Raw genomic sequence first — 144,179 nt, 5'->3', positions numbered from 1 at the left:
TGCTATTGCAATTGACCTTGATATGCCACAATTTAACTTTTTTACAAAACATCCATCCATGAATTATAAATTTGAATATAAATGCCTTTACATGCAAAATGTCATTAATGCAAAGTTAATAATAAATGAAATAATTTAATAAATAATAATAATCTCAATGGATTTAAAATAATGTTGGTATCACCACCTTGAAAATGCTAATTTTTCATCCACTTGCTCCTTACCATTTGTGCCTCTTCTGTTTGTGTTGCGTGTGACTACTGCCGAATGTACACATGTAAAAACATTGGCTTTGATTGGCTACCATAACGCTGCCTAGGCCAATCGTTAGTTAAGTCCTCGCTCCCTCAGGCTAATCTGCCCCACCTGCAGCTGAAGGGGATGCTAAATTGCCAATTCCCCACACAGTGATATGACAAATGATAGAAAACAATTTTGTAGTTAATTTTTTTGTTTTTGTTTTGAGCATGTGACAAAAAAAACGGCAGTTGAATTCTAATAGGGCTGCTGTTAGAATTAGTGTCCCCCTTGTAAGTTTGCTTGGGGAGGGGGGAACCTGTTCAAATTTGCTACACTTGGCGAAAACACCCCAAGACGATACAGAAAAAGTAAACAGCCTGGTTGAAAACCCTGACCTCATTTTGAAAGCCTACTTGGAAACCGTAACCCTGGCCCCAGTTTGAAAGCCAAGTTGGAAACCCTTGCTTCAGTTTGAAAGCCACGTTGGAAACCCTAACCCTAACCTTGGCCCCAGTTTGAAAGCCAGGTTGGAAACCCGTTTCCTTCTAAGGCTAGGATTTGCAACTAGGGCTAGGGTTTCCAACTAGAAAAATACAGAAAAAGTAAACTGATGCTGCCGAGAGAAAAATAAACCTCAGTGTCTTGCCAAGGACGCTTGGACATGATCACCAGGCTTGATGTTTGAACCCACCACCTTCAAAGTTGAAAGCTTTAGCTCTACAAGTGAGCCACACTGTGAAAGAATATTTGGTTGGCTAGGAATCACCGTTGATGGCTAAGAATCTGATTAAACCCACGTATTTTTGTGGCCCTCCACACATGACATAAATAAAATGTCACCCGTGTCAAAAACCGCTACTGTGTGCAGGTGTACCTGAAATGTCCGTCCTTCAATAGATCCTGAGGCTCATTTGGGTGTGAACTATCATTTCTTTTGCAAAATAATAGAGGCACTAATCCCACTTCCGGAAACTGTCCGGCATTATTGAACAAAAGCCCTATCTAATGGTGGGGGGTGGGGATTAGCAGGCGAGGAGTTAAAAAAAAGCCCCCCCCCCTCCATTCCCTCCCTCCAACCTCACCCCCACCATCACCACCAAGGCTCCTCCATCAGCACCTCAAGCAGGTCAGTAATTATCAGGATGAAGAGAAGAAAGGAGAAGACAGGTGCAATGCAAGGAAAGGAAAGGAAAAGCATGCACCAAAGTGCTTGTGCTGCAGCACTAAAGCGTTAAAACATATATAATTTGCATTTATTTATTTAGTAAAAATAAAATATAATATAAATATACAATAAAGGCACGTGTGCTGGTATATTTCCAAAGGGCTTGGGAAGATGGCATGCTAGCTATGATATCGGTAAGCAGCAGCCTTGGCCATAAAGATTTATAGGAGCCTTTTATAGCAAGATTAACTGGACTTCATGCACGTAGAAAGGGGGAAGCGGCTATCCAATCAGTGGACTGCTTGTGTGCAACACGACACCACACCAAAGTGGAGAAGTAGGGCTTGAGGATTCCCATGCATGCTGCCAAGCGAGAAAGACTGTAAGACTGTAAGTTGGAACAGCACATGCAGCTCGCAGTGACATTATTGATTGCATTCACTTAGCACCCCCCCAAAAAAATAACTAATTAGACTGAGAATAAGTGAGAGAATTACATTGGTTTAGAAAGGCTTTCCAATTATACTTACTATAGCCTATTGATTTGATTATTTTTGTTTTAATTTACTTGTAGCCCAAGCAGAATTTGATGTTTTGTTGTAACTTGTGCAGTTTGAAGAATAGATATGAATTCCCGTATTTTTCAGACTAAAAGTCGCTCCGGAATATAGGTCGCATTAGCCATAAAACGCACAATAACGTGAAAAAAAAACATATATAAGTCGCTCCGGAGTATAAGTCGCATTTTGGGGGAAATGTATTCGACAAAATCCAACACCAATAACAGACATGAACGAGCAACAACAGGCTAAACGATAGGTATGCTAACGTGACATAAACACAAACGAAGAGCTGAGAAACAGGCCTGACGTAACATTCAGAGTTATTCAAATAACTATTACATACATAACACGTTTATAAAACCATCTGTGTCACTCCAATTCATTAAATCCATCGATCGTCCTTTATGTCAACAATGCCGGCCAGGTGCGCGCCGCTGACGGCGGTTGCACTTCAAAATATTCCACAGGCCCATATAACGATATATAAATTATATATCAAATAACTATTATATAAGGCGGCTCGGTGGCGCACTGGGTAGCACGGCCGCCTCACAGTTAGGAGGGTGCGGGTTCGATTCCACCCCTGGCCCTCCCTGTGTGGAGTTTGCATGTTCTCCCCGGGCCCGCGTGGGTTTTTTCCGAGCACTCCGGTTTCCTCCCACATCCCAAAGACATGCTTGGTAGGCCGATTGCAGACTCCAAATTGTCCCTAGGTGTGAGTGCGAGTGCGAATGGTTGTTTGTCTCTGTGTGCCCTGCGATTGGCTGGCAACCGGTTCAGGGTGTCCCCCGCCTACTGCCCGATGACGGCTGGGATAGGCTCCAGCACACCTGTGACCCCCGTGGGGACTGAGCGGTTCAGAAAATGGATGGATGGATAACTTTTATATATGCAATAATATTATCAAACCATCTGTGTCACTCCAAATCATTAAATCCATCGATCGTCCTTTATGTCAACAACGGGTGCGCGCAGTTGACGGCGCTTGCACTTCAAAATATTGCACAGGCCCATATAATGATATATAAATTATATATTAAATAACTATTATATAAGCAATAATATTATCAAACCATCTGTGTCACTCCAAATCATTAAATCCATCGATCAAATTCCTCGTCCTTTGTCAACAACGCCGCGCATGCGCCCTGACGTCAGCCTTGCCGTTATTCCACAGATCTAGTATATAACTATATTGTAGCGTTAACAAAGTATAAGGAAAGACGTGGGTTTGGTAAACGGCTCTTTATTTAACAAAACAAGAGTTCAACGAGCCAACAACTACTGAACTGTTACGATAAAAACATATACAAGTTGCTACACGAAATGAAATATATCAAATAACTATAACATAAATAGTTCACCGCCACACGGCCCCAAGCACCGGCGTCGACTTCCAGGCGTGTGGCGGCGTGGACTTCCATCCCCGGAGGTGGCACTTCCAGCCATGGTGGTGGAAAAGAGCTCCATAGAATAGGACCGGGCGTGCGTAAAAGCCATGTCCGAGCCCCATCCACCGTCCGCGGACAGCCACCCGGCCGAGCGCCGGCCCCCGACTTCCATCCACGGAGGTGAAAGCGAGCTCCGTATAGTAGGACCGGGCGTGTGTAAATGCCATGTCCGAGCCCCATCCACCGTCCCCGGACAGCCACCCGGCCAAGCGCCATCCCCCGACTTCCATCCATGGAGGTGAAAGAGAGCTCCGTAGAGTAGGACCGGGCGTGCATAAAAGCTATAATAGTTTTTCAAACCTTCTGTATCACTCCAAATCATTAAATCCTTCAAACTCTTCGTCCTCCATGTCACTTACAAACAAAGCTGCTAAATGATGCGGTACGGTACGGTAGATACGGTAGAAATTTGTTTTTATTAAAAAAAAAAACTGATGCATGCTCCACGAAATTAAACTTTTGAAATCTTACATTCCTTCACCTATAAACTATTTGGCCCGAGTATGCTGCACACTTGATTCTTTGAAATTGAATTTCGTAACTTTTTAAAACATGCAAAACTTGACTTTTTAAAACATGAATTACTACTGTCTCCTGAAGGCACTTAACAGAATCAGTGCTTAATCCTCCCCACCCCCTGTTTATAGCATAGCACTTTAAGTGGAAATGAGAAGGGGAAAAAAAAAAATGTCTTGACACCAACTTTTGACGGAGGCTCCTCTCTGGCCACAGTTGGAATCTTTCTGTCCACATTGAGTGACCTGCAAGTGGTTGACGTGCAAGCTAATGAAGCGTCCTACAGAGAAGAAAGAAAAGAAAAAAAAGAAAGACGAAAAAGATTGTCAAGAGGAGGAGAAGAAGAGTCCGAGGGATGAAGCCAAAGCCATAAAGGCATAAGTGCACTCGATAAAAAGAGACAGCGTATCACCATATATCAACATAAGCCCTGAGCATTATGGGATATGAATCACTGCTTTATGTGCACTATTTCACACGTCACATTGGAAGACCAAGAAAAACACTTTACATGTATGCATCGACTTTCGGGGTCATTTCGTTACCTCCCGCAGGAAAAAAACATTACACACAATGAACATGCGCTTTTTTCCCCCCTCAATATTGGCCATAAATTGGCACGCAAATGAAATGGAAGGCCGTGGCGGCCTAATGAAGACGCGCGTGACGGCTTCTTTTAATACGCTCTATTAACTATTATTATAGTGGTGTCAGGACACCGCTGGCTGCCCGTTACCACACGCCGATCACCTGCTCCGAGGTGGGCCGGCCGTGGATTGCAAATGGGGGCCATCCATAATTTCGCACGAATGCATGCATGCAATTTTTTTTTTATTAAGTCTCTTATGCCAGAGGAAACCCAATGGAGCTGGGCTATTATATATATATATATATATATATATATATATATATATATATATATATATATACACTACGTATATATGTGTGTGTGTGTGTGTGTGTGTGTGTGTGTGTGTGTGTGTGTGTGTGTGTGTGTGTGTGTGTGTGCGTGTGTGTGCGCGTGTGTGAGTGTGTGTATTTATAGTTAAAGTAGTTTAACCCTAACCCCAAAAACAAAAATTGGGTTCGGGTTAGTTTAGGTTTGTGTGTGTTTATCTGACGAAGCGTGTCAAGGTTGTCATCTTCATATTTCCTATTCACGTTCCTGCCTGCAGTCCGATGTAAATGGCGCAGCATAATCAGCAGCGGGGCGCTGAGCTTCACGGCATGTCTATCACGTTGAAACAAAAGCTGGCTAATAGAAGGAAGGCGATGTGAAAGGGGAGTAGGGGGGAGCATTTGAGCAGACAGCAAGTGTCACTTTGACGGCCAAAGCATATGGACGTCCCCCGGTGGAAGGGTCACTGCATCTTAATCATGCACCCTGCAACACACGCATAATCACAAACATGATCAGAATCATGTCAAACACCCAAGGGTCTACTTTTGACGGTGGAGGAAACGCACTGAAAAAAATTGTCTCATATTAAAAAAAATATATATGTATTAAATATAAATACTTGAGAGATTTTACACACAAACCTGCAGAGGACTGAGGTGTGTGCGTGCCCAGGGGGAAAAAAAAAAAAACCTCTGGTCCAGGTCTTGTCTAATTCCTGGCCCGCGTCATTAAGTTGATGCCCCAAATCAATTGTTTCCTGCACACAGCCAGAGTCGGCGGCTGCAAGCGGCGAGAGGCCCATTTGAGTGTGCCGGCGAGCAGGAAGCAGCGCCTACCTGCCACTCATTAAAGCTGCCAGGAGTCAATAGCGAGCGGGGGGTGGGGGGCTGGGGGGATCAGACCCCCTCGTTATACCTGCCGCGCAATTAACACAACTTATTCTCCGTAACAAATAATCAACCGACTGCGCTAATCATACAAATGCTTTACTTTCTTTGTCGTTATTGTGGAGGTTTGTCTGGGCAGGAAGGAGTAAGGACTGAGTGTGGGGGAGATGGGGGGGGGGGCACTTTCAGGGTTCAAAGGCTGGGGGGGGCACATTCAGGGTTTAAGCCCCCCCCCCAAGAACAAGGAGCTGCAGCAAGTTGTCACGTGGAGGTGAATAGAAAAGCAGCACACTTGAAGCGAAAGGGGACTTGACCTTTGCCTTTCTGTCCCCACCCCATAGAAGACAATCTTTTTTTTGTCCGCCAGTGACAACTGTGTCTTTTGTGAGGGGACGCGCGTCGCCGTCACGCGTCCTTTTGAGTCTCTAGGATTTGTGCAAGTAAACTTTTTCTCATGTAAATCTGATTAAAGGTGCTGGTGAACAAAAAAGCTTGAATGAACATTTTTGGGGTTGTCTGGATTCTAATTGGTCTAGCAAACGCAGACATTACTTATTTTTTTGTAGCTGTGTTTCAAGCTGCTCATGACACTGGCTTGTCTGAGAACATCCTGTCTGAAGCCTGGCAAAGGCGAGAGGGACGTGTGATTTTTTTTCTGGCGTGTTGAGACTCCTTCCAAAAGGTGACTAAGAACAATGATGAACAAAGCCCAGCATTTCATTCTTAGATGTTTTTTTTTTTTTTTTTTGGTAGTTCTACATTTTTTTTTTTTGCATATGTAAACCTCCAGCTGATGCAGCTGGTCCAAAAGCTTCAGTTTTGCCTCATCTATCCCAAAAATATTTTGCTTGGCATGCTTGTCAGTGCGCATTTGAAAATTTGGCTCATATCAGTTTCAAGCTATTTCAGTGACCATTGAGGCTTTTTTGCGCGGCTCCGTCAGACAAGTCATGACGCGAAAAGGCTGAGAAAAGGCCAATAGGTGTCGTTTTAATACCGTGCCGGGCTCCCGTGGCTCGGGTACGAGGGACAAGAGGTCAAAGTGATGCAGGATGACAAGACGAAGGATTGAAATAAGAAAATAAATTCATTGAATAACAGAACAAAAATAAACAACAAAACAAAAACTTATTACATAAGCAAAATATAAATAAAAAATATTAATCAAATTAATTGATAACAGAAATAAAACAAACAATAATACAAACAAAACAAGAATCAATTCACCAGAGTTGAATATATAAATAACAACACATACAAACAATAAAAAAAAACAGACAATCGTGAAAAAACCCCACTCCCAAGCTGATTTTAAATACATCACATCAGCTTTTGAGATATTATAATTATTTCAAGCATAAATCAAAATTGGGGGAAAACAAAATGGATGACAAACAATAATCATAACAAAAACCATACAATTAAATAATAAAACATGAAAGAAAAGAATGGACTGTTGTTGCTCCAACAAAATCTTCAGAGGTCTGGAACGCCTGGATAAATATTTGTATTCATCGGAGAAATGAGGATATGAACATTACGCCCCCCCCCCCCCCCCCCCCCAACTCTAACCCCACAAACGCATGAATGCCAGCATTGTCTTGGGCTTTCTGATTGTGATCCGCCATATCATAAAAAAAAACGAGGCAAAAAACATCAATATTCCCGTGGAAAAGACACGTTTCTATGGACAAACTCAAGAATTCTCCAGCATGGCGGGGAGAAAGAAAAGTGGGGGCAAGTGAAAGGGATCAAAGAGAGTCTACTCGAGGAAGGGGGGCAAAAGATAGACGACTGCCCCCCCTTAAAAAAAAAAAAAAAAAAAAAAAAGAACACTTTCCCAATAGGGCCACCGTGACACTCCGATTCCAGCAGCTACAAATTTATGTCTGGGCTATTCAACAGTGCTCTGCAAATTTTTGAAAAAGTTTTTTTGCCCACCAAGCACGAGAATAACGATCATTAAAATAAAGCAGCTACCAACAATTATTTTGTTTTGTGTTGCCACTGGAACATTAACATTTAAATGGAGGGTTTTTAAGAAATTAAAAACATATTTCACTTAAAAAGAAAACACAACAAAAGCAACACTAATAAATGCAAATGTGATGTCGTTAAAACGTTAAATACAACTGAACTGTTCATAAATAATTGTATTCTACATGAATGTATCGAAATGTGATGCACCATTAAAGTGGAAATAACAACAGTTGCTGGAACGCATTCACTAAAATCACTAAACATTTATGGTGGTTTGCGAGAAAATCAGGCTTGTAAATCAAGTCGTCGTGATGTGACGTCTCAATCGCGAGCCCCTCCCCTCACATCAACGCATCCGTCCAGGTAGCGCGTCTGCACGGAAACAAGGCCAAAATAAAGCAGGCCTAACAGGAGACTGGTCCCTTTGTTGCCACTCAGACAGCTGGCCGGCCCTCTATTATTCACCAGGCAGACTGACCGCATCCGTCCTTAAGACCCCTGCCGCCTCCCCTTGCACAAAAAAAGAGGAGAGGGCTGTTGTGCTCGCTTGGACCCGGCGCGGGCCTCTCCGGGCATTCCTGCCGCTTCCTGGCTGAAAGGAGTAGGAGTTGCAGTGGATGCAGCCCGAGCGGCGGGAGCACAAAAGCCTCTCGGCATGCCGACTCCTGGCAGGGTGAAAGACATGAAGGGGCTGCCGGGCATCTAGGGGGGGCGGGTAGCGGAAGTAGTGTTGTGCTTGATTTGTCCCCCTAACTAGCTGTGGAGTGCATTCTCTTCGTCAAAATTCACGGAAACACCAACCGCTGACGCCTTGTGCTTGGACTCCACTGAGAACACCACCTGTAAAGTTCAGGCAATTTGGAGTTCAATTCCGCGGCGCTGCAATCACTAATATAGTTAAGCGAATACCTCGGCGCATCGCTGGATTGACCGACAGCGAGAGAATGAAACGAATTCAGTGTATAAAACGCAGGTGGGGTATGACAAAGATGGCGGGGGGGGGCATGAGATGTGCGGACACGCAGACCGCAACGCTGTTTCAAAATTCTGTGATTTACGCCCATCACACTTGTAAAGGCCCGGGCGGTGTTGACAGCTCCATTTGACGGCTTCCCGTTCGCACTGATCTTAATGGCGGCGTGCGCGGCGCGCAGGGCCGCCATCTCGCCGAGGAGCTTATGTGCCGCCCCCGCCGCGCTGGCTCGGATGCCATGCGTGAAGCCCCCCATGCTTTTATTTTATTCTTTTTAACAACCCGGATGCTACTTTCCAGCCCTTTTACACCGATAGCGTGACGTTTCACTTCATGCAAAGTAGAAGGTGGTGGAGGTGGTGGTGGTGGTGGTGGTGGTGGAGACACCAACCCGGGAGTCCTCTTTTGAAGGCACATTCCGCAGGTCACAGTGCAGACACCACGCGGTTGCCATGTTTCATCTCATCAACATTTGTGTAGGCAGCCCGGACGCCCCTCGGGCCAAAAAGAGTCCTGCCGCAAGAGATGATTGTGTCAATACTTAGCCAAGGCCTGCATATTGAGTTTCGCAATAAAATATTCACTATGGTTATCATTTCCTATGTGCCAGTATATGAAAAAGCGAAGCGTGGAGAGTCTCTGGGTGCAGTCGCTTAATTATTAATTAATTAATTATCAATTGGGCCGTGTTTTTGACTCAATAAAAGTAGTACATGTAGCGCCTCTAAACCTAGTTAAAGACAAAGCAGCTTTTTTGTTGCAGCAACTCTTATGTATCGGGATAGCTTTGTACTATGACTAAGACTATGAGCATGCAAGGCTATGGGTGGCTGTAGATTAGTCTCTCCTTTGTTTGACATTTACACAGTGCCCCCGGATTTGTGTCATTATCGGCCTACTATACTGGTACATATTTAATGCCCTGTAAAACAGCCGGAGCCTATGACATAGTGCCCTTTTACTGTAATGTAGTGAAGTGAAAGGAATATAATACATAAGTGTTGACACGATATGAGCAGTGACACATTTGAGAAGCCATTATAATTCTTGGAGAAGTGCAAAACAGCTGATCATTTGATGGAAATGAAGAGGAACCAGAATTAACTTGTTTTTCAAAATCCGACAATGTGGACGCAAAGTGATTATGCTAATGTTGAAAGCGGTCTCGGTGGACGTGAGAAACACATGTCCGCCGCTGCGTGGGAACAACGGGGCTCCACGCATGGCCGCCGCGCGCTGGCCCTTACGCTTCGCACATGTAGGTAAACACTTCCGCCTTGTCTGCGGCCGGGGCTCCGGCCTTTCTTCATGGCTGCAGAACATGTGTTGCGGCCAGAGTGGCAGCAAAGGTCGGGGCAGGCGAGCCGCGCTTTGAACACTTCAAAGCTGCGGGATGGGACTAGCTTTTAAGTTTTATGGCAGGTGTAAGCAGGGGTTGCTGACCAGCCCAGGGTGGTCTGCTCCCTGGTTAGCGCGCCAGAACCAAGTCCCTGCCGTCGGGGGCAGGGGGAGGGACTCTCCGGCAAAAAACTGGGGCTGACCATAAGGCCTCCCTCCCTCCTGTGCAGCAGGGGCCACATTTGGAGGCTCGCATATGAGTGGCAGCTGACCGGACACTTCAAGGGTCTCTGGTTTCAGAGGACCCCAGCGGGGAACGTCTGTGGCCTGCGTCAGGCCCATTTGGAAACAAATACATCGGCCAAGAGGACGGACGGGAACACGAACGTCCGCAGCACAGAGTGACCAGGACGTCGCACTCCCAATGCCCCCAACAAGCAGACCTTATAGCAAGTTCAAAGGGTTTGCTGCTCTCATTTGCAGCATTTCATTTGTCTCTTCACTGAAGACACTTCAAAAGTGTCTCAATGTGCTTTACCCCGCCCAATCACCTTCTACTACTTGACTCAATCACTTTCCACAACAATGGCCAAACAGGACATACAAGACAACAATGAGCTGGCAAAACTTTCACCTGCTTCTGATCAGAGTGAGCAAAGACCTGATTATGCGATGTCTGAAAGCTTATCCTGAGCGATGATCTTGTGGTGTGGAGTGTTAAAACGATTTTCACCCCCCCCCCCCCCCCCCCCCGATTCGAAATACCCACCATCGGTTGCAATTCAAGTGCATCACGGCGTGAACATTCAAAATCGAAAAAAAGGTGGCATAATAGCTCCTCTGGCGACGCAATCATTTGAATGGATCATTTCCAAAGTCTGGCAATATCCATAATTATGCGTGTCACGTACTCGGAAGACTCGGCGGTGCCTTCCGCTTGATGATCTCCCGAATGACAGCTCCCTGTGTCAGGCTGCTGCGCAAAGAAGGGAATCCATTACAAGCATCGGACCAAGCAGGTGTCTACTTCCCAGACGGTTGGTGGAGAAGCTCGGTGGTGGTGGAGTGTCATAAGTGTAATGACATAAGAGCAGAAATAAAGTCAGATCATTCCTGCCAAGGATTCAAGATTCAGATCTGCCGGGATCCAACAGAAATTGGATGCATGGGTTCCGATCATTACAACCGACCGGAGAGACGACTCTAAGGTCCACGGATGACCCTACTAATAAGCTCCCGGCCAGCCGTGTCCGCTGATAAACAGTCAGCAGACGGTATTTACAGTCGCCGCCACTCCATTCATTGAGTCTTGTTTCAAATTTGAGCCCCAAAAGCATCCCCGCAGAATGTTTAACTTCTCTCCGTGTTACTGTTAGACCGAGCTCCCGGCGGGACAAGATTAAAAGTGCATTACCTGAGCCGGGTGATTCCCTGAAGGAGTGATGCTAAATCACTCCATTTCTCCACTCGCTGATTAATTGAACTTGCCGGGCTACATTTCAGCGTGCTTTGTTTTCCCGTCCGCGCTCATCCACCGTTTATTCCAGACACGTTTCTACCGTCTCTCCGGGAGTCCAATTAAGGATTTACATTGTGACAGAATTTTTCACTTTAATTACCATACGTTGAGCGCGCCTTTGACGAATTCCCTTATTTACCAAACAACGCAGAAGAACGGAATTCATCAAGCTAATGTAATTGCGTCGGCTTTTGTCTCTGGAAAACGTTCAGATGATGATAAAGAGCTGAGAGTTGTCTTGGCCGCTAAAACTGACTGATGTTTGTTGCTTGCCGGTGAAACGTTTCAGCGTGATGTCATCAAGACACAAATTGGAACCAACAAGTGACGTGGAAAATTCATTCCTACTGACTTTTCTTGCGTGATTTTTACCTTGTCTGCACGTTAAAGCCGATTAAAGGCCCTGAATACATTTTTCACACATATTGTGGCTGTGCGGGCTGACGGCAAGATCACGACCCATGCAGATACAAAATGAATAATCATCTCATTTCGAGAAAGGAGTTGAATAAATAAGAGCGGCACTCTGCCTGCTAGTGACGCCGGCGCTAGTTTCAAGTTAGCTGGGGCATTCCAGCTTAATGTCCAATTTTCTTGCGCTACATCCTTGCCGTGACCCTGCAAATATCCTCTGGGCCTCTTCATTAGTCTGGCAGGCTTGCGTGCTAAGGCTCCCCACTCAATTTGGCTCGGCAGGACTTGCCCCCCCCCCCAGTGGGAATCACATGGGCCAAACCAGCTGATGCGTTTATGTTGTGAGCGAATGTAACACAAATCTTTCCAGCTTGTTTCATGACATGGATCTCGTCATCTTTTTTTTTTTTACCACTTGCTGCTCCAATTGACCTCCAACCGGGTTTGATGAGAGACCCCCAGAGGAGATGGCATCATGCGAGGAAAGGCTAAGTTTTTCATCTTATGACTTTTGGTGGCTGTGTGATTCTCCCAAACTTACAAATTCCCATTAGTCAGCCATTTTTGGGCCTTGATTACATTTAAAGGTACAAAGAATACGCGCTGAAAACATCAATAGTCCTTGACAACGTTCACCGAGAAGCACCCTGTCTTAAAAGCAGGACACTCTCCTGCAAGTGGATGTCAAGTCCCCCCCTCTCACTTTCACAGCATCCCACCTTGCAGGTTGCCGTCTGCTCTGTAATTAGCACAGTTTCCACGACGACCGGGACAGGGTAATGTAGCGATAATGAGGGAATATACAAACTAGGTGGAGTATGTGGACGGAGCTGTAAAAAAAAAAAAAAAAACCTCATGAGGAGTTTGCGCTTGACCTTAGGACTGTCTCAGGACAGGCAGTGATAGAGATAGAGATAGAGATAGAGATAGAGATAGAGAGACAGAGAGAGAAAGAGAGAGGAAGAGAGAGTGAGAGAGAGAGAGAGAGGTAGGTAGGTAGGTAGGTAGGTAGGTAGGTAGGTAGGTAGGTAGGTAGGTAGGTAGGTAGGTAGGTAGGTAGGTAGATAGATAGATAGATAGATAGATAGATAGATAGATAGATAGATAGATAGATAGATAGATAGATAGATAGATAGATAGATAGATAGATAGATAGATAGATAGATAGATAGATAGATAGATAGATAGATAGATAGATAGATAGATAGATAGATAGATAGATAGATAGATAGATAGATAGATAGATAGATAGATAGATAGATAGATAGATAGATAGAACTTTATTTATCCCACAGTGGGGAAATTTTCTTGTCACAGCAGCGTACAAGAGTGCAAGAATACAAGAAACAAGTGCCAAATGTAAAAATGTATAAATTACAGACAAACAAGGACAAAGACAAGTGCCACTAGTAGTGGTAGAGACGACACGGAAGGAAACCAACACATGATCAGGTGCCGCACGTGTTGTAGAGTCTGACAGCAGTGGGAATGAAAGACCTGCGGAACCTCTCCTTCCTACACCGTGGGGGTTATAGTCTGCTGCTGAAGGAGCTGCTTAGGGACCGCACAATGTCATGGATGTAGAGGAAAATACAATTTGAATTTTGGTTGGGCTGACTTGTGTGATGATGCTAATTTCATTTGTTTTTTTTGGAGGGTCCAATATTAAAGTTGATTCCAATTGTTGGCTTACTCTTTGATGAAAGAAAGGTTGGTGACGGCTAGCTAGCTAGCTTAAAAAGTCTTCTGATGAGCTGTGGAGACAGCAGTGGTACTAAAGATGCCCAGCAAGGGTCGACGCCATATTGAAGGGCTCTCACTTTGATTCTGGATGTTTTTTAGAGTTGTTGTCAGGTCTGTGCGCGCCAACATCATTTTTGTTTTCAACAACAACTTGCGTCCCCCTTGGTTCTCAAGCGTTTGATCTTTGTTGACTTCTGACATTTACGACATTTAGGTTTCGGATTGAAGTCGCCCTGATTTAGTCGAGCGGATGTTCAAACACTGAGCGGACGATTCAGTTGTGTTGATCAAGCGGACGTATTTTGTGCGTGCGTTCATCCCGGAGAGACCCCTGCAGATTTTACGGGGGTCTCCGACGTAGAAGGTCTACAGATGTTTGCAAGATGTTTTTTTTTTTTTAATTCACCCCCCCACCCACTCTTAGATTATCCCCTGTAGCAAAATCTCATTAAAGCGCAATTTACAGAGCCGCACTGATGTTGCCATCAAGCAAAATTAAAGGCATTAATTTTTCACACACACACACACACACACACACACATACACACACACGCACGTACACACACACACACACACGCACATACACACACACACACACACACACACGCAATAAATTATGAAGGACGTTGTGGGGGGAAAAGTATTATCTTGAAATGAAGTCGCATTAAAATAAAATAAAAAAATGAGGACGACGGAGCAACGGGATTGTACGTGAGGGAAGATGTGCAAATGTGGCCCATTTAGTGGAAGCGTGGCCGTGCGGAGACATGCACATTACAGGGCCTCCATGCTGGGCTGGCAAGAGGGACGGGGGAAATATGAAAGCCCTCGTGGAGGCTAAAGGAGGCTGAAGCTGATGTGCATGCATGGACACTCACAACTATACTTCTCGCCAAAGCACAAGTGGCAGATTTTCTCCAAAATGACAAATATAGAAACATTGGAAATAATGTAATGCTAATAATCATGAAAATACTAATAATATTTTTCATATTTTTCTATTCATTATCAAAAATGAAATTGTAGCCCTAATAGGGAAAAGGGTGCCCACAATTGAAATGGGGCATATTAAAATAAAATAAATATAATTATTTTACCGCAATGGTGTAGAGGTATTTTTTTTATTTGCATTTATTAAATAAAAGTATTTTAAAAAGCACTTTTGTTTGCAAATGTTATCAGTTCAGGCAAAACATGCAATAGTTTTCTTTATTAAAACAATTTATAAGGGAAATGATCCCCCAATTGGGAAAAAAATGTCTATATTACAGAGGTCTGACTTTAACATTCAGACCATTTAATAATTCATTTTTAAATATTACATTAATGTATTACTCGTATGGGAAAATGATTGCCCACCTTTGAAACAGTGTGTATTACATGGTACAATAGAGTACATCAAGTTAGTCTATATTAAAGACAATCAGTGATGTCAAAACGTTTAATAATTTATTTGTATTATTCAGATAATTTATTAATACTTTCATTTGATTTGATAAAACAAATCTTATTGTTTATATTATAACAACTAAATAATCAAGTATACGTTTTCATGCAACTAATAGAACCTCAAACGGAAAATTTGATTTTGATTCAATACATTCACAGTGTTTAATGTTTAAGTGGAAATACCACCACCATCACACAAACACACAACGGTTTACAACAATTATTTATTATTGCTTGTCATTTTAAAAATTTAACGCGTGGGAACGTTAGCATATTTTTTTAATAACCACGATCATCTTTTCCATTTGATGACACTTCTAACGAAGCTCCGCGTGCCATCGTTGACGGATGAAACGGAGTACATTTGAATAATAACAACAATTAAAATAAAAGAAGAGCGGGGGGGGGGGGGGGTCAATGGAATGTCCATTGATGACTAAATGAGGCCTTCATCTTTCACGCACAGAAAAGTTGTGTGTGTGTGTGGGGGGGGGGGAGGGGGGGGGGGGGGGTTGGGGGTGCAAATTGCAGGCTGAAGCTTACGAGCGTGAACACGCAGCGCGCACGCAGGGCGGCGAAGGTGATTTATTCCGCAGCTCCTGCGCACCACGTAGGGGGACATTAGAAGAGTGTAGCGCAATATTGTACGCCGTTGATTTATGTTAGCGTTTATGATACGGAAACGCTGCGATTAACATTCAGGAGGAGGAGGAGGAAGAGGAGGAGGAGGAGGAGGAGGAGGAGGAGGAGGAAGACGACGAAGAACTCCAGAGGCCCGCGAGGGTTCGGGTGGTGCTGCATGGGACTACTTTCCATCGAACATTATTAATGATAATAATAAATAACGTTCTGTTTGATGGAAAGTATTATTATTAGTATTAGTATTATTATTGATACTCAATAAAAATATACAAAGCAAAACGTTTTGCGCAAGTTGTGTATTGCGCACTCCGCAAAACGGACAATACACAACTGATGACGTGTTTATAATTCAGCTTCGTGTTTGTTTTTGAATCGTGAATTTAATCATGAATTTGTAAAAATAAAGTCAAAATAATCTGATGCAATTTAAATGAAAGATTTTATTGTAATTTTATTTTTCAATTCCGTACTTAAATGTTTTTAGATTTAATGTAAATTGTTCCAATATTTTTCATCCAAACTTAAACAACAAAATCTAATAAAACTTGATCATGTTTGTATATTTTTATTCCGCCCTTTTAGTCCCTTTTAGTCTAAATAATCTTAGCAATATAATTATTTGAATGAGTCTTATAAAGAACCAATACATTACTTTACAGCTAGTAATTCTAACAATATATTGAATGATCACTATTTGAGGGATCCTTGTGCAAAGTAACGCAGGCGCATATATGCTTAATTTGGTTTTAGTGGAGAAAAGGTTGTCTCAGTATGCTGCACATTCATAATGCTGTTGTGTGTGCGCGCGTGTGCTCGTGTGAGACAGAGACAGAGGAGCACTTGTTTTTGCCCTCCGCTGCTCCACGGAATCACCTAAATATTAAAGATGTTTCCACGAGTGGTGCATTTTCTCCCTTCTCGCATCCCATCCCACCTGCTGTCGCGAGTTAAGTTGTTTTCAATGCAGCTTCCATTGGGAGGCTGCACACGTCTGCACGCTCCAAATTCCATTGTCATCTTTATTTCTTCCTTCCCGTTTCCTACACCCCCCCCCCCCCCCAATTCATCCTCAGATATCATGATAGGCCATCTCTTTTGCATACTAATTTTGTTAGACTTGCCTCCTGCGGTCAGTGCGGCCATTAGTGAGAGCACTATGGAATTTATTTGGATTCAATTTGAGGAGGCGTACATAGAGTTTAGAGTCATGTACCTTCTGGCAATTTTTTTTTTTTTTAAGATGAACGTGAGTGCGCAATTAAACCCCCCTCCCTCCCTCATATCGAGATAACTCCGATTTAAAAAAAAAGGTTTTTAAAGGTGAAAGGAAATATTTTAATATTTAGCAGTGGGATTTGTCAAAGAAATAAATAATAAATAAATAAATAAATGGTGAAAGATTTTTACTGTTGGGGATTGGATGGGAGGGAAGCTGGGGGGTGTTTGAATGGCAGGGCAGGGCACGGGAGGAGGGAAGGCTTCAAAAGCTGCTTACCAGCAGGGGGCGGCAGCATTGCATTGGAGAGCCGCCCCCCCCCCCCCCTAACCCACCCCACCCCACCCCCTTCCCCTCTTTCCTCCTGCCTGTGGACTTTCCAGGCGTTATTGGCAGGTGTTTCATGGCGGAGGACTTACGGCTGTCAACATGTCAGCCGGCGGCCTACTTGAAGTTGCTTCTTATTCAGCTTATCTTTCAAATGTTGCACTTCAAGATCAGAGATGAGGAGGAGAGTGGGACTTAAAAAGTGGGCATCCATAATTGTTCTGTTTTTTTTCAATTTCAGGGTAAAGGTGCTCGGCTGCCAAGTGGAGTTACTAGATTTTGATTATTGGATGATACTGAGTCTGATCTGACACCTTGGGAATGTCTGAAGAAGAAGAATAAATGGGAGTTGGCTGGAGTCAGTCAAATGTACACGAACAATATTTGTTCAAATTGTGGACAATTTTCCTTTGGCAGCAAGGTGCTCAGCTGCCCAACAAAATGTCAACATCAGCCAATCGTTTGTTATTGATAATAAAATCTTCAACTGTGTGCCAATATGAGCAGCTCATTACAAATGTGAGGGGGAGGGGCCAGGTGGTCATTTAGAAGATGAATCACACGATCCAATTTTTAATTTCCACGCGGTGGCCTCGCTCCAGAAGCCGGTACGGGTCGCCTTGGAATTGGACGGCGGACAGGCCGGGAGTCCGTGGTGGTCACTTAAAGATGTGATTTACGAGGGTCATTAGGAGAGGGAGGGGGAGGGAGCGGCCGGTACAGGTGGGGCATCTTGGGCACCCTCTGCCGCCAAAAGTCTGCTTCGGAAAACACCACATGGGGCAGCGTGCCGTGGAGTGAGCCTGTTTACCTTACACTTTGTTCAGAATGTACTTAGAACGTGCTCACTTGCCACGGCGGGCAATCACCCTCTTTCTGTCAGCTCGTGTCGCACGATAATTGCTTCGCACACGGCGGGCCGCATGTCAGCACGTTTACAGGCGCGTCAGGAATTGCCATGTTTATGTTAGGCGGCGGAGGCCTGATTGGCGCCCTCGCCAAGGTGTCGCACAGTCGAGGGCTTCCGGGTCAACTTCGGGGTGCGACGACACCAAAGTGCCTTTTTGGCGATGTGCGCTGTCACAATATTTAAGGCAGATATGAGGTGTTAATGTCAATCTCTATTACCGCGGCACTTCCCTCAGGAACTAGCAAAGCAGACACACCAAGGAGCTAGGAAAAAATTATTAAAAACGAAAAAAAAACCTACGCCCCAAAAAAAGAAAGTGACGGGACCACCTCCGGAGTGCCTACAAGCCCGCATCTGTGTCAGATGTTGTTAATTAACGTCAGTATGTTCCTGCCTGCCACTTGGCTTCCTGTCCTTCGCACAGGATAGATTCCCGGTGAGGAGGTGGTCAGGATGAGGGCTGCATCCTCCCGACAGGGGGCCTTAATCCAACTCATTACAATTCCAGTTTTGCCAAAGGGGGACCACGACCCCACAGCATCAACCGGAATCTGTATGTAAACCAGAACGCTCGGGATGTGTGAATAAAATCTCTTCCAGTACTAAAAACTGGAAAAAAAAAATTCTGCTTTGGGAAAAGTGGCTAAGATGACATTAGCGACGATGCCATTATAAACTAGTATGCATGTGATGTTTTGATAAGATGCTAAAAAAATTAATTCCAACAAAGCAGGACAATAATTGCCAAAAACCGTATTTTTTGTGTTTTCAGGCTGTATTGTTCAGCCCTTGGTAATCCATCCAACCATTCATTTTCTGTACCGCTTTGTCCCCACGGAGGTCGCGGGGTGCTGGAGCCTATCCCAGCGGTCATCCAGCAATAGGTGGGAGACACCCTGAACCGGTTGCCAGCCAATCGCAGGGCACACAGAGACGAACAGCCATCCGCACTCACACTCACACCTAGCGGCAATTTAGAGTGCTCAATCGGTGTATCAAGCATGTTTTTGGGATGTGGGAGGAAACCGGTGTGCCCGGAGGAAACCCACGCGGGCTCGGCGAGAACATGCAAACTCCACACAGGGAGGGTCAGAGGTGGAATTGATCCAGCACCCTCCTATCTGTGAGGCGGACGTGCTAACCAATGCGCCACCGAACCGCCCTGCCCTTGGTAATATTATATATAATTAATTATTTGGCTCCATGGGTGGTTGCGCTCATTTGGAAAGCCCATAACAAGTACAGTTCAACGTCTTTGTTTTGAAAAGAAAAGAAAAAAAAAGACACACAAAACACACACTTCCGTGCTTTGTCGTGTCTTTAGGGGATTTTGAATTTAAAGACAGTAAATTATTTTTAATGCCCACACAAAAATAATAGGCTATTTTCCAAACGATGTGCCATGCTGGCGCCCGGCGTCATCAGGACGCCATTTTCGCCTCCCTGTTGATCTGCTAATTTGCAAGCAAGTGCACCTGGTGCGTGATACGGTGTGCGCGGGTGCTTGGAAAATGGCTCAATTCTCAGCCGGCTTTGCTTATTTCCGCGCGTGGCGTCATTGCCGACAATGTTAGCATTAACAGGGCTATTAAAACTGAGATGGATGAAGTTTGGTTGCTGGGTAAAAGAGGGTGAGCGCCAATTTTTTTTGTGTGCTAAGCTTCTGGTTTGGAATAGTGACTGCCATCAATCGCTTATCTTTCTAACCGTGTTTTTTTTTTCTTTCTTTTTTAGGTGGGGGTTGCTGTGGACATCCAATTGCGTGAGCAGAGTGGGAGCAAGCACAGTTTGGGGTGGCGCCGCACCTTGGTGTTAATTTCAGGGTTAGCAGGAAAATGCCCGACAGGAGGAGAGCATTGCCATGGCAACCAGCTAAAAAAGCACTGTCCGCAATCTTGATAGGGGCCCTCGAATAATAAGTGGTCCTGTGGCACATGCCGCTTCTGCAACCAGTACGGAACAAACATGTACCATTGCACTCGATATGCTTTTTTTCAAAATACATGTTTTTAGGGGGGGGCATAAAGTCTCATTGGTGAGGCGACGGCGTTTTGTAGGATATATATTTGAGATAAGACGGCAGTCCGTCAGGGGAGATTGACCGCCTACTTTCTGAGATGATACGAGCGTTCAGGTATTCCTCCCGCCCTCTCGCGCCCTCTCATCTGTCTCCTTTTATATTTTTAGATGTGAGCACAATGGTGTCCATATCAAACATTTTAAATGATGCTTGAAATACCACTCGCTTGACTTTGATGTCACAGGCAATTAAATCCAACCTTACTCCCTTTTTTCACCGTTAATAACAGCAATCTCGCCAGGTCCCGCTGCCTAATTAATATGTGCTATTTGTCACTTTGCCTTGACACATGTATTTCAAAGTGTGTGTGTGTGTGTGTGTGTGGGGGGGGGGGGGGGGCACGGGTGGGGGAGGCAGTGGTTGGGGTAAAAGGGGAGGGGGAAGGATGGCAGAAGAGGTAAAACGGGCTGCTCGCTGCTTAGCGACTGTGCAGGTGTGGCACTTTTTCTAAAGCTTCTCGTGCAGTTTTTTATCACGTCTGCATTTATTTCAATTCAGTGAATACTGATGCTCTCAGATGGGGGCAAAAAAAGGAACGTGGACAACAATACTAGATTCCACCGGAAATGCGATGGGAATTCAGACTTTCTTCATTGTCTAGCTTAAAATACACTAGCAAGATCCCAACAGGATGTCTGAAGCAAGCTAGCGTAGGAGGTTCCTGAATTTAATAACAAAATCTTCTTTGATGCAACCAAAGATGAGAATTCCCCAAAAATGCAGCGAGGTCAGATGACAAACAGCAATCATTCATGCAATCACGCCCAATGTAACACTCGCGGCCGAGTGGCGGCCGAAAGCTTTTGGCAGCCTCGCACATCTGCGCCCAGCCCAGAGCCAATTGCATCCCCGAGCTCTCGTCTTCGGGATCGGTGCGTGTACAAAGCAGTTTTATTGGATGAACAGACTAATGTAGCATGCAGTGTAGCATTTTATGCCACATTGACGGAGTCAATTAATTTGCATAATTCCAAGCGAGCGTGCATTGGGAAGAAACGGAGAGGCGTCCTGTCCTCCTCGCTAAATTCATCATTTTGCCACACAATTAATTACACTTATGGCAATTTTAAAACGCCGTATCCCCGCGACCGACGCGGCTCTTTTATTCGCCGCAGCCGCACTCCGGAGTGCGGGAGCATCGTAATTGAGAGAACACCTAAACAGAGAGACGGCACGGCACGCCTCGGGCGGAATAAAATTAATATTTTGTTTCCCATCTGGTGGAATCAGCAAAATTAATGAGGGAAAGAGGCCCGTAGCGACACATGAGCCGGGCTTCAATCTGCCTTTCTCTCGACTGCCTGCTGCAGGAAGTGGGCCCGGTTTGGGGAGAGAGGGCGAGCGGGATGGGTGGGAAGGAGGCGGCTCATGGTGGGCTGCACCGCCGTCTGTCAAGCACAATGCGCCACATGCTGATCGTCTCTGTCAATAAATAATGGAATTGTAGAGCCTTGCTGATTCATTTTTTTTGTATTGTTGAAATTTTTTAAAAATGCTCACATTTCATTCATTTGGGGTGTCAATTTGCTTTTGATGGGGATGAGGGGGGGCAATTGTATACCATGATGGGCACTCTAACGGTGTCATCCAATCTGGGCACTCCATTACCTCCATCATCTTTTTTTTTTTTTTTTGCATGTGAGTGGGAAATTGGGAAGAGGTGGGTATCATGATTGGGTATAAAAAGAGCCTCCCCAAACATGCTCAGTCATTCACAAGTAAGGATGGGGCGAGGTTCACCACTTTGTCCACAACTGCGTGAGAAAATAGTTGAACAGTTTAAGAACAACATTTCTCAAAGCAAAATTGCAAGGACTTTAGGGATTTCAACATCTAAGGTCCATAATATCATCAAAAGATTCTGAGAATCTGGTGAAATCACTGCACGTAAGCGCCACGGCCAGAAACCAAGACTGAATGACCGTGACCTTCGATCCCTCAGAGTGTGTAAAGGATATCACCAAATGGGCTCAGGAAAACTTCAGAAAACGACTGTCAGTAAATACGGTTCGTCACTACATCAGTAAGTGCGGGTTAAATCTACCATGCAAAGCAAAAGCCGTTTATGAACAACATCCAGAAATGCCGCCGGGTTCTCTGGGCCCGAGCTCATGTAAAATGGACTGATCCACAATGGAAAAGTGTTTTGTGGTCTGATGAGTCCACTTTTCAAATTGTTTTTGGATGGATGTTGTGTCCTCCGGATCAAAGCGGAAGCGGACCATCTGGACTGTTATCAATGTAAAGTTCAAAAGCATCTGTGATGGTATGGGGGTGCATTAGTTCCCATGGCATGGGTGACTTACATTTCTGTGAAGGCAACATAAATGCTGAAAAGTACATACAGATTTTGGAGCAACATATGCTGCCATCCAAGCGACGTCTTTTGCATGGACGCCGTTGCTTATTTCAGCAAGATAATGCCAAGCCACATTCTGCACATGTGACAACAGCGTGGCTTCGAAGTAAAAGAGTCCAGGTTCTCCCCTGGCCCGCTTGCAGTTCAGACCTGTCTCCCGTTTAAAATGTGTGGCGCATTATGAAGCGTAAAATACGGCAGGGAAGACCCCGGACTGTTGAACAACTGAAGCGGTTCATCAAGCAAGAATGGGAAAGAATTCCTCATGAGAAGCTAAGAGAATTAGTCTCTTCTCTTCCAAAACGTTTATTGAGTGTTATTAAAAGGAAAGGTGATGTAACAGAGTGGTAAACATGCCCTTTCCCAACTTCTACTGCATGTGTTGCAGCCATGAAATTCTAAGTTAATTATTATTTGAGAAATAAATTAATTTTATGAGTTTAAGCATTAATATGTTGTCTTTGTAGTGTATTTAGTTGAATATAGGTTGAAAAGGATATTCAAATCATTGTATTTTGTTTTTATTTACATTTTACACCATTTCCCAACTTCAACCGAATCCGGTTTGTAGATTTAGACAAGATTGTGACTAAGACCCAGGCAAGATCAACATTAAATCAGGAATAAGATCTTTAAACTCGTCGAGACCGAGTCAAATACAGACCAAATCAACAATATTGAGACAATCGGAGCAGATCGAGACCAATCAAGTCTAAATCAGATCAAGACCAAGGCGACAGAGACCAAGAGCAAGGTGATGTACGAGTCAAGACCAAGACCAAGCTAGATCAAGAGCACCTAAGGTGACACAATTACCCATGTCTTCTATCTCCTGATAGATTATGACCATGTAAAATTCGATCACACCAAAAATGTCTTTAAATAATAGATTGTTTTGCTTATCCTTGGTTGATTACGTCCCCTTTTGGATCCCACCCTGTTCCGGTTGCACACAGCTGGAAGCGTTCTATTGACTTGTTCTTTTTTCATGAGGGGAAAATGAGGCTGCTATCACTCCTTAAATAATACAAACATCAACAACCCAAAAATGGAACGTGTCTTCCATTTGAGCCTTGGGTGGCCGTCGTGCGCTGGAGCATGATGCGTGCTTCCAAAACTACCGGGGCCCCGGTGCCTCTCTGCACCGATCCCCATAAAAGTTGCAGCTGCCAGCTCAGGTGGAAAAATGTAGCTGAGTAAAAGATGTATTCAATAAATAGCAGGGGCCAGCATGGGGCCTGGGGAAAGTGTACATGAGACGGAGGTCTGGAGAGAGGAATATAATGGAGGACAAGGTAGATGAGGCATGAGTGTACATTAAACAGCAGCGTTTGATGCCTGGGAGAGCAAGCGTAGCGCTGGGAATACAACTCTTAACTAGCATTGTTTGCTTTCAATTTTAAAGGGGAAGTTGCATGGGTGTGTTATTTTCTGCTTCTCTGATGGATCGGCTTAGAAAAATGGCTCCAAAATTAACCAGGGATGGGCATGAGACGAATTTCCCTTGATCAGAAATAGGGAATCAATTGCAAGTTAGGGGTCTGTCCCACTTCCTGTTTTGTCAAGTAATGGTGTCAGTATCAGGTAGTACATTCAGCAGCCTCACAAAGTTAGGATGATGATGATGCAAGGTCCAGACTGAGACAATATGAGCAAGGTCAAGGCAGATTTAGACTCAATGAGCATGGGAAAGATGGATCACTTATGGTTTCTGTTAGCTAGCGTAGAACTTTATTTTTAGCTTGTTAGCGCAGAGTGATTTAGCTGAGCTCTCTGTGCCACCTTGCTCAGAATTGAGTGATTATGGGCGACGCGACATCAAAGAAAGGCAACTCAACTACACATTATACTTTTTGTCTTTAAAGCCCGCAGACAAAAGCCTAATCAGAAACGAAGCAACCATGCAGCTCCATTTTATTAGCATCCCTTTATCTCTGATATCATCAGCGGCCGATCATCAACTAAAAGTTAACAGCACAAAGCCTAAGCTCCTCGATCTCCCTAACACAACGCACCGCCATCATTTGTGGTGTTGTCCCCCCTTTCCCTTCTTTTTTTTCCCATCTTGCCCCCGTGATGAATTATCATTACCTTTTCTTGCAAATACCACGCTCATTACGTTAGCGTACAGCCTAAACATTAGCAGAGCGAGCCTATCTCTCTCCTGTGAAGAGAGGAGAAGAGCAATGGAGGCAGATTTTATTTTTTTTTCTCCAGTCTCAGCTTTCCAGCCCTGGCGCGCTCGGCTATTAACCACAATGAACGCGGGCTTTCTTATTAACATCTGTTCATCAGGGATCAGGCTCAGGCCTAATCACCCCTCACACCTTCTGTTTCTGCACAAGAAGAGAGGCAATCAAGGGCATCATTTGGCAGCTGGCAGGAACTACTAATGCTTTTCTCCTGCTCTACCCCCCCCCCCCCCCCCCCCCGTCACTCCACCACTTCCTCCTGCTCTTCCTTCACTCCTCATTCTAAAAAAAAATGTCTCTCCCATCCGCTTATGGGATTCTTTTTTTTTTTTTTTAAAAGGAAACCAGTCACAGAGAAACAAGCACGAAGCTTTGCAACGGTCCAAGTGGTCCAGCCCCCGACCCGCGGTAGCTCATCTCGATCTCTAATGTCCGTCCATCCCGGGCAGATGTTCACAGGTTCATATTGGCGACCCCCCGCTCCCTCACTTCCCATTCCATTCCCCTAAACAACATTCAGACTCCGTGCCAGGGGGAGGGTGGAGAAAAGGGGGGAAAAAAACGGGCACAGGAAGAGGTCCAGGGGAAAAAAAGATGACAGAGTCCATTAACGGACACTGAGCTGGGGATGATAACGAGATTGTTAGATTAGCAGTGGGAGATGGTGTGTCAAAAAAAAAAAAAAAATCACAGTTTGGGATCCGCTGTGGGAGCAGAGGGAAAGTCTCTCTGAAGGTAATATGGCCGCTCAAGTATGTGACACACACACATCCCGAAAAACCCCATTTTGGCTTTCTCCTCTGCCGCAGTGACTTCATTCTTTTGGCATTCGGCACATGTTTATGTGTGTGTTTTTTTTCCCCCTACCGTGACGACATGTCAGACATGAAATTGTTCACTCCGCTACAGCACATTGTGTCTCCTTCTGTTAGCCCAAAAAGATGAAGATGCCCAATGAGAGGAGGGAAGGGGGCATCTGTGTTTGGCATGTCTGAATTAGCATTAGCGTTGACCGAGGACAACATGTTCTCAGAGATCACAAAGCACTCTCTGATGCTTAGCCCATTCTGGCTAAGTCACTTTGCATGTTAGACATCTTTAGAAGACAACGTTTGCCAGGAGTCGGCTGCCAATTAGAGAAACCGCCGTGACTGATCTGGACAATCCTGCGACGAGAAGCGAGTAGTCCTCTCAATTTTTTGTTTAAAGATGATGTCTCACTGAGCGGCCAATGTTTGCGAACTCAGCGAGTTTGGGCTTTTTGTCTGAGTTGGTAAAAGGCCGCCAAAATGGCAGACACTTTTTACAGTTGCATATCCTTGTCGTCAGTGTTGCTTCTCACATCATTCGGGGGTCATAATTGCTATCATTTGAATGGACTTAAGTCACCATCCATCCGTAGCCAAGACAAATAACTGCAATATGCTTTAACACACGTGTTTGCACTGGATGCGTTTGCCCGCCTGTTAGAGCGAGCTAATTGACTCGGGTTAAAAACAAGCTTTCGTACAACACTTAACCCACACACAAACACGGCCCCCCACCTCGTGCACTACTGTTAAGTGTGAGCAGGAGCTCTCTCTAATTAACCTGTTCGCAGCCTTCCAGCATCACTTTTAATGAGCTATCCGCTCCTCAAGGTCATTTTCATTTCTCCGGCTTGTGTTTATGTGTTTGTGTGCATTTTTATTTGCTCCAGCCCTCCGTTTGTTTGTGCTTTTTTTCTGCCCAATTGAAATATGTCGACTCAGGCCGCGTCCATCTGTTAAGTCAAGTCATTAAAAGAAGCTAGGCTAACCATTAGCCTACATGGTAAATATTGTGGTTGCAAAAAGCCTTTTTTTCCATTTTGCCACTCAGCTCAACTCGGTGTTGACCACATGTAAGGATTTACGATGGTAAATATTGCAAAGGTTTAAAGTGCCGGTATGTTTGTACCTTAATTGAAGCTACATTTGTAGCCGTGGTTATCTGTCTTCTCCAGAAAAGTCATTTGCCGGTATTGGTGAAAAAAGCAGCCACAAAGGAAAAGTAAGCAACATCTCACTTTGAATCCAAATACATTAGCAGATGCTATTTGCGTGTCATTTTGAGACTTATTTGGAAAAAGGTCCCGCATGTCGTCTCACCACTGTAATTCATATTCTCAAATGTTTCCTCCATTTACTCCGCTTTTCCATTCCCAGCCGCGGGGGTCAAAGACGAAGCGCTCGCTTGACATTAGTCACCAATAGCTTTTTGGTCATGGCTCACGACGTCCACGCTTTACCCCAAACAGACAAGGGTCGTCAGTTTGATTGTTTAAAAGTCATCGCACCCGCGCTGCGATTGACTCTTTTTTCGTTCATTTCTTGACCCAACTACCCATTCAGCTTTCATATGTATTCAAGACCGCTCATTTCCCCGTCGCCTGTTCTTTTCTCTGTAATGGTGTATGGTCAACCATTACCTCCTTGATGGATCCTTTCACCTTGGCGTCACCTGGACTGAACCTAGACCGAGAATTCCAATCCTCAGAACTGTTGCTAACGCAAAACCCCTGCGTAAATATTCTACATGCTGGCCGAAGTTTATACAGGTGGCATGAGTTCTGGCATCCCTCAGAGGTGGCGCAAGTTGTCACACTCTGTATTTGAGAATAAGTATAGATACTTGCATATAAAAAACTGCAGACTCGGAAAGGTACTTGAATACAAAAGTAAAACATGAATTTCTAATAACAGCCATTTTGCTAAAAACGGCTTTGCAAATTTTTTTGCTTGCTGCTTTCTGGCTTTTATGCTATCAAAACATGTTCCCGTAGACTTCCAACATTGGGAAGTTACTAAAAAAAATATATAAATTAGCCAATGATAACTGAACAAATTCTCATTAGCTCTAATTGTTTTTTTTAGATTAGACACATTTTTTTAACACCAGATGCTGCTAGTTTTTAGGCTGGCACAACATAATGCAAAGAATCGTTCCAAAAACATCAAACAAATTAATTAAGGCTATGGATTTGGATCATCATGTTTCTCCGAAATGCTTGCGTAATCGTCATGAATGCTCCCTGGCTCATGTTCCTCCATGTCGCTGCTTGTCCTTTTAAGTCCCCAAGATTTCATTCAATCATTCAAGATGGAGACTATTTTAAGTTGAAGTAGAAATCCAATCTTGAAAATGTACTTATTTGTTCTCCCCATCACTGACCTCTCTCCACTGTCGACACAAGTAGGCGGCGTGTCAATTCCTACACGCCATCGACACCAGAGGAGTGGATGCTCTTGGAACAAACTAATGGGGGGGGGGGGGGGGCAGAAAGAAAGTGACGGATATATCTACGGAAAGTCACGCTAATGATTGAATACACGCAGATGTGCAGATAATGACAGAAGCATACGACTGACACACAAAGAGCACCACGATTGCGTGAGCTCGCAAAGAAAAGTAGGCTGGGCCTGGATGGGTTAAATGGCTACGAATCCCCCCCCCCCCCCCCCCCCCGGTGCTCCTGTGCTGTGAGCGATCGCTTCCGCTCTCCGGGGCTCCAGTGCGGGGCCCGGACTGGTGGCTGTTAGCTGGAGATGGATGAGCAATCATCCCGCTCTGAGCCAACATGTCTTCCACAGGCACAAACAACACAGAAAACCACAACATGGAACCAGGAGGGAAGGGAAGGGAACACGCCGGGCCAGACGGAACAATGACGTCAAATCCCACCAAAAAACAAAATAAAATAAAAAGTATGATCGGAATCTCGGCTGAACTGGCATGTTGGTTAATGGACGGCGCCACACAACAGCTGCTTGGACTCACGAACAAAAGAAATTGCTTCCATGAAAGTTTGCATGTCCAGCAGAGGTTGGTGGGAAAAAACAGTCATCGACATGATTTCTGCCGTGGGACAAATGCTCAAACACGGAAATAAAAAATTCCAACAAAAATAAAAACTACAGTGCTATCTGTTGACATTTTCAGCACGCATTTTTGAGGCGGGGCATTTTTAAATATTGGTATTTGAATTGATGAAAAACCAAAACATTGGGAAACACTGTTGGTCTGTGCTCCAACAAAGTCATTTCAAAAATGTTTTGAGCCTATTCGAGGCACAATTACCAAACCTTAAAAGCAGTTAGTACTCAATAAAAAAAATCCCTGTCAGTGTTCACTCTTTGTTGGGTAGACAACATCAAAGTTGTTGGTTTCTTAAGAAGTCGACTATTTTCAACAAGTGACTCAATGCGCAACATTAAATTTGTAGTCGTGATTCACAGCTGCTAAAGAAGGAAGCTAGGATGAATCGAGTCTTCCTCGATTTGTATTAAAATGATATTATAGACATATATGGAACGTATCTTTGTGACCGTACAGTAACCGTTGCTAGATATGCCTCGCCCCCTGTTCACTTGAGCATCCTGTCCCGCCTTCCCCTTTTGCAGTGTCCAGAACAATGTAGCCAAGGTGAAGCTCTCCCAGCAGGTGGAGGTTCAAACAGGTTCCAGACCAAAGGCACCTCGGGAGGCACCTCGGGAGGCACCTCGGGAGGCACCTCGGGAGGCCCCTCGGGAGGCACCTCGGGAGGCACCTCGGGAGGCACTACGAGAACAAACGGATGACTGCTGCCAACAGGCCTGACCAAAGTTTGACCCGCACTTAAAAACAGGCCTGTTCCACACTGTTGCTGCTCTCCCTGGGCTAAAACAACACCAAGCCAAAGTGTGCGCCACGTTTCCAAGTCGAGGTGTCGGATGCACCTGATGACACTGACCCCGAGTTGAGTAAACACACAAATTAGCGCCTGGTTGCTTTTTTGGCTCTTTGAAATCATGCCGCTCGCTCTCAGATGATCTTCGTGTGAGGCCAAAATGTCTTGAAACCGAGTGTATTGTTTTCCCAACCATTTATAGTTTTATCCTTTTTGGAAATTTTAAAGACTAGTTCAAAGGAGAGTGGAGTCGCTGAACATCATAACAGCCATTGCTGGTCTCCAGCTGTTAAGCCGGACCCTCTGGCCCAGTGACTGATGATCCAAACTTGACCCTTTCTCTCGGCTAAAGGGAGCTACGTGGAAAACATGGTCTCAGAGTGACGGCAGTTTCACAGCCCAGGAAAACCATCCGCAGCCACGCTGAGCCGGCAGGCTGACGAATAAGAACCAACATGCTTTTTTTGCAGTCTGAGGTACTCTAAGTGTACTGTGTAAGTGTACGGTTTATGTCGGACACACAATATATGTCGTGAATGTCGTGTGGAGGCATGCACAACCTGGTGGGGGGGTATGTGAGGAACCGTAAACACCCACCAGGACTTCTGCTTCAAAGTGGTGAACGGCAAAAAGAAAAGCAGCAAAAAGTCTGCTGCTAGATGACAACGGCAACCAGAAAAAGAACATTTGACCACCTGCTTGTACATCATTTTCTTATTGCGCCACTCAAGCGCGACCATCGTTACCCCCACCCCCCCCCCCCACACCCACCCCCCCACCCCATGGACCCCATCCCCGTGTCACACTGAGCTTTGTGAGCCTCCTCCTTTTGTGGCTACCGGGTCAAGACCGCCGTTTGATACCACCATGGCCTCCAGACTCATGGAGGAGGAAAATGAAGCATGCTGGACTGAGATCAGACCGCATACTGCATCCCCGTAATCAGTTCAGTGATATGGATGGACAGGAAAAAAAAAAATGACTTGGTTGGAATTTACCTCCAGATGCTATTTAGAGTTGATTTAGATTGGAGGATATTGAAAATCAAATATCTACCCCCCTCTCATGCACAAAATGGCCTCTTTTTGCTCCATTACAATCAAAGTTGCCCAGTTGCCTTCTTTTGCTGTAATTTCAACCAAGTTTTTTTTTTAATCACAATCTTTCCCTTTTATTTTGGGATGGATTTTTTTAACATGCGGAAAGTTAAATACTGTTGTTGTTAGATGTGCACTTAATGAAGTGTCCAGTGAGTGTCTCTCTGTGGAGGCTCCATATGGTAAACGCCCAATTTATTTGATGCCATATGATATGTATACAGTAATCCTGTTGAACTCGGCAGGCTGTTGTCGCCGGTCGTTAGCCACCGATTTATCCTTATATACATGGGAGCCCTGCAAAAAGAAGAACAAAAATAAACGCCAGAGTGCCACACCTCTTGAGCCGGCGTCCGTAAATTGCGGAGACGTAGTGTCGCCAGATATGGCCGTGCTAGGACACGGCGCCTTGTAATGCTTGCCGTAAAGATGCCAAGACACGCTTAAATATTTATGTAGACGAATGGACTCATAAATAAATGGTTAAATGAATGATGGCCCCGGTCGACTCGACGGCAATAGATACGTCATGTTTTATTCAGGGGCCCCCTCGACCGCAAAGAAAGCGTGCTTATTTCCCCAGAAATCTTTTAATACGCCGGCTATCTTTATATTCGGTGTTAGTATATTAGTGCTCCTCTATCTAACAAAGCCATTTCCTTCCTTCAAAGACACATGAAAGTGGCCCTGTGTGCGTCCCCCGTGGGGCTATTGTGTGTCTGTGGGATCTCCTGCTGGGCGAGAGCATATTGCTGCTTTGGCACACCCTCTGCAGGCCAACACTGGAAGTGACAGTTGGGACAGGGGGGGCGAAAAGTACCGTTTGAGAGCTTTTTAGAAAAGCAGGCTGGTTGCACTAGTGCAGCAAATGGATAAAAATGATGTCTGCCATTATCCATCAAGCTCATGAGACTTTCCTTCTAGGACCACTTCACAGTCCCCCGCAAAAAATAAAATAGTCCGTCATTTATTGCCATTTGATTTCTGCCAGCTAGTCATGATACAATTATGAAAAGGCTAACAGCAATGACACATTTTAAAAACATGTGACCTATTATGAGTGAGAAAATTATAAAAAAAAATTCTCCCTCAGCATTTTTTTCCTCAAAGCCACTTGGTTTTTCAGCTGGCTAAAACGACAAGAACAATTTTTGCCAAACTGTTCTGGAAACATTTTTATGATTACCACATTGAAAAATGTGTGGGTTTTAGTGAAAAAATGAACATGGATCTAATAATTAATTAAAAGATAACCTTGACAATAAAAACTTTGAATAGTTTTAAAGTTCTTGATAATAATAATAATGATAATATAATAATAATAATAATAACTGCTTCAAATAGGCAATCTCAATAGCAAAAAAAGTAAACTATTTTTTTGCCCACTAAATTATTCAATTCCTGAATAATTCATGGTTCTTAATGACAAAATTAATTTATCATCTCTCTATGAATTTGGTGCGCATCCAAATTAGGGTTGCTCAGCCTTAGAGCAGGTCTGCTCTCTCGTTAGATTATTTACAATTATTCTTGACCTCAAATGAGCAATAAAAATCAATTTATTCCCAAATTCAGTGCAGAAATGTCACAGTCAATTGATAAAACATAGTCCCCCCTTATGTCCTCTTTGACCTGATGTGAACTTTAGCTTTCATCACACTAGCAGTTAGCAGCTGCCTCTTAATTGTTCAGTATTTCAACTTCTATTTGTGCTCTCTGTCTCAGTGTGCAAATTCAACTTAATGTGCATTTTGGTGTTTGCAAATGACTCCCCGAGGGAGCTAAGCTAGCTTTTTTATTGAGCGGAATTAAATAAATGCAAAGAGGCAGTCTCGCCATCAGAGCAAATACATTATATTTTAAGGGGGGGAGGGATAAGACTAAAAAGTAACCAGCAGTAGTTTGGTGCACAACAAAAAAACGGCAAAAAACAAAGTGATGGGGTTTTTTTGGGGTTGGGGAAGCTCATTTTGGGGAGGGGGTGGGTGTTTGTATTTGCGGGTGTGCGGGTGGAGGCTTTGAAGCCGGTGCCTTGCCCCGTGTGTCTTCATAGAGGAGCAGCTGAGGCCCTGGACTGCAACTCGCCCCAGTGCCGAAGCTCAGACACCAGCTGCATTCATCGTCACAGACCTCTAGCGGGCCTTTTGAAGTCCGGCCCACCCCCCCGGCCACCTCCGCACTGCACATCCGCAGACTATCTTCAGTTAAATTTGCAAAAAAAAGTCACTCCTATTTATTTACATGTATTTTCTTTTCTGAAAGAAAAGGGAAAAAGTTGTTTGATATCCGTCGACAAGAAAAACAACAAGCTGCTCTGCTTCGGGCACTCTGGGGTGTCTGACTGATTGACTGCATGGGCAAAGTTCCCAGGGTCCGTCTTTGTGTCCGACTGCTTTTCAAACAGCCCCAGGCTTGAGAGAGTTTTGCCTCGGGGTGAAAAATGATAAATTAGAATTACATTTTCCCAAATCAGTGTGTCTCAAATAAAGTGAGCGAAATAAGAGGAGGCTGTTCTTTACATCACGCGGGAATTAAATCAAATCAAAGCATTTGTTCTTTATGGGTGGAATCCGGGATGATATTAATAGGCAAAGTTAAAAAATACAAATAAAAAAAAGGGCCTGCCGTTGCTGCGCCTTGGCAACTGACAGTAGACTTTTTGAATTTGATTTGCTCGCCCGTTGACATATTTACGTATTAGCAACAAGAAGCTGCAACACAAGTGAGCAGATTTGTCATTGTTATCTGAGAATTAATCATACGCTTGAATTCTATGGAAATCCGTTCACTTACGTACTAAATGTCAAGCAGGTACACTCACTGGCTAAACTCCATCCATCCATTCATCCATCCATGTTCTATTCTGATACTTATCCTGCTTCTCCATACATGTCTCAAGACAATGTCATGAATATCTACGCTGTAGACCAGGGGTCACCAACCTTTCTTAAACTGAGCGCTACTTCCTGGGTACTGATTAAGGCAAAGGGCTACCAGTTGGACACACACTTCTGAAATAGCCAATTTGCTCAATTTGGCTTTCACTATGTGTTATTATTGTCATTTCCACTTCACATGTAAGTGTGATTTTAACAAGAATAGCAAAAATACAGTCAAACCTTGTTTTTTTACCACAATCCGTTCCAGGAGGCGGTTCGAGAAGCGAATCGGTTGAATTCCGATTTTTTTTTCCCATTACAAATAATGGAAATGTTTTTAATCCGTTTCAAAACAAAAAAAAAGCAAAAAAACCCGCATTTTTTAAGCATTTTTTTCATTTGCGCATATACGTCTGATCGCGCAACTGAAGCGCACCGCCGAACACGCAACCGTAGCGCGTCGCCCAGCGCGCAACTGCATCACGCAACTGCACCGCGCTGGTCGCATTATTGTGACAGAGCTGTCGCTGAAATTTAGAATATATTTTTAAAGTCCTGATGTACTTTCCAAAATTTTAATGGACCTAAGTGCGCAGGGAGCTTACTTTTGTCCGATCGCGCAACTGCAGCGCACCGCCGACCGCGCAACAGTAGCGCGTCGCCGACAGCGCAACTGCACTGCGCTGGTCGCATTATTGGGACAGAGCCGTCGCTAAAATTTAGAAAATATTTTTAAAGTCCTGATGTACTTTCCAAAGTGTAAGTGGACCTCAGTTCGCAGGGAGTTTAATTTAGTGCGATCGCGCAGCCGCAGAGCGCCGGCCGGGCGTTCACTGTCGCATTGCTTTGAGAGCGTCTTTGTGTTTTAGGTTGGCTTTACTGCTCCCACTTGCTTTCTTTGGAGGCATGATTAGAATTTAATACAACCCTCAAAGTAACGAAAATACAATAACAATGGAGTCAGTCGGCATCCGGGCCGCGTGGTCGGGTTTTCTCGGGTCCTTTCGGCTCATCTCGCGAGGTTCGACCTTCGAATTTTGTTCGACAACCGAAGCAAAAAAATCTCGAATTTTTTGTTCGAATTCCGATTTGTTCGAGAACCAGGATGTTCGAAATCCGAGGTTTGACTGTAAAATAAATAGATGCACCTCACTGAGAAGTGCCGCTATTTGAGCTAATTTTAGAACAGTCCTGCGGGCGACTCATGCGGCCCTCACGGGCGACCTGGTGCCCGCAGGCACCGTGTTGGTCACTGCTGCTGTAGACGGATGACACCGGCATCGGCGTTGCGGCTCGCTTCACGAGCATTGTTAGCCTTAAAGCCCTTGCGCAAGCAAGCCGATGCATGCTTAATGGTGTTGTGATGGCAAATGCGAGTGCGGCAAAGGTTACGTGTTTGACGGATACCCATGCCGCCGCGACCCGATTGGTCGCGGGGCAACACTGCTGACTGATGCGGCTCTCCACCGTCGCGCGGGCGCCTTGATGGACGAGGCTTAGCGCCAAATAACAAGTCGGCTAAGCAGGTGAAATATCTGCTGTTGCGTAAAGGTTATCGCAATATAACTTGCGCGCCCTTTTAAGACGTAAAAAACGGGCAGCTGTAAGGGAAGGTGAATCAGAGTCATAGTTATTACTAAGCTCGAGCCGTTAGCTTGTGAGCTAGCTGATGCTAGCGCCTCTCGTCACAACTTGGAAGCCTCATTTGATATACTTAGTGATTTATTTTTTTTCAGTCGTAAAAATATGACTAAGTAGAGTGTGAACTGTTTTGCTCTGTAAAACAATGAAACCTTTGACTAACGGCTTCAGTGACTGACTTATAATCACATGATAATATCTATTGACCGCCATGGATTTGCTATTAGAGGACTAGTTTAACCCAGATTGATAGCGGCGGATCTGTCAAGTCCAAGGCCATACAGAGATCATTGACAAGCGCCAATGACCCGTCTTAACGTGCCCCCGAGGTACCCTTCAAAGACGGATCAATATGTGACCTCCACCGCTATTATTTTGCGGCAATAGCATTGAAATGCCCATTTGGAACATTGATGTACAGTATCTGTCTGGCAGTCAAAGGGCTATTTTGTCCTTAACCTTGAACTGATGGCCTTTACGCACTTGAATTATGGTAGGCAAGATGATTACAGTGTCTTGGCCAAAGCATTTGGAACACAAACTACAATCCAATACAAAAGCTGTAATGGAAATTCTGGAGTGCAGAAAGATAACATTGCCAATGTCCCAAAATAACATTTAACATTATTATCCGTGATTTTTTAAATTCACTATTTTAGTCCGTCACTGCATGTTTGTTTTTCTTAGTCTTTTGGTAAATAATTGAGTTCAACTGTATTGTTGGATCTCATTAGATCGTGCAGGTGTGTTGGTTGCAATCCATGCTCAAACAACCAGATTTGTGTGTGTGGGTGCACCGGAGGTACAGCCGAGTGGGGGTGGGGTTACCCCATTACAGAGGAACTGGAGGGACAGAGTATCCCTCAATGAGTGACCTTTATTACGAGGCAAGCCAGTGGGTCATTGAGTGTGACACATACGTATGTATTGGTCTGATTAGGGCGGTGGCCTAACCAAGGTCCGCAGGTGTCCAGCAGCATGACATCGGACTCGCTTCTCAACTCCCTCTTTCTCCTCTCTCGAATTATGAGCAGATGACTGAGGCGGCCATGTGACCTTTTTAGTCAAAGGAAAAAATTACTGTACGTGTCAAGCGGGCAAAGGAATAGTGAGGTCTGGTGAGCATGCACTGGCTGTGAGTATGAATTGCATGGAGTTTGAAATTTTGAGAAAACTTTTAATATACGGTTATACGGTCAATATGGTAAAGAGATATGATGTACTGTATTTTCCGGACTATAAGTCGCTCCGGAGTATAAATCGCACCAGCCATAAAATGCCCCAAAAAGTGAAAAAAACAAACATATAAGTCGCTCCAGAGTATAAGTCGCATTTTGGGGGGCAATTTATTCGACAAAATCCCACACCAAAAACAGTCATGAACGAGCAACAACAGGCTAAACGATAGCAACAACAGGCTAAACGATAGATATGCTAACGTGACAAACAGAAACGAAGAGCTAAGAACGGGCCTGACGTAACATATAGAGTGATTAAGGACAACGATTACATGAATAACACGTTTATAAAATCATCTGTGTCACTCCAATTCATTAAATCCATCGATCGTTCTTTGTCAACAATGGGTGCGCGCGGCTGAGGGCACTTACACTTCAAAATATTCCACAGGCTCATATAACGATAGATAAACTTTATTTCAAATAACTATAATATAAGCAATAATATTATCAAACCATCCGTGCACTTTAAATCCATTAAATCCATCGATCAAATTCCTCGTCCTTTGTCAACATCGTCGCGCGTGCGCCCTGACGTCAGCCTCGTCTCTATTCCACAGATCTAGTATAGAACTATATTGTAGCATTAACAAAGTACAAGGATAGACGTGGGTTTGGTAAACGGCTCTTTATTAAACAAAACAAACTTCCAAGCGTGTGGTGGCGTGGACTTCCAGACACGAGAGCTCCATGGCATACGACCGGGCGTGTGTAATGGCCATGTCCGAGCCCCATGCACCGTTCGCGGACAGGCACTCGGCCGAGCGCCGGCCCCCGACTCAGTAGAGTAGGACCGGGCGTGCGTAAAAGCCATAATAGTTTTTCAAACCTTCTATGTCATTCCAAATCCTTAATTCCTTCAAATTCTTTGTTCTCCGTGTCACTTAGAAATGATCACCGCTAATGATGCCGGGAGTCCTTACGTGGGTACGTTTGTCCTTTATGTAAACAACCATCGCGCCGTGACGCACCGCGCCGCACCGCGCCGCGCCACTGACGTCACTTGAAATAGTAATCCGTTGGTACATCACGGTTTTCCAAACTTTCTTTCTTCTGCTCGATTACTGTTTACTACTTTCCTGGAGGTGGGGCTCGAAGGCGAGCGTCTGGTGGCCGGGCCTTCGCCCATGGGGCCCGGCCGGGCATAGCCCGAAAAGGAAACGTGGGTCCCCCTTCCCATGGGCTCACCACCTGTGGGAGGGGCCGAAGGGGTCGGGTGCAATGTGAGCTGGACGGCAGCCAAAGGCAGGGACCTTGGCGGTCTGATCCCCGGCTGCAGAAGCTGGCTCTTGGGACATGGAATGTCACCTCTCTGGCTGGAAAGGAACCCGAGCTGGTGTGCGAGGCAGAAAAATTCTGACTAGATATTGTCGGACTAGCCTACACGCACAGTTTGGGTTCCGGTACAAGCCCTCTCGAGAGGGGCTGGACTCTCTTCCACTCTGGAGTTGCCCACAGTGAGAGGCGTCGAGCAGGTGTGGGTATACCTATTGCCCCCCGGCTGGGCGCCTGCACATTGGGGTTCATCCCGGTGAACGAGAGGGTAGCCTCCCTCCGCCTTCGGGTGGAGGGACGGGTCCTGACTGTTGTTTGCGCTCCTTCTGGGGACTCCATCGTTCTACTGGGTGACTTCAATGCTCACGTGGGCAATGACAGTGAGACCTGGAAGGGCATGATTGGGAGGAACGGCCCCCTCGATCTGAACCCGAGCGGTGTTCTATTGTTGGACTTCTGTGCTCGACATGGATTTTCAATAATGAACACCATGTTCAAGCATAAGGGTGTCCATGTGTGCACTTGGCACCAGGACACCCTAGGCCGCAGTTCGATGATCGACTTTGTAGTCGCGTCATCGGATTTGCGGCCGCATGTTTTGGACACTCGGGTGAAGAGAGGGGCGGAGCTGTCAACTGATCACCACCTGGTGGTGGGTTGGCTCCGATGGTGGGGGAAGATGCCGGTCCGACCTGGCAGACCCAAACGCTCTGTGAGTGTCTGCTGGGAACGTCTGGCAGAATCTCCTGTCAGGAAGAGCTTCAACTCCCACCTCCGGCAGAGCTTTTCCCACGTCCCGGGGGAGGCGGGGGACATTGAGTCTGAGTGGACCATGTTCTGCGCCTCCATTGTTGAGGCGGCCGACCGGAGCTGTGGCCGTAAGGTCGTTGGTGCCTGTTGTGGCGGCAATCCCTGAACCCGCTGGTGGACACCGGCGGTAAGGGATGGCGTCAAGCTGAAGAAGGAGTCCTATCGGGCCGTTTTGGCCTGCGGGACTCCGGAGGCAGCTGACAGGTACCGGATGGCCAAGCGGAACGCGGCTTCGGCGGTTGCTGAGGCAAAAACCCGGGCGTGGGAGGAGTTTGGTGAGGCCATGGAGAATGACTTTCGGACGGCTTCGAGGAAATTCTGGTCCACCATCCGGCGTCTCAGGAGGGGGAAGCAGTGCAACGTCAACACTGTTTACAGTGGGGATGGCGTGCTGCTGACCTCGACTCGGGACGTCGTGAGTCGGTGGGGAGAATACTTCGAAGACCTCCTCAATTCCACCTACACGCCTTCCATTGAGGAAGCAGGGCCTGGAGACTCTGAGGCGGATTCTCCAATCTCTGGGGTCGAAGTCACTGAGGTAGTTAAAAAACTCCTCGGTGGCAAGGCCCCAGGGGTGGATGAGATCCGCCCGGAGTTCTTAAAGGCTCTGGATGTTGTGGGGCTGTCATGGCTGACACGCCTCTACAACGTTGCGTGGACATCGGGGACAGTGCCTCTGGATTGGCAGACTGGGGTGGTGGTTCCCCTCTTTAAGAAGGGGGACCGGAGGGTGTGTTCCAATTACAGGGGAATCACACTCCTCAGCCTCCCTGGTAAGGTCTATTCAGGGGTGCTGGAGAGGAGGGTCCGTCGGGAGGTCGAACCTCGGATTCAGGAGGAGCAGTGTGGCTTTCGTCCTGGCCGTGGAACAGTGGACCAGCTCTACACCCTCGGCAGGATCCTCGAGGGTGCATGGGAGGTCGCCCAACCAGTCCACATGTGTTTTGTGGACTTGGAGAAGGCGTTCGACCGTGTCCCTCGGGAGGTTCTGTGGAGGGTGCTTCGGGAGTACGGGGTGCCGAGCCAACTGATAAGGGCGGTTCGGTCCCTGTATCACCGATGCCAGTCTGGTCCGCATTTCCGGCAGTAAGTCGGATTCGTTCCCAGTGAGGGTTGGACTCCGCCAAGGCTGCCCTTTGTCACCGATTCTGTTCATAATTTTTATGGACAGAATTTCTAGGCGCAGCCGAGGCGTTGAGGGGGTCCGGTTTGGGGACCTCAGCATCGCGTCTCTGCTTTTTGCAGATGACGTGGTGCTGTTGGCTTCTTCAGGCCGTGATCTCCAGCTCTCGCTGGAACGGTTCGCAGCCGAGTGTGAAGCGGTCGGGATGAGGGTCAGCACCTCCAAATCCGAGTCCATGGTCCTCGATCGGAAAAGGGTGGAATGCCCTCTCCGGATCAGGGATGAGATATTGCCCCAAGTGGAGGAGTTCAAGTATCTTGGAGTCTTGTTCACGAGTGAGGGGAGGATGGAGCGCGAGATCGACAGGTGGATCGGTGCAGCGTCGGCAGTAATGCGGACCCTGTACCGGTCCGTTGTGGTGAAGAGAGAGCTGAGCCAAAAGGCAAAGCTCTCAATTTACCGGTCGATTTACGCTCCTATGGTCACGAGCTATGGGTCGTGACCGAAAGAACGAGATCCCGGATACAAGCGGCCGAAATGAGTTTTCTCCGCAGGATGTCTGGGCTCTCCCTTAGAGATAGGGTGAGAAGCTCGGTCATCCGGGAGAGACTCGGAGTAGAGTCGCTACTCCTCCACGTTGAGAGGAGCCAGATGAGGTGGCTCGGGCATCTTATCAGGATGCCTCCTGGACGCCTCCCTGGGGAGGTGTTCCGGGCATGTCCCACCGGTAGGAGACCCCGGAAACGACCCAGGACGCGCTGGAGAGACTATGTCTCTCAACTGGCCTGGGAACGTCTGGGAGTCCCTCCTAAAGCTGCTGCCCCCGGATAAGTGGAAGAAGATGGATGGATGGATGGATGGATGGATGGATGGATGGATGGATGGATGGATGGATGGATGGATGGATGGATGGATGGATGGAAGGATGGATGGATGGATGGATGGATGGATGGATGGATGGATGGATGGATGGATGGATGGATGGATGGATGGATGGATGGATGGATGGATGGATGGATGGATGGATGGATGGATGGATGGATGGATTACTGTTTTCAGCTGCATATTTTACAACTTGAAGTTTGTAACCTGCAAAATATGAGTTTCTTTTTGGTGCCATTTTTCTTAAGCCCACCCAGTTGATGAGTCACGGCCAACGGTGAAATTTAGAGCGCCCTCATCCAGTTTCGTCTGAAAATATAATTTTTTTCAGATGTAGTTTTTTGTTTTGTTTATTTGGTTGTTTTATCAAAGTCAGAGTCTGCTTTATTGTCGATTTTTTTTCATATACCAAGACACACAAAGAGATTGAAATTACGTTCCCACTATCCCTCGGTGAGATAGTACACATATGCATACAAGCAACACAAAAAAAACCAAGAAGGCGCAAACAATGAATAAATAAGAGTGTTGAATAAATGATAAATAAACAAATAATAATAATAAATATGAGGAGCAAAAATGGACCAAGTGTACATACAGCAGACTGTGGACTTGGATATGGTGCTTTAAAGTGTTAATTGCTTTATTTGATGTTTTCTCTATTCTTTATGTTTTGAATATGTTCAAGATAAAGATATAAAAGCATGTGAAGTGATCAACTATACTAAAAATAACATGGGAAGTGGTCAACTATACTTTACCAAGTGATGTCTTAATGATCAAGTAAAAATTTGTGAAAAAAAACATATATAAGTCGCTCCTGAGTATAAGTCGCCCCCCCCACCCAAACTATAAAAAAAAACGCGACTTATAGTCCGGAAATTATGGTATGTTTATAATACGGAGTAACTATTTTGGTCCACGTCAATAATAACTTAACCTCCGTGGCCTCCGCAGACCGAGAGCTGCTTTTAAAAGAAATGTAGGATTTTGCCTGTCGGTCAAGACAATGCACATGGACAGGTGATGCGGGTAAGTAATCCATTAAAAGGATAGTGAATCCCTTGCTCAGCAGAGCACAGTTTGAGTGAGCCCAGCACGACCCCGGTGTGCTCCCGTAGCCAGAGTCTTGTCAAAGCCGAGAGGCGGCGTGATGGAGAGCCCTCGCCGCGCCGCGCCGGCCCTCGACCCTTGCTCGCGTACGCGGCCATTCGGGCCGAGCCCGTGGGCGCCTGACGCTCACAATGCAATCCAGATGTATTTCCGCCGCTGTGCGTACAGGGACGCTCGGTGAGCCCGTTCTTTGCGCCGACAAAGGCTTGATAGAGATGAAGATATTTCCCGCTAGTTTCCTGTCTGTTTGTCTCACAGGCCTCAAGATATTTCCATTATCGGAAGGGAAAATTCACTGGAATCCTTCAACCTTGTCAGCCAATGGCATGCGGTCCCAGTGGACGCCGGGTTTTAACTCAGAGGGACATTAGTAAAAAGGCAACCTGCAAAAATATCATAACTTCACCAGATAATGGCTGAGAGACCCAAGGCAGGATTTTTTTTCCTCATACATCTTTGCCGGTGACATTCACAGTGTTCTCTCTGGCTAACTATAAACATTAAAACCGAGAGCCTATTTTGAAGCGCATGCTTACTAAACCAAAACTCTTATCACTGTGATTCATTAATATTTTTGTTTTACGATTTCTACCATGTCATCATTCATTCATATTTGTACAGCTGCATTTTGACAGTGGCATAAGTTAAGCAGACCTCATCAAAATACCATTACCGGTAATTGGAACTCTGTGTGTCTGGCTGCCCTCTAGGTGTTAAAGGCTGTCAAAATGAGTTACGTAAAGAACATCGTGACAGTAGATGACAGTGCTGGTGTGAGCGTGTTTGTGTGTGAAAGGTCGGTCGCTTGGACAGTTCGCGACCCAGCGGGGACTATCGGCGCTCCGGCCGGGTAGGTAATGATATCAGATGCTGCGCTACACAACAACAGGTGCCTTGGCAATGCCACCTTCTACCTCCTCGCTGTGTCAATGACATCAGCGCCGACCTGCCGGTTAATTATAGCTCACCCGTTCTTTTTCTCCTTGCTAATCAAACGTGAGGCATGTTTTTTTTTTTTTAGTACATAAGACAAAGGTGCAAATCTGCGGCAACTGTCTGTGCTATGTTGATATTCTAACCTGTACATCTTTATTGATTTTTTTTTTGCGAGTCTTCACAGAATGATGAATTTTATTGTGATCATTATGATCTGAATGTAGATATAAAAATAAAACAAAAGCCCATCTTGGCCAGAGCTTTGCGATGCTTTATTAGCATGTATAACAAAAATAAAGTGAAATATATATTGTGTTACCCTGTCCCTCACATGCTCCAGAAGCCTTGTGACATTTGGTGGAAGAGGCTCAGCTCCAAGGTGAAGATTGGGAGCATTTTTAGGCACAAGCATTTGGATGACCATATGGAACTCTTTGTGGCGCCGAGAGACCATGCGGCTCGGAAACCCGATCACCGTCTCCCCGGTGACAGGTGGAGCCTTTACACCATCAGAACATTTGTAGACTTCTAATTTGTCATAACCAACCTCCTGTGGTAAAGAAATATGTTTTGAAAATTAAGTAAACAAAGTTTTCTGAGCCACTGAAAGCAATTGCCAAAAGGGGAGCAGACAGGAATGGGATACAGGGTTGTTGTTTGTGGGTTTCTGCTGATGTTATCCCCACCGAACCAGCAATCTTGCTCAATATTGGACTGACCGATGTACAAAGATTCTGACAACTCATATGGACATTTTGGCCTAATTTCCACCCTTCCGATCAAAGACAATTAATACTCAACTGCCGGATATCTTGGAAAGATTACTCCCAAACAATTATCTTGTCCACTTTTTGTTTTCTTCAGACAAATTATGTAGGTCTTACCTTAAAACTTTTTTTCGACAGTTTCGGCCCTCTAGGTGTTAGTAACAACAGCTGAAAAAGACGTGTCATACACCATCATGTGACAATCCCTGACGAAGGCGGAAGTTGCCGCCGAAACTGTTGGAAAAAAGTTTTAAGGTAAGACCTACATAATTTGTCTGAACAAAACAAAACAAAAAGGCTATTAGTACTGGAGACATAATGAACACAATCCAACAATTATCTTGTCAGGAGAAAAACAAATAAGCTAGCAGTTAGCCTAGCCGCTCTTATACTCTTCTTGTTTGGATTTTCAGAACAAACTGTTTTTGCTGGATAAATTAAACAAGGGAGCTCAACAAATAAGATCGCAGTTAGCCTAGCCTAGCTGCTCTTAGACTCTTTCGTGTTTGGATTTTCAGAACAAACTGTTTTTGCTGCATAAATTAAACAAGGGAGCTCATGAGTGTGTTTCTATGTAAGGTGTGCGCATGTAGCGCTGCTCCAAGGGGTTGTCAGTCGAGCTCTCGCGCTCTCAACTTAAAATTCCCCAAAGAGCGCTGTTGGTTATAGAAGCTTGTCTGTAAATATATCCCATTAATATTTTATTGAACTGTTTTTTTTTTCTCAGTGCACCTTGTTGTTTTCTCCCCATTTGTCAGAATGGACCATGTACTTTATGCTCATCAACTAGAAAATCCCCCACTTCAATCTCTAGTGTGTAAAATGTTTTCTGCCTGAAGGCACAATTCTCTTGTCATTGTTGCACACACGGGGCCTTGTTTGCTTGATTCGCTGTGATGTAATTGTTTTGCAAAACAAAAGGTCTCGCCATCTATATGGCACTGAAGCTGTTTGGACTCACAGTTAGAGCACTTAAAAGCCTGATTGCTTAGTGAACAAATTAACGACTCTTTAACAAAGGCTGGCGGTAACAGGGGAGTAATTGCTCGAATGGAACCGGGTGTACCAGCGGGTCAAATAGGTCTTTTGGGCCGATGGCAGCGGCTGTAAACTGAGACTCCAAGTCTCATTGCACTTAGAAGAGCTCTGGGAAAGGCTTGTAGTCGTGGTATTTTCTACGGGGAAAAAGCCTGAGTGTTTTTTTTTTTTTTTTTTGCTTGCACAGTGGTAATCTTCGCTAATGCTGATGGTTGACTCTCAGCGGGCGGCCTGGCAATTCTCAGGTGGGCCTTCCAAAAGCACCAGCTGCAGTAAGTGGATGTGAGATTTTTAAAATGCACCACTGCATACAGGCTGCTGCTTCTGGCGTGACACTACTCGGGTTGCCGAGTGTTTTTGTACGTCGCTGTGTGTCTCTGACGAAGCAGAATGGGGCGGTGGGGTGATGGTCTATCAAATCCAGTCAGCTTGAGAAGCGATGGATCCTGTTTATTTGCTTCAAGCTGGCACCTCCGGGAGAACAGCAGACGGAAGAGACGTGTTCAAGTAGGCATTTGGGACGGTGTAAAACAATATGGGAATAATAGATTCTTGCAGACAAGGCGGTCCTTAAAGAGCACGCAAACATGACTTCTTCTCGAGTACATGTTTTCAAACTTAAAGAATTGCATGCCTTTGCAACAATCCAGTTTGATGGAGGAAAGGGCGAAACTGCCCTAAGATAGGTGTGCCAAGATGTGGCATTATATTTCCTGTCGAGAAAAATGCTCCAGCCAGACAAAAACGTTGGGGTGAGATCAGAGAATGTGAGGTGAAGAAAAACAGACTGGCTCTAGAAATTTCTCTGTGGCGATATATAATATATATATAACTTAGATATGCAGTTTTGGAGAGAAAGAGTTTGAGAGAGAGAGAGAGAGAGAGAGAGAGAGAGAGAGAGAGAGAGAGAGAGAGAGAGAGAGAGAGAAGGCTATGGATTTTAATCCGTCAGTCGATAAAGGTCAGCGCTCGAAAAGGGCTTTATTCCCCGGCTTCACATCAAAGTGTAAATCCGCTGATTGCGGGCCCGTGAATGGGTAGACAACAAGGCTCCATTTGTGGTCCGTTTCTATGGCGCAGTGTGCGTAAGACCCCGCGCGCGTTGCAACCATAATACAGGGGAGTGTCTATCCGGGGCGCCCCCCCCCCCCCCTTAGATCAATGGGCCGCATGACCTTTGCATTGTGCTGCCAGCTTGCCCCGTGATGTCATGCCATCTATCCAGTGCTCCACTTAAAGGGAGGGGGCGAAAGAAAAAGAAAAGTCCCATACCTTCCTCTCACCGGGCAACAAAAAGGACGGTATGAAAGGCTGAAAATGTTTCCACCTGAAACAGGACTTTAAACTTGGCCGAGTGAAGGATGCTTCATGGCCACATTGTACCTTATTCCTGATTGACTATTTTGAGGGTTTGTGAAGTGGACCGCACTAACTTTTTACACCAAGTACCACCTACGCTATTTCTGACAACAATAAATGACAGTAATGCAGAACGACAACTGTAACAATGTTTGTAAAATGTAGAATTTTAGATAGGAGCTAATTTTGCAAAAAATTGGTCTTAATAAATAAATAAATAGATAAATAAATAAATAAATAAATAAACAACTATATAAATAAATGTTAATTAATGTAATACTTTAACATCAGTGAATGTTTTTTATTTATTTGTTTAAATTAAAGTAAAGCTATTGTGTTTTCTTTTGTCCTCTCCTTCTGTTTTTGCAGCGTAAGCCCCATATCATTTTTTCAGTACCGTTGTTCGCCATTGATCTATGGCTATTGAAATCGAAACGTGGCGGGCTGTAGAAAAGAGGAGCCCTCTCATTGTTCTCAAGTGAAAGGTCCTATTTATAGGCAAAGAGAGACGACGGCAGCTGGTAGGTTCTTCCCTCTATAGAAGATAGAGGAGTGTTCACAGAGTTGTGGAGTGCGTTTGAATGGCAATCTAAAGAGGTAGGCGTGAACCATTTGTTTTGCTATGTTTGTGTTTGCTGTCAACATGTCTGTCTGTGTTGCGAGGCGGCCCCTTTTTACCACCCCCCTCCCCGGATGCATCCGGCCCTCTCGCCCATCCCCTGCCATCAACCCCAAACCAAACTCAGGCATAATTGTGGCGAAGGACGGGTCACCCCCGAAAGAGAGCCATCTTTGTCGTGGCGACAGATGTTGTAATTGCCAACTGATGGATCGCTTGTCCGGGACATCATTAGGACTTGGTTGGCCCCCACCGACCCATTGGAGAGGAGAGAAGGGGTTAAAAGAACGACGGGGTAAAGATGGAGCGGGCTCGGGCGGGGGGAATGGATGAGAGACGTGGTCGCATATATCAAGTCTTTTGACTGCAGCCTTGGGAGGTTAATAATGTGATTGGCCACGCGTCAGAGGAGACACCGTCCGGGATAAAAGAGTCGCCGTCCTCGGCCTCAGTGCGCTGGCATGAAGAAGTCTCTGAGAAGAGAAAAAAAAAACAAACGGATGGTTTACTTCAAAGGCCTATACTGCCCACTGACGTGCTTGATGAATGGTGTACACATGCACATGCTCCCATAGACCTTCACAATATCAAATTGGAACATTCCAAAATTATGGCAAACTTTTAACCAAATTGAAAAGTTTTACCATGTGAAATAGGAGTAACACAAACAAGTTGTTTTTTTTCCAGGGATATACAGGTAATCCAGATGTCTTTCTAAAGAAAAAGAGGACAAAAATAGTAATAATTACCAAATAAAATTCAGGTTACCATAAAAATCGTATTTACTATCTTTGAGAATCGCAGCTAGCATCACGTTTCATCTTTCGATGGAAATACGCTTAAGCATCTAAAAAGGATTTGAAAAAGCAAAGTGGGGGCACACCAAAGGTCACCACAGCTCAATCTAGTCCCACTTCAGCCAAGATACATTTGTTTAGGCATGCCACTGGATGGTGGTAGGCCCCGCCCCCAAATGCACACACCAAAAACTCCCCAGAGGTCAATTAGGCCAGACAAGGAGCATTCAAACAAGGGTGCTAGAGGCCTGGAGCGGAGAAGGGAAGCACGTAATTAACAGTTATAAAGTACTTTAGTCTGTTAATTAAATTAGTTAATCCTTTGATCAGTAATGCTTTGTTGAGGGGGAGTCTTCTGCCAGTGTCAAACACGGACTGCTAATGGGGACATGCTAATGTGTCCTAGTCAAACACTCCAATATGGCAAAATGACATCGACGTAGCGATTTCTACTCATTAACCCGGTAAATCTCAACCGCGCCACGGCGACTTGACCTCCTGGAAGGACGACCCTGTTTTACTTTTGATTGGACATCCACTCGACAAGAAAAAACACGTGTATGGAACAAATACCACGGGAACATTTGAGACGGATTCTGTTTTCTGATCAAACGGCCACGTTTGAAGTAAAACGAGTATTTTTATGTGCTGCCAAGACTGATTCCTATGTCCCTACTGGACACCCCCCCACCCCTTCTATCTGTCTCATACTCCAGACATTATTTAAATGAGGCCAGCTCCCCGTCACATTTATTTTACAACGCGACTTGAAATCTTAACAATAACACGCGTGTAATCCTGTGTGATGTCACCTCACGCGGTGTAGACCCTTTTCAGGTGCGGCAACCTTTGAAAATCAAATCTTTTTTTTTTTTGTTCTCTAAAAAAAAAATATTTTGATAGTTATCATTACGTCCTCCTGTCAGGCAAGTCAGAGCTGCTGGATAGCCTTTGGATTTTTGTACCAACATGTACAAGTGGGATGTAAAGTTGTCCTGGAGGTCCTACTCAAGGGAAAATATTCGAGCATTTACAGTCGAGTTCACCAGAAGCCACCAGTCCCATTCCTCGGGTTGACAAGACTTTCTATATCGAGGCACGCCGTGATTGATCCGAGTCGTTGCGCAGCTCGGCGGGTCCACGCCCGAGAGAAAGGAGGAGTTTGCAATCAAACAAACACTCCGCTCGACTGGAGCCATGGGGCTCTTGATTTGTTTACTTGCGTGACGAAAGCGCGTCTCTGATTGCAATCACTCTCGAGCATCCACCGCTTCGTTCGGCCCGGCGAGCTGGTGATGATGCAGATGTGGAAGCGCCTCGTGCTTGTTACGCTTTGAACGCTGATGTAAAGGCGGAAAATTAGCCGGGGTTAATTAAACGCCATCCCCAACATCCTCGGCAATTGTGGCAACAAAAGAAAGAAGAATGAATCAAATCAAATTAAAGCGACAAGCAGCTCAATGTAAAAATAAAGATGAAGAGTGGCTGGAGTGGTACGACTGCATTTCGAGCTAACCGTCATTTAGCACGGGGGGAACATTCCGCGCCCACCTGCGCTACATGAAAATCTGCAATTTAGAGACACCACAGAAAAAAAAAACATGCTTTTACATTACAATTTGGTGTCTTGAGGAAACTAAAAGTAGCCTCTCGGTTGCACGGTTCTCCAAGTACAGTCAAACCTCGGTTTTCGACCACAATCCGTTCCAGAAGGCGGTTCGAGAAGTGAATCGGTCAAATTACGAATCTATTTTTCTCATTACAAATAATGGGAAAAAAAATAATCCATTTCAAGACTTTAAAAAAAAAAACATTTTAAAGCATTTTTTTCATTTGTACATTTTTGTCCGATCGCGCAACTGCAGCGCACCGCCGAACGCGCAACCGTAACGTGCCGCCGACCGCGCAACTGCACCGCGCTGGTCGCATTATTGTGACAGAGCCGTCGCTAAAATTTAGAAAATATGTTTAGAGTCCTGATGTACTTTCCAAAATTTAAGTGGACCTCAGTGCGCAGAGAGCTTAATTTGGTCCGATCACGCAACCGCAGCGCCCCGGGCGCTCACTGTCGCATTGCTTTAAGAGCGTCTTTGTGTTTTAGGATGGCTTTACTGCTCCCACTTGCTTTCTTTCGAGGCATGATTAGGGGTTAACACAATCCTCAAAGTAACGAAAATACAATAACGAACGGAGTCAGTCGGCATCCGGGCCACGCGGTCGGGTTTTCTCGGGTCCTTTCGGCTCATCTTGCGAGGTTCGACCTCAGAATTTTGTTCGACAACCGAAGCAAAAAAAATCTCGAATTTTTTGTTAGAATTCCGATTTGTTCGAGAACCGGGACGTTCGAAAACCGAGGTTTGACTGTATTTACATACAGATGCTTGGGTGACAGTGATTTTGAGCAAATTAAACCAAAGTTCCTGTTGGATTCTGTCCACAATTTAGGGAGCGCGTTATCTGCGCCTCACGGCAAAAGCCTTTGCCAATCACCTGTTATTCAATTTACTCACTGCGTGCTCGTTTGATTTCTTCAGATTTAGGAAAATGCAAAGACACTGAAGCAGAAATTAGACTTAGACAGATTGGTTGAGTTCAATCACAATTCTTGTTCAAAAAGCTCTGTTTTCAGGAAAGTGCAATACAGCGCTGGGCCCTTCAAGAGCGGAAAGTCTCCATTCAGAAAAGGCAAAGTCCAAGGTTGTTAGATCAGTTTTATATTCAGTAGCACATTGTGGGCTGGGATTGATGGGCGATGAGTCTTCGGGGTGGGGCAAGTTCGAAGGAGAGTCTGCTTCCATGGGAGTGGTGCTGGTTATGGGCGATTCGGTGTGTTGGTGGGGGGCTGTTGGTGTGTGTGTGTGGAGGGGGCTGTTGTCTTCCATCCCGTCTCTCGGCCTTGGCGATCATCTTTGGCCGAGTTCTCAGGTGGCTCCTTCTGGCACCCACTGGTTTTATCTCCACGTGACCTTCCTGTGAACATTCTTCTCCAATCTTGGACATACACTGTCGTATCGCATTCAACCGTATCTTTGCTTTGTTAGGCAAACTATTTCCCTCTGTGCAGAGCGTTCAGTAGTAATCAAAAACTGGCGTCTAGCATTAGTCAAAACATAAGATACAATCAAGTACTGAACGGTCAAGACGACTCTGGCCGTGTCCATGATTCAGAGAAAAAAACATCAGGCATGCATTCCACAGTTCCTTAAGGGTCATTAAGGTATTTAGGCAATATAGTCATTTGTTATTTCAAAGTCCTCAGAAATATATATATCAGATCATAAAGTTATAAAAACCTTTCTCATCACCACTTATCAAAAATGTCTAGTTATGTCTTCTTTATTGATTTGGTGTGTAGGTATAATTATATGCTTCAAATGTTTCTTTTATTTATTTAATATGTGAATATACTTGTCTGCTTATGTACTTTATTCAATGAGGTTTGAGCATATCTGTTTTTGTAGCGAGGCAGGACTTTTTGTATTTCGACCTCATTCCTTCACTCCCAAAGTAAAAGCATGTATGACGGCAGCTCAGATTTCTGAGACTGAATCTAAACAACTGAGACATTGATTTGTAAAAAGTTTTTTTGGAGGCATGATTAGGGGTTAATATTCAAAGTAACGAAAATACAATAACGGAGTCAGTCGGCATCCGGGCCGCGCGGTCGGGTTTTCTCGGGTCCTTTCGGCTCATCTCGCGAGGTTCGACCGCCGACTTTTGTTCAACAACCGAAGCAAAAAAAATCTCGAATTTTTCGTTCGAATTTTGATTTGTTTGAGAACCGGGACGTTCAAAAACTGAGATTTGACTGCACCAGGCTATGCATGATGTTTACTGTCAAACTGTAAAACAGAGAATTCAAAATGTTCAACCAAACCGTATAAGGTCATGAGAAGTCTTCTAGCTTAATGCTAAGGTATTTTAGAAAATGTCATAGACAGGCTAACAGAAATAGATGTCATGGTAATTATAAAATGTCCCACTGACGGAAAATGCTGTTGCCATATCCCGCCTCGATTTCTAAATACAGTCACGGAAATGTATTTTATTGCTCAAAGTCCTTGACCCTGAGCAGGACAAAAAAAAAAGATGGCTGCATAGGCACTGCACAATTACACGTGCTTTGAAAGAAAGACATTTCCTTGCTTTTGACTTCTACTAAACTTAATGACTATGGGAAAATGTAGTTCCCAGGGTGAAGTCAGTTGAGAAGAACTGTCTTATTAGGTATTAAATTTGCTGTCTGTGAAATTGGATTTAGCATTTCAGAAGCGTCCAACAACAACGTAACGTGTAGCGTCATAACTTGAGGCTACACGTTTGAGTTTACAAAGTCCCCCGAGCGTGAAGAATTGCTCCCCTATAATTTCTGCCGCTCTTTGATGGGGATTTACGCTCAAATGGAAATGCATGCGAAATGAGCAGCCCTCTGTGGCCCCCACAGCGTGCAAAGATGGCATGCAGCAATAATCTTAAAAAATGTAATTAAACACAGATAAGATTAATACAATCAGGGAAAGATGATTGAAAGATGCTGTTGTCATGCAGGAGGGTGGCGAGGGCCCCCGGGCCCCCCGAAAAACCAGGCGGCGAGCTGTGGGAAGGAGGCCCTTTTGCGCTGGGATTATCCTGGGCCAGGTGGGGGAGCCTCGTGGTTGGAGCATTTAAATTAGCACCGAGATGACAACCCCCATTAGGAGGGATTAAAGGCAGAAATGCACTGCCACTGACGGCTTGGGGGGGGGTGAGGGTTGGGGGGGTGAGGGTTGGTGGGGCACAAGTCAGTCACTGTTGTCATTTGCCTTATCTCAACGGCACTTGGTGTACAGGTTCTTGTGGGGCACTACGGGGTTCAAATTGATCATATTGAAACATGAAGTGAATCGTTAATGAATCGTTGCTGAGGTAAACCCTCAGGTAGGTCCCCGCATCCCTAACAAGCAACCTTTTTTTTTTTCGACAGCACTTGTGCTCATTAAGGTCACAGTTGAGCTGGGATCTTAGGTGAGAATTCTCCCATTGACATATGAACAATGACCCTCACGCCACATTTCAAAATGTGGATTCCCTCTGGTGGATTACGTATTTGCTTGACAATAATGGAGCTAGTAGCTACTATAAGACGCAGTGGGAGCAAAATATGGCATTGCTCAGGCCGCAAGTGGGGAAGGGAGGGGAGGGGGGGGCATCGTCCACGCTCAGCCGCGTTCTGGCTCGTTGACCGGCGCCACTCGTCGTAAAAATGTCATCTCGCTCGATGGCAGCTTACAAACGAGAAATTTTACCGCCTGCTGGAGTAAAGTGGGGTACAAACACAATTTTTTAACATTTTAACGTCTTTTTTGTTTTTATTGGGAGACCCTGAGCGTTCTTATCGTGTGTTTTAATTTTAAACTAGCAAACTGGCAACGACAAGACACTTGGGTGGACAAATTCAAGACAATTTAGATAGAAAGGATGAGGGTTCAAACAAGCACCGGTGCAGAATAGCGGATGGGAGGGGAACTAGGAGATGATAAAAAAAGAAAAAGAAAAAAAGAAACAGACAGACAACGTCAGATGTCACTCTTTGGTATTTGTACAAAGCTCTGGAGAGAAGCTTGCCTGGAGCCATCGTGCCTCTTTCGACAAAATCAAGTGAAGCCGGGGCCTTGTACACCCCCCCACCCCCACCCCACACACACCTCCTCCATTCTCTACACTGAACTCTCCAGCGGCAACAGGAAATCAAACAATTAGCGGGAGGGAAATAAAAGGTCCCGTTTCGCCCTCGGGCACTTGTAAACACTGTTGCGTTTTTTGTTTGTTTGTTTGTTTTGTTTTGTTTTAAAACCTGAGTAAACAACGGAGTCATCCTGAAACGTTTGTGATTTATGTGACGTAGCTCTCAAGTAGTAAAAAAAAAAAAGGCCGGGCAAATAATTCCACATCATTTAGAATTTTGAAGTAACTATATGTCCTCAGCAATTGAAATTTGAAAGGCTTCATGTTGGAGAATAAAATGTCAACCAAAACAGCATATCTAAATGGTATCAAAAATGAGTTATAATTCTTGATCCTAAGTATTTTTTAATAAGAGCATGTCGCAGAAATGTATTGAGACAACTGTCTTGAAAATTTAAATTGATCTCCTAAAATTTTCACGATTGGAATGAGAATTGACTGTGTTACTAAGACCACAAAATGACCATTTTTGGACACTTCATCAAATTCTAGGACTTGACTATTTTAAATTGCGGGATGTAATCTATCTATACCAAGAAATATTTCTCAGTTCTGATTGGAACATGTTTGTTGCTAAAGTTATATTTGGAAACTTCTAAAAAATTCCAAAGGGAAAGATAAACTAATATTAGACTGGTGAGTCATAGCAACAAAATAAAAATAAAATAAAATATAAATATACAAAAAAAAAGAAAAACAGAGGCTTTCAAGCGTTGAACAAAAGAAAACACGAATGTTGCCATATTGCTCTTTAAGTGGAATTCCTAACTATGGGAGCCCATCACAGCGAGGATGTTTTGTTTACATAGCAAAAGAGAAGGGGGGAAAGGCCAGGCCGAGCTCGAGGACATTGCGCATGGGACCAACCAGGGCATCCCACTTCTTCAACCCCCCACAATCCGAACCCACCACCACTTTCACTGCCATCTCAGTGGAAACATGGAAGTTAATGTAGACGCAAGAAAACACAATTGCACTCTCTTTGTAAAACGCAAGTTTCCTTGCTGACAATGTGCAATTCAACAATAGCAAAAATATCGTTAAAACTAAACTAAACCATCAAATTAAACCACCTGACTGATGTAGCAGCAGTCTGATAAATATGGAATTGTGGAAATTGTGTGAATAGTGAAAACACACTAAAATTATTTTTTTTAAAAATGCACCAAAAAAGTTGAAGCTCATTACCTTAAAATAGAATCACTACCCGTTTACATTAGTCAAAAAATGATGATGTCACAATTACAATAAATGTTTATGATTTCGGCGATTCTGGTCCACTAGCCGAAAACTGACAAGTTTATTTTTCCCTACCAGTGCCGGTGGAGGTTGTCGAGCTTCCAGTAGATCAGCGCTAGCTGTGCTGGTGCTCTACTGCCCTCTAATGGTTCCAAGCAGAGCAGATAATGCCACAAAGGTGCTATTGTTACATTTTGGGAAAATACAAGTTTCTTGTGTATCTATGTGTCCAATTTTTGTTTTTTTAATTACTTTATGCCTTTAATAAAATTTTACTTCAATCAACTATTTTCAAAAAACACAACTTTAATCTCAATGTATGATTTTAGTATAGAAAATATAGTTTTATTTTCATACATTTAAAACATGACAGTTGCCGTATACATACAGCCAGCTCAGTTGCGTAAATATCGTATTGCAAATTTGAAAAAAAAAAACTGTACACCTAAAGGTGCGCACAAAAAGTTGCCTTTAAATGTGCCAAACTTTTCAAGACCAATAAATACGGACATTTTTTTTTCTTCTTTCCAAGGCCCAGATGGCTGCGTCACAATGGCAGTACGGGGCCGGCAGCTTTGATGGCTGTGAGTGATTGATTTCAGGCTTGACTGGCTCTGATAGAGTCCCCTCAGGAGGCGCCTGGCAACCGCAGGCCAGCGCCAGAGGCTCTCGGCGCGGGGGGAAAAGGAGATGGAGCCAAAAAGTTCCCCTCGCGTGCCCACTGGCTCCATCGGCGTCCCCCCATAGAGGTCCAATACATCTTGGCCGCTTGCAAACCGCTGGAATTGGATGGATTTTGTCACCGGCCTCGGTTTTCAATGGCAAAGTGTTTTTAAAGCGGAGTAATTGGTCCTTCAATATGTCACAGCATGTTGCTTGAGACACAAAAACGTGTCTATTTTCAAGTATATCCCCCGCTAACATCCCCTTTTATTCCTTCTATGGTGTAAGTTTAGGTTGAAAAATTGTGATTAATTAGCAAATTCATGCAAAATGAAGATGTCACCAAATGTTTTCATTTGGTTATCGATAGTTGGCTTCCTTTTGTCACGTTCAAGTGTGTTGAAGCACTGTAATTTGCTCCGCTAGAAGATATTGACTGATAGCTGTAATAGAACACAACTGACATCTCGGTGCGACACTTTAAAGCACTGCCGCTGACTCGTCCAGCCAGGCCGAGACGGGAGGACACCTCACGCTTCCCATCGACGTGTTTTGGCCCGACTGAGTCAGCTCACTTACCCCGCTCCACTGTGACATGATTTGACGATCGATTTGCTGTAAAAGTGAAAAATCTCACCGTGTGGAGAGACCCATTTTTTTTGTTTTTTTTTATCCTCGTGACCTGCTGGCCATGTTTGGATGTGTTGGAAAGTTCTTGCTTGAAAGGATGAATACATGGCCAGCGTGTTTGGTGGTTTGGTGACTGGCAGATCAAGTCAAGTCTGAGACTGAGCTTGAGACTTGGCATGCGTCCCGAGAAGGCCGATAAGTGTAACTATGCTTGTAGGCATTGTGTTTTTATCACTGATGTTTCTACAGTTACCCACACCAAAAAAAAAAAAAAAAAGCCATAAATAGAGAAATCCCTGGAAGCAAAAGATTAGTTCGCAATTATGTTTGTACAGCGAATCGCAGCGGCTAATTGCTTTAAGCAAATAAACACACTGTGATTGGTCGCTGAGGTGGCGTTACTATGGTAATCATCCAATTGCGCTGACATTGACATCAGGCAGGAAGCTTTCGCCTTGTTTGAAGAACTAACATCTTAGAAGCCACCGCTCACTTATTCATACTTATAATTCCTTTTAATGTGAATTTATTGGAGTACACATTTAGCAATTGTACATATCACATCACATTCACCACTTGAAAGGTAAGTCGCTCATTAAAAGGCAATCAGTGCATGTCGGAACCGTACTTGCTTGAAATAGGATCAACAGTGGAGAACAATGAGACATCCACCAAGCAAGCATCTGGCGACAAACCCAAAGTCATGTTCGAAAGATTCCTGAGAAATGACGGCAAAAGCGAATCAGCTGTTGCCCGTACGAACAATTTTCATGTCGCAGAAAGAGGAGGAGGAGGGTATCGTGGTTCGCGCCGCCTTGGTTGCAGAACTGCTCATAAATCTGCATGGAGACGGAGGGGCGGGCAGTGAGGTGAGTGAGAGGGCAGGGCCCTCTCTACCCGCTGGGGAGTTTGGCATGTGCCCTCCGTGGGCCTCCCGCCGACAAGGGGTCAGAGTAAATAAAGGGGGGAGACGTGGGCCGCCACTAGCGACCGCTTAGCATCCCTCCCTTCGCCCCCAAAGTAACAGGAAGCTCTTACGAGAGGCAACCACGCCTTCGTAGCCCCGACCCCAAGCCAAGGTATGCTCACAAACGCATTCGAAATCCGACTTCCCTGAGCGCTTACCGATGCGAGCGATCCCGGTTTGAGTGTTATATAGCAAGCTGGCAACCGCTTTACACGTAATAAAAAAACAATAGGGAAGCAGAGGGCCGACTGAGCCCGTAGGATTAGTGGCGTGAAAAGGGAGCTCGAGCTGTTTCATAACGCGCCATTTAATGTTCTGTTCGTCTACGGTAGCTGCAAAGGTTAACGTGCTCGCAGCTTGTTCGACGTCACGCGGATATAAAGCGCGGCGGACTCTCGCCATGTGTATGGCTACGGGACATTAATGTACAGCCGGCCCTCCCCTCTTCCATGCCTCCCTCCCGCTGGAGGAATTCCCAACCCTCTCTGCGGGTAGCCAGCCAGCCAAGACCGGTAGAACATATGTTTTCCTTCCATGTTCGGGTCAAAACCAGGTCGCTGGTTGCTAGGAAGACTCTTGAAGATTGGTTGCTCAGGCTCGCACAAATAATACGATCATCGGAAAAATGCAGCGTATATGGTGACTGTCCAGTATTAATAATTGCAACTTATGTGGACATGCATATAACCCTCCCCAAAAAAGAAATATATATAAATAACGTTCCATTCAAAGTCGACATGTTCCGCCGCTTTCCCACTGCCCCCTCACTCGGCACATTCAAGCTGGGAAGCACTCCGAACTTTGACCGCTCGAGTTATGAATTTTCTTTTAAGACTCAAAGAAACCTATGGGAAACTTTTGTACACAGGATATTCATGTTTCAAAGCAAAGGGCGGAATTCAATAAATGCGCCGGTTGAGCGCGTCTGTTTTGGTCCCGTTTTACGTTCACCTTAAGGTAAATGTTGTCGATGGTACCGCTGAGCAAACACGTGCTGCGACTTAACACCCATCACTCCAACAATGAGATATCATCTGGAATGGAAATTTAACAGGCTGCTAATAATGTTTTGGTCTTTTGGCATGGTGAAGCAGCATGTGGCTCATTATTTAAAATTCCCGTACGGTTTGCTTGTCTTCCCGGTAGACAAATAAGAAGACCGCCAGAACCAAAAGGGGTGCGTCAAAAGACTAAACAACAAGAACAACAATCACACTTAGCCAAAGTGTGCTTAATGTTTATCAGGTGTGTGGTGGCCATGACACCGCCACTCGCGACGGGAGGCCTCGTCTCGGCCTCGTCGCCAGCATGTGGCCGGCGACGGGAGCCGGGAAAAGGCTTTTCCTTTCTTCCTCCGACTCGCTCTACACTTCCATTTGTTCTTATTACCGCCGGGGCGGAAAGGTGGAGAGGGGGGAGAGAAAGAAGAAATAAGAAACTCGGACTTTCCTAATGCGCCAAAACCGTCTTTGGATCCCCAAAAGCGGGAAAAGAAGCCACTCACCAAATCAGTCCTATTGAGGACTACATTTAGTCCATCATATAGCGGCCTGCCCCGCGAGGACGAATTCAGGGGGACATCTTGCGGGAGTGTACGAAATGTGAGTTAATGGGAGGAGAGTCGCCATTGTTTGAGTGGAGAAAGCCGGCGGAGGAGGTAGTTAAAGAGCACAAGTGTGCCTGAGGGGTACTCAGTGTATCTGGACTCACACTGGGAAAAGTGTATTTATCAACTTAATAGCGGGTGTCTGATTGAACATGACTATGATTACAGTAAAGTTGTTTCTTCTTTTTGCCTCCTATTCCTCCCGCTGCTCTTCCTCCTCCTCTTTCTCGTACTCCCACGTGCCCTTCCCGCAACCCAGAAAATTGCTTTCATTTATCGTAAAATGGTAAAAAAGGGAAAAAAACAAAAGTCACGGAGGGATTATGAAGAGACTGGCGTCGACAATCAAAATATTTTACCCTTTTACGTGACGGAGCCCATTGTGCTTTTTGACTACGTGAATAACTCAAAAGTCAGCAAAGCCAAGAAGAGGCGCGGCGTAAATAAGCAAAACGAGAGAAGCAATGGATGATCGGGGAGGAGAAGCGAATGCATTAACAAGACGAGGAGTCTGACTGGTACAAGTGGTAGAGAGGGAGCTATTTAGCTGATAAGGCAGCCAAGGCCCTTCAGGTGTCTCCTGCTCCACTGCTGTGTAAATGAGCTCCAATTAAACAGGCGGGCCCCCGTGCTCCGAGTCTCCCCGCAGCATCCCCGAAAAGAGCCCCCACACCCCCCTGCCCCTCGCTGCTCGCCCGCCCGCCCGCCCGCCCGTAAGGCCAAACCCACCCCACAGCTCCTGCAGCTGCTCGCTGGCTCGCTCCCGCGTTCTGTTTTTCACTCACACTGTGACCCAAAGGTCTGCTTAACTTGTGTGCTCGCACGCTTCTCAACGCTAGTCGGAGAGCGTTTGTTAGCCCGCAGCATTTCCGCTTTTTGTCAGCGCTCAATAAGTGGCGGTGTGGTGGGCGTGCAGCTGGGCTGGGCTCGCTTGTTTTGCGTATATGGCAGTCATTGCTTTGAAACTACAAAGTAAACGTCGCGGAGATACAAAAAAAAGCTTTGTTTGTTTGTTACTACGGAAAACTTAAAAAAGGCAGCACCAAAATTTCTCTTTCCTGTTTTTTGAAAACGTGTTCTTGACTTTGCCAGATTGTGAATGAGCATTTTGGCTAATTTACATAATAGCGGCCCATAACTATAAACTATAAAAATATAAAGACCCGAGCCTGGTTTGGAGATTCTGGCTTCAAAGTCTATTGTATCAAATTGGCATTGGTAGATAGTCAAGGTTTCTGTCATAAACAAGCAAACAAAAAAAACGCCTTTGTTTCATTCTCTCCCCTAATGCCGGTACAAGTAAAATTAGCGAGTCTTTGTGTGCGCAGCTTTTGGAGAAGCCTTCAAGCCTTGACCAAACATGACATTAACAGTTTGCAAACATTGTTTGATTCCTCGCAAAGGTCTTTGCCATGGCGGCGGCGGCGGGGGGTCCTCGACCAGCGGGTGATTCGGGCCAATTAGATAAGGTGGCGCTTTCGGCGGCCAGATTGGGAGAGTCGTCGCTTGGCCATGGGCCAGGACGCCGGGGGTGCAACCCCTGATCCTGCAGGAGCCAAGTTTAAATGACCACAGCCTGAACGGAGAGAGGGTGGGGGGAGGGGAGGGGAGGGCGCGATGGGGGAAATTAACATTGGATGAGCAGAAGGTTCGAGATCATATCAGTATTTTGGCCCCTTCAACAAAGCCCGAATGCAACTAAAATGTGTTTGTTTACGGATAATAAACCAGCAAAAAACACGCAAGGTCAAACTACTTGTGATGTTATTCACAAGGAAGGCCACGCCCCCTTCAAGAGATTTTGCTTTGATAAAATATAGTTCTATTCTTCTTCATTAAAACCATGTAACAACATTTTTGAGGGCTGGTACCAATGTATTAAGACTTCATATTTTATTAATTTTTTTCTATAAATGTAAAAATATAAAAAATACTTGGAAGACTATTAAATCACTCTCCACTATCTATTACATTGTGTGCAAAAAATTGAAAGTATGAAATAAATTGGGTGCACTGTTTTAAAACAACCTTTTTAATATAGTCGAATTGATTCGCTAATATTTAAAGTCTTTAAAGTGCAGTAGAAATGAAAATGAGGTTTTAGCATGGACGGGGGTGGGGGCCGTTGGTGGTGGTGGTGGTGGGGGGGGGGGGGGGGGGGGGGGCTTTTGTTCCCGGTGGTCGCATTGCAACTGTCGGGCTTTAGTAGATGTGAACCGACGGTTGGCGGCCTCCCGCCGATCGGGGAAAGGACAATTACCCGTTGGTGTCAGTGGCGCCTCGTGCATAATACATACTCGACATTCTGCTAGCGTTACCTGCCACGTGTAACCAGTCACACTCGGAACGGTGCATATTTCAAATTGAAGGCCGTGATTATGATACAGTACTTTAAAACCCCCATAAATGCGACATTTAAATATTAAGCCACATGTAATTAAGCGGAGAGACGTAGTCGTCCCCGTCGTTAGGAGCAATTATTGCAATGTCTATCAAGGGATTTCTCGCAGCTTGACTTTGGTAAGGAGCGGTATTGATTAACTTTATAGTTAATTGAAGTAATTTCCTTTATTCTGGAGAATGGGGAAAGCTTGACCCAGTGGAGGCGAACTCTGCATTGTGTGGCTTATAAAACGGCCGTTTACAGCTTTTAATGTCCATCCATCCATTTACGAGACAATAGGACATGTTTTTTTTAGGACTGCGGGTGTGCTGCTATTTGGGAGGAAGCCGACATGGCCCAAACTCCAGACAGGTAGGCCGCAAGCAAATAGTTTCCGTCTTTTGTTAACTTGCCAATTGCTTGGACTGCTAAAGGGGAAAGAAAAAATAATTGGAATAGCTTTGGTGCTTTCCGAGAGAATTATATGGACTGAACTGACCACAGTTTTCACAAACAATATCATTTGTAATAAATCAACAAGCAGTACCAGAAACTCACAGCTTAGCAACAAATTTGTTACTTCTCGCCTCTGCCTAAGACTGATGGACGAAATGTTGGAATGTTCTTGAACATCTACAGATGTTCAAAATAGAGCGATGTGCAGGACTCTTCAGTGGATGATGTCATGTCGTGTCTTACGACGAGAATATTTAATTACCTGCATGGGCGGTTGATGAGGTGAATCAGTGCTGCCCAGTACAGCCGGGGAAAAAATTGTGTTAGCAATCTTTTCCTTATGTAGCAAAATGCTAATTCTTGTGACTACGGCAATATGGCTGCGAGCGAGTGACACGACCTGTCGGAGAGATCAACGCCTGCAGTGGGCCCTCCCTCAGAAAAAGCAAGGTCAGATTACAGGGATGATGATTCATGGGAAGCAATTCTCAATTTCAGATTTTTTTTTTCTTGGGGTAGCATATCGACCTTGGCATTTCTGACAAGACCATCCATCACCCACGAAGGCAATCCGACGGGCAACTGTGCGGCCAAGTGAATCCGATTAAGGGATATTAGCGCGAGATGGATGCCGGACTTCAACGCTGCGGAGGGGACGGAGCTCAACATTCTTCATGCATTCCATTTTCTACACACACTGACTTTGACGTATATGATCAATGACCGCATTCGGATTTTGATCTTATTTGACAGCTCGGTTTAATTAATTGAATTTACAGGTTTGCAGGCATGCTTTATATATAAATGGCAAATGTAAATGTGCTAATACAACCTGCCTTTTTACACTTAAGCCATGTTTTTGATTAAGACTCCATCATCAGAAGGCCTCTGAATTGTAATGAGGTCTAATTCAAGAACTGTAGGAACAATTCTGTCTTAGCAAAGAGGTATGTGTGTGTTTATTTTTGTGCATTGCGGTATGAAACCAAAGAGGGTCAGGGCCACACTAAATAGAACAAAAAATAGGAGAATAAGGGGAGTTTCCGCAGCATCAGAAAGATCTCATTGTTTTAGAGGTATCAGTCAGTATGAAGGGCACAAAAGAATTTCTAAGGAATTAAGTGGAACACAATGAAGACAGTTATTATCAAATGCAGAAAATACGGCTCAACAGTGATATTACCGAGAACTGGATGTCCCTCCAATATTTACATATATTATGTATGTGTATATATATATATATATATATATATATATATATATATATATATATATATATATATATATATATATATATATATATGTGTGTGTTTGTTGTAAGGACTTGTTGGCCAATGACCCCGTTTTCCAAGTTTGAGTGAGTGTGAACTCAGGTCAGTGTGTGTGTGTGTGTGTGTGTGTGTGTTTTAGGTACATAGTGCCACAAGAACAGAGGAGCATTGTACACAGCGCAAGCGTGCCGTCCACATGCTCCCGTGGCTCACGTTTAGCCGACGGCGGCCCAAAGCCCCAAAGCACCATGAACTTTGAACCCGGTGCCGACAGTGACGCACGCAGGGGGGAAATATTCAAGTGTGTGTGCGTGCGTATGTGTCGAGCTGGTCCATGTTGAACATACACGATAAAAACTTTGGGCATGAGCATTAACAATTGTGATAGGATCAATACAGCGAAAATTGTTTATTTTATTTCTTTTTATCTCTTTATTTCTATGTTCATTATATTTAATTGCATTTTAACATGGAATGTCATTTTTTTTTACAGTAATTACATTGCATTAATCACAACTTCTCAGGCAGATTTGTATGATGATATACATAACAAAATTAAATATGTTTAATTTCATCAAAAAAACGTCTCGCTTTAAATGAACGTCTAGATACAAATCCCCAATGTATTGTAAAATAAGTATTTGTAAATACATTTGACAATGGATTTTTCAATGTGTTAAACGTGAAAATAGTTTTTATTCTGAATATTATAACTATAAAATATAATAATAATAATAATATATATTGTAAATAACATTTTATTTTAAATTATATATTTGCCTTTTTCTGGATAGTTTTAAACCGGACAAAAAAAGCTAAATTAAAGTCAGATGGTTTTTAACTACCTTTACAAATACTGTATGTTATTCAGATTTTTTATAGCTATATCTCAGAATTTCTTTAAACGTACCCTAAAAAATAATTTAGAATTGTTCTTAACTATATCTTTCAAATTAATATGACAACAATCTGATTTTTTTTTTTTTATTTACATATACCTTAGGCGTTTGATTTTTTTTTTCTTAAGAACTGGTTAAATCAAAGGTTTCTAAAGAGACCGCACTGCATTGAGAAAAAAAAAAAAGTCCATTTCAACACACGCACGCACGCACGCCCACATGCACACATTGGGGAAAAGAAGAATCCTATTTTCCTTTTTTATCAGCCTCAGCGTGATGGTGTTTTTCCACAAAGGAGTTTTACGGCGTGCCAGCATGGCGTCGTGTCCACCCGAGAGGTGAGTACCAGGTGCGGGGGATTGTTCTCGTGCTGTTACTGCCGCACTGTCCCATTTTACACACGCACACACACATACATGTATACATACGCAAGCTCCAGCCAGCTGTATGGCACAACAATAGCTGCATGTTCTGCAGCTTTGCATTTATTTCTAATTATTTCATCCAGCGAAAGCACAAAGCAGAGATTTCACTTTGCTGGTGATGACGTGGGGTGGGGTTTGAAGGGCCTTAGCTTCTCAAACGTGGACTTGGAGCACCCTCTACATTCTGGAAGCCATAATGCATGCGAGCTAAGCGCCATCAGCAGTAAGCTATGCTATACAGGCCGCCATTATGACACCGGGGTACGAGAAGGGAGGGGATCGAGGTGGGCCTCAGAAAAACAACCCCCCCGGCCTCACCTTTTGCGAGAACCTTCTCTTGAACCACGACCGCCGGCCCTCGGCAGGAGGTGCACATGAGGCCGGCTTTGAAAAATAACACCTTCGAGATTTTCGGATTTTGAAGACGGATCGTGGTCTGCAGATGGATGTTCTCTTTCCGCCATTTTGGATCTACTGGATCTACTCCCCAGACCCCTCCCCCCCCCAAAAAAAACAAGGGCTGAAAATCCAGCATAAATTCTTTATCCTCTCTAGAGAAATTACTTTTTACTGAGCATACTGAGCACTTGTGATCATCTTCTTTATATATGTCTGGATTATTTAATAATATTATTTTTATTCCTTTCGTTGGGAAAAGCTGATTTGAGATACAAGTGTTTTAGGTTAATCACATGGTGATGGAACAATTTAAAGTCTTGCATGAAGGCAGCACAGGCCTCTCTTTTGTGCATTAAGCACACTAAACTGCTGCAAGCATTTAGAAACAAAATGCTTTTCAAAGCAAAATTCTAAATTGCAAATGAAACCCTTTTTTTATATTCGTTGTAAGCGTGGCATACCTAATAAGTTAAGAATCATTACTTGAGAACACTGTGGATCTTCGGCTAATAAAGCCTCGGAACACGATGAAACTTTTGTCTATAAACCACTCAACAGGATGGAGTAATATGAAGGAATCTGTGAAGTTCGATTTGGTAGTCTGTCAAAAGTAATAAAGCGCAGCTACAAATCATTCTTAAAAGCAAATTCGAGGCAACCATTTGAGCGTGCCTCCACGGGTCTAAACACACTATTTTGATTAATATTGCGCTTGTGGGAATAGAATTAAGCAGATTGAGCCATCCGTTTTCAATCATCTCAGGGCACTGACATGTTGGCCTATATCACCCCCTGCTGTCAACTGATATTGACATCAAGATATCTTCGGGCTCGCATTGCGAACCAAGCAAACCCACAACGTCGCTCGGCTTGCCTCATTCTCTATTCTAGTCTACTTGCTAAATAAAGCTTATCTCACACGTTCCCAAAGGTTTCTCTACCTGTAAATGCAACATGGCACTTATGCAATAAAGTCAGCATGAGTGCCAGTCAGAGAAAGAAGCGGCCGCGTGACTTGACGTTTGCCTCTAAAACAGCTGTGGTGCCTTCATTTTTTTCTTTATTTTTCCTGGTCTTGTTTCGGAGGGCCTGTTGGCACAGCTCCATTCAGGGCTTTCACACCAGTCTCACTCACTTCTCACTCCATGGGCTCTGCCTCGCAGGTCATAAATTAAGCCGGGGAAAAAGTGAGGGAAGGGCGGGGAGGTGGGCGGATGGAGCTTTTGGATAAAGGAAAAATAATTCTGTGCTGGTTGATGTTTCAAAGACAGGAGAGAGAAGCAGCAGCAATTGGATGAAATTCAAAAACAAAGCAACACATTCAGGTCTTGTGTTTTGGGTTCCAGGGTGGATGGCCTTTTGTGCTCACATTTGATTTCTTTTCAAATCGAATATTGGGCCAGCTAATTTCTAGATGAGGTAAATGTGCTCGTAAAAATAGTTTCAATAATATAATACAGTAATGAGAAAATTAAACATAATTTGGAAATAGTTTTTGTTTGTCTGCACCAGACGTGTTCAAATACACTTCATTTCTTTCATCTTGGCATGAATCTAGCAGCCTTTAAGAGAGTTATATAAATGTTTTAAAGATGAAACCTCTAATTCTTTTCTTTTTATGTTTAAGTTGACATCGTGAGTTTGAAAAACTATTCAATATTTTTCCAAACCGGCCCTTAAAAACAACAAAAACCACGTTTGCAAAAGCCATCAACGTATGATTTGGTTTAGTGGGCCACAAAAAATAGGGGTGGGCCTGATATGGTCCCTACGCCTGATGAAATGATTGTTGCAGCATATAATGCGTGTCATAATATGGTTGTGGCGACAAGCACCAGATGGCTGCCCTTGTCAAAAGGCAGACGACTATGATGTGACTTGCAAAGAAAAGATTCTTGATGGGTGCCGCCGCGCATATTCACATTTGAATCGCGCCATGATTGGCGCACATTGTCCTCAATAAGGCCGCCATACTCTCCCCAGACATACGACAATGACCTTGTGGCCCGGATGAGGGAGGAGCGAGGGCTGCAAACGTGACGGGACAAGCACGCAGGCTCCAAATTTGGAATACTGATTTTTAAGATGTATGAACTCTATTGTCGAAAATATAACAAATGAGAAAAAGCAAATAGAGTAGGAGGAGAAAAAACTCGGCTTTCCGTGAGAGCGCGTACGGAACCATATGGACGCCATCCACGTCTGCTCATTTCATACATGTTTCTTTTGACATCAATAACACCGAGGCATCCAGCAGCGCTTGGAACCCGTCCAAAACAATTATAAAGTTGCCGTGGAAACTGAGGTCCCGTGCCAGAGCGAGGCATACTGTCTCCGCTCAGATAACCCCCGTCGAAAAGTCACGACGCACAAAAGCACAAGTTAGAGGGGGGGGTGAAAAGCGGGAGGGATGCACTGTGGTGAGGAGACAAAAGCTTGGACATCCACGGATGATGCAATGACCAGTGGCCGACTAGCTACAAAAAAAACTTTATTCGCCCTGAGGAGGACATTAGGTATAGAAATGGACTCACTGCAGCCCTAATTTTGACATTGCAGTGAACAAAACAAAAACACACATCAGGATGGAGAAGAAGCCAGCCTCCTCTGTGACACGTGCAATTTTGAGCTGGGAACACTGGGACATATTGTAACCTCCACGCTAAGCTAATGAACACCAAGACGAAAGCGGCGTAAATGGAGGCCTTTTTTTTTTTTTAACATTCATCTCGGGGTGTCCTCATTATGCGGCCGACGCGACAAGCTCGTTAGGAGTGCACGAAAGATTACCCGTGCAGCTAAAGAGCACGGCGCAAACACAAACAGACACACAGACGGATTGTAAAACAGGTAGGAATGCGGCGAACACGCGCACACACACACACACACACACAGACACACACATGTACACACGCGCACACACACGCATGCACACACACACACACACACACACACACACACAAAGAGAGAAAGCGAGAAACCCCCGGTGGGTGTAACTGGGCTCTTGGAGTCAGAAAGACAATCTGAGCGGCTTTCAAAGACCCCCTGACTGTCTGCCGTGTTTATTCAGATGGGAACTGAGAAGGCCAGCCTTGTACTGCTTTGTTTTGAATCTCACTGATGAAGAACATCAGTGTCAGTGTTCTTCCCGGCCATTCCAGGTGATAAAATGCTCCCTTGGTGGTGCACAGACTTTGTGTGCGTGTGTATATATGTGTGTGTTATTGCTCTTCATGCTTAATAGTCTGGATGCAGTATAAAGCGATACCTGATCTGTGTATAAATAAAACAAAACACTAAAATACACCTTTACCAAGATATTTGTAAGTCGAGGAGAAGCTAAGGTTAGTATGGGTTGTTGCTGGAAGTCTAAAGTTCAGGTGTTCTGGGCAGTGTTGCATTTGCACCAGAGATACCTTTTAGCCAAATTGTTCAATTTTGGTTTCATTGTAGCCAGGCCGAGATGTTTTTTTCTCTCTAAGTCTAGTCTTGCCACCCTGGCCCACGCGTAGCACAGACATATGAAGACAACGGCTGATTGTTGTCAAGTGTACCACACAGCCAGTACTTGCCAGCCCCTTCAAATTTGCAGTTGCCCTCTTGGCAGGCTCCCTGACCGCTTTTCATCTCACGTTTTCATCCATTTTGGAGGGACATCCAGTTCTCGGTAATGTCACTGTTGTGCCGTATTTTCTGCACTTGATAATAACTGTCTTCATTGTGTTCCATTTAATTCCTTAGAAATTCTTTTGTGCCCTTCTTTCTGCCTGATACCTCTAAAACAATGAGATCTTTCTGATGCTGCGGAAACTACCCTTATTCTCCTATTATTTTTTCTATTTAGTGTGGCCCTGACCCTCTTTGGTTTCATACCACAATGCACAAAAATAAACACACACATACCTCTTTGCTCAGACAGAATTGTTCCTACGGTTCTTGAATTAGACCTCATTACAATTCAGAGGCCTTCTGATGATGGAGTCTTAATCAAAAACATGGCTAAAGTGTAAAAAGGCAGTTGTATTAGCACATTTACATTTGTCTTATGACAACACACCACCAATCATGTTTCCTGGGCTACAGCGGGTCCACTTGGGTAATTTGTGTTACGCAAATCAATTAAAAGAAAGTTTTAGCCGCCGCAAACCTACTGAAGTGTCAGCAAATCTGCACCCGAGTCGTCATTTGTTCTCATTAGCGTTTCTCGGGTAGAAATCAGCACTGCTTGAGGGGATACGGTGATTTTTTACGTGCAAATAGGGAAAGTCGACCCGCTGGCGTCACACAATTTGTAACACAGAGGCACACTGCACAAATGTGTGTGTGTGTTTATATTTTGTGTTTGATATGTGGAGAAAAAAGGTCATTTGTGCATTAGACTTAGTAGTGACCACGAGGTGGCACATTATTAGCTCAATACTGTCCTCTTGTGGGCATTTGACAATAACATTTAATGGGGCTGTTGCGAATACACAGAGGATAGAATAGTGTATAAAGATAAAAGATTGATACAAATATTATATAGATTCGTTTATAATAATTAAACATAAGTATGCTGGGACTACTTGCAAAGAAACTATTCAAAATAGTACATTTTAAACGAATATTTAGTAATAATACAATAATATAATTGTTGGTTTCTTTCTATACATAGACACAATATTTGTGCTTTTTTATTATTGTTACTTGATTACGTAATCTCCGACAGTCGTAAACACAGAGCAGTCTATTAATTTGTCTCCTCCTCATTGGCTGCCGCAGACAGGAAGTGTTGTGACGTAGACCAATGAGATTAGACATTTATCCTTAGGGTTTAGTTCCGGAGCGGATCGTTATTGATACGAGTAGCGGCCAGATAATTGGTGAGTAGTCGCACTTTTTGCGGCGACACAGATGCGTGCATGTGACGTCATCTGACACGCGTGGCCACGGCTGCTTGCGGCGCGTGACAGTGACAAGTGGGGCGCGCGCAGTTCCGCTCATTTTACCGCCTGACATGACGTTGGCGTTTGACCCACTTAGTTGCCTAGAAACGTGCACTATTTTGTGTCCCTGTAAACAAATAAACAAACTAATGCTTAATTGTAGTTCAAATGCGTGCCTTGCGTCACTTACTGGGTTTCGAAAAAATCATTATTAATCCAGAGATGGAGTGTTAAAAGACCACTCTGGATCCGTCTCCGTTTGAGTGTCATCCCTCAAATGAACGGAAGAGGACGCCAGATGTCAACATTAACCGTCATTCCTCATTAGATCGAGAAGACATGAACATATACGAGGTTCCGGGGATACCAGGCTGTCCGCCTGGATTGGAATACCTCACTCAGGTAATCGGTTTATATTCATTTAGTATTTTATATGTTATTTTCATCAGCAGAATAAGGTGATTGAAACACAGAGGTTGCAAAAGTACTGACACTTTTCAGTTTATTTGTAGACGTACAGATATCTGTGCAAAACACACACAAGTTCAGAACATTCAGACTATAAGAAACATAAATAAATTATTAGTTTGTATCAAATGGATCATGACATTTAGTTTACTTGAAGTTTATAGCGGGGGTTCACTGTACTGTGTAGTTATGGTAATATTTTCAGCATCTGCTTTTCCAGGTGGACCAGCTACTCATCAAACAAAAAGTTGAGGTGGTTGAAGGTAAGCAGCAAGATCTTTCGAGAAACTAAACATACATGCGCAGTCGAGCTCGTTATCGTTGGTCCTCGCAGCTCTGGTGGGATTTGAGAGCAACAACAAGTACGAGGTGCGGAACTCCGTGGGTCAGAATGTGTTTTACGCTGTCGAGGAGAACGACTGCCTGAGTCGACAGTGCTGCGGTCCCATGCGCCCCTTCTCCATCCACGTCTTGGACAACTTTGGACAGGAGATCATTACCGTCACCCGTCCACTCAAGTGCATGTCCTGCTTCTTCCCGTGCTGTCTTCAGGAGGTGCGACCATACTCCTGTAGTCTGTCATGTACCTCTGCCAAATCAAACAAACGGCGGCCTTTCTTTGAGCAGTTGGAGGTGCAGGCCCCTCCGGGTAACACGGTGGGGTACATCAAGCAACAGTGGCATCCTTTGTCCCCGAAATTCATTGTGGCCAATGAACACATGGAGCCGGTCCTCAAGATCCACGGGCCCTTCTGTGGATGGAGCTGCCTTCCAGATGTGGACTTTGAGGTGGGTGAAGCTAAACACAGCAAGGTCATTGATACGAAGAGAAGGAAACTGAAGCAAGGCTGCCTTTAAGAGAAAACAAAGATCAAGGCAGCGGGCCAGCGGGCAGACAGCCTGGAATCGAACGGGAATCCCGCCACGCTTCAGAAACCAACAAGACCTAAATTTGTGTCTGAAAGATCCAGATGTCAGCAGTTTGTATCTTATACGCTCTCTTCGTTCAGATCCTGACCATGGATGAGGTCAGCAAGATTGGGAAAATCAGCAAGCAATGGACGGGCCTCCTTCGGGAAGTGTTCACAGATTCCGACAACTTTGGAATCAAGTTTCCGATGGACTTGGACGTGAGGATGAAGGCTGTCATGATCGGGGCATGTTTCCTCATCGTAAGTAACCCACTGGGGATACAAAAGGATCGACGCTCGTTCGGTCCTCTGCGCATGATTTCGTTCCTCCATGTTGCCAAATTCGTGACATTTTGTCAAACAGAACATCTTGAATATTAAACTCACAAAACCCTCACAGGAGCCTTGCTAGCTGTCGGAAATGTTCCCATAGTGACCGTGCACACACACTCTGTAGCAGTTAGCTTCACCAAAAACTCAAAACAGATTTTCAGCTCTTTCTATCTCTTCCAGGCATTTTTTTGCTCCAACGCGAAAATGCCCTGAACAATTTTCACGGTTAATTTACGACGTGGCATACGTTTCAATTTCAGCACTTGCATCATTGTCAGTTTAAGGTTTTCTCCATTAACATCTGTTCTTTTTTCTTTTTGCAGGATTTCATGTTTTTTGAGACAACTAACTAAGGAGTTGAAATGTTATCATGCAACGCTGGTGGAAGGAACGAGGCCACAAAGTGAGCCGTTCCTGTGTCGCAAATGTTCTCCGATCAATCGTGTCAACAAAGGAACATTGAAACTTGGAGATGCATGGATGTAAAGATCCGAACTTTGTTTTAGTCTTTAGCTACAGCGATTGTTTTTTTTTTTTTAATGCTTTTTGGGATTGTGTTAGCAGCCTCTATGGACCTTTTTGTTTTTTTAAACGTCATTTGGATGCTTCAGTGAGACTGTATGGCATTATGTTACATGGTTCTCAAATTCAAATAGCGGACTACGTAAAGAATATGTAGTGTTTTGAGAGGACTTACTGGGTGTGTATTTTGTGACTCCACATTTCTACACTGCTTTAAGTATTCATGCTTTAAGTCAACTTTGAAGTGAAATGTAAACAATTATTTTCAACTAACAAAACATGATGGGTTTAAAGTGTACGTTTCAGCCTCCTCCACAAGAGGTCACTACCTTATCACATTCCCGATGAGAGCCAAGTCTGATTTATGCCATTGAGTTATCTATTTTTGGACAGACTCGGGTTTGAAATGCATGCTACTTGAATCTAGAGTCAGTGATTGCTCATTCACTTTTAACTGACTATGGATTGTACACTTGAAATTTATTCTAAATATTTTTTTTGTGTGTTGAGTCACCATGAATTCACTGTATTTAAAGTACATGTACTGTAGCAAAAACTCTTGGAAGAATAGTTACAAATGTTAATTACTGAAATCCTGTGTATTTATTTTTTCTACAAATATTTTTGTTTGCTTTGTGTTCAGTTAAATGAAAACTGTGTTTCATTATTTATGTTTTTATGCCTCTGCTGAGTTTCTTTGGGCAGGTATTGTGGATGAATTTTGCCGTCTGTTACAGTTTCTTGTCGGAAACAGTTGGTGGACTAATTCATTGAAATAAATGTGACAAGCATTCTTTGTTAGGTTAGGCTGCATGTATTGTGTGGTGGATAATATAATGGATGCTGCGCCCCCTTGAGGTCATTTCTTAAAAACTACATTCAATGAACCTGAATAGAAATGCGAATTAAAAAAAAAATCCCTTGGATTTGGTCGAAAAAACAATGTCATTGTTTACCAGTTATAGTTGAATTATGACTTTTCAGGCGAGACCCGAGTGTCCAAGAAATACGACTCGTCGCTGCAATTGAAAATGCAGCCCTAAGTACCACCAAAGAAGAGTAACGTCATCGATACTTAAAGTGGCCAAACCGCAGACAGTTGCGTGGCTCACATATCGCATTAAGCATATCCTTCACAAGAACAGGCGGATTTTTTTTTATGGTTCAAATAACGTCCGACATTGTTGATGGCGTCCACCTTTCAAGGAAGCACTTAACACTGGCTGGTTTGTCACTTTTCTTGTTCTGCACTCCACTTTCCCTAAGGAAGGTTTCTCATTCGTCATCACGGGTAGACATATTGGCAGTCTGGTGCATCATCTGTTTCTTCTTTTAGCTGATTAAATACAAACTCCGCCTGTCTCCACTGCGGTGCCAGGAACAGAGGAAAGTCGCGTGTAGTCAGGAAGCCGCCACAGTGTTTACACTTTTGTTAATGCGAGGACAGTTCCAGTCTTGAATGTTTGGGGCTTCGAGGGAAAAAAAATAGCTTTAATGAAAGCGCAGCACCAAGAACTTACCACCTGTGATTTGGTAATTCCTCTTCTGCCTTCTTAAGTCTGTTAGTCAAGTCGACAGGCCGTTAACAATCAAATGCAGGTGTTGCTTGGCATCGGGACTCTTCACATGACATCAATTACCACAGAAGCTTTCCTGCTTCTGTATTTTGTATCTGCTTTTTTTTTATTGACGTATGATGGTGGTGGTGGTGGTGGCGTACCTTAAGGTACCGTGACAGGCCTACTCTATCGTTAGTAGTGCTTGAAAAAAAAAAAAAAAGGTATAGTAGCTCTGTAGTGTCTCACAGTGATGGCTCTGTCTGGATCTGCCCCAAGAACCTTTGGATACTTTGTCAAAGCGTAATGAAATCCAGCTTTTCCAAATGTTCGTATCGGGTCTTTTTAAGACTGGGTCCAGTGCACTGAGGCAAGACTGCAAATTTTCTTTTAACGTGCTGCCAACATGCAGAAGAGATTCAGCACAACAAACATTTATTTTCGGAGTGACTAACTGAATAAAAATTGATTAGCCAGCAATTACAGCCAGCTGCATTAAAGGGCTTTGTTATGCGTGCAATCAAGGTGATGTTTGTTCGCTAACCTTTGTGTCAGTTTGGCTTGCGTTCACTTAACACTCGCCTGGATTACTGGTTCTTCTGAATGTGTTTCGACTCAAGAGAACTGGCACAGAGCTGCAACTGTCATAGGATGACAAAATAATTTCCAAACATCATCCCGGTCTGTTGAAAAACTGAGTCGCAGTCAAATAGTGTCCGGTAAATTTGTCTGGCATGATCTCTCTGGACAATTTCAAGGTATATTGTAGAAGTAATCATCCTAATTAAAAAAAATAGGCCGCGCCACATTCGGACCGCAGCCTTGTGATGTCATTAAGTAAAACCCTTTCAGCAGAGCGTCGCATAGGAGGGAATGATTTACCAGATGGGACAAGTCAGTCATCTGTAATGAGGAATGAGTGCTAAATGAGCCAAGGTTGTGGTTTCAAGGTCAGCGGGGCGTTGAGGCATGTGTAACAGTTGAATTGAACTGTTAGGATTGCGATTTTCTTTAAGAAAAATAAAACAAGCGCGACGCAAAAAGCGCACCCTCCAATTCTGCCTGTTTGCATTCCAAATCCATTTACTGCACACTTATCCTCATTACTGTCCATTTAACAGTCGGGTTCCTGTAATTGCAGTGACAAACTCTTTCCACTGACATACAGTACACCCCAGAACAGCACTGCATCAAACCTGACAAAAACACAATACTGTACGATGTGCCCAACACAGTTTTTTTTTTTTTTTGGGGGGGGGGGGGGGGGGGGAGAGATATAGTCTATAAAATTGCTCAGCTAAAATCTTATCAATCAACTGACTTTGGGTGAAAAACAGGGCACACCCAGGACTGGTCGCCGATACATCAGAGGGCGCATAAAAAGAACAACCATTCGCAGTTACAGTCCATTCTTACTGATTACAATTTTGTTTTTAGCACCACTGAATAAAGAGTGTAGTGTAGAAGAAGGGGGAGTGGTGTGGACAGGGGGAGGGTGTAATTGGAGTCTGGAGAGAGGAAGGAGGGGAGGCAGGGTCTGTTGGGGGCTCAAATACAGCTGCACTTGGACACACTTTCACGCAGCACGTCGGTGTGTTAGGCACAGCTACTATCTTCCCTCCCTCGTCATCCGAGCCTTACGACACGCTGTCGCTGTACCGTGCAACGCTGCATCAGCTGCATCTACCCCCTCTCCATCCCCTCAATATTACTGCTGTACTTCTTAAATGTCTTATTGTGAGAGCGTGTAGTCAAAAGAAGAAAAGGATCCTCTGGGGTTTTGCTTGTGACTGGGACTGCCTCGTGCCGGGCTTGAAGGCAATTAAGTAAGGTCAACTCTAGTCCGCCTCATTTAGGACGACGCACTTTAACAGAGATGGAGTACCTCAAGTTTTGCATTGTGTTTTCCTACTGGATGTGGTGTGCAAAAGCGGTCATGCCTACTGACACTCCACAGGGTCTTGTGCCTATTCCCAATGGTAAGAAGCGTCACGGTAACAATTTCTTTCTACTACTAGCATTGTGCATGCGATGCAGGTTTGAGATATGTCAACACAGCACAGAAGCGCTTAACTTTTATGACCTTTTATTGCTCCTGCAACAGGCTACCAATGCCTAAGGCCACTTTGGTTAGTCAAACTGAGGGGTCGGGTCCAACAGTGGGTCACATGCTGAAACTTGATCAATAGTCAACAAAGCACACAGTTTATTGTGAAATGGCACTTTATCATTGAACACAAGGTACCCCTGCGTTTATATTTAGAATTGCATGGCAGACCTTATCAAATGCTTAAAAGTACTTTTATGGTACAATTACAGCAGGTTTCCCCACCCATGCTTAAAAGTGATGCCAAATCAACATAGCAAGCCCATAAAAGCTGAGTTAATACACCCTCCACGGGCAAAATTATGAGAAGCGTGGCAGCCGCTTGCAAACGATGTGTTATTATGCTGGCTGCAAAGTTTGAAGGGCGCACTTGGCTGTCGGCTAAATGCCACCTAGGCGCGAGTATTCGCCAGCACACTGCTCCTCTATGACTTGGAGGCACAATGGGCTCGATTCTACAGGGTCAGGCAGGCCACCTGTTGGCTAGGCCCGTTTTGGAAAGTAACAGTGATGCCCCGCCACAGCACACTGACTGCCTGAATGAAACCTTTGATTGACTCCAACTGACCTTATGGACAACACTTCTGAGCATATAACCACGATTCAGCATTTTGAATTAACACCCAGAATGTCTACGACTAACAATAATGCGATAAATAGCTAAGCCGAACCTAAAAATGGATGAAAAGACAACTAAAAAAAGTTAATTTTGAATAGTGGTGTTAATGTTTGTGGTTGACTGCGACAAACCCTCAGCTTACTAAATTGACAACTTTTCCTGTACAGTGCAAATTTGTCAACTGTAATTTACGGAAACGGAAACTCCACCTTTAGTTCTCTTGAAAATGTATAATCACGTTCTCCATTGTCTCCAAAGTCCTTTTCTAACACAGCAACAACCCTTTTGGCAGACCACTCCTGTAATCATACATCTGAACACCGCCAGGAGTTCACCCAAAATGTCTGTCCAGCGTCTCCTTTTTCAGACAAATATGTACTGTATTGTCTGATTTTTTTACAAGTCTCCATTTAAACAGACTTTCAAAAAACAGTTTCAGTCCAATACCAAATTGCAATTGTCAGGGCCATTCGACTTTTTGAATCAAATATCCTTCCAAAAAGTGAGAGAAAATTTTTGAATGACTATCTAACGTGATAATTAAATCTTGCAGTGGACACAGCCAACAAAAGACATTCTCAAATTGCTATGAAAGCATTTTCCAGCAATTCAGTCACATCGTTCGTTACGGTCTTGCTGCTATTCCGTTAACTGCGATAACTTTTTAATTTGAAAATAAACGTTATTTCTCGCGCACTGGGTAACCAAAACAATGTCAGGGCAGTTGGCAATCAGGTTCGTTCGGTCTCCCATTGTCGGTTAAGCCAAGATAATTGCAAACACATGCAATGCTCGGCTTACAGTAGCTGCATGCGACTTGTGTTGCAGATTTGTTACAAACTTATATCACATGTAAGAGGATGCATATCACTTCAAAACATTCAAATGGGGGGAAAAAAAAACTCCGATGTCTTGTCAAACAGGAAATATTCTGTTATTCTCATGAAGACATTCCCATGCTTCGCATTTCCGCTCGCCGAAGTGGCTTTCGCGGGAACCTGTGAGTCACACCGTCTATGCATCAAAGTGTGAAACGTTTACTTTTGACAAATGCGGTACAGTGAAAGAGTGTGTGTGTGTGTGTGTGTGTGTGTGTGGGGGGGGGGGGGGGGGGGTTAAGCAGCTCGAAATCCAATGCCTTCCTTTCTGTGGACACCTTGTGTTTAGTCTGACGGAGAAGCTATTTGTCCAAAAGTTATTTCTTTCCTGACAACTTCTTTTGTTCCAACAAAAACTGTGTATGGAACATCTGAGACTCACCAAAAATGCCTTGTCTCTGTAGTGGAAAAGTGTCTGTTACATGTTTTTAGAACCAAGACGATGTTCACCTTTGTGTTTACATGGAGAAAATTGAGATACCCGGTGGAAAGTGTCAGCTTAACTCTTACTAATTGACAAGATGAGCCCATTTATTTTCAATTAAAGTGGCTAGTAAAGCATGATGGCCACTGCAAAGTAGAGATACTGGCCAGTAAATTCCCTTTAATCGCATCAGCTGACTTATCTGGCTGTAATTACATGAACAGACCATGTCAGGGAGTTGTCCAAACATCTTGAGCCGAAGCTCTTCTGGGAACACGCTGAAAGTGTTTTCTGCCTGGGTCATCTTCTCACAAGAGCCAGGATGTCAAAGGGTCAGATGACAGCTTACTGTCTTGCACCTGTGTCAATTTGAACTCTCCGTGGGACCTTCAGGAGCTCATTATTTATCTGCCCCCGTCCTCAAAATTACTCAGCAGCCCATTCTGTTGTTTTCTGCCACAGCAGGCAGCTGTTTGTACAGAAAACAACCACTTGTTGTTTTATCTCAAACAGTGGACATAGACATACAAAAATAGTTCACGCTGGCCAAGCAAACACAGATCCACGGGAGAGTAAGTGAACATCAACAAAATTGCCGTCGACTGAAAGCATTGCGTCATCTGCAGTAACGTGCATTTTCTGTGATTTAGTTGCAAGTTACATTCACGGGAAGAAATTCCAGATCCCCTGTCGGCAAATACTGTACAAAGGATATTGGAGCCATTTGTTTCCAATCTGTTACAGAGCAGCATGACAGCACAGATAACGTGTTTCCTAGATGTAGATGGGAAGATTACCTTCCTACACTGCGCTACATCAGAAGTCCAAGAGTCGCTCTGTTATATTGCTTTTGACACGCAGAGTTTAACATTCTAAGCGAATCAATCAGCTGTTTTTCTTTCCCCTCCAGAAAAATTGCTTGTGCTAACCGTGGCAACAGAAGAAACAGATGGCTTTGTCCGCTTCATGCAATCTGCAAACTATTTCAACTACACTGTGAAGGTGAGAGATGTTCAATTAGCAATGCTACATTGGCACCATGCAAGCAAGTAATTAAACTTGGTCCATTAAAAAATGTGTCCCTATTTATTTGACTTGACTCCTGTCGCAGGTGTTGGGAATGGGAGAACAATGGAAGGGCGGTGATGTTGGACGCTCTATCGGTGGAGGACAAAAGGTCAGACTACTGAAGGAGGCCATGGAAGGTCTAGCTGACCAGGATGACCTTGTGGTCCTCTTTGTAGATAAGTATGTAGCATTTTGAGATTTGAGCTCGAGGGAGGATATCGCCTTTAATTTATTTTAAATACCCACATCAGGTCTGGCTCTATCACGCCACTGACAGCAATAATTACTTGGAAAGCTTTCTGAGAGAGGCGTTTCTGCAGATTCCTATGAATCAAAGGTGTTATTGTGTTGCAAAGCACCTCGCATTGCATGCTAGATGATTTACGAGTTGACAAACCGTGTCAATGCGGTTTGGAACACTGACAATTATAATCCCACAGAGACATCTTTAATGTTCTGCAAGTCTACAGTACATAAATGTATTGGGACTTAATGTAGGTTTGAGTCTGAGGAAGCTCTGGAGTTCCCAAGTCGTCCTGTGTAAACAGTTAGGCACAATTCCTCCCATTTGTCACAGCAAGCATCAACACGGCTTGACGAAAGGTCATTGAAGGAATGCTTGCTGATGTGAAGAATATCCTCTTGTTTAAGATTTGTATCTACCTGGAGCAAGAAGGGCCCAAAGTGGTGACGAGCTGACCTTAAACAGAGAAAGTAAGCTTCTGTCTGCTTTTCACCATACCCATTTCTCCATTCTAGCTACGATCTTATCTTTGCCGGGGGACCAGAGGAGATTCTCAGGAAGTTCCAGCAAGCCAATCACAAAGTCATTTTTGCTGCAGAGGGAGTGATATGGCCAGATAAGCGATTGGCTGACAAGTACCCATCGGTCCGCAGTGGCAAGCGCTACCTCAGCTCAGGAGGTGGGTTGCAAAACATTCAAAGTATGCTTGGAATGTGCATTGTATTTGGAAATGCTTTTGCCAAGATGATGTTGACCAGACAGGATGATGCAAGAGAGTGTCAAGCTGTGCTTATTTGCCTTACAATCCCGTCACACCCACTTCAGCCTCAAGCCTTTTATGGACCCTTTCCCTGACAATAAAATCAGATGAAGCATAATCGACAGTTTATTGTGGGGAGACCGCTTATCACTGCAACTACTCGAGACAAGTTCAACATTTAAGTGGTAGGACGGCTCTAAGGAATGCCAACAAACACGTGTGTGTTTTAAACATGAAACCACAAAATGTATATCATTATAGCTTGCTTTAAAACTAACGTATATTTTGATTGCCATGGCTGTTTTTTGGAACGGAGATAAGTTCATTCGCGTGACATACTTGCCTAACGACTTTTAAGCGTTACTTTAATAATATAGGAACATGCTTGGAATTATATAGTGAAAGACAGTTATTTTGCACACCAAGATTTGGGTAACTCAAAGCAAGAAAAAAAAAAAAAAAGCACTAAAAAATATTGATTGGGTCCTGCTATGTATCCAGGAGACATAATGACTGCTTTTGTCATGGTCATCAACATGCTGCGACATCCCATACTGTGGCCTGGCCGCCTTCGCTCTGATCACAGACTACTTTCAGCTTAGTTTTCAGCGACATGACATGTGGCTTTGTCTTGGCTCCCCTAATGTGCCGTTGTTTTTCTGAAATTGCTGGGTAGGCCAGCATTCTCATGGCTCCTACCAAGTGAACATTTAAACGTTTGATCTTCTTGACTGAAGTAGAGTTTTGCTGGATTGGAATCAAGATCCATATTTGTTTCAGTAGACCAACAATGTCATGAAAATTAAACTAACAAAGCTTTAAGCTTTAGGAACCAATCTACGGGGTTTTTACCATAACGTCACAGAGTTGGGAATCATTCGATCAAACATCCCATCAACTGACATGGCGACTTGTTTACAGTTGCCGTAGGCTTTTCCAAATGATAGTCTCAACCCTGCAATCAGTCCATGTGGTCAGCGTCCCTGGGACAGTATAGAACAGACGGGAAGAGAGATTGCCATGACAACATCCATTTAGATGTGTTTTAACCAGCTCAGTGGCCTAGTGGTAGAGTGTCAGCCCTGAGACTGGAAGGTTGTGGGTTCAAACCCCGGCTGGGTCATACCCAAGACTATAAAAATGGGACCCATTGCCTCCCATTTGGCACTCAGCATCAAGGGTTGGAATTGGGGGGTTAGTTCACCAAATAATTCCCGAGCGCGGCACCGCTGCTGCTCACTGCTCCCCTCTCCTCCAGGGGATGGATCTATATCACATGGGGATGGATTAAATGCAGAGGACAAATTTCACCACACCCAGATGTGTGTGTGACGATCATTGGGACTTTAACTTTAACTTTTTTTTTAATAGTACACAATGCCCTCTGTGCACTCCTGTCAGACTTTTAAATCATATGGTGAAATACTTGGTGGACTTTATAGTCCTTTCTGACATACTTGACTCCAACTGGTTGCAGGTTATACCGTAATTTTCGGACTATAAGTCGCGTTTTTTTCCATAGTTTGGGTGGGGGGGCGACTTATACTCAGGAGCGACTTATATGTGAATTTTTTCGCAAATTTTCAAAATTCAAAAATCCGTGATGTGGTGAAACCGCGATAAACGAACCGCGATGTAGCAAGGCATTACTGTCATTTGACCTGCAAGTGACGTCAGCAGTGCGGCGGTTGTTTACATAAGGACAAAGGATTCTATCACGGGATGACGAAGATGGCGAAGGGCCCCACGTTTGAAGGATTTAATGATTTGGAGTGACATAAGGTTTGAAAAACGTATTTATGTTATAGTTATTTGATATATTTTATTTCGTGTAGCAACTTGTATATGTTTTTATCGTTACAGTTCAGTAGTTGTTGGCTCGTTGAACTGGTAGTTTGGTAACGTTACAATATAGTTGTATACTAGATCTGTGTGGCGCGCACGCAGCGTTGTTGACATAAAGGACGAGGAATTTGATCGATGGCTTTAATGATTAGGAGTGACACAGATGGTTTGATAATATTGTTGTTATATGATAGTTATTTGAAATATACTTTATATATCGTTATATGGGTCTGTGGAATAATTAGAAATGCAACTTGCGAGTCCGACGTCAGCGGCGCATATGTGGCGCATACGCGGCATTGTTTACATAAAGGACGATCGATGGATTTAATGAATTGGAGTGACACAGATGGTTTGATAAACGTGTTATTTATGTAATACTTATTTGAATAACTCTGAATGTTACTCAGGCCCGTTCTCAGCTCCTCATTTGTGTATATGTCACGTTAGCATACCGTATCGTTTAGCCTGTTGTTGCTGGTTCATGTCTGTTCTTGGTGTTGGATTTTGACAAATAAATTTGCCCCAAAAGTGCGACCTATATATGTTTTTTTCATTGTATTGTGCATTTTATGGCTGGTGCGACTTATACTCCGGTGCGACTTAGAGTCCGAAAATTACGGTACATGTATGTTTTTAATTATCTCGCTGTTTATCACTTGCAGGAATAATTGGCTATGCCCCATACATCAACCGAATAGTTTCACAGTGGAACCTTCATGACAATGATGATGACCAACTCTTCTACACGAAAATATTTGTGGATCCACTACAAAGAGTAAGCATTGAAAACTCCAATGATTAGATGACAATAATGACATTTCCTCAGCCAAACGAGACTTAATTTATCTGTTAGGACACTCTCAACATGACGCTAGACCACAAGTGCCAGATTTTCCAGAACCTGCACGGGGCAATCGGTGAGAAATTCCAGAAAGTTCAGTTTCTTACTAATGTGTGGTGTTTTGGCTCTTTATTCTTCAAGCAATAAAGCACTGCACTATTTGTCCATACGTTATGTCAATTTCCGTAACCTGCTCTGATGTATCTCGTGTTCCCGCTTTTGGCAGACGAAGTGCTTCTCAAATTTGGAACCAACCGTGTGAGAGTGAGAAACACGGCGTACGATTCTCTGCCAGTGGTTGTCCATGGCAACGGGAACACCAAAGTGAGTCACAAATGACTTCAACGAGTTATGCTTCAAAATGTTTGCAGTAGATTGAAAGGGACGATCAAAGACAGCGCTGATGCTCCTGAGCCAAAACTGTTGAGTCATTCTAACCAGTTTCAAACATCTGCAGAATAAACTTAAAATGGTAGAAAACTTGACACCAATCCAACCAGGATAGCCATAGCTGAGTCACTCCGAGTTCACAATCAAAATATTATAATTTGCTGAAACTGAGAATTGTGTGCTCAGCATCTCCCATATAAATGGCCTCGACTGGCACTTTACTGTGTAATTTTAAGATGCAACATTTTTAGCAAGTTACGGCCATATTAAAATAAATCTACTGACCCAGGAAAAATGCTGAAATTGTTGCTGATGCCATCATTAATCATCCGTAACCAGCTCTGAGTTCCCTCCCACGCAGATCTACTTGAACTACTTGGCCAACTACGTGCCCAACACATGGAACTATGAACACGGCTGCAGCCACTGTGACGATGATGTCGTGGATATTTCTCTGTTGGAAGTAGGTCCCATTTTTCTTCCCATCGGCCTCGCGGAACATTTATCGTCAACACACCTCCTCGAGGCTGTAAGGTTGCCGGCCATCTGTCTAGACCAGGGGTGTCAAACTCATTTTTTTTGCAGGCCGCATTGCAGTCATAGCTTCTTTCGGAGGGTCATTATGACTGTCAACCCAAACAAATGTATGAGCACCTCATATTACTATATACTGTAAAAGCTACAAAACAAACTGACAAATAACTCGTTTTCAAATCAGACGAGTAAAAACTGGTCAAATATTAAAATAAAACAGATATTATTAAAAGTGAAGACAATTTGCAATTCTAGTAATGACACACGAATTTGATGCAGAATTTATCTTCGCGGGCCACATAAAATGATGTGGCGGGCCGCATCTGGCCCCCGGGCCTTGAGTTAGACACCTGTGGTCTCGACAGTCTGAGTAAGGTGCTGATTGTCCTATTGCAATAGACAAGCAAGACTATTGCTGCCACCCACCCCCTCTTTGCAGAAATAATAGACCTACCTACTAGACCCTTTGGATCATCTTAAAAGAGCATAAGAGCAAGGGAAATTACTCAGGCAAGAGAAAGCCCGGCACGGCTGTGGTGCAGGATATGGCTTGTGTGGTTTTCTCAAGGGTTCATTTAAAGGGGTGTCACTGCTGACCGGCCTTCCTTTTTTGTGGGCTGCTCAGTATAGGTTTTTGTCTCCAGTTAGAGTGCTCATGTGGAAAATATGTCACAGAGTTCAGCCAAGAGCGCCAACGTACGCAATGGCAGGAACTTGGAAACATTTCAAGTTACGTGTCTGCTTAATGATGACCGCATTTGGAAGCAGAGCATACGGATCTGGTTTTTTATTTACTAACACATTAAGAGAACTGCTCAACAGTGATTTACAATATTTTATTTAAGAGCCATGTGACACCCATGAAAAAATAGTGTCTCTAAATAGTTGAAGCTGATTCAAAACAATAATGAATCTAATGGTGATTTTGAGGATATAAACATATATGTAGTACCGTATTTTCCGGACTATAAGTCGCTCCGGAGTATAAGTTGCACCAGCCATAAAATGCCCCAAAAAGTGAAAAAAAAACATATATAAGTCGCTCCGGAGTATAAGTCGCATTTTGGGGGCAATTTATTCGACAAAATCCCACACCAAAAACAGTCATGAACGAGCAACAACAGGCTAAACGATAGCAACAACAGGCTAAACGATAGGTATGCTAACGTAACAAACACAAACAAAGAGCTGAGAACGGGCCTGACGTAACATATAGAGTGATTAAGGACAACTATTACATGAATAACATGTTTATAAACCCATCGGTGTCACTCCAATTCATTAAATAGCAACAACAGGCTAAACGATAGGTATGCTAACGTGACAAACACAAACAAAGACCTGAGAACAGGCCTGACGTAAAATATAGAGTGATTAAGGACAACTATTACATGAATAACATGTTTATAAAACCATCGGCGTCACTCCAATTCATTAAATAGCAACAACAGGCTAAACGATAGGTATGCTAACGTGACAAACACAAACAAAGAGCTGAGAACGGGCCTGACGTAACATATAGAGTGATTAAGGACAACTATTACATGAATAACATGTTTATAAAACCATCAGTGTCACTCCAATTCATTAAATCCATCGATTGTTCTTTGTCAACAATGGGTGCGCGCGGCTGAGGGCGCTTGCACTTCAAAATATTCCACAGGCTCATATAACGATAGATAAACTATATTTCAAATAACTATAATATAAGCCAATAATATTATCAAACCATCCGTGCACTTTAAATCCATTAAATCCATCGATCAAATTCCTCGTCCTTTGTCAACATCGCCGCGCGTGCGCCCTGACGTCAGCCTCGTCTTTATTCCACAGATCTAGTATATAACTATATTGTAACGTTAACAAAGTACAAGGATAGACGTGGGTTTGGTAAACGGCTCTTTATTAAACAAAACAAACTTCCAAGCGTGCGGCGGCGTGGACTTCCAGACACGAGAGCTCCATGGCATAGGACCGGGCGTGCGTAATGGCCATGTCCGAGCCCCATGCACCGTTCGTGGACAGCCACTCGGCCGAGCGCCGGCCCCCGACTCAGTAGAGTAGGACCGGGTGTGCGTAAAACCCATAATAGTTTTTCAAACCTTCTATGTCACTCCAAATCCTTAATTCCTTCAAACTCTTAGTCCTCCGTGTCACTTAGAAATGATCACAGCTATTGATGCCGGTAGTCCTTACGTGGATACGTTTGTCCATTATGTAAACAACCGCCGCGCTGCCCCGTGCTACTGACGTCACTTGAAATAGTGATCCATTGGTACATCACGGTTCTCCAAACTTTCTTTCTGCTGCTCGATTACTGTTTTCAGCTGCATATTTTACAACTTGAAGTTTGTAACCTGCAAAATATGAGTTTCTTTTTGGTGCCATTTTTCTTAAGCCCACCCAGTTGATGAGTCATGGCCAACGGTGAAATTTAGATCGCCCTCATCCAGTTTCGTCTGAAAATATATATTTTTTTCAGATGTCGTTTTTTGTTTTGTTTATTTGGTTGTTTTATCAAAGTCAAAGTCTGCTTTGTCGTCGATTTTTTTTCATATACTAAGACACACAAAGAGATTGAAATTACGTTCCCACTATCCCTCGGTGAGATAGTACACATATGCATACAAGCAACACAAAAAACCCAAGAAGGCACAAACAATGAATAAATAAGAGTCTTGAATAAATGATAAATAAACAAATAATAATAAATAATAATAATAAATATAAGAGCAAAAATGGAGCAAGTGTACATACAGCAGACAGTGGACTTGGATATGGTGCTTTAAAGTGTTAATTGCTTTATTTTTAATGTTTTCTCTATTTTTTATGTTTTGAATATGTTCAAGATAAAGATATAAAAGCATGTGAAGTGATCAACTATACTAAAAATAACATGGGAAGTGGTCAACTATAATTGTAAGTAAGTGATGTCTTAATGATCAAGTAAAAATTTGTGAAAAAAAACATATATAAGTCGCTCTTGAGGATAAGTCGCCCCCCCACCCAAACTATGAAAAAAAACCGCGACTTATAGTCCGGAAATTACGGTATATACATAGATAACTTTGTGTGCTTTTGCTAAGAAATTGTTGTATACAATTTGAGTTTTACTGCCAAAGACAATAACAAGCTCTGCAACCACATCCCAATGCTTTATTTTGTGTAAAAACACTGTGTGGACACTTGTCTGCTTCAGGGTTACTTTTATTTTCCTTCCCTCCTTACACATTGGCAGAATTCTTAAGACTCCCATCGTGTGCCTTAAAGCCAGACATTGCAAACCTTCAAATTATATGCCTCGGCCTATAATTTCCCTTTTCATCCCTGTCCCAGAGCCTTGCTATGAACTGGTCACGGATTGCAGACTGGGGTGAACTTTGGTGGCGGAAGGAGATTTTCCTGTGAAAATGTTTGCTCTTTAATTCCTTTTTTTTCCAACTGACTAATATAAAGTCATACGTGGCACTCGCGAGCAGAAATGAAAAATCTCAATAGGAACTTCATGACACAAACCTGTTCTGCTGTGCGGGATTTCATTGGAATGCATCTTTAACCAGATGGTCTCAATCTTGTCAGCAAAGCGACACGAAAGTAAACCAAAAAGCTCGACTGATGAGAATGCCATTTCAAAGTATAAACAGAGCTAATGTGAGGTGTCAAACGTTTGCATGATTTATGCTAAATAGTGCGCGATTTGCCGGACCTGATGTTTGAAATGTCACTATTCTGTTGTGTTCAATTTCAACAGCAGTACCCCAATGTCCTCCTTGGAGTCTTCATTGAGCACCCGACGCCATTTCTCCCTGAGTTCTTCCAACGTTTGATGACGTTGGATTATCCCAAAGATAAACTCAAGGTCTTTGTCCACAATCATGTAAGTATGAGTACAATGTTTTCAAGCATTTTTCCTACGTATGGCTTTGTAACTTATGATGCCCGATTGTCAGGAGGTTTACCACGAAAGGCACATGCAGAAGTTTTGGGAGGAACACCGGAACGTGTTCAGCAGCTTAAAGGTCGTCGGACCGGAAGAAAATCTCAGCCAAGGAGAGGCCAGAAACATGGCCATGTATGTAAAACAAGCCTCAGATTAGTTCATGGCTCTTTAAACGTTTCACTGCCTTTGATGATTGAGTTGGTCAGACAAAATATTAGTGCACACTGGCTTTGAGGAATACACTTTTATTTTTCTTTGGCCTGGTGTCTTTAGGGATCTTTGTCGCCAGGATGCCACATGTGACTTCTACTTCAGCATTGACTCGGACGTAATGCTCACCAACGCACAGACTCTGAAGCTCCTCATCGAGCAGAACAGGTAACTGGAAAAAACTCTCATGTTGCTGTTAAGTTCATGAGACTTTTGAATTTATTCTCCAAGTGGTAAAACCACAGGCGCGTCGCAACCGAGCGACTGAGAGTTTAAAAATAATTCACGCCGGCTTCCTGTTTTTCCCGACCACATGGAAACGGCGAAAGCATCTACAGCGCTAACCCCGAAGTGCCACTTTGCGTTAGGCAAAAAAATAAACATGCAAACTCCTCTCATTTCTGCAACCCATAAAATACAAAGAAAGTATCCCACAAACGACATGTCACGACGGCCTTAGCTGAGCATTGCATGCAAAGCAAAAGTCTTCCAGGGTTATTTGGAGGGAGAGTGGGAATTTGTCAAGTTACCAATTAAAAGAATGAAAAAAGTGTCATAAGTGGAGAAGCATCTTCACAAAGTCTTATGCCATTCCTACCACTACTCTTCTTCTACAGGAAGATCATCGGTCCCCTCGTCACTCGCCACAACAAGCTGTGGTCCAACTTCTGGGGCGCGTTGAGTCTGGATGGTTATTACGCCCGCTCGGAAGATTACGTTGACATTGTGCAGAGAAAACGAGTGTAAGTATGATGCGTTTGAACATCTGCACGTGTGCCGCTTCACCAACCGCTAGCTACAAAATATTGCTAGCAGATGGCACACCATCACTAAATCTCAACCTGACCGACGACCGGCAAATGTACCAAGTTTAACTGGCTCAAGTCACTTGTATGTGTCTAAAAAATAGTTTTATAACTGCGGCCAGACAAGGGCAAAGGAACAAACAGTGCCCCCGACAACATTAAAACCGACCAACCATGAAGGTTAAGGCCTGCGAGGCCAAATGAAAACAGCATTAAATCATCACGCCGCCATACTACACACCTTGGCTCGTGGATTACAACAAAAAAATCTCCACATGAATGTCAGCTAGTCACATTTGAGTGACAATAGCGAGAAGAGTTTTATTTTGCCTTGTTTCCAGGGGTGTGTGGAACATTCCTTACATGGCGCATATCTACCTGGTCAAGGGTGATGTTCTAAGAAAGGAGTTGAAAGAAAGGAACTACTTTGTTCTTGAGAAACTGGACCCCGATATGGCAATGTGTAAACATATCAGAGATGTGGTAAGGATGGCTTTTGATGTATTTATGCTTCTCCAAAAGACATTTGAGAGCAATATCAATGCTATGAATGATTACCCTATCAAAAGTCAACAGCGCAATGGAATGTGATCAATGGCAAGTATACGTTTGAAATGCATTTTGTGTCATGACGGCATGATGGTACTGTGTTCATGTTAACGGTCAGCTTTATGTGTTGTCTTTCCTGGTCACATGTTGTTTTTAACCGCTAGCTGACGACGGCCCGATCCATGTTTTTCAACTTTTTAACATCCAAACTGTTTGTCGTCATTGCTTCAAGCTGTTGATATGCAACCTGTGCACTGCACTACATCAGGTCTATTTCCAACTTGGAGCCTTTTGCATCCGCTTCAGAGGGAATCTTGCTTCTTTTTCCCATGCAGGCGCATTTCCTCATGTTGCTCTGTGTCTTGATCTGAAATAATAACTCATGTTATCCTATTTACATGATGCCTCTCCTTCGTTTTAGACCAGTCAGAGAGAAAAAGAGTCCCCTTCTCCGGAATCATTCCATATGCTCAGGCCCCCAAAGGTTTCCATTTGTTTTGATTACTGTTGTTATCTGAAAGATCCATTTCCAAACGGGTTAGCACTCAGAAGCCATTCCAAGCTTCGGCTTGTTCTAATCTTTGGGTGGATGCTGAAGTGTTTCATAATAAATAAGTATTCTGTACAAGTGCATTTCTTCGGGAACATGAATTTGTCGTTGTCGATTTGAAGGTTCTGAAATTGAACCAGATCTGCTGTCCCAAGAATCAAGGAGGAGAAAATATATTGAAAATCATTACATATTCAAGACCCGTGTCCTGATGCTTGACTGTGAAACTGCTTGATCTCGACATCAGACTAGGCTCTTCTCATCCATTGTAAATGACTTTTGATGATGGCCAATTGGCAACTGACATCGATTATGATCCTGACAAAGCCTAGTCTGATTTTGAGTCCAAAAGGGAAATATTGCTCCTGGGATTGCACCCCCTCTATCCCCTGTTCTCCTGGCCTTCCTTTCACCTCACCAACCCCCACCCTGAACTGTTCCCATGCCACCGACACCCGTACGAACGCCCCCTCCTGAGCCACTCTTATACCACCCATAAATAATCTTAGATTATTTATATGGCTTCTGTTTCTGCTCTACCTAAGTCAGACAAACAAACAAAAAAGTAGTAGAGTGCTAACCAATCATTGTGTTTACGTAGAAGTATGAATAATGTATAGCTGGACTTTTATGAGAGACATTTTAAAGAGTGCATTTTCTGCCTGGTGGGTAACGACCTCTTTCCTGTCTGCTGCAGGGAGTCTTCATGTACTTAACAAACCGCCACGACTTTGGAAGGCTCCTTTCCGTGGCCAATTATAACACTTCTCATTATAACAGTGACTTGTGGCAGATATTCGAAAACCCCCTGGTAAGTAACTACCGCCGCTACCTTTCATTTGCAAAGCTAAAGCGCAACCACCTGTGAAGCTTTGCAGGCATAATGAAAAGAATCAAGTCATGAGATGTGACTCCTAACGTGCCATGTGGCACCATGGGAGACTGCTAGAAGATTAGTGCTGCCTGGTATGCAGGTCATCAAATAGTCCAACAGACGGCCTCTGATATGAATTACTCTTTGCAGGACTGGAAGGAGAAGTACATCGATCCAAACTACATGAAAATTTTCACTGAAAACTATTTGGAAGAGGTTTGTGTTTATTTTGATTTTATTTTTTTCACTGACAAGAATACAGTTTGGCTGAATGCCATACATGGACTCCATCTGTTTTTCATATAAATAATTCACATTGCACTATGAACAACTCAAGGTGAAGGTGGGACTTAAAAATAAGTCTTTGTATGTCTGGCCTGCAGCCTTGTCCAGATGTGTTTTGGTTCCCGGTCTTCACAGAAAAGGCCTGTGATGAAATAGTGGAAGAGATGGAGAACCATGGCTCGTGGTCCGGTGGCAAGCATGAGGTCAGTCCTGCTAGCATCGCCTCACTGAACACACACTCACACTAGCCTGTTGTTCATTCCAGCATCTGCCAGCAGCATGCAAAATAAACCAAAGTCATTAATCTTTGGGACAATTTGACCTTCGGCTAGTTTGTTCTTTATTGCATTTGGTGGAAGGGATGCAACATGGTCTAAGGAAGAGGCTAATAAATCTTTGCTTGGATCTATTAGACATTGCAAAAACAGTCCAGAGGCTCTGGCCAAAGAATAACCTTTTAAATACTGTAGAAAACCGCATGATCTAGAACACGGGCCTTGGGAGAGTTCTGACTTTTAAAGAGTGACAAAACTACCGGGAACTTTCCAAAGATGTTCCTAATGGATGGCAAATAAGAAAAAGGAGGAAATTGTGAAGCATTACGACCAATGAAGCGTTGACTAAAGAACTGCATATTTTAACTGTGACCCGTTATATTTTCTCTACATTCATTCAATGACATCTTTTGTGTACGCTAATACCAAATGCATGTGCTCAGAGTTTCCTCCATTAGCCGCAGAATTCCCATTTGAGAGAAAAATAATGTTTTCGCCTCACTGCAAAGAAATGGTGCCTGCAGGAGTAAATAAAAAAAAAAAAGCAAACAGCAATAACAAGAGAGCAAAGAATTAGGGGCATCCCCTTAGAAGACTTATAAACGTTTTTTTAATGAGGTGCTTGTCTTTGTTGTCTGATAGAGGGCTGTAAATTTGAAGGTAGCTTTTTTTGCTGGGGGCGGTAGGGTTGTATATTGACCAGATGTGAAAAGAAAATCGACTGCCTGAGTTTATGATTGCCCATACGGCATGAATACCGTCGTAAAAGGGATTGTGATGTTTCGTTGATTACATCTATAATGTCTTTAAGTTTTTAGGACATTGGTAATTAAAGTCCCACCACCGGGAATAGAAGGAAGGTTGTTATGTCGCGAGAATTGCAATTAAACGCAGTGAACTGACGAGGCTGGCTCACTGTCACGCCGAAGTCCTCAGAAATTGTCCATCTGGGAATGTGTTAGGGACTCAGCACTTTTTAAACATAATAACCAGGCGGATCTGTCAATCGGACTCAAGGAAATATAATAACTATAATTTGTGTACTTTTGTGTGTGTGTTCAACAGGACAAACGGATTGCCGGTGGCTATGAGACAGTCCCGACAGATGACATCCACATGAAGCAAATCGGATTTGACAAGGAGTGGCTTCACTTTATCCGAGAGTTTATCGCGCCTGTCACGCTAAAGGTTTTCTCCGGATACTATACCAAGGTGTGTAAAGCCTCAGAGATGTGGCCAGGGGTGGTGTCGCAAAAGATATTTCAAATTCAAATGCTCTTTGTAGACTTGCATTATATGACATAGGTCCCGGAACATTTCTGACACCTTGTATTCTCAATGGCCAACAGCTTCAGTAGCATAAAAAAGTTGGCAGTCCCCCAAAAAACATGCCTGGACATAAACATGTTGTAACTTTGTGATGCATGAAGACAGAGTTGACAACTAAGTTGATGTATTTTCCATCCCGTTGCAGGGCTACGCACTCATGAACTTTGTAGTCAAATATACTCCAGAGAGACAATCATACCTGAGACCCCACCATGACTCCTCCACCTTCACTATCAACATTGCCCTCAATAACAAAGACAAAGACTTTCAAGTAAGTGTATGTGTCAATGATCTGACAACGTGATGAGACTGTTTTGAAAGCACGTCTTGACACTTCTTAGGGTGGCGGCTGCCGTTTCCATCGTTACAACTGTTCCGTAGACTCGCCAAGGAAAGGCTGGAGCTTCATGCACCCAGGACGACTGACTCATCTCCACGAAGGTCTACCCACCACTAACGGCACACGCTACATCGCTGTGTCCTTCATCGATCCTTAAAAAAAAAAAAACGGCCTTGTTTTGTGCCTCTATGTTTTGTAGCTATGCATTTTTTAAAGCTATTTGCTTTAAAAAGTTGAGTGAATGCATGAAGCCAATCTCTGTCAGACAGAGTGTTGACTGGAAATGGGAAATGCGTACGTGGTGAATTGTCACATTAAGTACACAAAAGTCGTTTTGCTAGCAGGGTACACCGACAATTCTTTTGGTGATAAAAGCGAGTCAAAGTGTTTGTGGTTCAATCATCTATTTTCATATTTTGCACAGCAGAAATATAAAACAGATTATCAGAACTCGCCGTGAGTTTTATCTAAACTGTGTGAGTTAAGGTCTGTCACCTGACTCTTGAACATTCATCTTCATTTTCAGAAAAAAATCTGAGGAAAACAAATGTGTGAATGGATTTTACAACTCAGAAAATTGCCTTGTTAATTTATTGCCAAAATGTAATAAAAATCTAACAGATTTGAGATTTGATTATTCAGATTTCTAATTTGAGGTGCGACGATTAATTGACAACTAATCAGATTCATCGCTAAATTCTTACAATATCAACTGACTCCTTTAAGCTTTCCCTTACTCAACATGTCACATGCAGAAACAATCAAGTTTGCTTCTGAACTGTTTGGATGTCGGCTGATGAGCTTCGCCGGAGCAAATTCGCTTCAGTTTACCTTGGGGAAAATCGAGTACCGTAATTTTCGGACGATAAGTCGCGTTTTTTTTTCATAGTTTGGGTGGGGGGGCGACTTATAATAAGGAGCGACTTATATGTGGGGTTTTTTCAAAAATTTCCCCCCCCCCAAAAAAAAAAAGCGGAACTGCGATGTAGCAAGGGATTACTGTAATTTGAATTTCAAGTGACGTCAGCAGCGCGGCGCGGCATGCGCGGCGGTTGTTTACAAAAAGGACAAAGATTGATCACGGGATGACGAAGATGACGAAGGGCCCCACGTACTACCGGCATCATTAGCGGCTTTGTTTCTAAGTGACACGGAGGATGAAAAGTTTGAAGGATTTAAGGATTTGGAGTGACACAGAAGGTTTGAACAACCATTATGGCTTTTACGCACGCCCGGTCCTATTCTATGGAGCTCTCTTTCACCTCCGTGGATGGAAGTCTGGGGCCAGCGCTTGGACGGGTGGCTGTCCGGGGACGGTGGATAGGGCTCGGTCATGGCTTTTACGCACGCTCGGTCCTATTCTATGGAGCTTTCTTACACTTCTGTGGCTGGAAGTCCACGCCGCCACACACCTGGAAGTTTGTTTTGTTAAATAAAGAGCCGTTTACCAAACCCTCGTCTTTCCTTGAACTTTGTTAACGCTACAATATAGTTATAAAGTAGCTCTGTGGAATAACAACGAGGCTAACGTCAGCTGCTCACGCGCGGCGTTGTTGACATAAAGGACGAGGAATTTGATCGATGGATTTAATGATTTGGAGTGCACAGATGGTTTGATAACATTATTGCTTATATAAGTTATTTGATATCTAATTTATATATCGTTATATGGGCCTGTGGAATATTTTTAAGTGCAAGCACCGTCAGCGGCGCGCACGCATTGTTGACAAAGGATGGATTTAATGAATTGGAGTGACACAGATGGGTTTATTAACGTGTTATTTATGTAATAGTTTTTTTGAATAACTCTGAATGTTACGTCAGGCCCGTTCTCAGCTCTTCGTTTGTGTTTATGTCACGTTAGCATACCTATCGTTTAGCCTGTTGTTGGTCGTTCATGTCTGGCCTTGGTGTTGGATTTTGTGGAATAAATTTCCCCCCCAAAATGCGATTTATACTCCAGAGCGACTTATATATGTTTTTTTCACGTTATTGGGCATTTTATGGCTAATGCGACCTATATTCCGGAGCGACTTTTAGTCCGAAAATTACGGTATATACATGCAAGTTGCTCACATAAGGAATGTTAAAGCACAATAGTTGGGAGGTTTATTTATCTTTGTCTACCGCTGCGATGAGAGATCTGTCAGAATGTGATATGTTTGGAGAGACGCAAATTAATTTCTTGAATATCTTACAAATAATTTCCCCACCGAGGGGAAAAAAAAGTACACAAAATCTGACCTTCCCATCACTTATCGTTATATTTTACAAATGGGGCTACACTGACTGGCTTCCCACAATGAGGCCAATGTCAGGGAAATACACAAGTTTCTTCTCCACCTCGGGTGAAAGCAAAATGTACGAGTAGCTGGTATTTAACAAGTTTGGTGAGGTGGGAGGATGGGGTCAGCTCTTTTCCTCAAAGAGCCCTTTGTGGTCATCACTCCCCTTGGACTACCTTGCAAACAGTCCCTCTGAAAGGAGACATTGACAGCGGGGAAAAAAAAAAAAAAAAAAAACATCCCTCCCCAAACTTACAGATTCTCACAGGGGAAGATAAAAGTTTTTTCAAGTCAGAAATATTTCTTAACTTCCTTTTGTTTTATATACAAGTTTTTAGAAGCCAAACAGTTTACCATCAATACACTAGGTGAAAGTACTGCTTAGTCAAATTACACAGTGGCTTCCTCCAAAGTAATCAGCTACTCCACCCGCTTAGACAGATATTGATTTATGATGGCGACAAGATGAAAGAAGGATTGATGTGAGAGTTGTCCAAAACCACGAAAGAAAAATACAAGTTACACTGCATGCTTTTCAACAGCTATTTTGGGAAACTTTCAATGATCGTTCGGTCTGTTTTGTCTGGTTCCTGTGCCTGCTGATGAAAGAATGGGTGTGTTTGGTGTTCTGGTCTGAGGGTCTTTGTGTGCATAATCGAAGCTGACGTGTTTAGTTTCTCATATAATATTTTACAACAAACAAATTTCCCAAATTGTAAGTGACAAGCGACAGTCCTTGCAGTGTTCACCCGAGAACAGATGTCGATACTTGTGCCACGTAACTCGATTGCAGCAGCCTAAGATCTGGTGTAGCTATTTATTCATTGCTACATTATAATTTTAGGGTTCTGGTTCTTTGGCTCCAGATTGCACTTCTTCCACCACAAGTCAGTCCAATTCTTTTTTGTTGGGGCTCTGAACTTTTTGCTCTCTGAGGAGAAACATAAGGGCAGTCTCAGACTAGCAATCGAGTAACTACAAACAATCTTGACAAAACCAATGGGCGATGATCCGCCCTGATCCTCCTCAGTGCTGGCACTCTGGCTCCGGCTAAAAAGACAGACCGCAAGTTTGGCATTTTTCTCTTGGATACTTCTACTGAAGAAAGTCAACAAAGCTGGACATTGTGGTCCCAGGCCGGTCTGACCGTGGACCTGCTTTATTTTGTCTCTGACAGGTCGTCACAAAAGGATGATTAATGATCACGGTCGATGGCTATATAATGCTTAAGGAACATATTTCCAGAGCAACAATGCCTAACAGTTCATTTTTTTAAGGTAGTCAGGTCTTTGAACAGTATTTCAATTAGTGAAGGCTGGCTGTACCATCTCACAGCCCACTTGCAAGAATTACATATGACAAAGTAGAAGTTAATCACGGGTACTATGAGATTTCCTTTGTGTGAAATTGTAATCACTTCGTATCACAAAAATCACTCCACGGGGCCTTTTAGTAAAGCTTGAGATGGCAGGAGACACGGGGCAATTGTAATATCCTGTTAGACAAGGTGCTGCAAGGCGTAATAACCAGGTTGTCTGTCTCTGGGACCATATTTAGTCTTGGAAGGTCAAGAGAACAGTACCAAAGTTAAGTGCTGCTCATTATGGAGCACCAAAGACCACCTCGACACTTTCGCTTACTTCCTCCCTCCATTTTCACTTAATAACAGGGAAGGGAAGATGTGAGCAATCCCAAAGGCCTTTCAAGCAACATAACCTCCCAAGAATGCTAAGCTCCAACAAGACTAGCAACTCAAACATTCTCAAGCCGCTTCTTCCCGAAGATACACCACCCATGATTCTAATATATACACATTTTTGGGGGGCCTGTGTGTTGTTTGGTATTTTGGTAGAAGCCCTTGAACTTCTTTTTACAAATCAATGTCTCAGTTGTTTAGATTCAGTCTCAGAAATCTGAGCTGCCGCCATACATGCTTTCACTTTGGGAACTTTGGTTTAATTTGCTCAAAATCACTGTCACCCAAGCATCTGTATGTAAATACAGTCAAACCTCGGTTTTCGAACGTCCCGGTTCTCGAACAAATCGGAATTCAAACAAAAAATTCGAGATTTTTTTTGCTTCGGTTGTCTAACAAAATTCTGAGGTCAAACCTCGCAAGATGAGCCGAAAGGACCTGAGAAAACCCGACCGCGTGGCTCGGATGCCGACTGACTCCGTTCATTATCGTATTTTCGTTACTTTGAGGATTGTGTTAACCGCTAATCATGCCTCGAAAGAAAGCAAGTGGGAGCAGTAAAGCCATCCTAAAACACAAAGACGCTCTTAAAGCAATGCGACAGTGACCTCCCGGCGCGCTGCGGTTGCGCTATCGGACCAAATTAAGCTCCCTGCACACTGAGGTCCACTTAAATTTTGGAAAGTACATCAGGACTTTAAACATATTTTCTAAATTTCAGCGACGGCTCTGTCACAATAATGCGACCAGCGCGGTGCAGTTGCGCGGTCGGCGGTGCGCTACGGTTGCGCGTTCGGCGGTGCGCTGCAGTTGCGCGATCGGACAAAAATGCGCAACTGAAAAAATGCTTAAAAAAGGCGTTTTTTTTTTTGTCTTGGAACGGATTAAAATTGTTTCCATTTTTTGTAATGGGAAAAATAGATTCGGAATTCGACCGATTCACTTCTCGAACCACCTTCTGGAACAGATTGTGGTCGAAAACCGAGGTTTGACTGTACTCCATATTAATCCACAAGGTCAATTTTGGATTATCCAGACACTTAAAAATACAACGTAAGGCCACAAAGCTCATATACGATTCTTGGGCCAAAACATCTTCAGGTAAAGTTTTGCTGCGAGTCTAATTCCATTTAGTGTCAAGGCTGAAATAACTGAGGTGAGTTTGCAACAGCAGATTGCTATGCCTGCACATGTGGTCAACAACTATGAGCAAATGTTTACTTAGCACCGGTTGTGTAGATTACTTTTCAATTCAACCAAACACTATTTTGTAAACTATCACCTATCAGGCGTATTAATCTTCTTTTGTGTTTATTTACACTGATAATGAGGGGAGAAAGTGACTGTCCAGGCTAAACCATATGTTGCGTCAGAAGTCACCACTCCCTTGAACCGATTTTTCTTCAAACTTTATGGGAGACCCATATCTAGACTATTAAGAGGGAAATCGTTTTTAACGCCTTTTCCCGGACTACAATGGCCATGCTTCCAAATGTGGGCCAATCTGAACAGAAGGCGTGAACATAACAATGAGTCACGGTTGTCTGGGCAGGGCTGACATCATTTCCTGTCAGGCACAGTAGGTCTGGAATGTAACCCCCCACTCCTTAAACACACAGTCACCCATCGCAAACGTAAATTTAAACTTTGAAGGGGCTTTGAAAATAATCTTAAGAAAGTCAGCCTAATGGTTCTTCAACTGAGGCGTTTCAGTTAAATTTGTTGCGCAGTGAAGTAGCACAAAACTACAATAAGCCAAAAAAAACCTTTGGGATGACGATTCGCTTGAGTGCTTGCTGGAATTCAAATTGCAGGGTAATGCCCTGCTCCTCTGGGCCCACAAAAACAGGCAGTGTTTTTCCTCTATGATGTCCCAGTGCGGATGGAACATGAAGCTTCATGCCAAAATGCTGATGTTACAACTGTGAAGTGATGAAGTACCATTCCAAAGAGATGCAACGGAGAACAGTATACAAGCTTGACATGATTTAAAGTGATATACATCATCCGAAGCCCATAGTGTGACTCATGAGTTCGTGAGCAATCGGAAAAGAGCTCTCTCTAGGTGTCTGGAAACAACGTGTGGAACCTATAATGTCGTCATCACGGCTGTATCTCTACAGGCTGTCTGCAGCGTGGGATGGACATCTGGTCAGCAAAGAACAGCAGTGTTTGGCAGCGAATCATGCTGGGATTGCTACACATCGGGTACTATGGAAATCCAGGAAAATCGTTTAGACTATGCGGTATCACTCAAGATGATTGCTTATTCTACATGTAAAGCCATATATCCCGCCATCTATTTTTATTTATTTTTTTAGACCACTTGCCCTCATTAGAGTTGCGGCGAAACTGGAGCCTGTCCCAGTTGACTTTGGACGAGAGGCAACTGTTCAGAGTCGCGGGTGGGGGGGTTGATATACGGGAAAACGAGCTAAAGCACGGAGCGGTCGCCAGTTGGGCAAAGGGCACAAACAAATAACTTCACGGCCATCTAATTTAGCCAGTGCATGTTAGAAATCCAGTGTGTGTTGTAATTGGAGTAAAAAAAGCTTTGATTCAAAAGTCTGCTTAACATTTGCCTTCAAAACTTGGTGTAAAGTTGTGGTCAACCTAATTAATTAGCAAAGCAGAATTCCAAATGAAAATTAAATACGGCTCATCCTGCAGCTGGTATGCCCCCTTGTGTTTAAATGGGGTTCTGCATCAAGCTGCCTCAGCGGTTTTCAAACTAGGCTCGGTAAATCCCCAGGGGGCCGCAAGCCGTAACAACGGGGTCCACAAATTAGCTTGCAATAATGGTGCTGTTTCACTAAAAACTGAGGCCTAGCAAACTAATTAACCAAACACACTAAAACAATCGTTGCCTCTACTTTTGCTAATTACGTATCACCACGCCGCAGTCAACATTTTGAAATCACCTCCTCAAAAGATGCAGTCATTCAAAATGTTCAACCCCAAAAAAACAGGAGTGCTGATTCCGCTGCAGCGCACAAGGAGGTGCCATAGAGCTGCAAATGATTCTTTCAAAACTCCCAAGCTGCTGCAAATGCCACAAATAACTGAGCTCATGATTGACGATGTGAAGTTTTAAGTTTCGGCTCCATTCATGGAGGGCAAACTGGGTCATGGTGTATAAACATCATTTAATAATAATGCCAGTTCATTAGTGCAACACCCAAGCAATCTCTTTCATCAGCTGAGTATGAGAATGCCAGTGGGGACTTGAAAGCGCATCGGGGAGGAGGGGGGGAGTTGGGTTGGGGAGCCAGCAAACAGTTAACGTGGTTGCTCGGTGGATTTCTGCGCCTTCAGTGAATCAGTGATCACAACTGAGCTTCAAGTGTCGAGTAAACAAATGTTTTCACGAGCATCCATTTGGGACTCATTGATGTCTCATACAAAGGCATCGATGGGAGGATGGAGATTTCGCTTTAAGTTTGGTTGCATGTAAACTATGTAAAGGGCTCATATTGTGGATCATTTTCAAATCCGTGTCACACTTTTTTTAAAAAAGCTAAATATACGGGTTTGGGGAGGGGAAGTTGTATAAATAATGACATACCGGTGCTATTCAGGAATTATAGATAGCTGGAAAATAAAGATATAAAACCGTCGTGGCGGGCGCTCTTCGATGTTTGCATCCAGGGACATGTGATGGATGTCGGCAGGAGCCATGAGGTGACGCCAAGGGTTGTCTGCGGCGTAATAGGATGTGAGGGATTCTTCTCGAGGTGGCTTCCAAATGGCTCAGAGATGAGGACACTTATCTACCAACATTGTGGTCCTGAGAGGCAGCTTGTGGTGGGAAAGGGATGGAATTGGCTCTTCACTACTCTTCGGGTCTGATTTATGGTGGCACCGCAGGCACCTTGCTGCCATGTTATTTTAGCAGCTGGCCAATGTTACACACTGACTCACATGGAGGTTACATGCAAACGTGAGCAAAGGGGGGGAAGATACCAGCACAAACGATACTGTTATCGGAATTCATAAATGAATATGTAATGGTTTATCCTTGGGTCTTTTTCTATGACTGTAGAGTTTTTTAATTTCAAATATTTGGCTCAATAAAGGTTTTAAAATGCTGCTCTTCATCACCAGTTACCATGGAAAAGTTATTCTTGCGTCTAATGGCATCAGGACATCTGGCTCCCAGCGCAAAGGTCATCTTCAAAATGTTTTTGGTATGAATATAAAATCGTGCTTCGGTTAACTGGAGTGGATGTCTATTCAGCCGTTCAACAAAGAACTGAGGGATGTTTTGCTATTCCTTCCTCCGTTTTCCCGCTTCTCTCGGAAATTTCGGCCTTTCTGAACTCGACCCTGACCTCAATCCTTACACTATCCAAATAGAAATAACCCAGTTGTGAATAAAACCCATTCAGTCAGTCACGATTTCAGAATAAATTTTCTTATTACTACCACAAGAATCTCATGTCAAAGATCTTCAGTCCGAAAAGCTTGGCTGGACCAGTGACAGGATTTTTTACAGCTACGGTATGTGCAAGATTTCAAAAGTGCTGCTTGTGAGTGCCAAATCACACTTTATGAGTTATTCCGACACAAAGCTCAGATATATAAAGACTATACGTGCTTGATGTCGGTCCAGATACCAAAATGAAATATAAGAGATGGATGCTAGACTGAGACATACCACCGACTCCCGCTATCTTCTCGATCCCCAAAACACACTTCCTGTGTGATTTTCCTGTGGTTGATCCAAACAAGTAAGCAATAAGTGACGAAGCCCTATCTGCAGCCATCCCATTGTCAGCACTGGCTGCAGGAGTGATTTATCTTGGCCAGAGAAGGCAACAAGAACGTTTCAATCAGTAATGGGGATGATGACGAGTCGCCACACGGTCCGCTATCAAAATGAAAATCAATTACAAGAGCATCGAGAGATCGGAGAATATTGTCAATTTCAAGCGCAAAAATCACCAGTGTTCAATTGCATCTGTTTAGCTGCGAGTGAAGACGACATCATGTTCAACCTTAGCTGTCCTAAGAGGAGAGGAAAAACAACAAAAAATAATATAAATATTTGAGTGCATTTATTCATGGTTGATGAAGTTTGCAAGGCCAGCACAAGCGGCCTTAATGGCTGGCATAGTTCTATATTCAATGAGGAAAGCGAATGCTAAGATTGCTATTTTCTTGACCAATGTAAGTCTTTATCATTCATTTTACAAAGAGAACCATCAGTTTTAATTGAATCCCACGGCTGAATTCATTCGATGAGACGTTTATTATGATTCTTTGTGCTTGCAGTTTGCACTGTATCGCACCGCGAATGCAACGAGGTTGGCAGTCTTTTAGGGAGCGAAGTTAGTCCCTGACAGCCAGTCAAACAGAACTTTGGGTCCATGTTTGACGACATCAAAGAGTGTCTGACTTGGTATGTTGCTAACAGATGGCAAGAAGCAATGAATCATGCAAAGGACATCCGTAATGCACTGTTGCTTGTTGTACCACTGTGACACCCAAGAGTGTATTCTTTAAAAACATCAGAGAATCTAACAGACTCTGATGGTTGGGACACTGACAGAATCATTTGAAGGGACATCATCATCAATCAGGAAGTATCGTCCGAAATGGCACAACTTTAATTATTGGCTTGGCAGGCAAATAATATTCATACAGTATATAGAAAATCATTCCGTAATTCCCACTCAGAGGCTTTTCCTCAAGAAATCGACGGAATTCAAAATGCAGAGATTATCTGGTTCATTGTTCTTTTTGTCAGGAAGGTTGGGTTTTGGTTTCCTATGCCGTCGAAATGTCAATGTAGTCGGGAGTCGGAATGTGCGCTGCGGGAAGAATGTTGTTTACGGAAGTAACATGGCTGCCGCTCTCGGAGGTATGCAACCATTTTACATTACAAAAGAGAGAAGCTGCGATGGGGAAATGTAATTATTCACCTGATATTTTCCATTCAGACAGACAATCTATTCAGGCTTGTTCATTTTTCCTGCTTCTGTATGTGAAATGATACTGAACACAGAGCTGACTTAATAACGCAGAGGCGGTTGGCTCAGAGTCCCACCAATCAACATTTCATCAGAAAGGGCCAAGAAAATGGCTCACCAATTTGGAAGTTGTTATGTCTACTAGAAAACACACATACAGCGTGAGGTTCTTTTTTTGGAAACCAGAACACACAGAGGGAACACGTTACGGTTTTGCAATTCGGTCAAATTTACCGGACGAACTGTTAGATCTTTCGGCTGAAACCAATGACCTCAAACAGTGACTCGAGCGCAACTGTTCTTGCTTCCTAAATAATGTAAAATAATGAGCGAAGCGGGGCATTTGCATTGCAGAAGTTAAATAAAGCAACAAGTAAAAGCTCAAAGCTGATTGGACCAAGAAATTTAAACTCCGCCTCCACGTAGTGCAAGCAGTGCAGTCAAGTGAAACTGCAATTTTGCTGGGCAAAATAAATTAACATCTGCAAAGAGAATAGTCATGATAAGATGGAACACACTCAGCGTTAAAATGCTCTGGCCTCAATAGTCTGGTAGGAATGGCCAAAGTTGATTTGCAGCCAATCAGTGACCGCTGGAGAGCAACTAATCAGTGTTTACAGGGAGCTTTGCAGCAATCAGTTTCCACGAAACCAATCTGACTTGGGCCCACAACGTGATTATTGCTAGCCTTCATTCTGATTGCCATGTTGGACATGCAGCAAGACTTACACAACTTTTGTTGTTTCTTTGAATGCACCTTTGCATCTGGCTATTTAAGACCTAATCGAGATTGATTCAACCAGCAGACCCGTTTTGTATTTCAAAACAAAAATCAGCCCAAAGCCATACTGCTCTCAGAAAGAAACAAATACTGTGAAATTGTCAGTTCACTGAGTGCACTAGTCGTTCGTCACGCAACCGAAAAACGAAGGCGTCATTTCATGAATTCATGTATTAACTGTGGCTGGCTGCAGATGTTCTTGCGCGCCACCGTTGAAAAAGGTCAGACTGTTCTTTTCCCGTTAGACAACACATCCTAATTATTGCAACAATGCACAGAAGATGTCAATGCGCATTGAATCCGAGGTTTGTGTCGCTCAGCAGTTGCGCATGGCTTGGTTCAAGTTATGCAGAAGCCCATGGGCATGTTTGGGAAATGGGACAGCAGTGATGGGCAACATCCCGTCCGCATGATCCGTGAATACAGAGGAACTTCCAAAATTTAATTAGATTAAGAAAATATAAAAAAAATATTAACACCACAATCAATGCTGAATGTAAAATGTTAACACTATTAATCAAGAAGGTTAATAGGATCATTTAAAACCTTATGGTGGGTATGATAAAACAGGATTAAAAACATATTGGCGCTGACATATAAACAAAGACTAGTCTTAATGATTAAATATTATTTAAAAAATAGAGGATGGTGGATAAGATCTTATGTATCAATGTACAGCCCCAAATTGTTTTCAAATTTAAAATTTTCTGGTATGGAGACAGCATAAGAATCATGTTGGATAAATTCCAGCAATACTGAATTACCGTATTTTTTGGACTAAAAGTCGCTCCGGAGTACGAGTCGCATCAGCCATAAAATGCACAATAAAGGGGAAATAAACATATATAAGTCGCACCGGAGTTTAAGTCGCATTTTGGGAGAAATTTATTTGACAAAATCCAACACCAAGTACAGACATGAACCAGCAAAAACAGGCTAAACAATACGGTATACTAACGTGACATAAACACAAACGGGGAGCTGAGAACGGGCCTGACGTAATATTAACAGTTATTCAAATAATTATAACATAAATAATACGTTTATCAAACCATCTGTGTCACTCCAAATCATTGAATCCATCGATCAAATTCTTCTTCCTTTCTGTAAACAACACTGCGTGCACGGCGCGCCGCTGACGTTGAACTCATCGTCAGTTGCAGTTCAAATTATTCCACAGGCCCATATAACGATATATAAATTATATATCAAATAACTATAATATAAACAACAATTTTATCAAACCATCAGTATCACTCCAAATCATTAAATCCATCGATCGAATTCTTCGTCCTTTATGCAAACAACGGCCCGTGTCCGGCGCACCGCTGACATCGGACTCGTCGTCAGTTGCAGTTCAAATTATTCCACAGGCCCATATAACAATATATAAACTATATATCAAATAACAATAATATAAACAACAATTTTATCTAACCATCGGTGTCACTCCAAATCATTAAATCCATCGGAATCTTTGTTTTGTGTCACTTTAAAAAAAAAAAAAAAAAAACAGCTGATGAACTATGGGCGCCACTGACGTCAGCCTCGTCATCAGTTGCGGCTCCAATTATTCCACAGATCTACGTATATAAATACATTGTAGCGTTACCAAAGTACCAGGCAAGACGTGGGTTTGGTAACCGGCTTTTTATTTCACAAAACAATAGCTCAACATATGAGCCAACACAGTGCTATAAGCCAGTGTTTTCCAACCACTGTGCCGCGGCACACCAGTGTGTGTGAGTGAGAGATATTCGGCTGTGCCGTGGGAAAATGTCTAATAATAGTTACAGAGCACATTGTAAAAAGGATTGCCAAATCACTGGTCAGTTAGCGCAAGGCCTGGTCATCCACTTACTAATTGCGCATGCATGGCTAATCAGAGAATCTTGAGATTTCATGTTGTGTCGGTCTGATTCTTCTGCATCGGCACATATTTAGTTTGCTGCTGTGTGCATTTGATAACAGTGACGCTCTGATGACCGTGGTGCGTTTGCGTACTGATGGAAATCCCAGCATGTAGCTGAATCGCAGAACCTGGATTGTTCATTTTCACCAACATAAATTACTCAGTCAAGTCGTGACACCTTGACTGTGATCACCACTCGGTTGCCACGCCAGAACAGCAGTGTCTTAAAACATGACTTTGTTCTTATCGTCGCAATATTTATAGGGCTAGTCTGAAACAGTTAAAGTCAAGTTGATTATTTTGGATTTTAATCACAATCAGTTTCAATAGTTTATTCCTTACACTGCCTAAAACCTTTTTAAAAAGTTCAGTTTTATTAAAAAAATACAATTTAAAAAATCTAGTGTATTTATTTTTTGTATTCAATTATTCCACTTTCTCTATATATACATACATAGGAATAGGACTATATTTATATAGCACGTTCACAACGTCTTTCGTAATACAACAAATTTTATTATAGAAGCTGGTGGAATGCCTAACAGATTTTTGTTGGTGGTGTGCCTCGAGATTTTTTTCCAATGAAAAGGTGTGCCGTGGATGAAAAAAGTTTGGGAAACACTGCTATAAGCAAGCGCCCTGGACCGCTCTTCCCCGCCCTCCCCGCTCCCTTCACAGCCTTGCTAGACAATCGGAAACTACTGAAGTCTAACAACATAGACGTTGCTACTTTGAATAAACTCCATATCAAATAACTATAACATAAATATAACCATCTGTGTCACTCCAGATCATAAAATCTCCTGACTTCGGAAGTCAGTGAATGGAACTCATTGTCAGTGAGGCTCCAATTATTCCACAGCCATAGTGCACCCTCATGCGGTTCAAAGTGAAAATAACATGTGAAGTGATCAACTATACAAGTAAGTCAGTAATGTGTTAATGATCAAGTAAAAATTTGTGAATAATTACACATATAAGTCAACCCCCCCCCACCCAAACTATGGGAAAAAAACGCGACTTATAGTCCGAAAAATACGGTATCTCTGCCACTGGCTCCACTATTACCGGGCAATATTTTGCTGCCATAAAAAAACTTTAATAGAACAATAATTTGTCGTGACAAATTTGTAAGAGGTAATAAATCTTCCTGCGAGAAGACAATAAAAATCATGATGCTTCTGTCAGCCATTCTGCAAAAATCATTTTACTCGTGTCCGTATTATTTTATTTTATTTTTTTTTTATGACTAAACGTAACGATGATAAAACACGCGCCCGGATGGATGCCTCGCTTTGAGACCCACTTGTGCTTTTCTTTCCCGGTTACGGACAATGAGGTTTTCAATGTACGTACTCACTCGCTTTCTCCCGCTTTCGTAGGATGAAGGAGGCGGCGGCCCGCCTCTTTTGGATTCCCTCGGCTGCTCCTCACCTGTGGCACCGTGCTCCATCGCTGCGATAAATCAAACAAGTCAAATCTGATTTATCTTCATGCTCTTTCAGTACCTGACGACAGATAAAAGGGATACTTCATTATGAATTGAAGAAATCTGAGAGGACCAAAATATTTTATTGACATGACATCATCTGCCCATACCAAACGAAACCGTTCTGCTTTATGAAACCCTAGCTCGAGCTCGATGCATTCCGTTAAATCAACCTCCAAAAGATGAGAGCGAGCGTCTCGACTATACGGCGGGTTGAAAGGAGAGAAAAATATCAGCGCTCTTAAAAAGCAGATACAAAGAAAAAAAACTCATTTCAAGAGCTACAGCACACCTCAATGAGATGGAGCGATAAGATGGTGTGCATTATGGATTAAATGAAAGAGAGCAGATCGGTTTGGAATCCAAACATTAGTTATTTGGGGGGGGGCAAGGGAAACCACAGCCTTTGAAGTTCTCTCTCAATTGATAATTCACTCTGGTATGAAAGACGGAGAGATTCAAAAGAGTTGTCTATTGAGATTTTAAAAGGTAAGTAAGTAGCTAAAGGGGCTAAGTACTGTGGATCCAACATGCCATTCGAAGCTTTGCTTTGTTTGAATTTTGAATTTAGTTTTTTTTTTTACTTTCAGACAAGTAAATATTCTGCTCTTTGGTCCAAAAAAAATGCAATTTTATTAATGGGCCACATTTGCAATAGGTGTAAAAAAGGAAAAACGAAAGTACAGTTGGACGTAGAACCGAGTGGACGAAAATACGCGACAGAGCAAATTTATGAATGATAAAGAGAAATTACATTTTCAAAAGGAGTCAGGGGAGTGTGACCGTCACATTATAAGTGACCTGATTTTCATGGGCGGTTATTCAAATGAGGGAAAGACCGACAGGAGAGAATTCTGGCAAGTGTGGGCCAGATCCTCAGAACTCGGCCCTCTGCCCTTCACCCCCACAGTGCAGCTAGCAAGCAGATAGACGGTTAAGGCACTTTGACACGAAATGCAGAGCAGATGGCACTCGGTGGGTGGCGCCGGGCAGTGTCTGATATCGGAGGCCACGCTGAGCCGAGCCGGGTCCGCCTTGATTGGTGTCTGCCTGACCCGCTGCTCGCTTGATTACCAGCGGCACATGCGGCTTGTTCTTGTTTGTGTGCTGACAGCACGCTTGGAAAAAGTCACCGTCGGCGCGGATTGAGCCACACGGTCAGCGCAACGTTTGACGGCAAACGACGTGGCTTGACATCTCCGGCGCAAAAAGGAATCAAGCCGAGTGAGGGAGGAGATCGACGCTAATGTGCATTATAATGCCGTCGTCACGGTGAATTGCAGGATGTCGAATATCGGGAGATCATCCGGGCAATTCCAACTCTGATTTATATCTAATTGCTATTATTTCGCATCAAAAAATAAAAATCTGTTTTAATACTTTTAATGGATGTAACAGATGTAAAATGTTTTTTTTTTGTTATCCCCATTGAAGTTGCCTTCCCACGTGCTGTCACTCAGCTTTAGTGGAAAATGAGCGATCCCCTCACCGGCCGTTGAAATATGAGCGACCGAAGTCGCCGGTGACATTTTGATCCGATCGTTGTCCTTTCGGAAATGTCCAAGAAGTGCATAAATGTTATCTTTATGCAAGCCATCCGTCAGGTGAACTGTTACGGCTTTGTGCTCATGAAAACCAGCGGCGCTGTGCCACTTGTGATTCGCAGGTCGGTCCTTCGGTTTGCTTCAGTCACCCTGTGATGGGAATTAATGTTGCTATTGATCCTCTCAAACCAATGAAGGCTAAAAAAAATGCTTCTGGATTGATTTGGTCATTGGCATCTGGGCACCTGGATTAGACCGGGACCAAGATCCACGTCTGGTACATACAGAGGATACCGAGTTGTCTTCTTCCAGCAGCCCTGGGCTGAGAATGGCCGACGCGTCCCCGTCGCCCCTTGCCTCTCTTGCTCGCCACGGCTTGCCTTTGGCTGCCACGAGCAGATGTCGCACGTTGCCTCCTAGCAACGGCCGCAGCCGCTTGGCAACAAGCACACACCTGCTCTACTGTCGTACTTTATTCGCATCCACAAACATGCATGTCACGGCACGTATAAACACTTAATCCCCGCCAAAAGCCGTACATGCATAAATAAGAGCACCCGGATCAAAAGTATGAGCAGGTGTTACCCACGTCACACAATTTTCATGCTCATGGTCGGAAAATGTCACGTAGTACTCGGCTGGTACTTGGCGAGCAGGCACTCTGCGGTAGTGAACATTTTAGAAGGAGACGATGAACCAAAGTGCACGTTTTCTTAGCGATTTGGGATCTCCAAAATAATTTTCAGCTATATATAGAGAGGCAAGGAGACGTTCTCATCGCTTCGTTAACCAAGTGTGAAATAGCTCTGGCTAAGTTAAGGAGGGCGACAACCATTAATACTGATAAAAACGGGACGAGGTGCTCTCAAGGTGAAATGTGACCGAGCACCAAGAAAGTGATTTATGTCACCTTCGCTTGCAATCCTGAATTAAGATCCCCCCCACACACACACACATATATGCACACACACACTTTTCAACCTTGTCTTACTTGGACCGTTCAAGACAGTACAATATCACATACAAATCCTAGCGCCGATCCACTTTTAATAACGTGGTGCAGCTTGGGGCTTGATTCTTGAGCTCTGAAAATTTCATTTTAATGTGACCCTGAGCATAATTTCTACAATCCGTTGTTTCAACAGCATGGTGCTATTTTGTGTCCAGAAGCTTTGTGACACCAGAGTAGTGTTATACTGATAAAAGTTATTACTTTACCAAGGGACTGTCTATTAACTGGAACTCATAACATCATCTTGAATTGCGCTTTTGTGCTGGTCGGAGGCATCTCTACCGAGTCTAAACTAAAGGGCAGAACTTTGTGGATGCTACGCTAACTCTGGGAAAACTGGGTTGTATTTCATCTTTTCCTTTCAAGTCCGGTTTGAAACATTCCAGCCTTGCGTCATTATCCTCACGAGCTATGCCGTATCTTTCATAGAGGATGTGTCCGGGGTTTGTCACATCCCTAATTGGGCAAATCAACATGCCATACATGCCGGTGGATCCGTTTTATTAGACTAATCAGCTCTCTCGAGGCAGCACGAGACCCTTGTCAAATTGTTAATAAGGTCCTTGGTCAAGATCAGGTCGGGGCGCCGCAGCCTTCTGGTAATTTAAGACGGGAAGACGGCCTGCGAGTATCTTTGGAGAGGAGCCCCGTGAAGTCGAAGCTGAGCTGGAAATTGAAACTTGTATGGGGAATGTAAAGTCACGGCTGCATCGAAGCTCCCGGACAACAGCTGTGCTCTAGTCAGCCGTCCAAGTTGGTATGCTATTCAGAGGTTTGTCCTCAACATGTTGCCCCATGAATAATGAATAGCACCCGAGGAGGAATATGCACACGCACATTTAATTCCGCCGGCAAACGCAAGAGGATATTGCCTTCCGCGAGCGACTGCTCGTTTCAATTAAACAATATAATGCTTCTTACTTACCCCGACGCTTTCCGGTGGCGCAATAACATAAGATGAAATTGCTGCAGTTGCTTACCGAGACCCCTGTAGATAGCGCCGAACTTCCACTTTAAAGTTTGAGAAGAAATGGAAACCGTATCGCAGTCACGGATTAAAGCCGTGTAATTGCGTCGCCAAGATACGGTGCGCAACAGAGCAACAAAACACAATTAACCCTCGTGAGTGGGGCCAAAAATGGCGGCCTCTGTTTAGACTTTTATTCATGCTCAGAAATTTAAAATCGGATCCCTGAGCCGGTTAATAATTTTCTAAATCATCTCAGAAAATAAAATGACCATTTGATTTGAAATATAATACACAGCCTAACTTCTACTAACGACCCAGGCTAAAGCTTGTCTTACATCAACATTCTTAGCTGACAGGAATTACTACTTTCCTATTTCGGTAGTGCTTATATGTTCAAATGGGTCCATTCCTGAATAGCAATCTGCAAGGAGAAGGGGAAGGTTTGAGCTTCCAAGTCAAACTTTGTACATTTGAGGCCTTCCCTACTGCGAATATTCCAAAAACTGTCGCCTTCAGGTGTGGCTTAAAATGATAAAGCAGTAAAAAGAAAGACACGAGGATGAGGCGAATAGCGAAACTGTGCTGAAGGAACGGCTTCCTGAGGAGAGTCGAAGCACATCTTCAAGCAAAGCCTCGGAATGATACTTCCCAGGGAGGAACCTTTGTGGCTAGCTCTCGTTAAGCTGCCGCAAAGGCGGACTTCATGTCTCACCTCGTGGCCTTCACACCGACACCGGTCATTATCTGCTACACTTTCAACTTCAACAACACTCTTGAATTGTTTCTATCCAAATAAAGATTTCAAATGCAAAAGCTGACTTTCGAGCGACCATCCACCGCAGACCGCTTAGCATTAGCAGATTAGCATTAGCGACAATGTTAGCTTCTGCCACCGCAATCCGACGTCCCCATCCTTCCACCTTGGTGTATTTTGGCGCTCTCCAAGTGTCCTTTCCGTTTGGACGCCAGCCTTGTGCAAAGTGTATAAATTGCCTCTCACATTAAATGAAAGCTCACATCATGATTCGGTCGTTTAGAGGGAGGAAATTTGCGCGCAGTGAAGCCAATTGGGATAATATTTCCCAATGACCCTGTTTTTTTTTCCTCTCTCGGCCGCCGTAATGCAATTTCAATTTCCTGACGTCCCTTCAGGTCATCGAATGTGCCATGGGAAGGTAAACCTCATTTCTATGCTTCAGTCTCAGAAAATTTGAATATTGTGATGAAGTTCTTTATTTTCTGTAATGCAATTAAAAAAACAAATATGTCATACATTCTGGATTCATTACAAATCAACTAAAATATTGCAAGCCTTTTATTATTTTAATATTGCTGATTATGGCATACAGCTTAAGAAAACTCAAATATCCTATCTCAAAATATTAGAATATTTCCTCAGACCAAGTAAAAAAAAAAAAGATTTAAAACAGCAATACAAAATCAAACATTTGAAGATGTCCATTAATGCACTCAGTACTTGGTTGGGAATCCTTTTGCACGGATTACTGCAACCAATGCGGCGTGGCATGGAGGCAATCAGCCTGTGGCTTTGCTGAGGTGTTATGGATGGCCAGGATGCTTCAATAGCGGCCTTTAGCTCATTTGCATTGTTGAGTCTGGTGTCTTTCAGCTTCTTCTTCACAATACCCCACAAATTCTTTAATGGGGTTTAGGTCAGGAGAACTGGCAGGCCAATCAAGGACAGTAATGCTATGGTCAGTACACCACTTACTGGTGGTTTTGGCACTGTGGGCAGGTGCCAGATCATGCTGGAAAATGAAATCATCATCTCCATAAAGCTTTTCAGCAGACGGAAGTATACAGTGCTCTAAAATCTGCATTTACTCTGGACTTGATGAAACACAGTGGACCAACACCAGCAGCTGACATGGCTCCCTAAACCATCGCTGACTGTGGGAACTTCACACTGGATTTCAAGCAACTTGGATTTTGCTCCTCTCCAGCCTGTCTCCAGACCCTGGCGCCTTGACTTCCAAATGAAATACAAAACTTGCTTTCATCTGAAAAGAGGACTTTGGACCACTCTGCGACTGTCCAGTGCTTCTTTTCCATAGCCCAAGTCAGACGCCTCTTCCGTTGTCTTGAGTTCAAAAGTGGCTTGACCATGGGAATACGGCTATTGTAGGCCATTTCCCGGACACGCCTGTGAACAGTGGCTTTTGATACCTGGACTCCAGCTTCAGCCCACTGTCTTTGAAGCTCCCCCAAATTCTGGAAGCGACTCTTCTTCACAAGGCTGCGGTCATCTCTCTTGGTTGTGCAACGTTTCCTGCCACATTTACCCCTTCCAACAGACTTTTTGTGGATGTGCTTTGAAACTGCACTCTGTGAACAGCTTGCTCTTCAAGAAATTTCTTTTTGTGTCTTACCCTCCTGATGGAGTGTGTCAATGATGGTCTTCTAGACAGCAGTCAGATCAGCAGTCTTCCCCATACTTGTCATTTAGTTTACTGTACCAAGCTGAGTGTTTTTCAAGGCTCAGGAAACCCTTGCAGGTGTTTTGAGTTAATTAAACGATTCAAGTGATTAGTTGAATACCCTACAAGTATACTTTTTCATGATATTCTAATATTTTGAGATAGGATATTTGTGTTTTCTTAAGCTGTATGCCATAATCAGCAATATTAAAATAATAAAAGGCTTGCAATATTTCAGTTGATTTGTAATGGATCCACAATGTATGACATTTTTGGTTTTTTAATTGCATTACAGAAAATAAAGAACTTTATCACAATATTCTAATTTTCTGAGACAGTCCTGTATATCTTTGCGGCACTGACTTGCAACGTACTCACAGGGCGATTTCCTCATAATCAATTATTCGAGCTCTAACGACAAAGAATGCACAATACTGATAAGAGTGTGGACTTTTTTCCCCTTTTTTAAATGGCGAGCGAAAAGACAATTTGAACAAAACCCTTGGGCAGTATTTTTTTCCACTCTATGTCAAAAATAATTATTCAACATAGCCTCTAAGGGAAAACTCGATCATTCCAATAAATTGTTGTTGGGGAGGGATTAACCCTTCCTGCGAAGGACAATCAAATTTTTTTTATCTTGAGTTTTGGCATGCGTCATATGAAAGTGACAAATTAGGCCCCTTCTGCCTTTTGATTTCAACACAACGCCATGACTCAAAGTGACGCTGACCTTTTACAAGCAACATCTGTGGGGAGTTGGGATTTATGCTCACCCGCGTAGGCCTCGTGCCAACACGCCGGCCGCTGTTTTTCTACCATTAAACATGAGTTATGTCACACTTCCCATTTAATCACATGCTTTTTTTTTCTTGTCTACTTTTTTTTCTTTTAAGAACAAGCCAAAATGCAGACCTCGGACAACGATTCAGCGCGAGCCGGCCCATATGACAAATTACACCTGCAGTCGCACTTAAAGGTAATGTTTGCGGGCCCCAAGGACAAGGGACTAACAATTCCATTAAATGTTTTCAATTGACCTTCACGAGTGTTGCTTTGTGCACAGTCAATGTTTACAAAAATCAATACTGCCGCTATTAAGCTATTACTCATTATTTCCATCAGAGTCGGCCACAGCGTCGGGCAAACGACAAACGACTACTTTGACTCATGCAACATGTTAGTTCACCTCTGCTGAATGTTCCAAAGCCACTTGTAGCAAGCAACAGGGCCAAGGGAATTTATTTGAGGTTATTTTGCACATTCAGAATGATTTGCCGGATGCAATACTTTCACTGTAAGTGCTCAAATGAGATCTGCTCAACGACATCATAAAAAAGTCAGTGAGCTGGGGGATTCCATTACGTAATTCCACAAATGAGCAGTACACATTGTGGACTACCTAAAGTTAGCCCGCAAAAAAAAATTAAAGTAAAAGCAATCTACCTTTTTTTTTTACCTCCACAACTCGATACATACATTGCCCATTTATGGATGTTTCTCGTATCCACTGAGGGACCGTGGGAGATGAACGGCCCTATTCAGGAAATAAATAAGAGCCTGTAAAGACACTTAGCCTGACCAAGAACAAGCATTAAATAATTACTGTAATTCACTTAAGTTTCTTTTTTAAGCTGTGTAATGATTTTCCGTTTCCCTCCTTGCACAAAATTGATCCGACGAGGAGAGAGCCAAACAAACGAGATTCTCCATCTATCTGCGAGAAACGCATTTACAAGAAATGTATTATGGATTTAAAGCAGTACAATTGTGTTTTAACATGTCTGTGACATGTCTTTGTCAAGATAGCCCAAGGAATTATAGGACACCCTTTTTGTGTTACTGAAATTAGCCTTTTGCAAGTGCTGCTGCTCACCTCAGCCACATGGGGGCAGTATAAGACAAAGCGATGGCTAGACTGTCCATACAATGTAGATGTCTCAGCTCTTCACAGAAGATAAAGAATACATGACTGGGTTATTTTACTGTTTTATTTCATAACTATCGCATATCATCTGTTTAAATGTTTTCCCATTGTGTTAATGTTAGCATTAAGCTAAAGGCTAAGCTATGTGCTTGCTTAAAATACACACAAAGTGTAATTATGTTGAATTGGACAGGAAACTGGGAGTGGCATTAAACTGTAAAAATCATTTTGAACCTAATTATTTTCCTCAACTCATCCCAGGATGCAACGCTGAAGTCGACAAGTTGGGGCGGAGAAGGAAGGGGCAAGAGGTGGGGGGCAGCCCAAGCAAATTAAGGGGGCAACTTCTCTTTTTCCTCAGCGGCATTAAATCAAACGATCTTTCCAAGGTGGCTGACAGCCGCCATCCATCTTTCCGAGCTGATGTCCGTAGGGTGTAATCACACGGCGGCGGCACCACTGCGCCACCCATCTCCCGCTCACCTCAGTTGTGGATCAAACGAAGCTTTTGAAGAGTGCGCTTGCTCTCTACTTTCCACAGACTAATGAATCAAACCGGCCCGTTAATTATTACTCTCGTAAGACGGGAAAGTGAAATCCATGACACGATTTTTTTGTTTTCTTGATTATCCAGGTGTTTGATTTCGTCTTGAAAATGTCGCAACACTAACACGAGAAGGAATGTTTGTGATTGTAAGTACAGTAACACCAGCAGGCATACATTTGCATAGACAAAACAAAAAATCTAATTTGCAAATATTGCTTTCTAAAATGATTCCAAATAGTACGTCACAGCAGGGAGAGGGGGTGGGCTGATTCTGCTCACACTAATAGTGCAATTAGTGTGATTATTTCCAGATGAGCTCAACTAATGTAGTCAATATATGGTTATTGAAAGGTAATTACAACAATGTGCCGGGTTGACAGCCTAGGCATACGTCGGGAAATCGAAAGTGAGAATTCATTTTTTATGTAGAAATTAGAAATGCATATTAGCAAAAATATGCTGTGATGAGTTAAGATGACAATATGTCAGGTTGACTTCTTCATCCTCACGACAAGCCCCCAACGCAGAAGTAAACTTTTTCTTTCGGGAGCTAATGAAGAAGTATCTATTTTACGCCATCAACAAGCTGCAAATGAGGTGGAAATGCCAAATATGAAATAGATTTAAGGACGCCCTCCCGTTCTTGTTGTGGGTCGATACTCTCCGCCTGACTCATGATGCTAAATGAGAAACAGGCGCCAAAACACCATCGATTACACCGGCTGCCACTTGTACTTCTCATTTCCCGCCTTCCAAAAAGCGCTCTTATATCATGCGCAGGACCGACATTCACATTTCTATCCTACTCAAAGAAGTGATGATTCGTCACAAAGAACTTTGGTATCGTGGAACTGTTAGGTAAAAGGATGGCATATTTACATAAGTGCCCCGGCAGCAAATTTGTCCATCCATGACAAGATCATCTAAGCTATGTGTGTGTGTGTGTGTGTGTGTGTAGGGGGGGGAAATTTGGCTCCATTTCCTAATTATATGACCCGAGTGGTATTGGGTGTTTAAGATTCCACTATATATGCTTCTGGGAATGAAGGTAGATTTTGCTGACCTAGTTGAAACCCCGCTGAACTGTCATCGGTGTACAGTTGAGAAGCGGTGGCCCCAAACAGTCAATCATTCCTAAAATACAACATATTCCCTTTTCCTCCTAGTTAAACGTGAATCTGGTGTCAAAAATTGCAATCTGCCTCAGTCAGAGATGACATGTGCTGTCAGGATCCAAATGGATAGTAAACAATACCGAGAAAGTTTTCAAAGGGGGGCACTTTTACAACAAATATTTGGATCGCAAGTTAAAAACTAATGTTATTTTAATTATTCATTCATTCATTCATTCATTCATTCATTCATTCATTCATTCATGTATTTATTTATTTGTTTATTTATTCATTTATTTATTTGTTTATTTATCTGTTTATTTATATATTCATTCATCTATTTATTCATTTTTTTTATTTAGGGGGCTGGTTTACCTTTCCAAATGAGTGTTGTCACAGAGTGACAGCAGAGTGCAGCCGGGACGCTCATCAAATCAATTTGTGTTCAGTGGCAAGTGGACAGAAAAGCAGGTGGGAAAGTCGGCGCTCACTCGGGGCACCCCATTCTCCGAAGGGTTGGATGAGATGCTTATATTTGTCAGCCCAGTGCAATCTGATAGAGCCAGAAAACCCATCACAACCCATAACGAGATGGTGGTAAAAACGAGGAATAAAAGTCAAAGACCTCATTCGCTTTTTTTTTCGCACCAATCTGGCTCTTTGTTACACTCGGGGTGGAGGTTAAGAGGGCCACAATACGATTGTGCTATTTTTAGCTTGGGAGAGGTTCCAGACTGTGTGTACCATCAGGAAGTCGCTTTCCCTTGTCTGAGACGCGAGCCAGGTAATGAAGCAACTGCAGTCTGCAGCTCTTCCTTTGGGCTCAATTTACACACGACTCAACTATTTAAATCAGTTGAAATATAACATACAGTCGAGTGTAGCACAATTGTGACAGAGCATTGACAGATGGACTATTTAAAGGCCCTGACAGGCATTGCCACTCGGATTGGATTTGCACTGCTGAAAATTGAAAATTCTGTTAGAACAGTGGCTCGCAATTTTATCGCATCCCGGCAGAGTCGGCGTACCATCTACCGTCCGCACAGACTCTGGAAATGAAAATGCTTCTTTGTACTTAATCTGGCAATTTGCACTCTATCTTTACTGTAAAGTCCCGGACAAAATGTAAAACATATGGGGGACGAAGAGCGTTGAGGTCTCTCAGGTAGAATGGGAAAATGTCCTTTGGCATTTGACTGGCTGGTAATAAGCTTAAACGCCAACAGGCTTTATTAAGGCCGAGATCTTATTGTGGCAGATTGTGATGAATCGCTTATTTCAAATCTCTCTCGTCTTGTTCAAGCTGCAAAGCTGCCAAAGTGTCAACGCAGTGACTGGGGCCCAGCACCTTTACTCCACTTCCAAATTGGCTCGAAACACAAACTTCTGTTCCTGCTTTGCTCTCACATACACACGCATAGGAAAACACCTCCATCTTCCCAACATCTAATCCCATTTGATTGTGTCATTTATGTGAATACCGTGCTGGGTCGGGGTGGGAGCGCTTTCTTGCGGGCAACACAAGCCATGTTGATGACAAGGTGGCAGAGTATGTGTGCGGCGGGAGGCACACAATTGAGGCACTAGCACACCGAGGTGTGAAGTACAAAGGATGTCAACTACAGCTATTTCTTTCTGTAGGCACGACTGAAAAAGATTTGAGAATCTTTGGTTAAGAAAATACTTCCTGCTTTCATTCTTTCATAAGTGTGCCACCATCTCATCAATCCATCAAAAAACATTGAAACATCTACACTCAAAAGCATACAGAGGGTGGAATTAACCGAAATGCCAATGTTATTATTATCATTATTTTTTGCAAGTGGCGTCTTTAGGATAATTCGCTTTTTTTATTTGGTACTGCTGCGATCAATTAAAAAGCGCAGCGCTAAAGCTATTCATGTCTTTTTGAAAGGCGTTAAAGGTTCACGCTAGTTAAAAAGCCAGCCGCCGCGCATAATACGTCAAACTGCCCTGAGGCGTCTTTGAAAAAATTTTCATTTCACACAATTAGGGCCAAAGTTCTTTCAATCAGCTTTCTTCTTTTTCGAGATTTGATCGACTTTCCAAATGGATATTATTGAATTAAAGTCCATCTGGGCTTCCCGTTAGGATGTAATTACACTGTCGCTATTTTTTGAACAGCTTCTCTCATTCCTGACACCACGAAGAAAGAAAATTTGTCCGTTCGTGGGGCTCAATTTGCAGAACAAGCCGAGAAATGGCCACTTAATAATCATCACCATGGTATCCTCGCTGCTCCAGCTGAGTGAAAGCACTCAGACAGCTTTGTTTTTTCTTTTGATTTTTTTTTTGTTTGTTTTTGCCTAAGAAACGCTCTTCAGAAGCTTTGGACTATTTGAACCCAGAGAGGGAGTGCATTAGGAGCTTAAACCGAGAACTTTTTGAGTGATAGTGTCAACGAATCAAAGAACAATCGGGAGAAAGCATTAGTTAAAGTCCCAAAAGTCCCAATGATCATCGTCACACACACATCTGGGTGTGGTGAAATTTGTTCTCTGCATTTAACCCATCCCCATGTGATTTTGATCCATCCCCTGGGGGAGAGGGGAGCAGTGAGCAGCAGCAGTGCCGCGCTCGGGAATCATTTGGTGATCTAACCCCCCAATTCCAACCCTTAATGCTGAGTGCCAAGCAGGGATGCAATGGGTCCCATTTTTATAGTCTTTGGTATGACCCGGCCGGGGTTTGAACCCACAACCTTCCAGTCTCAGGGCGGACACTCTACTACTAGGCCACTGAGCTAGGATGGAGGAACTGCAAAACTATTTCCAAAAGTCCAGTCTATGAAAAACAGGAGGTGGGCAACACGCACTGCAATAGCGCAACATTAAATCAGTGTATGCGATCTGCAGGAGCTACACTTCCATCTTTCCCGCAGTGTAAAAACCTGATGAAATTGGAATCCTTGAGGCTGGGCTCAGTTGGTCTCTGTAAGCTCTGATTTGCCACCGTGTGTCATTACGGCAAGACGTGCGCTCGTACTCAGCGCACTACTTTTGAAGCGGCGAGGGCCGACTCCTGTAAAAAAAAAATATATTTTTTTTTGCAGGAACTATTGAGATATTTACTTTTATCTTTTGGCGCTGTGCCCGCTGCATTGTTCTCGTTAGCGCTCATGCACCCAAAGCTGATGAGGAGCCGCGCAGCTAGAGAATGCTGAACAGGGATCTGCTGCCCACAAGACAGCAAATATCGATAGATAGTCGGTGCCAAGTACAGCCGAATTATTGTGTCGTGATTATTTATAACAATCTTTGTTCAGGTGTTTATTTTCTTTTTAACTTCGGCATTCTCCAACGTCGTGCTGATGCGTTTTGACAGTCGGCAACAGTTTAAAAGCGGGACTAAGCTTTGAACTTTACTTTGCAGCCGCACTAGTGCATACAAATCAAATAGTGATTAAAGGTTCGCCTGTCAGACTAAACGTAAAACTAAGACAACATGTTGCCTATGACGTCACCTAGCTTAATGCTAACGCACAACGTAAAACGCTACGGACTGGCTAACAAAACTAGCAACAGACATTTATAGTCCAAACAGAGCACCAGACATATATTCTTCATCCTCTGCAAAGAAAGATGAATATAACTGGATTTTATTCACATATGAGGCATTCTTACAGTATCTTAGAGACAAATCAGTCATGCCAAATGACTAACAATAATAAAAACAACATGGGGGTCACAATACTGACATACCGTATTTTTCGGACTATAGGTTTTTCTTCATAATTTGGGTGGGGGGGTGACTTATACTCAGGAGCGACCTATATGTGAATTTTTTCACAAATTTTTACTTGATCATTATCACTTTACTTACTTACTAGTATAGTTGATCACTTCACATGTTATTTTCACTTTAAACCGCATGAGGGCGCACTATGGCTGTGGAATAATTGGAGCCTCACTGACAATGAGTTCCATTCACTGACTTCCGAAGTCGAGAGATTTGATGATTTGGAGTGACACAGATTATTTGATAAACTTGTTATTTATGTTATAGTTATTTGGTATATAGTTTATTTAGAGGAGCAACGTGTATGTCGTTAGACTTCAGTAGTTTCTGATTTTCTAGGGAGGCCATGAAGGCAGCAAGGGTGGGGGTGGGAGGGCAGAAAGAGTGATCCAGGTGTGTTGGCTCACATGTTGAGCTCTTGGTTTGTGAAATAAAGAGCTGGTTACCAAATCCACGTCTTGGCTGGTACTTTGGTAACGCTACAATATAGTTATATACGTAGATCTGTGGAATAATTGGAGCCGCCAACTGACAACGAGGCTGACTTCAGCAGCGCATGTAGGTCCGGAATCGACAGCTGGTTGTTTTTTGTTGACACAGAGGATGAATATTCCGGTGGATTTAATGATTTGAAGTGACACGAATGGTTCGTTAAAATTGTTGTTTATATTACATTTATTTGATATATCTAGTGACTAGATTCTAGTCTGACGTCAGCGGCGCACGTAGTTTCGGTGTCAACAGCTGTGGGTTTTTTTTGTTTTTTTAAGTGACATGGAAGACGAAGATTCTGATAAATGTATTGATTTGGAGTGACACGGATGGTTTGATAAAATTCTTGTTTACATTACATTTATTTGATATATCTAGTCTGACGTCCGTGGTGCACGTAGTCTTTCCGGCGTCAACAGCTGTGTTGGGGTTTTTTTTGTTGTTTTTTTAAAGTGACACGGAAGATGAAGATTCTGATGGATTTATTGATTTGGAGTGACACGCATGGTTCGATAAAATTGTTGTTTATATTATTGTTATTTCATACATAGTTTATATATTGTTATATGGGCCTGTAGAAAAATTTGAACTGCAACGCGCCGCTGACGTCGGACTTGTTTACATAAAGGAGGACCAACTAGATCGATGGCTTTAATGATTTGGAGTGACACAGATGGTTTGATAAAGGTCTTATTTATGTTATAGTCATTTGAATAACTGTTATTGTTACATCAGGCCCATTCTCAGCTTCTCGTTTGTGTTTATGTCACGTTAGCATACCGTATCGTTTAGCCTGTTGTTGTTCGTTCATGTCTGTTCTTGGTGTTGGATTTTGTTGAGTAAATTTCCCCCAAAATGCGACTAATACTCCGGAGCGACTTATATATGGGGTTTTTTTCACTTTATTGTGCATTTTGTGGCTGATCCGACGTATATTCCGGAGCGATTTTTAGTCCGAACAATACGGTATATAGGCCTAAAATGGAACAGCAAATACAGATGTTTATTTATTGATCAAAACATATTTGAATTATTTCACAAAAACATAGCTCCTCATCTGTCAACATCTTCCACGAGAGCAACCAGCAACACATTGGCTGTCACTGAAACTATTTTTTTCTCCGGGTGGCGTGACAAAAGCAACGCAGGGATTTAACTGTTAGCGCACTCAATTAGCACGTTTTGTTGAGCTGCACTATAGCGAGGTCTCAGCGGGGTTATGTATATTATGAGCAGTCACTCAACAGGACGGGCGCACAAGAGAAGGCACTAACGAGAACCTCTTTGCCACTTTGCAAGTTCAATTTAAAAAAAAAGGTGAGAATATGTTGTGCCATATGTTGATATCTGAAATCTGATTTCTCCCCAAGCACTGAAATACGCAGCTTTAAAGAACGCATGCATAAACTAGTTTGTCAAAAATGCTTTTACAGTGGTTGGATTCCAATAAAAGCATTGCAAAGGGTTCAAGAAGCAGATATTTTTATCTTCTTGAGTCATCGTGCGCCGAATCACACGGCTCCGCGTTGTCATGCTTGTGTAATTTGGAATAACGACAGCTTGATCTCATCTAGTGAGTCAAACACCATTGCAAATCCTATTTAGATGATTTACTGCGACTGTATTATTCTTTTTTTGTGTGGGGGGAGTGACGATTTTATTCCATCTCCGGAATGTCACCTTGGACCGCGTCGCACGATCACTCACCGGGACAAACAGGGCAGAAGAGATGCCGGGAATAAAGAACTAAATCTAGATTTTGAAAATGCATCAGCGATGGCATCTGGAATGAGATCTGTCAGAATATCAGTCATCCTTGTCAGAAAAAAATAATCACATCATCACTCCAGGAGCCATTTAAAGAGGTCCCTGTCTGAAAAGTTAAACAGCAGTGCAATACGAATTCTAATTGTATGAAATTTGCCGCTCCATAATGTAAGGAGACATTGTTTTATCAACTCTTCGTATTGGACCAATACCGGTTTCCAGGATATTATACTCTGTGTCTATCTATTGCTTTGTGTCAGAGTAAAAATGTTACAATCCATAAAATATTAAAATGGCCCCTTCTCAAATGTCCCCATTTAATTAAATGCGACATGGCTGAAAATGCAGGAAGTGTTAACTGTAACGCTGCCGGGTGGGCGTTATGATTGAATAAGGATTTTTTTTCTGTCATGTGTGAAGGCGAGGTAACCCACGCCGCTCCAAAACCTCCTTCCTATAATCCCAGCAGAGGCCCCCGGTCCACTGACAGATCAGGAAAGTGCAAGGAAAAGAAAGGAGCCCGGCTGCCAATTACATCCCCCCCTTTCCCAATAAAGTCCGTTCAATGGTTGAGTGACAGTAGCCCGCCCCCGAGGATCTGAGTGGGCTGCCATTAAAAGCTGAGAACTGCAGGTTCCATCAGTTCCATGCGAGTCTGCCACCGAGCGCTTTGACGTCGTAGGCGGCGTGGTAATAAAACGCTATTAGAACTGCGCCGCTTAGCCGCACCGTTAATGGGATTATTTCACCGCGTGTGATTATGCCTCAGGGAAACTAATTCACATTTAAATACAGTGGGACTACAACATGTTTCTAAATTTTGCAATTTGTTCCTTTCCAAAGCGTGGTCGGTAGTTTGTTCCTGGACAGTGAACCCGATTAGTATATTCATCTGACGGCAGATGGACACAGTAGGAGCGGTAATCCATCCGATTAATCGATTACCTGATCAAATCGGATAAGACAAACGATTCTAAAAAGATAGTGACAGGTTTTCAGTATTCGCTACTTAATAGATGCTGTTTACTGTCAGGCCATACTTTGGCTCATGTTTGGTATTGCAAGGGAACAAAGTGCAGATCGAAAAGTAACGATGCAAACAAGCGTGACTAACATTTTAAACAGTGAATTTATACACTGTAAAATTTGTGTCATTGCTTTTTGAGTTTGCCTTTAATAATGTCTAATCATTACACCCCGAAGAAAAGAAAACCAATGGCAGGTGTATGTGTAATTCCGTATATGGTTCATAGGCTTCGAGTCCCCCCACCACACCGTAGAATTGAGCACAGTAGGAGCAATCAACGTATGATTTGCAATAAGTCCGCGGGGGCTCAATTGGAGAGTCGGTCTGACGTGAAACCTGTATGGACTTCAAACTGCGGCTCTTTTGTCAAACTTTCATGTAAAATTGCGCGGAGAAGTCGTGCCGAGTAGAAAGACTAGACGAAAGCGACGAAGCGCACTCCCCCGCTGATCTAAGTGTCCACTTTTAATGGGCCATTTAGCGTTCATGCGCCGGAGATAATACCAAGAGAATTACAGCTCGGGCGTACAATGGTTAGGCATTGAGAGCGTCAGAAAGCTACCACCTGTGTTTACTCGGCAGCTGTCGGCGTTGAGCACTTTAGCGACAACACAGAGCTTCGTTGGCTGAACGCAAACAATGACTAAGCTGTGCCAGAACAAACAGTGTCGAACATCTAAATGAAGCGTTTGTCAACACATCAAAACATAATGACGACGAGAAGCTAATCACAACAGCTGAGTGTATGCTTTCCTTTCTTTTGGATTACCGAAGGGCCTTGAACTCAATTCCCTTTGTCCCGGCTCACGGATCGATCCCAACGCAAATCTCATTAAGTGCTCTAGTAAAGAGCCCCGTGCATCCTGTTTCGTCCTGAATGGCAGGGCAAAGCAAGCCCGCGGACCCTTCAGAGAAAATCAATGGGAAAAAAAATGAAGGTGCACTGCCAGACCGTCCCAGATAGGGACTATCAGCACAAAAATAGATACGAGTGGAAATTAAATATGCAAGCTACAGCCCCTCTTTTCAAGTCGAACCCGAGAAATGATTGTCAAACTTTGACGTCATGACGACTAAGACTTTCACGACTTTGATCTGTGCTGGTGGCAAAACTTTTCTTTCTATGACACTCTAAGATGCCACAAAATGGCAGGAGAGTCCTGACCAATAGGAAAGTAGCAATTCATGTCAAGAAAGCATGTATGGACCATTCTTCCGTTCTCTAAGAGCAGTTTAAATGTTGTTGATTTAACTTGCAATGATGTGACAATATTTGCTTTTAAGCATCCGGCACTTTTCCTCGGAGCAACATGAAGCACGATCCGTGGCCAAACTCTCCAGGGAAAACTCATTTCGCTCCCACCGCACAGGCCAAATTACACTGCCAATTACTCGGAGTGAAGCGCCGCGACACGCCGCGGCGGGTTCCTGTCAAATTTTTTTTTTCTCATTTCCGCCCGAGGAAAACAAAATATTTCACATGATTACATGCGGGCGCAACATGCCGTGAGCACCCACAGCGTTTCTGGTCGAATGGAATGGCGCCTGGTGCTGAAGCTAACCCAGTTGGTGAGGCCAGGAGTAGAAGATTCTCATATTGTATTCTTCTTCCACTGTGTATGTGGTGGTTGTTTATTTATTTTTTGTCCAATCAAATTCCAGCCTGCCGTGATGTCAGGCCTAGGGCCTTCAGAATCAGCAGTTGTGACTGATATTAGGATTGATTCTTTAACCAATAAACTTTCAGATATATCCTCGCAGTCCTAGCCTTAAAAATATTTGTGCTTCGTTACTTCCAACCAGTGTGAAGAAGAGAACAAGAGAAATGTACTTTGGCCAAGCATTACTGTTCCATGAGCGTGCTCGGAATATGAATCTATCGTCGCTGAAATGTGACAAGCGCACATTGTGGCCTTTGGCTTCTAATAAGAGACGAACAAAAAAGTGGTTAAGGGTGTTCTCCATGCGACGGATTGGGAAGAAAAAAAGAATCTATAATCTGTAAGAACAAATGGATCGCTGGGAATTTGCAGCGGTGGTAAAATCCCGACGTTATGTTATAAAGTACACGTACATTTCCAGTGGGCGTTGGAGTGAAATACGGCTCCGGTGTGGGTCTTTAAAACATTCAGATTAGTGTTGCCACTCGCTGTGACTCACCGGGGTCATGAATAAAACGCTTTGCCTATATTTAACATCTTATCATGAAGCCACAAAGGGAGCGTTTGAGTGCGCCAACAGCAAAAAGTGTATTCAGCCGAGCGTCGCTATTTCTTTTTCCCCCCACCGGCGTAAATTATAATCATGCCAGCTTCCCACAGTTTCCCCGTAATCTGTATGACTGTTACGCAGGGGAGGAAAAGAAGACGATAAAATTGGATGCAAAACTTTGATGAGACAACACAGAAGACCATTTAGAATACATATGAGCTAGTTTTTGTAGAGAATTAAGAATATATGCCAGGGGTGGGCAAACTTTTTGACTGGTGGGCCGAATTTGGTTCTGAATTTAGACCGGGGGGCCGAACCAGGAGCAGATGGATGTAGTGTTTGTGTGAAGTAATAGAAATGATATGTAAAGGTCATTGCATAAAAAGTTTGCACTTTTAGTAGGTAGTAAAACATGAAAATTCAAAAAAAGCTTATTGAAAACAAATGCATTTATTAACAGCATTAAAAAAATATTTCACCAAAAAACTACTATCAGTGATTCTCATTATATACGACACTGTTATTATGAATAATAGTTTCCATCACTTCAGCGCCTGCAGGTCAGATTTATGAAATATGTTTATCTAATGAGGTGAAATCACATCAAACGGCAAACATTCTGACCAAATACATCATCTTGAAGAATCAGTGAAAGAATACATCTAAATAAAGTAATAAAGAAATCAATAGTATTGTTAGTCTCCCTATTTTGCAAGTGCATCATGGTCTGGAGTAAAATTTGTTGTGGTAATTCTTAGGATGGAGCCGAGGCGTCGGTCCGTTAACCTAGATCTGGGAGGGGCTTTGTTGACGTTCATGTGGCTGAAGGTCTGCTCACACACGTAGGTCGAGCCAAATTGTCCACACTTTTTTTAAACACTCGGCACTCAGTGTCCACCGTTCTTTTCCTCGGTCAGCCGACATGAAGGCACCCGGCATCAACCACGAGATGGCCATGGACCGTTCCCAGTGGAAGAAAGCCATATCAAGAACCCAGTCCAACCCAGCGGCGCCTGGAAAACGGACTTAAACGGATGATGATGATGATGATGATGATGATGATGGGCCACTCATTTTAATGGAAGGATTCCAGGGGAAGGTTTGTGGGTGGCATTAGCGTAAAACTGTATCTGAAAGCTCAGAGCGCGAATTACGAGAATGCTGACGTCACAGCCCACACTCGAAATTCGGCACTGATGGAAATAGAGCGCAGAGTGCACTGGGTCCGTACTACTTAGTACGTACACGCACTTATGACTGTGCACCGAGCTTTCTGACACGGCTTCCGGGAGTAAATGCGCGGGCAGGCGCTTCCCCATCTATTGGGTAAACATGGTAATTGCAGGGAAAATGACCCAAAAAAAAGTTTAATAATACAAGGTTGGGCGGGCCGGATTAAACAGCCCCGTGGGCCAGATGTGGCCCGCGGGCCGTAGTTTCCCCATGGCTGATATATGCTATGTGCAGTGGGAGAGGAACATTTTTCGAATATATGATAAGAAACTTTTCCACGTTTGGGCTTACACTGGAAACAAGCAACCTCTAACCTCGAGCGCAGGCGCAGGCACAGGGGGATGTGACGACGTGGCATACCAATCAAGCCACTTATCATTCAAAGCTGCGCGAAGGCACTCGGACGTGCGCCATCCCACATGAAGATGTTTTTCCCAGTTAATGAAATGTCAGTCAAGCTAATGAAACGCTACGGCGCTCGACCCGTGGATGAACTCAGACGGGTTTGCGCTTCCATTTTTCACCTTTGTCGCTGTCATCCAATTGGGAAGTTGTCCTCAATTGTACTTTTATTATTATTATTATTATTATTATTATTATTCATTTGGGTAAAGAATTTGGGAAACTGTTTCCCGTTTCACGTTCTCGTCTTGTTAATATCATTCAAACACGGTCAATTGAATATTTTACATAAAATGATACTTGTTGAGAATATTGAAAATAGCTTGAGAACAAATCGTGTCATTCCCGAAAACTCGATTGAAGTGTTGTAAAACTCCGTCAGCAATTCGTCTAACATTTGGTACCTTTGGACTTCTAAGATACAGGAAGACCTGGAACAAAAGACCAAAATGACGACAAGGAAAGCCACAGGAAAGGTTTAACAGAAAACGGCAGCCCATCGCATTAAGGCGACAAACATCATTGGCTGCTGTTAAAGAGTTCAGCCGGGCTAATAGGTTTTTTATTGACTAGCAGTCGGGTGGTGCGGGGTAAACAAAATGTCCTCCCGAAGCTGCCGGGGAAGGGGCATCTCTGCTTCCCACTTTTTTATTGATACAAGGTCGGCAGGTTTAGATTGGCCGAAATGTTTGCACTCCGAGATAAAAATCATCCCGTCCCGCGTCTTTTCTGAAGGGGTAAAAACGAACATTCCGCAGGGGGCTAAACGCCACCATTATTGGATTGCACTTTCTTTCCAAGAAGACTGTTTATCTTCGGGGTGGCCGATTTTGGGAGATGTCTTCTTTTAGGAGTGACATTTTGAAGACTCTCAGAAAGTGATGTTTGGAATCGGTTTGCACGCTAGCTGTCACGCTGAAGGCAAAGTAATCCTTTAAGAAGAAATAATGGCGACGGGGAAATATTCTGTTGTCCTTGGTCTTCCGTCATCACCCGTTTTCACATAACCGCTGCTCTGAATTTAATTGCTGTTTCTGCCCACAAAGCTCATCTGAACGTGATTGGCTGAGCGGTGTCACATTTTACTGAGGACGTCTGTTTTGATATCAACCTCGTCATCCATTATGCATCTGACTCTGCCGCTGATGCTTGTGGAATAAAGATCCCGAATATACCATGCGATGGACGCATGAATAAACAAAAAGCTGGCAGCTCCCTGTATATTTATTGTTTTAAGCAAATGAAGCCTGCTGTGATAAGATTCTTCAGAAGGAAGAGGTCAAGAATCAAATAGGATGAAGAGGCTCCCTGGCAATTGACAGCCTCGCATTCCAGCTATTGTAATTAGGTCCGCTGAGACAAAAACAACGCAACAGCAGCAAGATATCATTATTTTCTCATGCTCCTGTCAGAAGCCACACCCCTCCTCCCGTCCAGAATCATTCAAATTACATCGCTTTGCAATGTATGATTTAAACATCTCAAGACGTACGTCTTTGTTGTAAGTGCTTGTTGTTTTGATCCGGTGAAATAAAATATTGACATTTCCAAGTTAAATAAGAAGGCTGCTCTCAATGTAGAAGGGAAGTGCATTTAATATCAAGACTTAACTGGAATTCAATATTTGTATTTTTCTCACACAGATCTTTCAACAGCAAACGGCAGGTAATCGCGGATAAAGCCGGCTGGCGCTCGCAACCTCTAATTCGATAACAGCACATGGACAATAAATTAACACGGTGATGAACGAGCTGCAGCGTACACAATACACCGTTACAATCGGCTTTTGTTGAATGTCAGGTCTAATAAATGTCATTCTATTCGTTTTTAGGGAGGACTGGATAAGGAAACATTTTGTCAAAAAGTATATGAATAATAAATGATTTTGTATATAATCCATCTTTACAAAACGTGTCGTTCCGTGACAGCTAAAATGCTAATGGACCATCCGTCGGTGACATCTGCTATCGCACCAAGCGTCCACTATGGCGTCCACTCGATGCTCAACGTCCACAGGGCCGCGTTTCATTCACAATAGCGTCAAGCTATTTGTCATTGCGACAAGCTATTTGTCACTGCCCGTTATCACAAAGCTTTGCTCCTGTAAATCACTCCGGCTGCCGGCTGCTCTGTCACCACTTATTGGTGATCATATCGACACATACAACAGTGTTGCATTGTGCTAGCATAACTACCCTGTGAAGTGAATTCTGAAAATTGCTTCTAAATACATCATGTTTGAAGATTTGGGAAAATAAAATTGAGCTTGACATTTCTGTGTAGGTTCAATACATTTCGCCGACGTGTTTTTGTGCTTGGCAGAGGTAATGAGGCAGCGAGATCTTAACGGTTCTGTCGTCGGTGACCGCCTTGAAATATGAGGTGAGACAAGAAGGTTAAATGCAACTTTTTACCACTGTTTGCTTGCCTTTCCTCAATCAGTGAAGATCATTAGACTCATTCAGAGAAGAATTATTTGCTGAATTATCACCAAAAGGAGCATGTTTCAGCAAAAGGAAGTCAAAAGACTCAGCAATCAGAATCTGAGAGTATTCCTCAACGGGAATAATTCATCACATCATTGTTTGATAGGATTAAGATTGTTTCGTGAGTTATCTCCATTTTCTACTCCCGCCTGTCTAACGCGCAGCATGACAAGGGAATGCGTAGCCGCCTCAGACTGATGCTTTATTTTTTTTAATGCAGCGCACTCGTTTCGAAATATCCTGGGGCGATGTTGTCTTCGTGGACAATAAATCATGCGGTAAGATCATAGGTGTCGCCCTTGAAGCAATTGTAGGCCTATAAATGTTTCCACCAGGGAGCTTGTTTCAGTCCATGATTTGAGGAGAGGGAACCCAATCAAAGCTGCACTGTCCCTTTTAAAGATGTGGCAAATAAAATAATGGATGGCTTTTATAAAGTCACGACTTGTAGTTGTAAATCCTTGTTTGTCAGCCTTACAAGGACATTGTGTGCCTGGACACCTTCTACGGTAACAATAGTTGACTGTACTTGAGAACATAAACATCACTTGACTAGAGAGCTTCACCTAAAGAGTGAACCAAGACTTTCTAAATAATAATTTGACACCTCATGAGAGCCTGCCCAACTTCTGACTCCCAACATTGTATGTAAATGTACAATCCAGGGAGGCGGTTCTGTCATGGGGTTAATCGCCTTCAGTATGTGCAAAACGTCACGCAACATGCTTTGCTTGCTTTTCTACTTCTGCTTGGTCAACAAAATCTTGTGTTTGATCGCTACAACTAAGCCCCGTGACACCTTAACCAATGCTACATGTTTCTATTTCATAACAACATCTGATCATTGCAGTTGGAATGACCTCACATTCAACTGTAACCGAGCATGCAAGGACTTTGTTTCAGTTGTTTTTAAATCGCCTCCTTAGAGTCAAGGTAGTCTATCGAATGCAAGCATCCATTTCCTCGGGTTGTGCCTATAGTGTAATGCGTTCCGTGAAGAGTAGCTCGAGTTTCCGACATAAATGATAAATGTTCACGGGAGCCGGAAAACAATACATCCGCTCGTTCTTAAGACGCTCTTCATCTCTCATCCGAAGCGCTTTTCCACACATACATTACCATTCACTCCCAGGTAATATGTAAAAAAGCAATGGCGAGCAATGCCGACTCCATTTTTTTTTTGACAAGTGTAATTTGAAGCGCTTGGCTGTGATCGCCTGAAGACTGCCCACAATCTCCATCGCACTCTTTATGACACAAGCAAGTGCCGCTCCTGGTTCACACTTCATTACCCGCGGTAATGCGGCGGCACAATGATGTATGGAGCTCTTCGCCGTCTCAAGACTCGCTTCCGGCACAAATGGTCCAAGAAACTTGTAAAAGGGCTACAACAAAAAATAAAGTACTTCCAACAGCGTATTGGAACTTTTTAATTCCTTTTAAAAGTTGGAATCACAGCGGGGTTGGCGAGGCTTACACATATACCTATTTTTAAGATCTTCTACTCCAGTCCTCTAGATGGGAGCAATGCGCATTTTAACTTGGTAGGGAGTGTGGCCTGGCTAGCGAACGGCATTTTTTCGTGGTGGGATATACAGGTCTTAATAATAAAAAAAAAACTAAAAACTCACCCAATTAGCTTCAAACATGATTTTCCTTGACAGTCTTTAATCTGAAAACAAATATATTTTAGTTTTGTGTATTCAAAAGCTCCAGCTAGCAAGCCAACCAGCCAGCTAATGATGATCCAGACACCTTTCTTTCTTGCTTTACGATTGTTGTAGTTGTTCACTGTGGCACAGCATTGCCTTCTCTAAATGTAAAATTTTATAACGTGCTAAATGCTTGCAGACATTCTTTTAAGATTAATATTTCACGCCAACATCGAGGCATAGAGAGTCATTAAAAGCAAAGAGTGCCGTATATTTGCCACAATGGGAAACGAGTGCGTCGATGAGACATGCAGTGCAGCATGAGCCACTTCGGTTGGTTTTCACGACCCGGAACGTTATAATCCCCCGTCAAACCTTGCCGGCTCTTGTTTTATTCTCCCCTTACACTTTTACTGGTCCGCTCAGGTTGCCTTTTTTTTTTTTCTTTTCATGAGTCACCTAATTCTTTGCCCAGATCACCCTCCTGAGAATGTCACGCTCGCAGTTTAATTGGAAGTGTGTAGCGCCCCATACAAAGTGTAGATTGAAGACGCCGTAATAAAGATAAGAGGGGATTTAGAGGATGATACGACACCAGGTGGTGTTTTCGACGCAACGACCTGAAATAACCCCGTAGGGTAAGATAACAAAATGAAATATCCTATATTTGAAGGTGAGACTTATTTAAATAGTATATAGCAAATGTGAGAAAATATGGTGACACATTTTTCAGACCTATTTATCGTTAACACTGAAAGTTTGTAATGAGGCAGGCGCATTAGAGGTCCGAAGGTTAGTTAATATGTCGTCCTCCGCAGACTGATTTATTGAGCTATTTTCCCAGAAGAAATAGCGGCTGCGTGCAGTTGTGCACATTTTGAGAATAAACTAATAAACAAATTAATACACCAGGCAAGGTGAGGCAATGCAGGGTACAGATGTTGAAGCCTGCCGAGAGTTCTGACGGAAAACATAGCACGGAAAGAAGCCCATCTACACATATATCGCAATAGCAAATGTCTACACACCCCGTAACGCCCGTTTTTTCTTTTGTTCATGCTAAAAAAAAAAGACCATGATAAACCATTTAAGAACTTTTTTTTTAAAGAGTTATTTTAAATACATTTATTTGTGATTCAACATGTTAGAAACTTTTGACCTCGAGGCATGTGCTTTCAAGTCACAAATAGTTTCCGGAGTTGGATTTGCCTCCAGTGTACATACATGGAAAGTGAGAAATGCTTCAGGGATGTCAGATTTATGTCACATTACAATCACAGCGGAGCTTTCAATTGGCCCGAAGCTAAAGTAGGAGTAGCAATATTTACTGGAGACAGTCAACGTGGTGGAAAACCGCGTGGGTTTTCTCCGGGCACTCCGGTTTCCTCCCACATTCCAAAAACATGCTTGGTAGGCCGATTGAAGACTCCAAATTGTCCCTAGGTGTGAGTGTGGGTGCGAACGGTTGTCTGTCTCTGTGTGCCCTGCGATTGGCTGGCAACCGGTTCAGGGTGTCCCCCGCCTACTGCCCGATGACGGCTGGGATAGGCTCCAGCACGCCAGCGACCCCCGTGGGGACTAAGCGGTTCTATGACATAATTTATTTTTAATTTATTTTACTCCCATGTTTGAGAAGCATTGCTCTAAAGAGTTTGTGATGTTGAATTTATAAAACATTACAGCAAGCACATTAAACTTTCATCAAATGTTTTTTTTTGTTTCCAATAGCGAGAGGAGGCCGAACGGCTGTCAAAGCCCAACACCGGCTTGCCTCAACTTGAGCAAGATCAAACGATGCCGATTATCTCCCATTAGCTCACAAAGGCCTGCAAACAATGGTCACATAACAGCATCAAAGTAGTGCTTCTAATAGCTCTGTGTCGGCTAAAAGCTGCGGCGGGGCTGAGAATTACAATTATTACCATTCCCCAGAGTGCATAAGGGCCGTTCGCGTTTATTAAAGGGTCAGCGAGTTGGGCGCATAGTTGGCACAAATGGCTCAGAGCTAGTAAAAAAAAAAAACTGGTATTGGTATTATCATACCGAAAAAACTCAGGATACAATGAGCTAATTTAATAAGCTGCAACACAATTGCGCTCATATGAAGAGCTGTTTCTAATATTTAGATTCCCCCCCAATGTCCTCTAGGATATTTTCATGTCACAGATGTGTCTGTCAATTGTAAAAAAATAAAATTGCACATCTCCTTTAAGGCTCCATACTGCGCTCGATGAAACATGGCTATAGTGTATCATAAAAATAGACTGTATACAGAGATAAAAGGCAGCTTGGAGTGTAATGATTGCAAAATATAAAAACGCTTGTGCGTATGTTTTGTGCAGCAGGTTACGTTACAGCAAAAACCTGAAGGTCAGAGCAAAATTACGCTTGCATGCCCGGGCAGTCGATTTTGGTTTTCATCTCACCACAAATATCTCAGCGAAGAAGGACGTCTTTGTTGTGCCGTATCGCTCGTTACATTAAAAGCCCGAGAGCAGCTCATCAACTTCACACAAAGATTCTCAGCTTTTTTTTTTTTTTCCTTCGTGGGGGTTTTGTCACTTTATAGTTGTCACTGAAACCATGATGGGGTTTGGCAAATAAGCCGTTTTTGATATTAACATGTCTGCAGAACTTTTGGTTTAGTTCATTTGCAGTTAAAAACCAACTGATGGCTTTGGGTTGAGCTCTCCCTTTCCTCTACAAGGGCCCAACTTGCGATGCATCCCACTGAATGCTCGACAAATTTATACGAGCCAATCTGAAAATTCATGAGCATTCAGGCCCCTTCGTCCCACACGGTTCCTCTCGATTGGTAGCGCAGCACACATTAGCATGCGGCTTATTATCATACCCAAAGGTGGTAGAGTGGATCAAAGACAAGAATGTCTTGTTTAATATTTCTGCTTCATTAAAGAGCAAGTTTTTTTTTTCGCAGTGGTGCCCTATGTGTGTCTTTGTCGGTTCGAGGCGGCCGTGTGTCCTTTGCTCTGAAGCAGGAAGTGCAATATTAATAGCCGAGGTGAGGGAAGCCCTCCGAGAGTGAGGCCTGGCGAACGCAAGGCCTGTAATTGGTCTTCATATGTCACCTGCTTGACTTTGACATGTTCTCCCTTTCAGGGAACATACTGTAGCCATTAAACTGACCTCACCATTCATATTAATCTCCCTTTTCTCAATGTCACCATCCACTTTTCCCGCTGCATCCCTAATGGTGAAAATTCCATCAAGCAAATTGCGGTTTGAATACGTGTACTGTAAATCACCATTATTCATTGAGGCACAGCGACTGAGCAACGCCGCGCTTGCCGAAAAAAAAACTTAACAGTCGTCTGCAAAATAATTTTTATAAGTACCTAATAGTTTAAAGCAGGGTTAGGCAACTAGCATCCTTGTCCACTTTTTGAAAATAACTGTGGAGCCGTCGCTTTGAGTTGTAATTCTCAGTATTCTCCACTAGATGGCAGACAATTGTGTGTCCTTCAAAAGCAAGGATATATTCTACATTCAAACTAAGTCTGTATTTCCTGACTTGCATTGAAATCCCAGACCAAATCTTCACCAAGCAGCAGGAGTGGATAAACACTAAAGTAGTGCCCCATAATTATTTTTCGAATACATCAACCTAGTAGAGGTCTGCCCTCCACCGAGGGCTATTCTTGTCCTACTCTAAATTCAGCCAATTATTAAAAAAGTAGACCTGTTCTCTTTGTCGTATAAAATCACAAACGACAACACGGGTCACCCCTAAGGATGGAGACGACGGCAAAAAAAAAAAAAAGCAGCAGTGCCCTCTGCTCTTGCTGGCTTCTCGCTTGTCAACACACTGCCACTAAGTGGGAATAACATCATTTGAGTCTTTGTCAGAATTATGCATGAGTCCATTACGTGCACATTCACAGGATTTGGTGTTTACAGGACCCTCTCTTCCTGTGAGAGCCAAGCTTGACATTGTGCAGGCGCCCACATTACAGCAATTACAGTGAGTGGATTCAAGATTGGAAGGGTTGGCTGTTACGGTTTCCTTTACCTGAGTAAACAGGGTGATGAGGCGGGTTGGCGCACCGATCGGATTGATTCACTCTCGAGGAATACAAGCGATGTCGCGTTCGCCCGGAGACTTTTGCCAACACTCTGAAATCTTTTATCAATCTTATACAACATTTAGGTAAACATCCCTGATTCCATTTTACAAAAAAAAAGCACCTATTGTAAGAAAATAAAGAATGAATTAAAAATAATTCCACTTGTGTTGTCAGTTTACCAGGAATTAACATAACCCGATTTTTTTTTTTTTTAAATAGTCCGCAAAGTCAGTGTTTACTATTTGGGCTATTAATCATGATGCCGGTTGCCAGTAAATTCCAAACAGTGCTCAAGTGGTTAAGCTGAAAGTAACATTTGGAGAAAATTGGCACACTTTCTATTCGTTGGCATGGATTGCACCAACGCATCTTTCTTAATGTGAGCGTATGCTTGGAATGCAGCCATGCAACGTAATCCCCTACACAGTATAAAGACGAGAAAATGGTTTATCGACCGCTGCCGACAGAAAATAAGAGAGCTAGATTAGATGTTAATAAAGGACGAAGCTATAATGACATAACGCCCACACTCAAATCAGTCATACGGCAAAATGTTAGATCAGAGGTGGGCATATTTTTGTGCTCGAGGGCCGCATTTGTTTGGTAGTCCTCAGTTTCAAAAAGGTTGTTGACTCCTGGTTTAAACGTTTATTTGGCCGGAATAGTGCTAGACGCTATGGCCCAGTCGAGGTAGTGCTACAGTGGCTTCGATTGAACCCGAGAGCGACAAGTGACATTTGGCTCCCTTTACAACACTGTTTGTCCAAGACTCAAACACAGTCCAGGTTGGCCCGTCCAAGTTTTATTAATGAGACGAATCACTCCGAATTGATCAGGGGGGCCTTAGAGAAGATTATCAAAAGCATTTGAGGAGAGAGAAAGCGATCGATTCCCGGGATGCCTCGCAAGCTTTCCCACTGAAATCTCATTAAGGATGAAGAGGCACGCCGTAGCCCGGCTTTGAGCACTATTTACCATCTTCCGCGTAGGATTTTCTAATTACGCCAGCGGGATCGATAGCGACGTATCTAACGCGTCGAGAGTTTGGCAGTGAAAGAAAAATTAAAAAATACTTTTCGATTGGAAAGAACGTGTTCTTCACAGATTTGTCTGACAGGCCTCAAATTAACTTTTTTTTATGCGATGAGGAATTCGGGTCAGGTATGCACCAATAAAAAAGCATGATTAGCTCAAGGTTAGCGCACTCACATCTTGCCATCTGCATTTAAAATCTCTTCACAAGCCCATGCTAGAGACAACATTCAAGTTGGCACTGAGTTAAATGAGTGTTTGAAAAATTACAGGAAAGAGAAATTGTTTTGGCTAAATTGGCAGCATAACTAGCATGATTTGAATTGCATATGAGTCCAACAACTACCTTATTTTTTTAAAACACCGAAGGCATTTTTGGAACCACACTATAAAGATTAAAAAACAAAAATACACTGAGATTGAAGTTTTAATCCTTGGAGAATTGTATGTTTTGGGATATTTGTTTTAACTTAAAGGCATGTTTTGCCATTTGTTGCTAAAACAGCTAAATGGGGCTTGTTTTTGACAGCCTATAAATGTTACATGAAAATAGCTGGTTTGAAAAATGTAACTTAAAACCACAGCCACCTTCTTATCAGATTACTTTGACCAACAGACTGTAGGTTGACGAGCATATTTTGTCCATCGTGGAGAGGAACAGCTGTCGTTTTAGTCATTAGCTCTTTTAGCAGCTAATGAAGCTAGCTAGCATCTGTTAGGCACATTAGCGCCTGTCTCGTGAGTCCAAGGCACATTGTGTCAATGTCAAACCTGGTGGGGGGCGGGGTGTTTGTTTTTAAGGTCAGCACCGGTTTAATAACAATAAATCATCTGGAAACGTCACAATACAAGTGTTTACTCTCAAAATGGAGATATATGTGAAAAGTGCGACAGAGCGGCTTTACAACCTCTGCGTTAGACTCCAGGCAATGCAACGAGAACCCATTTCAGAGACCTGTCAAAAAAAAAAAATCATATCGCTGGGTACACGCTGTAGCAGTCAATTCGAACGCGCATAAACGTTTGCTTTATGAAACATGTCTCCACAGGCTAATCAAAGGGAAAATGTCAAGGCAGATCCGAGCCATTTTTCAGCCACCGGCGGTGCATTATTATGCATATTGATAAGGATAACAAGAATTAATCAGTTGATTATTGGAAACAATAATGCTTCCTGATCGATCTCAGTGCTCAAACTCGCACACGCAGCCAGTCCATTGACCTCAGCCATTCTATTGGCCACGATTATGTAGCTGGCTCTAAGTAAAGCTAGCCAACAGTACGTTTAATTGGTTAAAATAAAGAAAGGAATAAACAAGATAAACAACATTCTCTGCCGCAAGGTAAACAATGTAGTATGTATCTGCTTTGCCTTATTTGCCTCCCAAAAAGGATTACAGTGCGAAGTGCAAAACCCTTCCATTTATTACGCGCAGACGCTGTAACGTGGGGCAATAAAAACTGTAGGATACTGCTGAGCACGGGCACAAGGGGTGCAAGAGGGAGCCGTAGAGGTAATATCGACACGCGGCGGATATGCTGCCTTGATGCCCCTCGTCAAACTGTCTGCTTTGAAAGCCATCTGCTCTAATTAGCTATGGATTGTGCGGTACAGCAGCTCCAGTTCATTGTTTTGGCACCGTGGCATTTTTCCAAGGAGTGAGTGTTTGTGAGAGCAGCTGCTACAAGCCTCTGTGAAACCCCAGAAAAGAAAATAATAAATAAATAAAACATTGCGGTGTTGACCCGGGAATTTTCTTCGTGTTAGTACGTGATAGACTATTGCCCGAGGGATTGGCCATTTGTCACACTGGAAAACCGGAGATTCCTCATTACCAGGCAAATATTCGCAAAATCCCGCAACCTAAACCCTTATTATGACTGTTTTTACAGCCATTTGGAAACCGGAACATCTAAAGTGACAGTGGAACAAAAATATGAGGAGACAAGATGGAGTGTGTCTGTTGGAATGTTGTTGACAGTTTGCAAAAAAAAGGCAGCTTGTGCATAGTGCTAATGCTAGCCGGGTTTTGCTGGCACTGCTATTTTGTTAAAGATGGATGGGAACAAAGAGTCATGACGTCAGGCCTAAATGAAATCTTGCTAGTTTTAACGCTGTAAACTTCCCCTTTGGGTGCACCACTTGAATCAGTACTTCCACTTTTAATTTTGACACAGGCATCTGTTCTTCTACTCAAGTGGAATATGAGTACTTTCACTTTTGCAAAACATTTGCTCTTGGACATAGCTATAAATCAGAAACTTATGACTCCAAAGTGAAGGAATGGGGTCAAAATACAAAAACTCCTGCCTAGCTACAAAAACAGATGTGCTCAAACCTCATTGAATAAAGTACATAAGCAGACAAGTATATTCGCATATCAATAAAAGAAACATTTTAAGCATATAATTATACCTACACACCAAATCAATAAATAAGACATAACTAGACATTTTTGATAAGTGGTAATGAGGAAGGTTTTTATAAACGTTATGATCTGATAGATATTTCTGAGCACTTTGAAATAACAAATGTCTTTTGATATATAGCCTAAATAGCTTAATGACCCTTAAGGAACTGTGTAATGCATGCCTGATGTTTTTCTCAAAATCATGGACATGGCCAGAGTCGTCTTGACCGTTCAGTACTTGATTGTATCTTATGTTTTGACTAGACGCCAGTTTTTGATTACTACTGAACGCTCTGCACAGAGGGAAATATTTTGCCTAACAAAGAAAAGATACAGTTGGAAGCATGATTAAACTAAGAATAAGCAAAGACATGAAGTATCAAAACAACAGCAATAGATTAATGATGTCACACCCAAAAGCTAACATAATTTCGTACAAAATGACAAAATTGAAAGAATGAGGTACGACAGTGTATGTCCAAGATTGGAGAAGAATGTTCACAGGAAGTTCACATGGAGATAAAACCAGCAGGTGCCAGAGGGAGCCAGCCAAGGACTCGGCCAAAGATGATCCCCAAGGCCGAAAGACGGGATGGAAGACAACAGCCCCCACACACACCGAATTGCCCATAACCAGCACCCACTCCCATGGCGAACTTGCCCCACCCCAAAGACTCATCACCCATCAAACTCGGCCCACACTGGCATGTGCAGCTGATATAAGCTAACCAAAGAACCTTGAACGTTGCCTTTTCTGAATGGAGACTTTCTGCTCTTGAAGGGCCCAGCGCTGTATTGTACTTTCCTGAAAACAGAGCTTTTTGAACAAGAATTGTGATTGAACTCAACCAACCTGTGTAAGTCTAATTTCTGCTTCAGTGTCTTAGCATTTTCCTAAATCTGAAGAAATCAAACGAGCACGCAGTGAGTAAATCGGATAACAGGTGATTGGCAATGGCTTTTGCCGTGAGGCGCAGATAACGCGCCCCCTAAATTGTGGACAAAATCCAACAAAAGCACTAAATGTTGCTGGCGAGGTTACTGTAAAAACAATATGATATACTGCATTGTTCATTCATGACCCCCCATCCCCTTTAGATTGATTATACTACGCCGCTCCGCATTAAAGCACCATTAGCCGCCATTACAGCGGACCAACAATAACACTGGAATGGGGCTTGCAATCAGAAAAGCGAGGGGGTTACATCACCAACTAGTCACGTGTCGAATGTAGCCCGAGCGCTCTCCCGTGTCAACGACGTGGCTAATGACGAACGACCGGATTCATTTTGTTTAAGTGCAAAACATCCATTCTGAAACAGGCTTTAAAAGTGCCCCGTGTCAATACGAGAAATATTGAATCTGCGCCTGAAATCCTTTTCCTTCTCGTTCTGCAATAGTGTGATAGATTAGCGGTGCACCGAGTCAACGGACGCTCATTACCACCGGCGAATAAAAGAGGGCTGAATTCAAAGGGCGAGATGATAATGACTCGGCTCGACGCTTATGTTTTTGTATGAATATTTAAAAGACAACAACCAGGGGGAAGGCAATTAAAGGAGTGCAAGTACATGAGGCAACTTGTTTCCCCTGCCTTGATTATTTCCCAGTTTAAAGCCTTTTAAGGTACAAAAATAAGGATGTATGCGCCGTCGTTGCACTTACATTATAGCCGCGCTTCACTCGAGCTCTTTGCTGTGTTTTCTTCCTCTTAAAAATCACAATGAGGCTCGGAATCATTGAAACGACATTACGGGCGTCGTTTGTGCATTGCGCCGTGAGCCTGGTGCGTTATAGAGGAAATGCAAAATCACACTCTGGTTCTGCACAACAGCTCCCATCTACACGTGTGAGAGTAATGTGAAAACATTGCAGCTGCAATTATACATATTATACATTATTGAGGTTTTTTTTTTGCTTAACTATATAATCACTAATAAAAACCATGAGCCTGTATGGAAGCCAAAGCAGTGGCGGGACACTCCCCCTCCAAATAGCGAGGGGGATTACTGTAATAGTCACGTGATAGATGCAATGCACCACAACACTCTTGAGCCATGTGAATATATCACCAAGGCTGGTAGGCGCCTTGTATTCGCCGGTAATAATAAGTGCTGATGGATGTCGCTTAAGGCCTATTAGCTGAATCATGTTTGTGCATTCCTGCAGGCGCTGGAGGTCTTTTTACGAGAGGTCCCTTGCCAAGTGCGGGACGCCGTGGGCGGGAGGAGTCGGCGATATTTTGGGAGAACGCGCTGGTTTAGGATTCAAGCAGTTTGCCATTATAGACAAGTATTGTTTTGCATTCCGAACCACAAGGGGGAGAATATAGTAAGAGATCATTCCACGATAGTGAGACCTGGGACTCGTGATGTGGCGTGGTATTTGTGAGGTACTACTTGGTATTGAACGTTTGAGAACCAACATTCTGACGCAGTAATTCCCAAAGGGTAATAAGAGTTCCAGTACACAGGCTCCCTCTTGTGGTAAGTGTAAGAATGACTGAATTAAATGTTCATACTGACACAGATATAAAAACAGAAAAACTCCTCGCTTGCAATCAAAAACAAATAACTTTTTGAATTGAATTTTCTCAGTGTAAATGGCAGTCAGCCACAGAAGAAAAGGGGCAGTTGAGGTTCATATTGACATTGTGATACGAATAGGACAAGTGTGGCAGCAGAGACGGCAGAGATGTTTGTTATCGCAACTCAAAAGTCCTCGTGTTGCTTGACCGCCAATATGGCCTCCGTAAAAGAGCCAACGTACACCCAAGACGCATTTGATGATATATAGTCCCCAGCTCCCCTCAGGCAAATTGCACAAACACCATTTCAGTTAACGCCCATAAATGCTCGTGCAGGGACTATACATTTTTGATTAGTGTTCTGTCGGGCAAATCTTTTAATGCACTATTAAAAGCAGCCGTAACAAATAGGCTTGTCACCAATATCCGACGCTTGCGAGTACTTAAACTAATTGTGTTTCCGTGCTATGAAAGAGCCATTTCGATGAAGAGTGTGAGCCTCGCAACGTGAAAAAGGATGCGGCTGTGGCGGGAATCTACTGATATGCAAAAAATGACATGGGAATGATGCTAAACAGGAATTTATTAGCTGGGCCATTTTGTTTTGGGAGAATATGTTCGCATAACCAATGTTTTTCTGCCTCATTATTATTACAGTGATTACATCCCTTATGTCTCAGCGCTCAGCCATAACCGACAGTCATCAGCTTAACTCTTATGGACGTTTGGGGAAAATGAAAATGAGGAGTTTTCCCCAAATGGATGCGTTGAATGATTAATATATGGCGGTCAATTCATCTTCCACGAGGCGGTCCGCCGGTTAAAGTGGATTGGAAATATCAACAGTGAATATCAGTCTGCCAACTCGAGTATCTCATCTTTTGACTTTTTATCGGCGCTAATATTCCAAGATATTATGAACATTTCAGCTTTCATTAAAGCCAAGTTGTGCTCGTGGACTTTTAAATATCTCATTTATGAAGCGGAGGACAGGATTTTTTTTTTGAGGTATGAGATTGTTTTCCCACTTGTATCTGTGAAAATAACACAGCATTGAAACTGAATGTAGTATTAAAAAATATGTATTGCGTATTGAGTGTAGAGCTAAAGCACACCAACATTGTATGCAAATGAGGTTAGCTAGCTGAGAGCAGCAAGAAAAGAAACAAAGGTCTATCAAAATGGAAAAAAGTAGCATAAAATATTGATGTGTGCGGAGCTAAAGGACAGCTAACATAATGTGATGATTTAATCCTGGTATTTATTTTTATAAACTGCTATCTGCTAACGCAAATTGCTCCATTATTCTGGTTGATTTTACGGGCCTATAGCAAAAGTGTATAACAAGTATGACCTGCTACCCAACTAATGACATTTCCAACACAACTTTCTCACGCAGCGTGAACACATTAATCACAGTAGCAGCGAGAACCACCCACTCCAGTGATCAAATCCATAACGGAGAGGCAATCAAACGGCGAGCAGAGCTCTCGAGCCCACTTGGCGGAAAGGGGCTGACACGTAGGAGTGTGACAGCTTCATCGTTTTGCTCAATTAACATGACAACCGTGTTGCTTTTTGTACCTGGCCGTTATTTGGCTATTAGCTGATGTACGGGCCAATAGAAATCATTTATCATTTGAGTTGTGCGGAGGTCGATGCGGTCCATATTCGGCAAAATTATCGTTATGTGGGTACCGCTGCGGATTCTCGAATAACAAGTTGGAAAGGGTTCACGTCTGGAAGGCCAAACGTATTTCTTATGGTTCCTCCTGCTTGTATGTTTTATTCATGAAGCCTTTAGCGTCAATGGAAAATGGGGGGGAAAAAGTTATTGGTTCCTGGCAAGGTCATGGCTTGGTCATGGCTTTTTCTCGACGTTCAAGCAAAGCTCCTGTGTGTATTGTTTTTATTTTATGACATCAAACAATGACTTATTCCTAACAGTGTCATCTGAAATATTTCATTATCCTCATCAGATGCTTCTGAGGTGTTCATTCTTGTGGACATACTGGCAAAAAGGGAGATTTATAACGACTGGGTTTATACCAATATGAGACAATTCCTGCTGCATTCTTGTATAGTTCCAGACAGCAATAGATATTTTTTTTTGTTACTGTGTGTTACTTTGTTAGTGAAACCCCCATTCTCATTTTAGCAATTTAGAATCAAATCGCAGAACTTGACTAACACTGAACTTTTTCTTTTCATGGAGAGAAATCGCTCATTTGTGGATGACAAGTGGGGAATATATTTGTTTTATCTACTGTATGCAAATCGCACAAGGCCACATTTGTAGAATAGACAGGAAACGTCCTCCCTCCACCAATTTCTGAGGCCAGGAAAACATTTGCGCGATAAAAGCGTAATGAAGGCCGCATGTATTATCGCCCGCTGTTCGGACACAATTTTTCACTTCCCGCCAACCTGCCCGCCGTGAGCTGTGATTCAGTGGCGCTGACCCACATGTCACCTTAACCAACCCCCCCACCCCCCCACTCCCCACCCCCCGCACCCTCCCACCTCCGACATTCAGCAAGGCTGCCGAAGCGTAAGCGTTGTGGCGGCGGCGGATTAAATTTAGGGGACCAATGCGGCGCCTGATGTGAAAAGACATCTCTATTTATTCCCGCAAACATTCTCAAACGTGCTGACACGAGACATAACACAAAGCGACATCGCCGCCGAGCGCCGCAATTCGCGCTGGAAGTGTTCCACATCGCAGCGTGGCGCCGGTCGAGCGTGCACACTTCAAAGTCGAGCACGATTTGCTCCGGTTTCATCCCAATTCAAAGGGTTCCGAAATGGAGCTGTTCAGCGGCACCCCTCCGTCTCCCTGACGTCAAATCACTGAGGAGTGCAGATTGTCTTTCTGTGTCTCTCGCTCAGTCGATCAATATTGTAGAGAGGCTTGTGGTTTGCGATCACCCCCAGCCTTTCAGGGGGCCGCCTTTTCCAATAAATATGATAGACAGTATTTTAGTAAATGCAGAAGGAAGATTAGTTTGCCGGCTCTTAAGAAAAAAAATGCACCCAAGTGGTTCGCGCAGACACACAGAGTCTGGGTGTGCAATTTAAATGTAGAAAAGCCTCCAGGTTTGTATTCATGCGTGCCACGTTGTTTAAGATAAATTACCCCGCCGCATGGAAGGATGGAGTGGGTGTTTTGTTTTTTTCTACTCATCTTACATTTCCCCGAGATAAATAATAATCATTTGCTACATTTTCCTCACCTTGCTCAGCACAGACCCGAGCATACGCATGCATATTGGTTGTTTGTGGCCTTTAAACACAATTTCAGTTTTGTATGATTGTTCTTAGAAAGCAATCTACACGCGATAAACAGTCCAAATTAAGCGGAATTAGACAAATACAAACAACATCTAATTTGTTGTATGCACCATGGAGTTTTTTCTGTCTTGTGCCCAAGATGGTTTATTGTGTCTATTCTAACATCCGGTTTCAAAGAGTTTTTCTCCACAGCCCCGCCCTGCGGATCAATGACTAAACCGGCCCGGCCTGCCAAGAGAAAAGATCCGAGTCTATAATAACACTGTCGCTCCATCTTCTTCTGCTGCAGTACATTACCTGCCAGCCCCCGATTGCCAGCCCCTCCCTTCCTCACCCTGGAGGCATCTTCATTAATGCCCTGGCTTTACATCAAGTACAGGGAACTAGCCTGGGAAGGAAACTGCGGCCCAATTTCAATGCTACACACGGGTCAAAGCCAAGACTACGACCTTGACCGATTCACAAAGCATTAAGATTATTCCTTAATTTTGTTCCCTGTAACCTTCCAAAGAAACGGGAAGTCTTCTTGAAACAACAGGCTCTCATCGACTCGAGTTACTTGGGCCATGCATTGTCAGACAAGGATCAAAATCAATAGACGTCTTTGTTGTCTATTAATCGGAGCGAGCGACACGTTGGTCCGAGCGAACATCCGTCAAGCCGTTAATGGGATCCCGAGCTTCGTCTTTCATCCGTTGATGAATTCATACGGCTTTCAATTACGCGCGTGGCAAACAAACTT

The 144,179-nt window shown here is 43.4% G+C and overlaps 2 protein-coding genes and 2 long non-coding RNA genes across 12 annotated transcripts; 3 read left to right on the top strand and 1 right to left on the bottom strand.

The window, feature by feature from the left end:
• Window positions 1-45,313: 45,313 nt before the first annotated feature.
• On the bottom strand, window positions 45,314-139,546 carry LOC148381177 (uncharacterized). Of its 4 annotated transcripts, XR_015854645.1 has the most exons (4): window positions 139,285-139,546; window positions 105,381-105,528; window positions 46,974-47,043; window positions 45,314-46,802 (listed from the first exon to the last, which is right to left on the bottom strand). It is a non-coding gene; the product is annotated as an uncharacterized LOC148381177 (long non-coding RNA). The 4 variants fall into 4 exon arrangements; XR_015854643.1 differs by lacking the exon at window positions 46,974-47,043 and having other exon boundaries at window positions 139,285-139,539; XR_015854644.1 differs by lacking the exons at window positions 45,314-46,802; window positions 46,974-47,043 and adding an exon at window positions 89,363-89,698 and having other exon boundaries at window positions 105,377-105,528; window positions 139,285-139,541.
• On the top strand, window positions 46,217-55,121 carry LOC148381180 (uncharacterized). Its single transcript, XR_015854646.1, has 3 exons — window positions 46,217-46,307; window positions 54,168-54,267; window positions 54,622-55,121. It is a non-coding gene; the product is annotated as an uncharacterized LOC148381180 (long non-coding RNA).
• LOC148381179 (phospholipid scramblase 2) lies at window positions 68,570-71,873 on the top strand. 2 transcript variants are annotated; one of them, XM_088363651.1, is made up of 7 exons: window positions 68,570-68,650; window positions 69,042-69,115; window positions 69,402-69,444; window positions 69,516-69,736; window positions 69,809-69,970; window positions 70,192-70,353; window positions 70,749-71,873. In XM_088363651.1, exons 2-7 carry the CDS (start codon window positions 69,053-69,055, stop codon window positions 70,776-70,778), a joined length of 681 nt encoding a protein of 226 aa, XP_088219777.1. In that variant the 5' UTR covers window positions 68,570-68,650; window positions 69,042-69,052; the 3' UTR covers window positions 70,779-71,873. The 2 variants fall into 2 exon arrangements, with proteins under 2 accessions (XP_088219777.1, XP_088219778.1); XM_088363652.1 differs by having other exon boundaries at window positions 68,600-68,650; window positions 68,934-69,115.
• plod2 (procollagen-lysine, 2-oxoglutarate 5-dioxygenase 2) lies at window positions 74,069-92,001 on the top strand. Of its 5 annotated transcripts, none has more exons than XM_088363647.1 (20): window positions 74,069-74,482; window positions 77,442-77,533; window positions 77,643-77,779; window positions 78,359-78,522; window positions 81,114-81,226; window positions 81,305-81,368; window positions 81,519-81,616; window positions 82,044-82,145; window positions 85,971-86,093; window positions 86,167-86,288; window positions 86,430-86,534; window positions 86,984-87,109; window positions 87,514-87,655; window positions 88,143-88,205; window positions 88,969-89,082; window positions 89,296-89,361; window positions 89,529-89,633; window positions 90,771-90,917; window positions 91,180-91,305; window positions 91,376-92,001. In XM_088363647.1, exons 1-20 carry the CDS (start codon window positions 74,380-74,382, stop codon window positions 91,529-91,531), a joined length of 2,268 nt encoding a protein of 755 aa, XP_088219773.1. In that variant the 5' UTR covers window positions 74,069-74,379; the 3' UTR covers window positions 91,532-92,001. The 5 variants fall into 5 exon arrangements, with proteins under 5 accessions (XP_088219773.1, XP_088219771.1, XP_088219775.1 ...); XM_088363645.1 differs by having other exon boundaries at window positions 85,968-86,093; XM_088363650.1 differs by having other exon boundaries at window positions 74,428-74,482; window positions 77,643-77,708; window positions 85,968-86,093.
• Window positions 139,547-144,179: the final 4,633 nt, after the last annotated feature.

This window comes from Syngnathus floridae, chromosome 20, assembly GCF_059516105.1.
Source record: "Syngnathus floridae isolate MCC-2025c chromosome 20, RoL_Sflo_1.0, whole genome shotgun sequence".
In the NCBI taxonomy this organism is placed as follows: Eukaryota; Metazoa; Chordata; class Actinopteri; order Syngnathiformes; family Syngnathidae; genus Syngnathus; species Syngnathus floridae.
Note: the sequence above shows the minus strand (reverse complement) of the source record. Positions and strands in the feature narration are given on the sequence as shown.

What these genes read in the sequence shown, in the direction of transcription:
- LOC148381179 (XM_088363651.1), top strand. Translation starts at nt 69,053, where the DNA reads ATGAACATATACGAGGTTCCGGGGATACCAGGCTGTCCGCCTGGATTG. An exon ending in GATTGGAATACCTCACTCAG is followed by an intron (nt 69,116 to 69,401) that starts GTAATCGGTTTA and finishes CTGCTTTTCCAG; the next exon opens with GTGGACCAGCTACTCATCAA. An exon ending in TCCCGTGCTGTCTTCAGGAG is followed by an intron (nt 69,737 to 69,808) that starts GTGCGACCATAC and finishes TTCTTTGAGCAG; the next exon opens with TTGGAGGTGCAGGCCCCTCC.
- plod2 (XM_088363645.1), top strand. Translation starts at nt 74,380, where the DNA reads ATGGAGTACCTCAAGTTTTGCATTGTGTTTTCCTACTGGATGTGGTGT. An exon ending in ATGGCAACGGGAACACCAAA is followed by an intron (nt 81,617 to 82,043) that starts GTGAGTCACAAA and finishes CCTCCCACGCAG; the next exon opens with ATCTACTTGAACTACTTGGC. An exon ending in CTCCTCATCGAGCAGAACAG is followed by an intron (nt 86,535 to 86,983) that starts GTAACTGGAAAA and finishes CTTCTTCTACAG; the next exon opens with GAAGATCATCGGTCCCCTCG.